The 142820-nt window shown below is 40.0% G+C and overlaps 13 protein-coding genes, 1 long non-coding RNA gene and 1 pseudogene across 16 annotated transcripts in view; 9 read left to right on the top strand and 6 right to left on the bottom strand.

Annotated features, from left to right (window-relative positions):
* LOC130190339 (solute carrier family 22 member 7-like) overlaps window positions 1-729 on the bottom strand; it is a 4301-nt gene extending 3572 nt beyond the window's left edge. The window contains exon 1 of the mRNA XM_056409695.1: window positions 349-729. Within this exon, the coding sequence (XP_056265670.1) occupies window positions 349-729 (381 nt within the window). The remainder of the gene's footprint in view (window positions 1-348) is intronic.
* A 3312-nt stretch (window positions 730-4041) lies between these two features.
* On the bottom strand, window positions 4042-7672 carry psmd5 (proteasome 26S subunit, non-ATPase 5). The gene is made up of 10 exons (XM_056409429.1): window positions 7500-7672; window positions 6863-7007; window positions 6659-6772; window positions 6450-6578; window positions 6099-6208; window positions 5816-5958; window positions 5546-5737; window positions 5278-5387; window positions 5068-5208; window positions 4042-4884 (listed from the first exon to the last, which is right to left on the bottom strand). The coding sequence occupies exons 1-10, from the start codon at window positions 7670-7672 to the stop codon at window positions 4627-4629; spliced, it is 1515 nt and encodes a 504-aa protein (XP_056265404.1). The 3' UTR covers window positions 4042-4626.
* Window positions 7673-13460: 5788 nt separating this feature from the next.
* LOC130189834 (beta-1,3-galactosyltransferase 9) lies at window positions 13461-14743 on the top strand (the record flags this gene model as incomplete). Its single annotated transcript, XM_056408787.1, is given in 1 exon segment — window positions 13461-14743. A coding segment is annotated over 1 exon segment (1047 nt), but the record flags the coding sequence as incomplete, so codon positions are not given.
* A 3694-nt stretch (window positions 14744-18437) lies between these two features.
* On the top strand, window positions 18438-20334 carry LOC130189832 (uncharacterized; annotated as a pseudogene).
* Window positions 20335-20474: 140 nt separating this feature from the next.
* Window positions 20475-27156, top strand: synpo2b (synaptopodin 2b). Its single transcript, XM_056409892.1, has 2 exons — window positions 20475-22187; window positions 25486-27156. The coding sequence occupies exons 1-2, from the start codon at window positions 20484-20486 to the stop codon at window positions 25936-25938; spliced, it is 2157 nt and encodes a 718-aa protein (XP_056265867.1). The 5' UTR covers window positions 20475-20483; the 3' UTR covers window positions 25939-27156.
* Window positions 27157-27814: 658 nt separating this feature from the next.
* LOC130190739 (myozenin-2-like) lies at window positions 27815-32533 on the top strand. 2 transcript variants are annotated; one of them, XM_056410304.1, is made up of 6 exons: window positions 27815-27959; window positions 28722-28838; window positions 29804-29970; window positions 30390-30480; window positions 31078-31240; window positions 31329-32533. In XM_056410304.1, exons 2-6 carry the CDS (start codon window positions 28757-28759, stop codon window positions 31552-31554), a joined length of 729 nt encoding a protein of 242 aa, XP_056266279.1. In that variant the 5' UTR covers window positions 27815-27959; window positions 28722-28756; the 3' UTR covers window positions 31555-32533. The 2 variants fall into 2 exon arrangements, with proteins under 2 accessions (XP_056266279.1, XP_056266280.1); XM_056410305.1 differs by lacking the exon at window positions 28722-28838 and having other exon boundaries at window positions 27819-27959.
* Window positions 32534-33806: 1273 nt separating this feature from the next.
* Window positions 33807-36061, top strand: LOC130190370 (myozenin-2-like). The gene is made up of 4 exons (XM_056409753.1): window positions 33807-34607; window positions 35049-35139; window positions 35735-35896; window positions 35985-36061. The coding sequence occupies exons 1-4, from the start codon at window positions 34416-34418 to the stop codon at window positions 36044-36046; spliced, it is 507 nt and encodes a 168-aa protein (XP_056265728.1). The 5' UTR covers window positions 33807-34415; the 3' UTR covers window positions 36047-36061.
* Window positions 36062-46875: 10814 nt separating this feature from the next.
* Window positions 46876-75475, top strand: usp53b (ubiquitin specific peptidase 53b). The gene is given in 18 exon segments (XM_056408991.1): window positions 46876-49620; window positions 49623-49634; window positions 50084-50244; window positions 51458-51550; window positions 51761-51895; window positions 52265-52378; window positions 52612-52694; window positions 53448-53553; window positions 59098-59244; window positions 59478-59627; window positions 59714-59885; window positions 67356-67478; window positions 67607-67691; window positions 67693-68328; window positions 69744-69805; window positions 71307-71385; window positions 71467-72278; window positions 73215-75475. Coding segments are annotated over 18 exon segments (3126 nt in total). The 5' UTR covers window positions 46876-49541; the 3' UTR covers window positions 73292-75475.
* Window positions 75476-76911: 1436 nt separating this feature from the next.
* On the bottom strand, window positions 76912-78258 carry LOC130189955 (fatty acid-binding protein, intestinal-like). The gene is made up of 4 exons (XM_056408992.1): window positions 78053-78258; window positions 77675-77847; window positions 77278-77385; window positions 76912-77158 (listed from the first exon to the last, which is right to left on the bottom strand). The coding sequence occupies exons 1-4, from the start codon at window positions 78117-78119 to the stop codon at window positions 77108-77110; spliced, it is 399 nt and encodes a 132-aa protein (XP_056264967.1). The 5' UTR covers window positions 78120-78258; the 3' UTR covers window positions 76912-77107.
* Window positions 78259-80587: 2329 nt separating this feature from the next.
* gucy1b1 (guanylate cyclase 1 soluble subunit beta 1) lies at window positions 80588-94102 on the bottom strand. The gene is made up of 13 exons (XM_056408585.1): window positions 94016-94102; window positions 93655-93728; window positions 91918-92018; window positions 91676-91794; window positions 90935-91132; window positions 89675-89905; window positions 89363-89479; window positions 88473-88606; window positions 87415-87612; window positions 85248-85485; window positions 84393-84533; window positions 82893-83047; window positions 80588-82609 (listed from the first exon to the last, which is right to left on the bottom strand). Exons 1-13 carry the CDS (start codon window positions 94016-94018, stop codon window positions 82465-82467), a joined length of 1854 nt encoding a protein of 617 aa, XP_056264560.1. The 5' UTR covers window positions 94019-94102; the 3' UTR covers window positions 80588-82464.
* A 1097-nt stretch (window positions 94103-95199) lies between these two features.
* gucy1a1 (guanylate cyclase 1 soluble subunit alpha 1) lies at window positions 95200-103704 on the bottom strand. The gene is made up of 8 exons (XM_056408581.1): window positions 103342-103704; window positions 103020-103087; window positions 102586-102674; window positions 101749-102464; window positions 99946-100431; window positions 97692-97835; window positions 96635-96789; window positions 95200-96404 (listed from the first exon to the last, which is right to left on the bottom strand). The coding sequence occupies exons 1-8, from the start codon at window positions 103579-103581 to the stop codon at window positions 96260-96262; spliced, it is 2043 nt and encodes a 680-aa protein (XP_056264556.1). The 5' UTR covers window positions 103582-103704; the 3' UTR covers window positions 95200-96259.
* A 3225-nt stretch (window positions 103705-106929) lies between these two features.
* On the top strand, window positions 106930-114518 carry ufsp2 (ufm1-specific peptidase 2). Its single transcript, XM_056408589.1, has 12 exons — window positions 106930-107010; window positions 107172-107262; window positions 110671-110854; window positions 110940-111006; window positions 111949-112103; window positions 112252-112444; window positions 112656-112802; window positions 112918-113082; window positions 113169-113293; window positions 113371-113447; window positions 113620-113744; window positions 113824-114518. The coding sequence occupies exons 1-12, from the start codon at window positions 107008-107010 to the stop codon at window positions 113908-113910; spliced, it is 1419 nt and encodes a 472-aa protein (XP_056264564.1). The 5' UTR covers window positions 106930-107007; the 3' UTR covers window positions 113911-114518.
* A 1678-nt stretch (window positions 114519-116196) lies between these two features.
* On the top strand, window positions 116197-125194 carry cfap97 (cilia and flagella associated protein 97). 2 transcript variants are annotated; one of them, XM_056408588.1, is made up of 5 exons: window positions 116197-116306; window positions 117174-118129; window positions 118901-119193; window positions 123092-123254; window positions 124582-125194. In XM_056408588.1, the coding sequence occupies exons 2-5, from the start codon at window positions 117193-117195 to the stop codon at window positions 124692-124694; spliced, it is 1506 nt and encodes a 501-aa protein (XP_056264563.1). In that variant the 5' UTR covers window positions 116197-116306; window positions 117174-117192; the 3' UTR covers window positions 124695-125194. The 2 variants fall into 2 exon arrangements, with proteins under 2 accessions (XP_056264563.1, XP_056264562.1); XM_056408587.1 differs by having other exon boundaries at window positions 124579-125194.
* A 2963-nt stretch (window positions 125195-128157) lies between these two features.
* Window positions 128158-129661, top strand: LOC130189679 (uncharacterized). The gene is made up of 2 exons (XR_008830849.1): window positions 128158-128248; window positions 128554-129661. It is a non-coding gene; the product is annotated as an uncharacterized LOC130189679 (long non-coding RNA).
* Window positions 129662-135706: 6045 nt separating this feature from the next.
* On the bottom strand, window positions 135707-139168 carry LOC130189831 (centrosome-associated protein CEP250-like). Its single transcript, XM_056408786.1, has 2 exons — window positions 138896-139168; window positions 135707-138709 (listed from the first exon to the last, which is right to left on the bottom strand). The coding sequence occupies exons 1-2, from the start codon at window positions 139166-139168 to the stop codon at window positions 136037-136039; spliced, it is 2946 nt and encodes a 981-aa protein (XP_056264761.1). The 3' UTR covers window positions 135707-136036.
* Between the last annotated feature and the right edge of the window lie 3652 nt (window positions 139169-142820).

The raw sequence follows: 142820 nt of genomic DNA, 5'->3' as shown, positions 1-142820 counted from the left end.
AGAATGGAGGGGCTAATGGCCTCTTCCCCACTTCCTACCCTCTTATTTCTGATGCCCTTGCTCAAACCACATCCATCTTCAAACTAAACCTTTATTTATACACATATTATAAATGATGTGACTTTGTTTTGCACGGTTGGGATGCGTTATTGGCCATAGAAGTCGGTCCAAAGACGTACACAAACAATGTGAAACAAATTTTTCGGTTGTCTATCGTGGAAGTGGAACATGCACAAAACCAAAATGTCATTTCTTTTACAAGAAATATGATTACAAGAAATATGGGGGCCATATTATTGATCAAAACATAAACAACATGAAATAATACTGTTTATTGAAGACACTTACCTCTGTTGCCAAAGTAGATTTATATGTGCTGTTGTCAAACACCCATCCGTTCCGACACTGAATAGTAGCTGCATCCTCACTGCGGTTCAAGCTTGACAGATGTTGATACTGGGGATTTGAAAACATCTGACAGGAGCTCAGAGTCCCATCCTGCTCTGCTGGCACACCAACAGACAGTTTCTGTTCCTGAGTTAAATTCCCAAAGATGCCTCCATCACCCAGAGCAGTGAGGTTGCAGTGGTGAGAGGGAACAGCTGCCATGAAGTTATTCAGCAGGAAGTGACATGGCAGAGAAACACGAGAGAGTATCTGAACCAAGACTAGCCTGATTTGGAATTTTCCAAACCCATCGATTTCTGAAAGAATGCTGTCAAATTTCATCGTGCGACTGTGCTTTCAGTCAACAGGAAGCTAAATGTCCTGACGGTGAGGTGAGGAAAGGTGGCAGACGCTTAACAAGATACATTTACTCGCAACACGTAAATCATTATTTTGCTTGGCTGTGTTGGAACATTAATCACTTTAGATTTTTAAAAAAAAATCTTTCTCTCTCTGTACACTGAATGGCGATGATGAAAACCACAATATGTGAGAAAAGAAACCAAATGACTTCCAATACACTAAAGTGGCAGAAGAAGAAATTAAAATAAGATCTAGATTGATGTGTTAGTGCACCTACCCATTTACAGATGACACCTAGGAGCAATTTAGAGTCACCAATTAACCATCTGCATGTCTTTGTGTGGGAGGATGTCGGAGAACCCAGAGAAAACCCACGCTAACATATGTGGGAACTTGTAAACTACTTACATCTTAATGTGAGGAGTTTACACCACAGTGCAGCCCCTGAAAATAAAATGTCACGAAAAAAGACTGTATATGTTATAAATTATTTTACTGTTTATTTGATGATGTAAACTGGGGCAAGTATCGAGGAGAAATGGGAAAGCCAATATGATTTACTCATTTTTTTGGGGGGACTAAAACGGTACATCACTTTTTGTATACTTTTATATTGCAGCTATTTCTATAGTTACTTTATATCCCGAGTGAAATAGCTTGTGAATTTACTCCCACGGATCAATGAAATGTTTGAAAATTTAATAATTTCTCATTTGTCGACTATATTTTTGTATTATACTCTGTGTCTGCAAAGAAGGTAGTAACTAAATGCATCACATAAATCTAACGGATTAAAATATAAAGTCTAAGCTTTTCTTCTGAATTGTGGTGGAAGAGAGGTATGAAGTAGAAAATGGAAGCTGTTGCTGCTGTTATTACTGATAACAGCAGCAACACAATCAGCAGCAAAACACTTCGTATAGCTATTGCTGCTGTTCAGACTAAAATTATTTAACTATTATTTGATTTCTTGAAAAGAAATCCTGAAATTAACCTCAGGTGCCTTTCATTTCTCTTGATTATATTCAAGATGATTCTACATCTTTATTGGAGCCCACCTGTGAAGAATTCCCCTGATTGGAAAGGCCAATTGTATATAAAAGCTCTCACAGTGCTCGGTTCTTATCAGACCTGCAATTTAGCCATGAGGTCAAAGGAATGTCCTGCAGAGCTCCTACATGATGTGGTGAGGCACAGATCTGGGAAAGGCTTCACAAAAAGCATGTTGATTTGAAGGTTCCTAAGATATATATCTTACATGGTAGAAATTTGGAACAGCCAGGACTCTTCCTGGGGCTGGCAGGCCGGCCATCTAAGCAATTTTAGGGAGAGGGTCACTCCGACTGACTCCTAGATATCCTGTGTGGAAATGGGAGAAACTTGGACAACCAACAACACTCCACTTACGGAGTTACCAGCCAGCCAGTCTCTTGTTCTCCCCTTTCCTTGCAAAAGAACACCGTAAGGACTCTCGGCCTCTGAGAACCCAGATTCTCTGGTCTAATGAAACCAAGATTAAATTAATTCAAATCATTTCTACCACAAGGCTGCATTTACTAAATACTTACTGAACATTTAAAACACAAATAGAGCATATTAAAGGTTTTAATTGAGTCCAAACTGGCACTTTGTATTACTGATAACACTGTACCTTAGAATTGAGTAAATCACTTTTACTTAAGTTAAGGTGAGCACTTATTCCACCAGGCAAACCATCAAGCTGGATTTTTGAGAGTTGTCTAATGTCCAAATGAATGCGAGCAGAGCTGAACTGCTGCTCTCTAGTGGAGGTAATGAATCCATCCATCCATTTGTTGCCACTTAGTCCGGGGTCGGGTCGCGGTGGCAACAGGCCGGCCCATGCTTCCCTCTCACTCGCAACATTCGCGAGCTCATTCTGGGGAATCCCGAGGCGTTCCAAGGGCAGCTGGGAGACATACGGTAATCCCTCCAATGTGTCCTGGGTGTTCTCCGGGGTCTCCTCCCAGTTTAATACTCATACGGACAGCGGGCCTGGAACATTTCTAATGGGAGGCGTCCAGGAGGCATCCGAATTAGATGCCCAAACCACCTCAGCTGACTCCTTTCGACAAGGAGTAGCGGCTCAACTCCAAGTTCCTTCCTGATGTCCAAGCTCCTTACCCCATCTCTAATGCTGAGCCCGGGCACCCTGGAGGAAACTCATTTTGGCCGCTTGTATCCGCGACCTCGTTCTTTCGGTCCCGAGAAGTGTTGAATCTCAAAATCAGTCAGACCCAAACACTATTAATTAGAGCTGTCAACCAATTTAAAAAAATTAACTAATTAATCACACATTTTGAAATTCATTAGTCACGATTAAAAGTTTTTTTCTTCTTCTTTTTAAAGACAAAACTTCACACAGAGCTGTGTTTTGAAAGAGGCTCCTACCTATAAAGTGCCAGCGAGGTATTTAATATTGTGGATGATAAATTGTTTCTTCAGTGAAACATCCAGATTAGTAAAAATAAAGAAGTATATTTGAGACCCCATTGGTCCTGTCATCTTTAACATTGAATAGAACCAGTGGCCTTGGTAACTGACTGACATTCACATATGTCACGTTCACCCTCTGGAGGCTGGGCTCATGTTCTCCATTTTACAAAAAAATATATATTCACCTTTTAAAGGCGTTTTAATGTGACACATACCCACGTGTTATACATCAAACATTCCAGAACAATCTCAGCTCTATATATTGAGGCACATTGTCCTCGCGCCGTGTTCTCTGGTTCTCTGACTGACAGGTTGCTAATGAGCCTCACCTGTGTGGTGGGAGGTCCTTTGTGATTTACTGAGTGTTCATTGGTTGTTTTTTTCGCAAAATGTTGACAGACAAACGGATTGACAAATCACGGTGAAGGTTTCGTTTGACGAGTTCTTTCCGCGCCGCGTCACCCGACACGTCGCCCCTCCGTTCCTCTGTGTATCAGAGGGAGAGACGGGAGGAAGGAGCGGAGGAGGAAACCCGACTGATTCATCCACGAGTTTAAACTGATTTCTGCTCCTTATTTTCGCGGAGAAATAATTGTTTTAAAAACGGAAACAGTGTCAAACCGCGGCAGTGTAAAAACTTCAACGAACACCGGAAGTAAACAAAGTTGCGTTAATTGCGTTAAAATATTTTAGTGCGTTAACGCTGACAGCCCTACTATTAATAGATACTGGATCTTCGTATCGCTAACTTAATATCATCTCACATGTTGGAATAACGGCTGAAAAGGATGCGACTGAAAACAATTCATTCATGAAATGTGCCAAAACCAAAACACATCTTTTTTCACACTCCATCCTCTTTTATTACAAAAAAGTATTCCATTTGTTAAACAAAAATATTTTTTACACAAAAAATGTCTGAGGGATTTGGTGAGCAGTATATGATGTGAATGTGTAGAAGAGCCTGGATGGTAAACATTTGACACCCCATTTTTAGATCTTGTGAGCCTCTTTAGTTAGAGCTCAAGTAATTGGCAAAAACTCAGTTGCTAAACATGTGTTAACATATCATGTCACCTTGTTGACTTCTTGTCATATGTGGAGATAGTGTGATGCACTAAATAAAATGACACCGTAAGGCTAAACAAGTAATACTCATTTGTTTCCAAATATTTTGTCAGTTAAATCACCTTTTAGGACTTAAAGTTTCTTGGTGCAGTCGAGTTGTATACTGTTGAACATCAGCATTTTGGTCAATTACTGCGGAAAACCTCACAGGGTTTTAGTGAAATGTTTACCACTTTATGTATTTATCAGATAATTACTTTTTTTTAAAGCAGAGTTTTGCATGTTAACCCACGGCTAGACTATTCTGGCACTTAACCATTACTTAAGCAACTAGACCCATGAAGTGTATTTGAGTTAGTCTGCTCCTTCTGTGCCAACGGTGGCCACAGGTGTAACATAGTACGGTCCCTCTCTGAGATAAGTCTTAAGACGAATGTAATACTGGCTGCCCAGTATCTCTGCTGCTGTTGATGAACCAACAAGTGACTCCACCAGCTCACACTTCACATCTTTGGTATCCTTTGTCCGACCCAATGAACGATCCAAAACGAACTCCATGAAACTGGGAGTGCTGATCATTAACTTCTGACCCCACAGCTGAGTGGCAATGGCCTAGAAACACACACAGATACCCACTAATGAAACTACGAATATTACTAAAGCAATATTGATGGTATCATGCTTTTATGTAATCATACACAAAATATCTACAATTTGGTTCTTTTTTTTTCAGAACATATGAAAAAAAATCAATAACACGGGGAGAAAATGAAGGTAGTTGGAAAGAGTACTCACGGTGAATATTCGAAGAGCCGCACAATGCAGCTCTGGGAACGGCTGAGTGCTGATGTTGCGGATCATGTCCATGGGCTGGTTAGACAAAAGATGGAGCCAGGACTCTGTGAGGGCCAACAGGTCGTCTGTCTGCTCTTCTGGCTACGGTACAACATTACAATTGATTAAATGATCAACTTTTTTGAATGTTTCTTGTGTGCACACACATACCTCTAGTGTGAGAAGTTGCGATATAGCATCCAAGCTGCGCACTCTGAGCGCTGTAGCTCCACTGCTGGCGAGCTTGCTCATTCTTGTCCACACAGCTTTGAACTTTTCTCCTGAGGAAGAGAATCAGTCGCAAAGAGTCCAATACTTACACAATAATTACAATAAATATTTCCATTCGTAAGGGGCTATTGCGCCTTTGTCACCTTTTGGCTTTTATTAAACAAAAGCTGGGAGAAATTTGGAAAAATTACAAAGATAACAAGCTAACCTGCTTTTTGAAGGACCTGCTTGCCCTCCACAGTAGATCCGAGTAGGCCTAAAGTGTCCAGAGCTACACCGATCATTGCCGGATCCAGGTCAAGGGCCATCTCCAACAACTTTTTCTGGAAGGCTGGGTAGGTTTCACAAACCTGCTGTGGGCTGTCCATCAGGGCCAGGTTTCCAAAGAACTTCACCAAACCTAAAAGGAGTATTATTCAAACTTCAGAACTGAATTGCCACCTAAACATAATATTCCTGTATTTTCTAAGAGACCCACCAGGAAGGTAGAGGGAGGAGAAGGGGTCATTCTCTGCTCCCCTAATCATGTTGGAAAGCTTGTCCATTATACCCTGCTGGGCCAAATACTGCCGGCCATGCTGGCTGTGGGCTAAAGTGGTCACCATCTCAATGGCTGTGGCTCTGGAGAACCAGACAAAAGATTAACATAATGATAGAAGAGTGGAGACACTTGCAAAACAATATAGCATCCCTTCATTTTCAGTAACTACATTTTAATTTCCTCAGAATGTCTAAGTTATTTATATAATGAATTTTCTTACCTGATCAATGGATCATCTCCGGTCAGTTCTCCAATCAGTTCAGAAATTAAGCTGCTGTTGGCACAGTAACCGAGGGAAATGGGAGATACAGACGAGATTCCCACCACCAGCTGCATACAGCAAGACAAGTATTTATTAGGAAACCAATATGAGAGCTGTTTTATGGGGATATTATTACGCATTGCACACACTTTAGTTTAACTGAATCCAAGTGCTCACATTCTCGCACAATTTGTTATCATTAGTCATCGTTTCCACACAAAGAACAGCAACTGTGTTTTCCACAAAAAAGGTGCCACCTTTTCCTCATCACCCACAAAGAAACCCACATTTACACACGGTTTAACGTACCTCATATATTCTGTATCTGACTATGTCACTTGTGGCCATCACTTCCTTCATAACTTTTAGCAGGTCGCTCTGGAACAACATGTCTAACCCAGGCTTGGAGTGACCCAGTTTGGATAGGGACTTGATGGCCTAAGAAACAAAACCATGACGCCACCCACTGTAGATTTATTACAATGTTATTTAGGATATTTCAGTGCTTGTGTAATCACCTGCTTCGCTACGGCCATGTTCTCCTCTCCAATGCAGTTGATCACTGCTCCAAGAATGTCATGGTTGTTGAGGATTTCTGTGGCAGCCTCTGGGTGCCCTACCATTCTACAAATCTGACAAAAAACACATTATAACTCGGCAAGGTCAATTATTTAAACATAATAAAAAATGTGCATGTGTGTGCGTGTGAGTGAGCAGCCTACCTGTGTCACAGCCAGTATCTTAACAGTTTCATTGGGATGGGTCAGACCTCCCTGCAGCTCCACTCTATAGTTCTGAGCCAGGGACACAGGGCTCAGGGCCAATAGGATGCGTTCAAGGATTTCCACACAGAGCTCGACCTGCTCCCTGTGAACACAGCTCACATTAGTAAAGTCATTGATGGCTGCAGCAACTCTACATTATGCAGTCCAAGCGCTAATTTGCTTTCACGTTTTTATTGGACAAAACATTTTGCAGCCGTTTTTCTCTCTGCATCTCCACTGTTCTCAAATATATTTTGGGAACTGAACTTAAAAAGAGCCAACAATTGATGTTGAGTGACAGATAAAGTCCGTAATATGATTTTCATTCCCATAATACAAGAGACGGAACATGTGTCACATATGCACTGTATTAGTAGCATTGCAGCCAGTTAGCTTGCAAACTAGCACAGGTATGAATGCAACCTTTGCCAGCTCACGTTAACTCTACATCGTACCTTATCGGTAGGCTATATCAATTTAGAGTTCAAGTAACTTTTAATCCAATTACTAATTAATACTACCAAGAGAGTGACTCAGCAGTCAACACCCAGCAGTTTGCTAAACAGAGTGAACAGACGCACTGTGTCAAACTAACCTTTCATTTGAGAGCAACAGAGAGAATATCACATTGAAACGTTGTCCGCTCACAGAGTCTCTCAACGCGCTGAGAGGTATCGATAGTAAAGCGGTTTTTAAACTCTGTAACTCGTCAATTGGATCTTCAACATCGGCGATTTCTGCCAGTAAACTCTCAATGGAAGCCGCCATGACGTTCAGTGTTTAGGGAACTCGTTATCTTCTTCGTAGTTTATGCGGTTGACATGCGACGTGATCGTGCATTACCACCACCTGCTGGGCCGAGTGGGAGGCTGCATTCATATTTTGCTATATATCTTAATTCCGAACTTGCTTCAGTCTTAATAATTTGAACGGGGTACACTACTGCAACATACATTTTTTTCAATTATAAACTAGAAAAGTGTACTGTATGTTTAAGTTGGCTCTTGTAAGTGCAGCATTTTACACTAGATGTGTTTTTCCACATTCACCTGCAGAAAGGGACAACGTTCTCTTTTTTAAATATCTTAAATGAGACTTTAACACACTTTTGTACACACTTAAAACGTGGTTCGGGGTCCTTGATATCCTTGCAGTATGATTAAACTGTTTCTTCTCTGTATCAGTAATGTTGTAAGGAAACTCTTGATGAAGCATATGCCTTGGGGTAAGGGTGCAGACTAGTAACATATAGCTAGAGTTTCATGAAAGTGGAAACCCTGTTGGTCAGCTATATTGTTGTGGAACCAACGACAGCAAGAGGTTCTTTGGTCACAGACGGCTAATAGCAAACAAGAAACAACAAGGCTGTGAGGGCAGGTGTCATGCAGGTGCAGTATTAATTATGTGCAGCTTTTTAAATTATAATGGAAGTTCAATTGGCTACTTTTATGGTGATTAATACTTTGTCTTTATTTTTCTCATGCTATAGTGCTCTCTGTGCAAGCTCCGTACCCACCAGTGGTGTTTCCTTCTTTTCAATGTCTGTCAAGTCAAACGTGGTTAGATTTTCTTTCCGGAATTTATAAATAGAAATGAAAACATGTAAATAAGGATATATATAATTGGGATGGAAACAAAGCACGTAGGAATAATGAGAGATAATTGTAAAATAAAACGGGCAATTGGGAAACGGGGCGGAGGCTTATAGACCGGAAATAACCACGGGGCGCACTTAAGGGGGTGGTAAACAAACGCCGCGAGGAAATAGAGTACGTAGCAGACGATCTGCGGAATGAGAACGGGCATCTACAAGTCCGGAGAGGCAGCCGGTAAGGGAGGCAAACTCTGAACGCTGAGCGACTGTTTGACTTTCACTTTCACTGCCAGTGCGGGAGCGTCAGCGACGTCATCGGGCTCCGTAACGCGCTCACATGTGCAGGGGTGAATTGTTTGTGGACAAATGTCGTTGGGGTTAAAGGGTTGAGTTTCTAAGGTTGATTGGCTGGTGTCTTGTTATATTGTTTACGTTTGATATGTTAGTGGAAGCACAGCTGGGGATCTGTAGGTGGTGAATGCAGGTTGTGTGCTCATGCAGAATGCACGGGTGCAAATGGAAAAGCGTGTTTTCTACTGGCATATTTGAAATGTGGGGTTTTCTGTTTTTCTGTAAAGGTTTTTCACCTCTTTCGTCTCATATGGAACGAACGGAAATGACTGGAATCCCTTAGCTCCAAAATAAAAGGAGAAAGAAAAAAGGATAAATTGTGGTCATTCAGAGTGAAACCCAGTTTAAATCCAGGTAGATGAACCAATCCCTATCAAGTGGGGAAGTGCGCTAAATTGGAGCTGTAACTTGACAGTGGAAAAACCGCGGACTAAAAACGGGAAAGTCTGGAAAACCAGGAAGAGGAAATCTGGGAGCTTTGAGCTGGAACAGCAGAAGAAATAAACTGGGACCCCAGTGAGACTTGTGTGGAACAGCAGCCAGAAGTGCAGAGGTGTGAGCCTGAATGACCTACTGATGAAAGGTCCAGACGTCCTCAACCAGATTCGCGCTGTCCTGCTCAGATTCAGGTGTGGAGTACATGCTGCCCTGGGTGATATAAAAAAGATGTACAACTCTGTTTGATTGGAGGATCGAGAAGTACACCTGCATAGATTCCTCTGGCGAGACTCAGAAGATGAAGAGCTGGCAGAATATGCAATCACAAGAGTAAACATTGGGGACAAGCCAGCAGGGTGCATCGCACAGCTGGCAATGCGTGAGACTGCAAACCTCGCACCTTTCATTCACCTCAACGTGGAGCGGCAGGTGCTCCAGGAAGACAGCTACGTCGATGACATTCTCACATCCCACAATGACCTTGACCAGCTTAAAACCATCACAGCAAATGTAGGGCATATCCTGCAAGCTGGAGGGTTCAAGCTCAAGCCTTGGGTCTTTTCTGGGCAAAGTGGGAGGACTGGCTGGAAGGATGAGCCGGAGAAGGCCAAGACAAAGATGTTGGTTCTGCCAAACCAAATGAGTGACGATGACAATAAGGCGCTCGGCCTGGGCTACATGGTAGAAGAGGACAAGCTCCATGTCATGAGCGCAATCAATTTCTCGAAGAGAAAGAAAAAGATGAGAAGCGGCCAGGACCTTCACCAAGGACAAGTCAGAGACCAGATGCCAAATCCCCTCACGCGGAGAGAACTTCTCAGCCAAGTTTCAGGGCTTAATGACCCAGTCGGCCTGGTAACTCCTGCTAAGCAAAAAGGAGCTATACTTGTGCGAAGGGCGTTCCAAAAACTGAAAAGTGTCCAGTCAAAGACACATGGGACATAGCACTCTCAGATGACCTCAGGGAAGATGCGATTAGGCTCTTCGAAGAATACATTCAGCTTGGCAAAGTCATGTTCACCAGAGCACTAATGCCTCCATGCTATGTTGATAAACCCTGGGCAATCACATTCTCAGATGGAAGTGAACATACGTATGGAGCAGTGATGTATCTAAGATGGAACTCGAACCAAGGCCCAATTGTTAGGCTGGTGGAGTCCAAAGCTAAATTAACTCCGTTGGACTGTAAAGGAGATGCTGTTAAAGCAGAGATTTGTAGAGCAGTGTTTGCCTCGCGGCTGAAGATATACTTTGAGCTGCACAGCCGAATCCAGATTAAAAAGTGGTACCATCTCATCGATAGCCAAACAGTTCTTGGTGCGGTACAAAGAGAAAGCTACGGCTATCAAACTTTCTTTGCGAATAGGATTGGGGAAATTCAGGACTGCACGGGGATTCAAGACTGGTGGTGGATCCCTGGGCATCAAAACATTGCTGACATAATAACCAGAGGGGCCAGCCCTCAAGACTTAGATGAGGACTCAGAGTGGCAAAATGGGCCAGAGTTTCTGAAGTTACCAGTCAGTGAGTGGCCAATCAAATTGGCCAAAGAACTAGCGAGCGCTGCCAGGGAAAGGGTCAACAAGTTGCAAAAGAAGGCATTTGCTGCTGTGATGAGAGCCAAGGCAAAGAAAGCTGAGTCAGACCAACACCAAGCATTAACTGAACGAAGAAGACCACCTGCAGGAGCAGCCATCCTAGGCCTCGTGGATGCCAAGCGGTTCAGTAGCTTGACTAAACTGGTCGAAACAATTGCATGGATCTGGAGAGCAGCAAAAAAGTTCATTGGACAAAATAAAGCCGCAAAGAGCTCAAAGTGGGAGGCAGTCTCTTCGACAGGAGTCGTTTCGGTTAAAGAACGACAAGATGCCCTGAGAGACATCTTTCTTGCGGCGCAAGAAGGCACAACCTCCCCAAGCACCACGACAGACAGACTAGTGGTCTATAAAGAGGAAGACTCCGGGCTATTAGTTTGCGGTGGCCGAGTGCAAATCTTCAAAGAAGATCAAGTAGGGGTCCCTATCTTACCCTATAACACATGGGTGGCCACACTGCTTGCTCGGGAGGCTCACCAAGAGAGTCATGATTGAGTGGCTGGAACCCTGCTCAAGATGAGGAGGAGGGCATGGGTCATACGAGGAAGAAGGATTGCCCAAAAGGTCGTTGATGGCTGCATAATCTGCAAAAAGGCAAAGGCAAGGAAATGTCAACAAGTAATGGGTGACTTGCCGCCAGAATGAACAGAACCTGCTGCACCATTCAAGTTCACGACCATAGACCTCTTTGGACCGTACCAAGTCAAAGATGACGTGAAGAAAAGAGTGAGACTAAAAGTCTGGGGGGTGATCTTCTGCTGCATGGCCAGTAGAGCTATCCACACAGAGTTGGTAAACACACTATCAACAGAAGGATTCCTGATGGCCTACCAAAGGTTCACGGCGATCAGGGGGCATCCAAGGAAGATCTGGTCAGATCCAGGCACCAATTTCATTGGAGCAAAACAAGTCTTGGAGGAGCTTTACAGATTTCTGGATGGCTTGAACAAACCAGCCTTGCAGGAGAATGCAGCAAAAAATGGGACTGAGTGGATGTGGAAAATCCACCCAGCCGACTCCACACAGAAATGGTGCTGCAGAAGCTGCTGTACGCATCGTAAAGAGAGCACTCCAGATTCTGTGAAAGGGGTCGGAGCTCACACACAGTGAGTTCCAGACAACTCTTCACATAGCAGCCAACCTGGCAAATGAGCGCCCAATTGACGCCAGAGTACAGAGCCGGGAAGACTGTATCGAGTATATCACACCCAACATGCTCCTTCTTGGGCGGGCATCTCAAAAGGGAGATGTCCAAACATTTGACTTTGCTAGCTACCCCTACAAAAGACTAAGAGCAATGCAGTCAGAGGTGACCAAGTTCTGGAGACATTGGAGCCAACTTGCTGGTCCCAACTTATTCGTAAGAAGCAAGTGGCATACTACAGAAAGAAATGTTGCTGTTGGGGACGTTGTCTGGCTAAGTGACCAAAATGCGCTACGGGGGCAATTCAAGCTTGGAAGGGTCATCAGTACGAATCCAGACAGTAAAGGCATCGTGAGGGACGTCAACGTCAGAATCTTCCCAAGCTACAATGTTCCTGTGACAAGACCAACAAGGGAAGCAAGAGCAAGTCATCCGACCGTGAGCAAGCAGAACGGGAAGATCCAGGCTGCCATCCTTCACAGAGACGTCAGGCGGCTGGTTGTCTTACTACCTGCTGAAGGACAGGACAACATCTCCAGAAGATGAGAACTAATCTGGGATTACAAAGTTTGCCTTTAAAGTTGGCGATCTCCACAGTGGTTCCATGGGGAGATCGAGTGGGAGGTGTCAAGTCAAACGTGGTTAGATTTTCTTTCCGGAATTTATAAATAGAAATGAAAACATGTAAATAAGGATATATATAATTGGGATGGAAACAAAGCACGTAGGAATAATGAGAGATAATTGTAAAATAAAACGGGCAATTGGGAAACGGGGCGGAGGCTTATAGACCGGAAATAACCACGGGGCGCACTTAAGGGGGTGGTAAACAAACGCCGCGAGGAAATAGAGTACGTAGCGGATGATCTGCGGAATGAGAACGGGCATCTACAAGTCCGGAGAGGCAGCCGGTAAGGGAGGCGAACTCTGAAAGCTGAGCGACTGTTTGACTTTCACTTTCACTGCCAGTGCGGGAGCGTCAGCGACGTCATCGGGCTCCGTAACGCGCTCACATGTGCAGGGGTGAATTGTTTGTGGACAAATGTCGTTGGGGTTAAAGGGTTGAGTTTCTAAGGTTGATTGGCTGGTGTCTTGTTATATTGTTTACGTTTGATATGTTAGTGGAAGCACAGCTGGGGATCTGTAGGTGGTGAATGCAGGTTGTGTGCTCATGCAGAATGCACGGGTGCAAATGGAAAAGAGTGTTTTCTACTGGCATATTTGAAATGTGGGGTTTTCTGTTTTTCTGTAAAGGTTTTTCACCTCTTTCGTCTCATATGGAACGAACGGAAATGACTGGAATCCCTTAGCTCCAAAATAAAAGGAGAAAGAAAAAAGGAAAAGTTGTGGTCATTCAGAGTGAAACCCAGTTTAAATCCGGGTAGATGAACCAATCCCTATCAAGTGGGGAAGTGCGCTAAATTGGAGCCGTAACTTGACAATGTCCTCCTCTTCCATGCCTTGTTGTTTGGGGCAGACTTTGTTGAGGAGTATCTCCTGCAGCCCACGCCTGGGGTCTACACTGATGGCATTGTTGTTGATGTAAGGGAAAGAGCAAGGAAACTAGATCTGAGCAACGCCAGGGAGAACATTTCCCAGGACTACCCAATGACAAACCCGAATGCCTGCAGGAACTCTGACCTCTTCCTCCTTACTCTGGTCTTCAGCTCCACAGCTAATATCACCCAAAGAGATGCAGTCAGGAAAACATGGGCTAACCAAACACTCGTCCAAGGCTTCCCAGTGCGGATACTGTTCTTCCTATGATCAACTGAGACTTTTGCTGCACAAAAGGCCCTCATTATAGAGTCTGACCGACATGGGGACATGGTTCAGGGTCATGCTGTGGCTGACTCGTCCCTCCGTGGCCCAACAGAAAGGACAATATTGGCACTCCGCTGGGTGATCGCCTTCTGTCCCGTGGCACGCTTTGTTCTTCTGACCAAGGACTCTGTGTTTGTGAACCTTCCTGCCATCGGAGGCTACCTACTGGGTCTGCACAGGCATCCTGAGGACTTTTATTTAGGTAGGGTGATCCAGAGAGACTCCCCTGACCGGGACCCCACCAGTCTTGGCTACCTGCCCACAGCACTATACCCTGATAAGTACCTGCCTGAATACTGTGATGGGACGGCCTACGTTCTATCTCAGGATGTGGTCCGAAAAGTATATGTGGCATCCGCAGCAATCCGTGCACTTGTGCCAGCTGATGTTTTTGTCGGCCTTTGTGCTCAGAAGGCTGGTGTAGCACCAACCCACAGCTCCAGGTTCTCAGGAGAGAAACATATCCGCTACAACGCCTGCTGTTACCGCCATCTGTTCAGCTCAGCAGTGATGGACATCCATGAACTACAAAGAGTGTGGCCAGACCTGTGGCAGAAGGGTGGAACATGCTCACTTTTACAGACCTACTCTGGCCTCTTGATCTGCAAGACTCTCACGTACCTGGATAAACTGTCCTTTTTCAACTCCAAGGGCTAAGCTGAATTGCACAGTGAATTGATTATAGTGTGTGTGATTAGTTCATGCGTGTGCTTGTGAGAAAAAGAGACTAACAGAGACTGACAGAAACTGGGGTTAAAAAAAAAAAAGAAAGAGCGCAAATTATTTAGTTGTCTTTGTGAAGCTTGTGTGGCAATCCTTGCAGTATTGTTGAGAGATACATCATGTGTTAAATTATGTATACTGTGGCTAAGATTCCTATAATAAATAAAGGAATCATTCAACCTGGAACCGTAATATATATCAACATTGCCAGATGTATGTAACTAGAAGAGCTGGGCAAATATTACTTTTAATAGGACAGGAAGGACAGTTGAAGCATAAATTATGGATTTTGCATCAGATTGTTGAAGTATATAAAATCCAGATATTGTTTTATTACAAGTGTTTGACATTGTACATTGTGAAAGAGAGACAATGCAGAGGTAATGGACATCACCAGAGAATGTGAAGTGGAACTAAAGTCGAATATGCCTTGTCCACTGACACTCTGTCATTACTAGAACACCTGGATGGAACATAGCAGTCTTTTTTATAATTAGTCATGGATGTTCTTTTCTTTTTGTCATTCTTAAATGCCCATTCATTATACATGCATTATAACAAGCAGGGGAGTCAAGGAGATTAAGCACATGCCCAGTCTGTATATGCCCACAATGTCCTGGGTTGAGGTCTTACAATTGTGTGCGTGGACATTTAGTGGAGAGACACTTTAAAACAAGGTCAATGATACAATATGATTTGTTGCATCTACACTGTTAGCCATTGCTGTAATTTTACATTTAAATATCACAGAACAACGAATGAATATACATAAATATAAAACACCTTAACAGTTAGTTACAGTAATTGGGTATTATGTGGAAGGATTGCAGTAATGTACTGTTCACACAGCGGTAGTGTTACTGTAGTTAGGCTAGAGCAAAGTATTGATTCAAATGGTGCCTTAACGCCATATGCTTTCAAGCTTTCGTGATGTTTGCTTTAGTTTGCGGGTCTGAGTGTTATACCAGGGAGCAAACCTCCTTTGCCTCACCGTCTTCTTCTTCAGAGGGGCTATCGACAAGATGATCAATCTGGAATGGACTAAAGTTAACACAGAAGTCCTCTGTTATATTGAGACCTGGTATTGAATCAAATGCAGAAGGAATCGCTTCTTTAAATGTAGCTACAGCACTGTTAGTTAAACATCTGGTGTAGAAACTTTTGACTAACGGTGTACACTCCGTTCGTATAAACGCAAACGTTATAAAGGTTATGGTCAGACAGAAGAGGGTTCTGTGGGAAGACTTTCAAATGCTCAATATCAATGCCATCTGTAAGAACAAGGTTGAGGGTGTGGCCAAAGCGGTGAGTGGGTTTCTGTACTCTGACAGAAGCCAATCGAGTCCAACAATGAGATAAATGCAGTAATAAGGCAATCATTATCAACATCCACATGAATATTAAAATCTCCTACAATAATATCTTTATCAGTTTTAAGGACTATACTTCATAGAAACTCTGAAAATACAGATATAAATTATGAATATGGACCTGGTGGCCGGTACAGTATCACAAATATAATTGGCTGTAATATTTTCCAGGTTGGGTGTGAAAGACTAAGAACAAGGCTTTCAAATGAGTTGTAGTTTAATTTGGGTTTAGAATTCATGAATAGGCTTGAGTCAAAGATGGCTGCTACTCCACCTCCTCGGCCGGTGCCTCGAGGAATGTGAGTATTAAAATTAGTAAATGATTTAATATCAGATAATCACATTTATTTATGTTGTCTTACTGAAACCTGGCGGAGTCATGAAGAATATGTCAGCCTAAATGAATCGACTCCTCCAAGTCATATAACATATCTCAACAAAGTTACTCTGACACATAGTAGTTTTTCTATTCCTATATTACTTCTGCAAATCACGGTTTCAAACTCAGATTTAGGTCCATGTAGGCCTACGGGCATCCTGTCAAAGAACAACAGTCTTACTTCGTCCATTTTCTCAATCTTTTCTGAGACATTCATTTTGTTGACGTGCTGCAGCGGAACAATGCCAAGTGAGCTGTGACTGGAGGGGGTTGTGGGCAGAAATACTTTTTATTCTCTTTCTTTAAATACAGTACCTTACATGAATGAGCAGCTATTCACAATTAGCAAGGTGGCAGGACCTGAACCTGAACATCTGCACTCCACAACATGCTCAGATTCTCGATTCAGACATGCACTGAAACTAGCAGGATGTGAATTCTACAATGCTGGACATTGACTGATGAGGCTTTTAGTTTTTTGGACAAACATTTGGTCTTTTACAACTGCTTCAGGGCTGATTACTGTGAGTAATGCAGGATGTTTTTACGAGTAAGTCCTTGTCAAGTACATGATGCTCTCATGCATTTTAGACTTAGCTAAAGACTTTGCTTTTAGTTCTATTGATAACATTGTTTTATTTCTGGTAAGACTTCAGGCATATTTATTTTCCGAATACCTTCAGCTTTTGGCTCACCAAATGACCTTATTGATTCAGTTGGATGTGTTTGTCTGCAACTGTGTATTTCAAAAGTTATTGAGTATATTGGCCACTTTATTGGTCTTTTAAAAAGTCTTTAGCTGTTAAGGTTGAGTCTTTAGAACTGTTGCTGGTGTCTGGTGAAAGAAGGACAATGCTTTCTTCACAGGGACATAAATCAGACAGTCTCAATCTCAACAAAGTTCCTCTGCCACTGAAGAATTGATACACTTGTGCTTTATAGCCTCTGACTTGTTTGTCTTACACTGTATAATCTGTTCATCGAACAGTTTAATGAGTACCAGTTGAAATATGTGTGTAAAACAAAACAAAAATACGTTTTTACAGTCTTTTTATTTGTAATCTGGTCAACAGGAGGTGAATCTATCTAAATCATTGTCCACAGTGTTATGGCGCCACCCTCTGTTGCATGTCAGGATCTATATTTGGAAAATGAAGGGCTTGTGTTTGCAGTAAATCCTTCAAGTTTTGGATTCTCGACAGTTTTCGATCTGGGTGCAGACTGCTGAAACATTCTTTGTTTTGAACCCTGGTATGTAGATTATCTTTGGGTAGGCACTAAAATGAACAGCATGATGTTGATTATGAATTGTACAGTTCCATATTAGGTAATGAAGGCAATCCTTTCTGTTCATATCAATAGACGAATCTGAAAGAGGCAGCAACTCTTCTGAATTTAATGTCATTTTTGGCTAAAAATAATTGTTTTAAAAAACATTAACAGCAGCTGTTTTACACTGGATAATTTAATCTATTGAATACGTTTCTACCCTTGATTTCAATACAATAACTAATTACCAGAATATTTTTTTATTAGCTTTGAATGCATATTTGATATATTAACTGTTGATAGGATTTAACTTGAGTAACAAAACAACATTAGGAGGCCTAATATTTATACTATGATGAGTGTAGCGAAGGAGAAGAAACCTCACTGTATAAACAGAAGTGCGGAAAACAGCCTCCCAATTGTTTGGCTTATCCTTTTGGATGTGAATGCAGTTTCCCCCTTGATATCACATACCATTCCATTTAGAGCAATGGCAGCCCCGATGTAACTGCCAAAGAAAAGCTGCACTACCTATTGGGGAGAGGAATAATGCAGACAACTACATGGTATAGTTAAACATATTGCAAAGTGTACTAATGCTGACATCTCCTTATCTGAACAGTAAATAAAAAGGAATTTTCATAAATGAGACCCTCAACATGTTGACTTTAGAAAATCCTTAAATCTTCCATTCATGAAGTGCAGGTGGAAATTCAGGGGTATTTTATATGACATTTAAAATGTAAAGTGTGATAAAATATTAAAACCTTTTCAAAAGCCTCCTTGACTTGTTTGTTTTTATCTTAATGAAGGTAAAACCCACGACATTGTGAAACCCAATTAGAGATGGAACCAGAAGCTGAAGACCCAGACAACAAGGACAACATGGTCACTTGGTCAGGTTCAGATGGTTCTGGGGAACTGTATGAGGATGCCAGTGATGAAGAGTATCCTTTAGATCAGGGATTCCTAAAGTGTGGTGCGCGCACCCCTGGGGTGCGCGAGCTGTCTCTAGGGGGTGCGCGAGAGGAAAAATGTAATGGCGGTCTAATGGTGTAATAATTAAGATACGTCGATCGTGGTCGCCGCAGAGCTCCGACGCCGGTCTGCACCCCCCCCCCCTGCCCCCCCCCGTCAACAATCCTTCTCGGCTTGCGCGCGACTCCCACTAGCACCCCCCCCCCCGTCAACAACTCTTCTCGGTTCTCGGAGTTGGGGGTGCGTGAACCCGGTCGGGATGTAGAAGGGGGTGCGTGGCCTAAAAAGTTTGGGAACCCCTGCTTTAGATCCTCGACCTGCTCTTATCCTGAAGTCTGATCTTGAGGCCACCCCAGCATACCTTCAGTCACAGGACTGGCAATCTGCAGGTGAGCAACAGTCACCGCCTGAACTTTGCAGAAGAGAAGAGGAGGTTTCATACCAAGAAGAGGATGACATCTACCTTAGTGAATCAGGAGAGTCCATTAGAGAGTTTCCTCAAATCCAACCCTCACCAACATCACTGTCTGTGGGTCACATCCAGAGCGCCCCAACTTCGAGCCTAATGTCAGACAGACATCATGGCCGCATTCGCAGTCTTCTTCCTCCTCTCTTGGCCGTGCAGCTGACATGACCCTGGCCTTGACCCTGACCACAGAGCAGCCCCTTGGAGTCAGTAGTAGGCAGGGCCCAGGGACTGAACAGGAGGGTTGAATTATCAGAGGAAGGAGGGAGTAGTGAAGCACCTCCTGCTTCTCTCTTCTTTGGAATTTCAGACAAGACTGCTGAGCAGGCAAAGAAGTGGAACTCGGAGTCTGACACAGATCTCTGCAGACCGGACAGGCAGAGGGCAAGGTCCACACGTAAGTATCTGTCTTCTACCCTCACTTGTTAGACACATGACGCTAGGAGTGCAAACTGTACAGCATATTCTAAATGTTTAAAAAAGGTAATTATTTGAATAATGTACAACTTATTAATCGAAATATCATTTGTCTTTGCTTGTCCAGAGGCAAGAAGGACATTTGTATAATGATCTTAAATGACGTGTTCTCTGCCTGTAATTATTGTTGGTGTTATTTGATGACTTAATTTCATATTGTGTTAAGCCCTATGGGGGCTGGTTATTTTCATGCTGTAATGTGGGGTCTATTTGAGGTGTACTTACAGGGAGAATTCCCAAGGCGTTAGAAGTCAGAGCGGGTTAAGAATAAAATATGACCATATGATGAGGCTGGCAGAAACACATTTGACGGACACCAGCATGTGTCACCTCGGGCCTGTCACCCGATCACTTTTCCAATCTCAAGACTTGAAGGTAATGGAAAGTGAGCTCCTCATTTTTCTTGCCTCATGGACTAAGTTAGCTGTAACTGTATATGATGCTTTTATTAGTGTGCTGGCTTCAGCTGGGGTAATTTAAAGATTTTTCTTACTTTTTTATTTGTCTGCTTGCTTAAAAATCTTCAAAGTTTTACGAGCATTGATCAGTTAAATACTGTAGCTTCTTAAATGTCCACTGACTGACAACAAATCCAAACAAAATGAGTATATGTTTACATCTTCCTCACCTCCCTTTTCTTCTCACTGTCCCTCTCTCTCAGTCACAAGGAGAGCCAATCAGAAAGACACGTCACGGAGACCAAGTCCAAATGTAAGCGTATAGCTCGGCTTCTAACACCCAACCCTCAAAATAAGGGAGCCTTGCTGTTTAAAAACGCCGCCAGAGGGTCAAGAAGTATACACGGGACTGGGGAGAAAAAGCTTGACAGCGAAGACCAAATAGAGGGGGAAACGGAAGTCAGATCAGCTGGTTCTGCCTTTGTGGTAACAAGTGAATCGGATTTAGAAGAAAAGTATTCTGTTCATCAGCAGCAGCACCATTTAAGTCTGAATTAGGGAAGTGGTAGAGAAATGGAAGCAGAAACAAAAGGTAAGGGTGTTATGATGTTTGCCCAACGCCGCCACCGTATGGATGAAATTGTGTCAGAGCATGAAGACCTGAGAAATAAAGGATTACCTGTGGAGACATTACGAGAACCCAAATGTGAAGAAGCACAGAATGTTTATGACACTGGGGAAATGTACATGCATACCGATCAGGCCAACTACATGGATGCAATTTGTAGGCCGCACGAAGAATACCAAGATAGTATTCAACAGATGAACCACCTATCCAAAGTGCCAAGACCATTGGTACCAAACAGAACTGCGAAGCCTTTCCTAGGATTTCCCATCAGCACAACTGCTCTTGTCAAGCCTGGTGGCGTCGTTCCAGTAACAAAGAAGCAAGAACCGAGATTCAGAGTACCTGTACCTAGCAACACTAATCCGCAAGTTTGGTCCCCCACTGGAGAAATCATAGCCTCAAGAGATGAGCGAATATCTGTGCCAGCAATAAAGGCTGGCATCCTTCCAGAGTGTAAAAGGAGATTCACTAAGAAACAGTCAACAATGCTGGCACAAAAATCAGATAATCACCTTCAAAACAAAGGGGAGAGGAGGTCTTTTATTGAGGCAGAGGAAGATTTTTTTAGTCTAGGTGCTGAAGCTTGTAACTTCATGCAACCCAGAACAATAAAACTCAAGAATCCCCCTCCAGTTGCTCCAAAACCTACCATCAACCCAGCATGTCAACCTTGGATGAGAAGGAGCCCATCTTGTGAGCCATATATTCAACCAAGAAGTCCAGTTTCACAACCTGCTCACAGTCATGTGGGGCCTCATCAGCAGCAAGATTGGGCTCAAACTCAACAGAGGGCCAACCATTGGGCATCAGATCAAACTCCGGCAAAACTTCAAACACCTGCCAATGCCTGGGCTCCTGTCAACTCCTCTTCTCAGCTTCATCCCCAGCCAACAACAAATAGTTGGAGTCAGCAGCCATCACAACCCCCAGTGAGTATGCAGGCCACCAGTCCTAAATACAGCCCACATCAAACTCCCTCATCCTCAAGGAAGTTAGAAAGTACTCACAACTCAGTTGCCTTTTGTCAACCACAAGCAAGGAAGTCAAACGGCCATGCATCCAAAGCATCACAGGCTTCTCCAAGGGGTCCAGTCTCAGACAAAGGTACTAATCGGGCTGGCAATGGTCCAACTATGGCAGGAAAAGGTGCAGAGTTGTTTGTGAAAAGACAGTCCCGTATGGAAATGTTTGTTGTCAATGCTGAAACCGTGCAAGCTAACAAAACAAGATCCCCCTCCCCAACCCCATCACTCCCTAACTTCTGGAGATATTCTTCCATCGTTCGTGCCCCACCTGCTTCATCATACAATCCCCTTATTGCTCCTTTCTATCCTCCATCAGCAGCCAAGCAACCCCCTTCCACAAGCCCAAAAATCAAGCCTAAGAGCAAAGAGAAGCCTAAAGCAGCACCAAAGCACCTCGATCCCTTAGATATTATGAAACGCCAGCCTTATCAATTGGACTCTTCACGATATAAATATGAGGCAGTACCTGAGGCCAAAAGCCCCAGTCCTAAACTGACTCCAGCATCAAAGTTTGAGGCCACCAAAAGCCTGAGACATAGATCTGCCCATTCTCATTCTCCTTATAACGCCTCTGAGCTTGTTGTTGAAAGCAAGGCAGAAGTTCCTGCTAAGTCTTCTGTATCGGTAAGTTCCCAAAGTTCTTCTGCCCGCCAAAGCACAAGATCAGTTGAGCTTCTTGCAACCGACAAGCACTTGGATGAAATGCACACTATCACATCTACAGCCCATCACATAACCAGCAAACAAGCACTGAGTACCCGACCTGCAAGCGCATCCTCCCAGCATTCTTCTACTGGTGAAAGCATTGCTTCAGCGTTTTCTCCTGCATCTCTAATTGCTAGAGGCGTACGTCAAATGGCACCTCGCCCAAAGTTTTCTGCTAAGAAGCCAATGGTGACAAGCAAACAGTGGAGACCTGTTGCTGCACTTCAGTAGCTCTAATACTGCATATGGTCATGCTTTGGTGTCGTCACCATTGAGACAATAGATCAAGATTACATATGCAACACGGTATCATCATAAATGTCTTACTTATTAACGGTGGATATGACAGACCATCTAAATGTATATCATGTCCAAAATAATTGACAGTATGCATCTATAAGGACATATGTAGCTGGAAAGGTGTGGAAACACGTTGAATGTACAGGAAAACTACCCTTATATTGTAAATCAATAGAATATAAACTCCAACAAATAAATTAGGATAGTATATCATATTTTTCAAACTTGGGAGGTACATGCATGATTGAAAAAGGAAATGTGAGACTCGATAATGTTAAGTGATTCTTAGGAAGTGCTATTACATGTGCAATATTGTGTTCAGAGACCTTGTTCAACTGATGACTCTTATGAGTTTTTCTTTCTTTCATTGTTTTTCTTTTGGAAAGATTCCATGCACATATATATATTTATACATATTATTATTTACTAGTATTCGTCATCATTGACCTCAAAAGCAACACAGCAATAACATAAATTAATACATGTATTTATTATATTAATTAAAAACTACTTTTCATGCCATTTGAGAAAACAATAACTCCCTATTATATTAACTGAATATATTTGATCTTTTAGCGTGTCTCGGGAGAAACAGTCAATGCACTTCTCTTTTTGAATGCATGCCATTTGCAATTCCTTCAGTCTCATTCCAAACCTCAATGGCATCACAACAGCTAAAATCACTAACTTTAGTTGTGATTATTAATCCTGATGAATTTTTTATATGTGGATGTAGTTTTTGCAGTTGTCGGTTATGGCCAGTCATTGAACTGTTGGTAAAATCATCAGACATTCTCTGTATCCTCATCCTGTCAAACATGAGTAATCACAGAGATTTGAGATTCATTCACATTGCCAGTAGCAACTCAAAATGAAAAAAAATTAAAACAATTGTCTTGTATGTGTTTATATGTCTGTCTTTTAAACATATTTGCACTTCTTCTTCCAAATCATGCTATTAAATGTCTCCTTCGCTTTACTTGTGAACTTCCTGTGTGTAATGTGCTTCTTTTTCCTGAATTACTGTATCGCTGCTTTTTCTGAGTGACTCGTATATCCTCCTTAAATCTTTCTCACTGCCTCACGCTTTCACACAGAATGTACTCATATTCACTGGACCTTCAGCAATATCCGTTTTAAGATTTACTACTTCATTGACTATTTTCAATCTGAAGAGCAAACAGTATTGCTCTTCATAATATAAGATGGTACATTGCTGAAGGTAATCACTGTCAGTGAAGGTAATCACTGATGCTGAAGGTAATCACTGTCACTGATCAGAATGACTTTTTATTTCTGGATTGTTGTTCTTGTCGGTTTTAACAGCTTTTCCATCAGTCCACCTTTAACTCTAAATGTGAAAGGTTTGGAACCATGATCTCAGCCCTAAAAAGATTTTCTGCGCACAACTAAAGTGAAATCCACCCAAAAGCAGAATTTACATTTAGCTATTCTAATGATTTATTGAGCAAGTATGGACTGTCACAGTAAAAAAGTACATTACCTGAATTTAGAACAAGTATTTAAGAAAATAGTTAGTTCTCAGCTATCTATATAGAGCAATACCAACAAATTATTTCTTGGAAGAGGAGTTAATAGTCAGACGGGCCCATATTAGCTCTGACCACTAGCTGTCAATCGTGGCTAATGTTAATGTTAAGCTACTCAAGTCCTGAACTTTTTTTCCTTCAGTTGATTCGATTCAAACCAAAATATACAACAACCAATCACGAACAGGACTGCGGTATTTTCCTGTAGCAATATGGTTGATACATGATGGCATCACACCTCTGCTGCTGAAGCCGGGTATATTAGATAATAATGAGGTGTAAAAGTTGTTGTCGTTAAGTAACCCAGAATATTGAATATAAATCAAACAATGGTGTACAAGATTTGAGAAAGTATAGGTTGCAGTACAGGTCGGATCCAACTTATAGGACAAAAGCAGTGCGTATATTAAAGGCCCTGGACATGCGTGGTAACTTAGCCCACACAGGTGACTTCATTCCCTCACAAGAGGTCTTGTCAGAGCTGTGTAGGAATGTAAAGAATGTATGCAATTGGTATCGCCTCACTTTCTCAAATTAAACTTGCCCTGGGTGTCCTGGGCCTTTAATTAAACATGTTTTATTACAAAGTTGGTGAAGTGACACATGATGGAAAAATACTAAATTAATCGAACATGTGAATTGTATTTTAGAGGGGATTTCTTCTTTAAGCAGATAAATTAAAAAAAGGGGGCATAGATATAGTTCCGAATAAAGATTCATTATCTTTTATACATGTGATACTAGTAATATTGCCACTGTACATTTTTCAAGTTGATTAAACCAACAGCAGGTAAGTTCTTAAATTGTTCTTTCTTTTCTATATTCATTAATGTTGCAAATGTTTCTTGATGCTTTAAGGCTTTTACACAAATCTCATCCTTGAGTTTATATCACTCAAACCTTTTTTGGCATTAAACGTAACACTCAATCCTCCAGTTGGTCAACATACTGTATGTGAAAATGTTAAGTTATTTTAGACAAGCAATTGTGAAAGGGTTTGCACTGTAGAGTAGAATTGATACTTTTAGAAAGATGTTGTCGGGTGTGTGGAGCTGAAATCCAAAGTCCCTTTTTATAATAAAACTGAAAAAGTAGAAGAGGTTCATAAGATGCAAAATAATACATGTTTTCATATGAAAAAACAGTCATAATGGGAATAAATGGGACAAAAAGGTGTTTGTTCCTCAGCTTTTTTCGCCAGCTGACAATTTCTCTATGAAACTTTTATTTTAGCAAAATTATCATTAATTTGTGTTAAGTAAAACTTAACTAATGTATTTTCCATGCTTAAATTAATCCAGTGGGTGGCAGCAAAGTTTGCGATGCTGCAATCACACCAGTCAACTGATATGTGATTTTCTTTTCAGGGCTTTGGAAGAAGCCACTCCTTGAGCCTTCCCAAGCGATTGAATTCAATGCCTACTCCCAGACTTCTGTCACCTGCGAGCACACCTGGAATCCAATCATCATTTTTACCAACACAGAGGCAAATGTCCTTTCAAGAAAAAGGCTACAAGCCACTGTTACCGTGGGAGGCGGCATCCATAAGCCTAATTGGTTCAGTGGATGATGCCTTTGTGTTTCAGAGCCTCCCGTCATCTGTTGCCTCGAATGTCAAAGCTGCAGGGCACCGTAGATCTCTGCCAGGGCCTCCAGTTGAATGGAAGCGCAGAGTGTCTCTTGATCCTGCACCTGTTAGCATGGGTCATTATCATGCGGCCCCAGCTTTTCAGGCACCGATCATGAGCAGGACATTTTCACCTGAGAGACCAGCCTTCTATGGGCCTCCCTTCAGACCTGCACAGCCCCTGAGGCCCTAACAGGGCCAGTATTGGATACATGGGACAAGGCTCAAGTCCAACTAAGTACTCCCCAATGTCTACTGCAGTCCAGAAGAGTTAACACCACTAAGGTCAGACATACATCCGATGAAGAGAAGTATATTTTTAAACAAACATACATATGGTCAAAATATATTAGACATTGAACACAAAAAAAGTTAATTTGGCTTAAAGAGATGAAAAATGTTTGTTATATTGTCACTAAAATAGGTTCAAGCTTCTCAAGTAAGACTGAGACACAATTTATTAGATTTATTTAAAGTTGCTGATAGAAGTGATAAAAGTTAATATCTTCATGGTACGAGTGGCCACTTGGTTCCCCGCAACTATTGTGTTGTGTTACTGGTGAGATATTACCCTGCTTAGAATTGATGGGAGATTTTTGCCATCATTGATAATTGGATATTTCTCAGTCATTATGTTTTTTCAGTTTGTTTTAGACTAATCGAGTTGAGAAGTGAATCAGAAAAGTGTCATGAGAGCCAAAGTGAACGGGAGTAGATAAAAGAAATGTTTGATGGATTGATGCTTCTTTTTATGTAGATTGATGTTTCTCATCTTTACCATATTGGTTATACATATTTATAGAGAAATAAGGCACTCTGGTTGTGTGACTTTTCCGAGATGTATCTTTACTGTTACTTAAAAAGTCACTGTGAATTTGAGATCACTTCTGCACATGTCAAAATTGTAGACAACGAGAACGATTACAGGTGTTACTCATCTTGTTTTAATCTGTCTTTTTTCTCACTGCTATTGCAGTGGTGATAGCAAGTTTATTAAAGGGAGTAAACCATTTTTAGTCATCTGCCGCACTTTCTAGCTGCTAGATGACACACAAAGAAAAACATAAATGAAAACATGCAATACGTGTTAGATTTTTTTAGAACTGATCACTGATCACTGATGTGATATTTTAGATGGATTTAACCTTTTTTAAATCCATCCATTGTGTTTTTAAGTCAAGAGGACGAAATGTTGCATGCATACATACTTGACGTATCCCACCTTTGATCACACACTGTGGTGTTAAAATATATAAACAGAACAACATATTCTACCATTGAGCAGGGTTTCAATATGAATGATGTAGTCATGTTTTTTGTTAATTTTACCTTGTCTTTCATAATTTTCTTGAAGAAAATGTTTTTGCAGCTTTTCAAGACAAAGTGAAAAATTAAAAGAAAACACTCAGTCTTTAAAGTGTTATGTGCTTTTTTCAACAATGTGATATAATTTAAATAGTAGTGGATATGATTTTGAGTCATGTAAAAAAAAAATGTATTCAATAACTTTATATCAATATTATAAAATAACACATAACAGTTAATATTGGTTCAATAATGTACAGCAACTTTTCATAACTCAACAGCATATTTTCTTAATTATTTAAAGATTAAATGTCCAGTATGTTTGAAGTATGAGAACAGGTCCAGCTGCCAGGGTAATGACCTTGATGCTGCTTCATCACAATCTTTTTGGCTGATCCCCATCTCGGACGAGAACACACTTATACAGAGTCAGTAATTGTACATAAAGACAGAAACAAAACTCAGTTGGAAGAGAGGCGTACACAAGTAGCAGCTGTGTCCAGCATCAACGACCTTCCTAACTTGAAGGCAACATAGCCTCAGAGGTTACATCCATCATGGGAACATGCTGACTCAATTCAAGGAAGGAAATGCGTCTCTGCAGGGGAATCCTTGCCTCAAGGAACATCAGTGGGCATGTGGGTGTTGTCCATCCTCTCTCTCTCTCGCTCTGGTAGCTATCCTTGCCCCATGGTGTTTGAGAGTGGTTTTGAGTGTTTGGCAGGTTAAATTTAGCCGATTGATGTAAGCTGCATTCCATTCACAACAGACACAGAGACACAGTCACAGTTTAGCTTTAGTGTCCGTGAGTGAGAAGATCAGGGAAGATCAAACTGCTATAGGTTGACCCCTGAGCCTCCGTGTCTCCCCTTCAAGGATACAGGTTGCACCTTAGGGATACCATCACAGGTACGGATAAGCGTCGTCAGGGTATATTTTGTGAATATTTTTTCAAATTATATAGAATATTCAAGAAAGTCACTGTTTTGAGATTAAATAAAATGTGGCTATGATTTTCTATGAACTATAGAAGTCTTTATTTGATGGAAACACAACATTTGACATTATCAATTATATTTGATATCTTTAGAATTATATCGCTGTGCTCTCTCTGTCGGAAATGATAGCTGTCAATTCAGCAGGTGGGGAGAATTGAGTACTGAACATGTAATATGTATTGTTGTATCTAGCATTATTTTCTGTTTTAGGCAACATAGCAAAGCTAAAACTATGTGATTGGAACGGACACTGCAAATGCACAAAAGTTATATTGGATATTTATTGTTTTATTTAAATTTAGGACACAATAGTCACCCTTGACCTTTACACAGGGAGATACGACTAACATTTGCTCACACACCCACTCCAGTCCAGTGACGAGGCCAGATTTAAGAATGATATGTGTGGTACCGATGCAAGTACAATGGGGCTTTGCGGTTATGCAATACATTGTAATCTGTTAAATTTAACTTCGACAGAGAGATTTGAATAACATAACAAACACTGATATGGGAGATCTCTTTAACTGGTGCCTTATAAATCTTCTTGAATTTCCAAAAAATGTTGACAGCAAATGAGAAGTATACTTTATAGACATTTATAGACTAAAAAATTTACAACTTTGTGACGAGGGCAGAACAACTACATCCTGTGTCCTGTATGTGTTTTCAGTACTCCTGAATTTTGCCAAACTTGCAAAAGCCACAATGTCACAATTCTGTACAATGCCAACCGGAGAGAGGAAGAAGTGTGCAGCAGCTATTTGCCGAGAGGTCCACGGTACCAATGGTAGGATGTTAGAGCTGAGGATTACCGGACAAACACACTGCTGCAAGATAATATCTATTGGGATCTAGGTTAAAACTGTCAGGGCTAGACTCCAGCATTGGTCATATAAAATAATGGGATGATTTACTACCTATGGCAACTAATCCTTTGTCGTTGTCCTTTTCAAAAGTCTATTTCTGGAGAGGGGAGGGAAGAAGTGAGGGACAACTGTGTGTAGCCGTTGGGATAAAGTGAAGCTTTGTGACAGCTGGGGTACATACCGACTGTTGTGGCAGACGATGAAGCATCATGTCCATCCAAAACTAAGTACAACTCATTTTCCATGGCGGGGCTTACAGAATGGAAAGTATTAAATTGTGTGACACCTTAATGTAATTTATGGACCACTCCCCCAAACCTTTCTATCTGACAAAATGATATCAGGGTATATTTATATTGTGTGTCCACCATGGTCCAGCTATTAAACCAGCTCTAAAAATCAGAACCTTCCCAAGTTAGATTGTGATAGTTAGATTATATGCAATCAATCAATTTATATGGTATTAAAACAATATTTTTTTCTACAAAAGAGTGTAGGGATTACAACAAAGGCATTCACCATTTAAGTCTATATTGTGCTTTTGTTGTGGTTATTGCCAAACAAATGTGCAATTATAATGATAAATTGATTCCCATACCATAAGACTTTAGGACCCCCGAGACAATTGCCCACATTTCCCTAGAAATTGGCAATCTAATAACATAATATACAAACATTTGTGCTTGGTTATCCTCTTCACAAAATGCACCTTAACTACGTATGTGTTTTAGTTTTTGAAAATATTGTTCGCTCACCATTACTTAATATGAAATAATTAATACACTGATTGATTGATGAATATTTGTCTACTAAATCTGAACATTATGCAGGTTTTTTTTCTTCCTCTTTATCTTCATCTTTATGTACATCATTTATATCTCTACAGGGGACGTAATGGATCTTGGAAAGAAGCACAGCATTCCTCAAGACATTATGTTGGAAGAGTTATCATTGCTTTCCAACAGAGGTTCCCGGCTTTTCAAAATGCGCCAGAGGAGATCTGAAAAATATACATTTGAAAGTATACAAAATGAGGCAAACACACAGCTGAATGTGAGTTCACTTATATTTGTTATTCAGCCACTTCATATATGTTTGAATGCACTCTGGAGTTCTGGTATTAGTGCCGTTTGCATTAAAAGGTGTTAAATGAAAGCTACATTTATCAGGAAATATGCTCTTAAAAAAAAGTGTTCCAAAGCATGGATGATAATCAAAGACAAGTGTAATTTACTGTACAGTACATTGTCCAGCCAAATCATCTTAGAGCTGCTCAGGCCCTTTGCTGAGGAGCTGCTCCCCTTTTTATCATTATGTGTGTGCGCACACACTGTACTTATAAGTGTGCGAGTGTGTGTGTGTAAGTATCTGAGTGCATGGGAGACAAGGGCAGCTGTAGACGGGCCAACTTTACATGTGTTGCTCAATTGATAACCAATACATGAACTAAACTTTTTAATTGTGTTTTGCAGAATGATATTTTAACTCATACACACAATGTGGAAATTAAAGTGGACGCACCAGCCGATGGAAATACTGTTAATCCAGAAATCACTATTTCAGGTAATTATTCAAATAAAATGCATACTTTAACATCATATTTAGTCTTTGGAAACCATTCCTAATTTAAATCACACATTTCTTCCACTATCAAACTGTAAAAAAAGGAATACTCCATATACTAAACAGTCAAACAACAGTGACTGATTATGTAACCCTGTCATGATAATGACAACTTGTATCATACAGTCATAACTGCAGGTCTTGTTTAATGGCATTAACTCCGGTTAAATTGTTTGGTACCATGATTCATATTCCAACATGAGCAACTTTAAATGCATTTTTAAAACCGTATTATATTTTAATAAGCCGACAGAGTCCAGTGCTTATTCCAAAATGCCCTCATCCCAAGTTGACACATTATATGATGAGTGCACACTTCAACTATGTGCTATTTTAAGGCCTCAGATCTCTATGACGTACAACTCAGTCTGCCCATAAGTTCCCTAAGGACAATCTCTATTCATAATCCATTCTAAAACTTTAGCCTGCCCCAATGAGGCTGAAGAAAACAGCTCAACATTAACCCGTGAACTGCAAATCAGATATTTCTGCTGCAATGTTGCAACAATCTCATCGTTTTTGTTTGCTCCTTGACAGACATGACTGCAGAGAAGGTAACAGCCACAACTATGCCCAATTCCTACCACTCCCCGTGGGATCAGGCAATCCTCAGTAACCCCGACCTTGCCGGATCCCTCAAACTGACCATGTCAGGACCTGACCCACGACCAGACCTTCCTGAGTACAAAAGCTTTAACCGGTGAGAAAACTACAGTGTGAGCTCATTTTAGACAATTAGTCAAGTGGCACAACAATGAGGAACCATTCACACGTGATGTCAATTACAGGGTTGCCACTCCTTTTGGTGGCTTTGACAAAGCTCCAAGAGGAATCACGTTCAAGCTCCCTGAGGTGGACCTGAACCCGCCCAGGTACCTAGAACTGCAGGATCCGGGAGACAAGCGACCCACCTTTAATAGGATGGCCCAAGGGTGGATAACTGAGAGCACCCATCTGATCCTACCCACTGTCACCCTGGAGCCCATCAAAGTCCCCGAGTCTGATGACCTGTAGATGGCCTAACTGTATGTAGTCTGGCCACAGCTATAGTATTTTGGCCCACCTCTGATGAAGGCAAAATACCCCATTCAGCATAGTCACAATTACTTAACAATATTTTGGATTAGTCCCATTTAGTGGACAGAAGGTGTTTCATGTATTTGTTGACTAGTGTGTTTGGTGTACACTTAAACTGTATTCAAAGAAAATCATGGAAATAGCATAACTCAAGAAGAGTTTCCATTGATACGGACAGCAAAAATGTAAATGTTATACATGTTCAGTTGAATTGATGATAATGTAATGTAAATAAAGAATCCAACTTATTTATTGATGCCACCCAATTGGAACATACAGTGAGTTATATTGAGTTATTGTTAAAAGTAAGCAATATTTCATTTAAATCTATTGTAAAGAATGCTATTAATACAAATTCACAAATTATTATAACATACTAATTTCCTATTTATTTATCCTATATATGATAAATATATCTTAAAATCATGTAAGAGGAAGCAAATGTTGAAACCATTAATAGAAAGGTATAATTTAAATAAATCAAACAAAATCTACTATGATCTGTAGAAATAAAACAATAGTAAAACTTCTGTTTTATAGCTGTGATTTATTGTTGACTTAAAAAGAAGAACAAATTTGACTAACAGATTAAATAAATTAATGGACTCAAAAACAGGGACGTTATACACAAATACATGTTATAATTGTACAAGATGGATATAGTCTGGCCAGCCTTGTTTGGAGTGAGAGAAAATGTAAATGTTTGTTCTGTATTATTTCTTGTCACAGATGTACTATAAATGTGTAACTTTATAGCATCTCAACCTCCAAAAGCAATACTGTGTATGAATGCAAAACACACTGAATGTCTGTGAATGATATTTTGGTGTTTCTAAAGAAGTGAGCTAAAACATTCAAGCTGAATGTTTTTACTTCTACAGTTTAAGTGTATTGTCTTCATACATGCTCGATATGATATGTGTCGTTTCTATTCCTTTGAATCTAACTGCACATACAATTAACAACTTCAGAGAGGGGGAGATACAGGAGAGAAAACTCAAATTAAATTCAAGGCCGAAGTAGGACCTCATGAGCAAACTTCATGCATAACTATCATTTTTCCAAAACCACAACAATCTAAATACCTTGCATTTCTATTCACATAGAATGTGTTGTGGGTCAGAGGATCTAAATTAGTCAATTCAATATTGTCATGAGAAGTTTTCATTTGTATTACTTTAAATTAATTAATACAGGAACTTTTCATTTTTTGAATTTTTCCATATATTACAACTGGTATTGCAGCAATGGTAAGTGTCATTAGGTTCAGGATCTAACACAGACCTGAACATGTCAATCCTTTTTAAAATAAAAGCTTTAAATTAGGGCACGTTTTTGTGTGATAAAAGTCTAAAAATCTAATGACAATAATATTACTGACTTAATTAAAACTGTATGAACTCTAATTGTCCATTAGGTCACTGATTTATAGTTGGGAGTCTATCTAAGTAACTTTTGGCTGAACTATTACACTCTCTTACATACCATTACAAAAAAAGAAAGAACCAAACAGATGCAAAACAACTCCAAAAATAAACCAAAGAACAGTTAAGTTTGATAGCTCATCTGAACAGAGTTCAGCTGTGCAACATTCAAAGGGTAAAATATGAAGCTTAAAATAAATAATATCAAAAACACTTCATGTGTCTCAAGGGAGGTTTCAGTGCTATTTTTGGAGCGAAGATAGGATCAGAGAAAAGCTATATACAGTCAGACTGTGTCTCCCAAAATACTGCACATGGTCCACACTTTTCTCATCTATTAGTTCAATATAATGCATTGAATATATCAGGATCTGTGTAAACATAATAGTAAACTGTGAGCATGTTGCAGTCACAGTGTATAACCGACATAATATTTTTGCAAGTAGATACACACACACTATAAAACTGAATGTTATTTGTGCTGCTTGGGGCTTGAATTGTCTCCACTTAAAATCTGATCAGGGCTAGACTCCAGCATTGGTCATATAAAATAATGGGATGATTTACTACCTATGGCAACTAATCCTTTGTCGTTGTCCTTTTCAAAAGTCTATTTCTGGAGAGGAGGAAGAAGTGAGGACAACTGTGTGTAGCCGTTGGGATAAAGTGAAGCTTTGTGACAGCTGGGGTACATACCGACTGTTGTGGCAGCGATGAAGCATCATGTCCATCAAAACTAAGTACAACTCATTTTCCATGGCGGGGCTTACAGAATGGAAAGTATTAAATTGTGTGACACCTTAATGTAATTTATGGACCACTCCCCCAAACCTTTCTATCTGACAAAATGATATCAGGGTATATTTATATTGTGTGTCCACCATGGTCCAGCTATTAAACCAGCTCTAAAAATCAGAACCTTCCCAAGTTAGATTGTGATAGTTAGATTATATGCAATCAATCAATTTATATGGTATTAAAACAATATTTTTTTCTACAAAAGAGTGTAGGGATTACAACAAAGGCATTCACCATTTAAGTCTATATTGTGCTTTTGTTGTGGTTATTGCCAAACAAATGTGCAATTATAATGATAAATTGATTCCCATACCATAAGACTTTAGGACCCCCGAGACAATTGCCCACATTTCCCTAGAAATTGGCAATCTAATAACATAATATACAAACATTTGTGCTTGGTTATCCTCTTCACAAAATGCACCTTAACTACGTATGTGTTTTAGTTTTTGAAAATATTGTTCGCTCACCATTACTTAATATGAAATAATTAATACACTGATTGATTGATGAATATTTGTCTACTAAATCTGAACATTATGCAGGTTTTTTTTCTTCCTCTTTATCTTCATCTTTATGTACATCATTTATATCTCTACAGGGGACGTAATGGATCTTGGAAAGAAGCACAGCATTCCTCAAGACATTATGTTGGAAGAGTTATCATTGCTTTCCAACAGAGGTTCCCGGCTTTTCAAAATGCGCCAGAGGAGATCTGAAAAATATACATTTGAAAGTATACAAAATGAGGCAAACACACAGCTGAATGTGAGTTCACTTATATTTGTTATTCAGCCACTTCATATATGTTTGAATGCACTCTGGAGTTCTGGTATTAGTGCCGTTTGCATTAAAAGGTGTTAAATGAAAGCTACATTTATCAGGAAATATGCTCTTAAAAAAAAGTGTTCCAAAGCATGGATGATAATCAAAGACAAGTGTAATTTACTGTACAGTACATTGTCCAGCCAAATCATCTTAGAGCTGCTCAGGCCCTTTGCTGAGGAGCTGCCCCTTTTTATCATTATGTGTGTGCGCACACACTGTACTTATAAGTGTGCGAGTGTGTGTGTGTGTGTGTGTGTGTGTGTGTGTGTGTAAGTATCTGAGTGCATGGGAGACAAGGGCAGCTGTAGACGGGCCAACTTTACATGTGTTGCTCAATTGATAACCAATACATGAACTAAACTTTTTAATTGTGTTTTGCAGAATGATATTTTAACTCATACACACAATGTGGAAATTAAAGTGGACGCACCAGCCGATGGAAATACTGTTAATCCAGAAATCACTATTTCAGGTAATTATTCAAATAAAATGCATACTTTAACATCATATTTAGTCTTTGGAAACCATTCCTAATTTAAATCACACATTTCTTCCACTATCAAACTGTAAAAAAAGGAATACTCCATATACTAAACAGTCAAACAACAGTGACTGATTATGTAACCCTGTCATGATAATGACAACTTGTATCATACAGTCATAACTGCAGGTCTTGTTTAATGGCATTAACTCCGGTTAAATTGTTTGGTACCATGATTCATATTCCAACATGAGCAACTTTAAATGCATTTTAAAACCGTATTATATTTTAATAAGCCGACAGAGTCCAGTGCTTATTCCAAAAATGCCCTCATCCCAAGTTGACACATTATATGATGAGTGCACACTTCAACTATGTGCTATTTTAAGGCCTCAGATCTCTATGACGCAACTCAGTCTGCCCATAAGTTCCCTAAGGACAATCTCTATTCATAATCCATTCTAAAACTTTAGCCTGCCCCAATGAGGCTGAAGAAAACAGCTCAACATTAACCCGTGAACTGCAAATCAGATATTTCTGCTGCAATGTTGCAACAATCTCATCGTTTTTGTTTGCTCCTTGACAGACATGACTGCAGAGAAGGTAACAGCCACAACTATGCCCAATTCCTACCACTCCCCGTGGGATCAGGCAATCCTCAGTAACCCCGACCTTGCCGGATCCCTCAAACTGACCATGTCAGGACCTGACCCACGACCAGACCTTCCTGAGTACAAAGCTTTAACCGGTGAGAAAACTACAGTGTGAGCTCATTTTAGACAATTAGTCAAGTGGCACAACAATGAGGAACCATTCACACGTGATGTCAATTACAGGGTTGCCACTCCTTTTGGTGGCTTTGACAAAGCTCCAAGAGGAATCACGTTCAAGCTCCTGAGGTGGACCTGAACCCGCCCAGGTACCTAGAACTGCAGGATCCGGGAGACAAGCGACCCACCTTTAATAGGATGGCCCAAGGGTGGATAACTGAGCACCCATCTGATCCTACCCACTGTCACCCTGGAGCCCATCAAAGTCCCGAGTCTGATGACCTGTAGATGGCCTAACTGTATGTAGGTCTGGCCACAGCTATAGTATTTTGGCCCACCTCTGATGAAGGCAAAATACCCCATTCAGCAGTAGTCACAATTACTTAACAATATTTTGGATTAGTCCCATTTAGTGGACAGAAGGTGTTTCATGTATTTGTTGACTAGTGTGTTTGGTGTACACTTAAACTGTATTCAAAGAAAATCATGGAAATAGCATAACTCAAGAAGAGTTTCCATTGATACGACAGCAAAATGTAAATGTTATACATGTTCAGTTGAATTGATGATAATGTAATGTAAATAAAGAATCCAACTTATTTATTGATGCCACCCAATTGGAACATACAGTGAGTTATATTGAGTTATTGTTAAAAGTAAGCAATATTTCATTTAAATCTATTGTAAAGAATGCTATTAATACAAATTCACAAATTATTATAACATACTAATTTCCTATTTATTTATCCTATATATGATAAATATATCTTAAAATCATGTAAGAGGAAGCAAATGTTGAAACCATTAATAGAAAGGTATAATTTAAATAAATCAAACAAAATCTACTATGATCTGTAGAAATAAAACAATAGTAAAACTTCTGTTTTATAGCTGTGATTTATTGTTGACTTAAAAAAAGAAGAACAAATTTGACTAACAGATTAAATAAATTAATGGACTCAAAAACAGGGACGTTATACACAAATACATGTTATAATTGTACAAGATGGATATAGTCTGGCCAGCCTTGTTTGGAGTGAGAGAAAATGTAAATGTTTGTTCTGTATTATTTCTTGTCACAGATGTACTATAAATGTGTAACTTTATAGCATCTCAACCTCCAAAAGCAATACTGTGTATGAATGCAAAACACACTGAATGTCTGTGAATGATATTTTGGTGTTTCTAAAGAAGTGAGCTAAAACATTCAAGCTGAATGTTTTTACTTCTACAGTTTAAGTGTATTGTCTTCATACATGCTCGATATGATATGTGTCGTTTCTATTCCTTTGAATCTAACTGCACATACAATTAACAACTTCAGAGAGGGGGAGATACAGGAGAGAAAACTCAAATTAAATTCAAGGCCGAAGTAGGACCTCATGAGCAAACTTCATGCATAACTATCATTTTTCCAAAACCACAACAATCTAAATACCTTGCATTTCTATTCACATAGAATGTGTTGTGGGTCAGAGGATCTAAATTAGTCAATTCAATATTGTCATGAGAAGTTTTCATTTGTATTACTTTAAATTAATTAATACAGGAACTTTTCATTTTTTGAATTTTTCCATATATTACAACTGGTATTGCAGCAATGGTAAGTGTCATTAGGTTCAGGATCTAACACAGACCTGAACATGTCAATCCTTTTTAAAAATAAAAGCTTTAAATTAGGGCACGTTTTTGTGTGATAAAAGTCTAAAAATCTAATGACAATAATATTACTGACTTAATTAAAACTGTATGAACTCTAATTGTCCATTAGGTCACTGATTTATAGTTGGGAGTCTATCTAAGTAACTTTTGGCTGAACTATTACACTCTCTTACATACCATTACAAAAAAGAAAGAACCAAACAGATGCAAACAACTCCAAAAATAAACCAAAGAACAGTTAAGTTTGATAGCTCATCTGAACAGAGTTCAGCTGTGCAACATTCAAAGGGTAAAATATGAAGCTTAAAATAAATAATATCAAAACACTTCATGTGTCTCAAGGGAGGTTTCAGTGCTATTTTTGGAGCGAAGATAGGATCAGAGAAAAGCTATATACAGTCAGACTGTGTCTCCCAAAATACTGCACATGGTCCACACTTTTCTCATCTATTAGTTCAATATAATGCATTGAATATATCAGGATCTGTGTAAACATAATAGTAAACTGTGAGCATGTTGCAGTCACAGTGTATAACCGACATAATATTTTTGCAAGTAGATACACACACACTATAAAACGGAATGTTATTTGTGCTGCTTGGGGCTTGAATTGTCTCCACTTAAAATCTGATCAGACTGTCCCCTCCCAGGCCCTCCACCTGTTTCATGATCAATGTCCAATTTACTTCCGCATGGCAATTGCAGATAATGAAATGATAGTTAGTATAATCATATTACTATTTGAGGGAAATTAATGCTTAATATAATGTGTGATATGCCGCAGTGTGGCAAAAATACACAAGAGGATTAAAGCAGGACAACTTCCGTCTCCACAGATTTTATGATAGTTATGTCTATTAAATACTTTTAGTATTTCACTTCAAATTTAAATATAAAACTGTATTCTGTTCTGTTGTTTGACATTTAAGTGAGCGCATTTTCCAAATAAATAAATACAAGCAGGGTTTAGTCTCCACAGTGCTGCATGATTATGAAACCAGTGCAGTCATGTGATGTTTTCTCTCATCATCATCATGACAAGTTGGAAGTCTGACCTTCTGCCAGCACACAGTTGCCATGCAGGGATTGAAGATTGCAATACAGCAGCAGTGCACTTGAGGCTACCCTAGGGGCGGAGTTTGACCTCTCAGTGGCACCTCAGTGGCAAGTCTGTGGCAAGTGCCGCTCGGTGCCAGTACTCAGCGACAACTCACTGGCACCTCACTGGCACCTCAGTGGCACCTCAGTGGCAAGTCTGTGGCAAGTGCCACAGACTTGCATAGATAATGTATTTTTTTAGACTTACTTACAATATGCAATACGATATTGCTGTACAATACTGCTGTACTATATTGAATATTGTTTTGCTACTACTACGTTTCACTTCGTAATATATAACACTTATATACCATGATATGTATAATGTACCCGCCTTTCTTTAATAATAAAAAATATATAATTAATTTTTTTACCATGTCATACTGTTATACCTCCATGAAATTCTCCTTTGAGGAGATGCCACTGTTAGTCTAAAGTTTAAGCACTGGCACTCAGTGACACTTGCCAGCAGTTGCCAGCAGATGCCGCAGCTAGTCAAAAAGTGCCACTAGTTAAAAGGTGCCACAGCTAGTCAAAAAGTGCCACTACTAGTCAAAAAGTGCCAGCGGACGGAGGGTCGGCCAGGCGCGTCTGAGGCATGTCTGCGCATTGACGAGTCTGCGACGACTCAGTGACAAGCTTCACTGAAGTGCCCGGACAGCGGAATAAATCACTTTCATGATCACAGAATGGAGGAGCTGCGGTTTAGCTAGATAGATAGATAGATAGATAGCTAAAATAGCTAGATACACAGATGGATATATATATATATATATATATATATATAGTCTTTTTGTAGACACTTACTTACAATATGCAATAAGATAGTGCTGTACATTACTGCTGTACTGTATTTAATATTGTTTTGCTACTACTACGTTTCACTTCGTAACCTATTACACTTATATACCATGATATTGTAACGTCTCGGACGTTATGGCACTGATGACACGGAGGCGGACGGCGTTATTAATCCTCCCTTTATTAGGCATCCACCAACACAGACAGCGTGCACGCATCCACCAACACAGACAGCGTGCTCCTCTGAGTTTAGCAGCTCGAGCAGCAACAACAACGGTTCCCGTCAACCACCCTTAACTTCCGTTTTCCGACAGGTTAACCCCTCCCCTCTACTCCGCCACAGGCACGTCCCCTCGACCAGCATGCACGGTGCCACACTGTGATTGACAGCCACTTCACAGGGTCGCTACAAAATGTATAATGTACCCGCCTTTCTTAAATAATAATTTTTAAAAAAGATATATATATATATAATTTATTGTTTTACCATGTCATACTGTTATACCGCCATGAAATTCTACTTTGAGGAGATGCCACTGTTAGTCTAAAGTGTAAGCACTGGCACTCAGTGACACTTGCCGGCACTTGCCGGCACTTGCCGGCACTTGCCAGCAGTTGCCAGCAGTTGCCAGCAGTTGCCAGCAGTTGCCAGCAGATGCCACTACTAGTCAAAAAGTGCCACTACTAGTTAAAAAGTGCCACTACTAGTCAAAAAGTGCCAGCAGACGGAGGGTCGGCCGCAGTGACGAGTCTGCGACGATTTAGTGACAAGCTTCACTGAAGTGCCCGGACAGCGGAAGAAATCACTTTCATGATCACAGAATGGAGGAGCTGCGGTTTAGCTAGATAGATAGATAGATAGATAGATAGCGTTCGTTACTTCGAGACTGGATTACTGCAACTCCTTATTAGCAGGCTGCTCTAATAAATCTCTTAGGTCTCTCCAGTTGATCCAGAATGCTGCATTCTCAAAACTAAGAAAAGAGATCACATCACTCCTGCACTAGCTGCTCTGCACTGGCTCCCAGTAAAATCAAGAATCACTTTTAAAATTCTTCTCTTAACCTACAAAGCCTTGATTGGTGATGCTCCATCATATCTTAAGGAGCTTGTCGTAAATGCGACTACTTGTAGTTCCTAGAGTCTTAAAAGTAGAATGGAGCCAGAGCCTTTGGTTATCATTTATGGAACCAGCTTCCAATTTCAGTCCGGGAGGCAGACACAGTCACCAAGACCTTCCTCTTTGACAGAGCTTATAGTTAGGGCTGAATCAGGTTTGCCCTGGTCCAGCCCCTTGATATGCTGCTATAGGCTTATAGCTGCCGGGGGACGTTTAGGATGCACTGAGTACCTATCTCCTCTTTTTCTCTCGATGAATTTTCATCTCAATCACGTTACTAACTCTGCTTTCTCCCGAAGTCCTTTGACTTTACGTCTCATGGGATGAGACGGCATAGATCTATCTGCCTGATGGATCGTCTGGGTCGTGGAATTCCTGCTTATGACTACGCCACTGTCCTGTTGAGACTCCGCCCACTCCTCCTCCCCACCGCCATCTGCCTGATGGATCGTGGAGGTCTCCATCGTGGAATATGCCTACTATGAACTATTCATACACTCTGTCATATTCATTGAATGTATTTTAACTCTAAATCTGCCCTTCTGTACACATTACATCTATTGCATCTGTCCATCCTAGGAGAGGGATCCTCCTCTGTTGCTCTCCTCCAGGTTTGATAGATAGATAGATAGATAGATATATACTTTATTAATCCCCAAGGGGAAATTTGTCGAGTCAGTAGCAGCAACACACAAGAATAAAATAATAAACCACACAATATAAGAAGGGTTAGGGTGATCTGGCAAGAGGTGAACTGTTGTAGAGCCTCATAGCAATGTTCTCCATCTCTCCTTGTGGCAGCGGGCGTGAGGACGCCTGGAGAAAGTACTCCTCTGTCCCTGTAGAGGTGGTGAGAGGGTCCGGGTTGTCCAATATGGACACCAGTTTCTTCAACGACCTCCACCACCTGTTCCAGGAGCTCCAGCTGGCAGCCGATGATGGAGCCAGCCTTCCTAACCAGTTTGTTAAGGCGGCTGGTGTCACCGGCTCGATGCCCCAGCAGACAATGGCAAGTGCAGCACACTGGCCACAACCGACTGGTAGAATAACTCCAGCATCTTGCTGCACGTTGAAGGATCAAGCTTTCTCAGGAAAAGAGTCGACTCATCCCCTTCTTGTACACAGCGTTGATGTTGGCCTTCCAGTTCAGTCGGCTGTCGATGGAGAGGTACTTGTGCTCCTCCACCATGTCCACGTCCACTCCCAGGACACTCAGAGGTGTAGGAGCTGTCGCCTTCCTCCTGAAGTCCACCACCATCTCTCTGGTCTTGGCCACGTTCAGCCGCAGGTGGTTCTCATCGCCCACTTTACAAAGTCACTCACCACTGCCCTGTACTCCTCCTCCCGTCCATCCTAATACACCCGACCACTGCAGAATCATCAGAGTACTTCTGCAGATGGCATGACTCCGTGTTGTACTGGAAGTCACTGGTGTACAGGGTGAAGAGGAAGGGAGACAGAACAGTTCCTGTGGGGCTCCAACATCACTGACCACCGTTCCAGACAGCACACGGCCCATTCTGACAAACTGTGGTCTGCCTGTGAGGTAGTCAGTGATCCAGGAGATGGTGGACGCGTCCACACCGGCCACCTGCAGCTTCTCACTCAGCAGCAGTGGCTGGATGGTGTTAAATGCACTGGAGAAGTCAAAGAAAGTGACTCTCACAGAGACACCGGTTCCATCCAGGTGCGACTGAGCTCGTTGCAGCAGGTAGATGATGGCGTCGTCCACTCCCACATGAGGCTGGTAAGCAAATTGCAGAGGGTCCAACGATGATTTCACCTGCGGCCGGAGGTGGGCCAAGACCAGCCTCTCCAGCACCTTCATCACATGGGAGGTGAGGCGACCGGTCGGTAGTCGTTGAGGCCAGATGGTGTTGACTTCTTTGGGACAGGGACCAGGCACGACGTCTTCCACAGCACGGGACTTCCCCAGCCTCAGGCTGAGGTTGAAGAGGCGCTGCAGGACACCAGACAGCTGGGTGGCGAGGTCTTTAGGACCCTGGGGCTGATGCCATCAGGACCTTCAGCTCTGCGCTGGTGTAGTTTCTCCAGCTGTCTTCTCACCTGGTCAGTCGTCACAGAGAGAGGGGAGGTGGAGGAGCCCATTGTTATTGAGGGCTCGGTGGATGTGCAGCTCAGCAGGGGGACAGAGGGGAGGAGGTGTTTGGGAGGTGTGATGTGGAGGAGACGGGGAGGGCTGTGAACTGAACCTATTGAAAAACAGTTCAGCTCGTTGGCCTCTCCAGGGAGCCCCTGGCTGTCTCCTCCCACCTTGAAGCCAGTTATCTGCTTCATGCCAGACCACACCTCCTTGTGTTGTTCAGCTGGAGTTTGGCCTCCAGCTTCCTCCTGTAGGAGTCCTTGCCCTCCTGAGCTTCACCTTTAGGTTGCGCTGGGCTTTCCTCAGCTCATCCCTGTCTCCAGACCTGAAAGCAGCTTTCTTCATGTTAAGAAGCGCCTTCAGGTCCCTGGTGATCCAGGGCTTGTTGTTGGGAAGCGTCCGTGATGGGATGGTGGTGTGTTCACAGAACTTGATGTATTCCGTGATGCAGTCGGTCATACTGTTGATGTCCTCCCGTGCGGTCCACAGCACATCCCAGTCCGTTGACTCGAAGCAGTCCTGTAGAGCGCTCCAGAGACCACCTCCTCACAGTCCTGGTGGTCACCGCAGCCTCTTCACCAGAGGAACATACCTGGGTGTCAGCCGGACCAGGTCATGATCAGACCTGCCGAGGGGAAGGGCAGTGGCGCTGTATGCGTCCTTAGTATTAGCATACAGCAAGTCCAGAGTTTTATTGTTCCTTGTTGGGCAGTCTATGTATTGATGGAAGGTTGGCAGAGCTTTTTCCAATGTGGTGTGGTTAAAGTCACCAGTGATAGCCATGAATGCTCCAGGCTGATGATTCAGCAGAGCAGACACAGTGGAGTGGATGGTGTCCACAGCTTCCTCAGCGTCAGCTGATGGCGGCACGTACACGACAACCACAATGGCGGACGTGAACTCTCTCGGCAAATAGTCGGGCGCATCCCCACGGCCAACAGTTCAATGTTCGGGCTACAGAAGCGCTCCTTCACGCACACATGGTCCGGGTGGCACCACCGTTCATTCACATAAACAGCGATCCGCCCCCTCATCTTACCGCCTGTGTAGCGTCTCTGTCAGCCGAACAGTCCTGAAGCCGGGCAAAGGCGCTGTGATCCGGATAGTCCGCGTGCAGCCACGTCTCAGTGAAACACAAGAGACTGCTCTCACGGAAGATCCTCTCGGTCATTACCAGCACGCCGAGCTCATCCGTCTTATTCGCCAAAGACCTCACGTTCCCGTTATGATCGACGGTACCGAGGGTTTGTATCTCCTCGTTTAGCCCTCCGCTTGACACCCGATCTGCAACGCGAGCCCTCGTAGCTCCAGCGGGATCACAGGTCTGTCTCCAGGCAGAAGCTTCGCCTGCACAGCGCGATCAGCTGAGCGACGGTCCCCATCATTGTTTTGCTGCAGGCTCACCGATACTCACGACAAAGTGAACAAAAGCCACAGTAGAATTATCGAAAAAAGTAGTTATGGTCCAGTGTCCGACCGTAACTAAGACAAACGTGAAAGAAAGAAAAAGAAAAGAGAGGAAAAGTGCAAAAAGACAATAAAATAAAAGCAACGCCACTACTGAAACAAGGTTGGCTTTTTTTCCCCCTGAAGGGTTATTTGGGAGTTTTTCCTGGTCCGATGTGAGGTTTTGGGGCAGGGATGTCTATGTGTACAGATTGTAAAGCACTCCGAGACAAATTTGTAATTTGTGAAATTGGGCTATACAAATAAACTGAATTGAATTGAATAGCTAAAATAGCTAGATACACAGATGGATGTGTGTGTATATATATATAAAAAAGACACTAATTAATATATATATATATATATACAGGACTGTCTCAGAAAATTAGAATATTGTGATGAAGTTCTTTATTTTCTGTAATGCAATTAGAAAAACAAAAATGTCATGCATTCTGGATTCATTACAAATCAACTGAAATATTGCAAGCCTTTTATTCTTTAATATTGCTGATTATGGCTTACAGCTTAAGAAAACTCAAATATCCTATCTCTAAAATTTTAATATCATTCCTAGACCAAGTAAAAAAAGATTTATAACAGCTGAGTGTTTGTCTAAGGCTCAGAAACCCTTGCAGGTGTTTCGAGTTAATTAGACAATTCAAGTGATTTGTTTAATACCCTTTAGTATACTTGGTCTGAGGAAATATTAAAATTTTATGAGATAGGATATTTGAGTTTTCTTAAGCTGTAAGCCATAATCAGCAATAAATCAGAATAAAAGGCTTGCAATATTTCAGTTGATTTGTAATGAATCCAGAATGCATGACATTTGTTTTTAATTGCATTACAGAAAATAAAGAACTTCATCACAATATTCTAATTTTCTGAGACAGTCCTGTATATATATATATATATTAATTAGTGTCTTTTTTATATATATATATATATATCCATCTGTGTATCTAGCTATTTTAGCTATCTATCTATCTATCTATCTATCTATCTAGCTAAACCGCAGCTCCTCCATTCTGTGATCATGAAAGTGATTTCTTCCGCTGTCCGGGCACTTCAGTGAAGCTTGTCACTAAATCGTCGCAGACTCGTCACTGCGGCCGACCCTCCGTCTGCTGGCACTTTTTGACTAGTAGTGGCACTTTTTAACTAGTAGTGGCACTTTTTGACTAGTAGTGGCAACTGCTGGCAACTGCTGGCAAGTGCTGGCAAGTGCCGGCAAGTGTCACTGAGTGCCAGTGCTTACACTTTAGACTAACAGTGGCATCTCCTCAAAGTAGAATTTCATGGTGGTATAACAGTATGACATGGTAAAACAATAAATTATATATATATATATCTTTTTTTTAAATTATTATTTAAGAAAGGCGGGTACATTATACATTTTGTAGCGACCCTGTGAAGTGGCTGTCAATCACAGTGTGGCACCGTGCATGCTGGTCGAGGGGACGTGCCTGTGATTGGCGGAGTAGAGGGGAGGCGGGGTTAACCTGTCGGAAAACGGAAGTTAAGGGTGGTTGACGGGAACCGTTGTTGTTGACGTTCGAGCTGCTAAACTGAGAGGAGCACGCTGTCTGTGTTGGTGGATGCGAGCACGCTGTCTGTGTTGGTGGATGCCTAATAAAGGGAGGATTAATAACGTCGTCCCGTCTCCGTGTCATCAGTGCCATAACGTCCGAGACGTTACAATATCATGGTATATAAGTGTAATAGGTTACGAAGTGAAACGTAGTAGTAGCAAAACAATATTAAATACAGTACAGCAGTAATGTACAGCACTATCTTATTGCATATTGTAAGTAAGTGTCTACAAAAAGACTATATATATATATATCCATCTGTGTATCTAGCTATTTTAGCTATCTATCTATCTATCTATCTAGCTAAACCGCAGCTCCTCCATTCTGTGATCATGAAAGTGATTTATTCCGCTGTCCGGGCACTTCAGTGAAGCTTATCACTGAGTCGTCGCAGACTCGTCAATGCGCAGACATGCCTCAGACGCGCCTGGCCGACCCTCCGTCCGCTGGCACTTTTTGACTAGTAGTGGCACTTTTTGACTAGCTGTGGCACCTTTTAACTAGTGGCACTTTTTGACTAGCTGCGGCATCTGCTGGCAACTGCTGGCAAGTGTCACTGAGTGCCAGTGCTTAAACTTTAGACTAACAGTGGCATCTCCTCAAAGGAGAATTTCATGGAGGTATAACAGTATGACATGGTAAAAAAATTAATTATATATTTTTTATTATTAAAGAAAGGCGGGTACATTATACATATCATGGTATATAAGTGTTATATATTACGAAGTGAAACATAGTAGTAGCAAAACAATATTCAATATAGTACAGCAGTATTGTACAGCAATATCGTATTGCATATTGTAAGTAAGTCTAAAAAAATACATTATCTATGCAAGTCTGTGGCACTTGCCACAGACTTGCCACTGAGGTGCCAGTGAGGTGCCAGTGAGTTGTCGCTGAGTACTGGCACCGAGCGGCACTTGCCACAGACTTGCCACTGAGGTGCCACTGAGGTGCCAGTGAGTTGCCAGTGAGTTGTCGGTGCCAGTGATTGCACTCGCCCTCTCTCACTTTAATGCACAAAGCGGCTGTTGCCTATGCAATCACGTATTTGAGTTAGATGGGTCTATGATGTTAGAAGAAAAGGCAGTCGGTGTTAGAATATATGATATAAATATTAATGTCTTCCAAAGTTACTATATTACTTACTTAATTTGCTCAGTCAGTTTTTGTTATTGTAAAGTACATTGTAATGTAAATCGGGTTATCGGGTGAAATACCTATAGCTCAATGGTAGTTAACAAGCAACGAACAGAACAGCAGGTGCACAAGTCGGCTGTTCGATTCTTTGAGAAATCCGTGTTTATATTATTTTTGTATTGTCGGTTTAGATATTTTTGTATCACCAGTGAACAAGTGATATGTTAGTCATGAAGGTGGACAACGTTTCGTTAATGCCGTCGAAATCCTAAATGAAGGCTGGAGCAAGCTGCTCCCCCGTCATGTGTCAAAAGACACGCTCACTCCTGTGTGTAGTTATGTGTGTCCTTATCGTAACAAAACAACAGGTAACAGTCATGTTTAATCTGGACAGTGAGTGCTGCACAGGGTAGAGTATAGTTACGAGGATATATGTTGATCCGTAGTCTCGAATATAAAACATAAGAGATGTGAAGACAGCACAAAGTCTTGTTGTGGTATCACAACTTAATCTGAGTCGATCACAGTTTCCCAGCTGACAGCGGTGGGCGAGCTGGGTGTAAACAACGGGCTACATGCTTCATTACACACTGTATGAAGAGTAAACTGGTCTCACATCGACTTGACGTCAGATAACGACGTATAACATAAATATCAGACTGACAACAAGAGCATTTTGTCAAGTATTTATTGAAGTTAGTCGTATATTGAACAGGCACCAGCAGAGTCACCTACTTTGTCCTCGCTCCGTGTCCTCGGCGTCTCAACTACAGCCTCCCGAACAGGTATCACATTTTACAGCAAAGTCATCCGTGTTTAGTCTTTAAAACATTAGCGTTACATAAAAAGAACGTGACAGAGAGGCTAAGCGATGGAAATGTGCATTTCCTAGTTAGTCGAGACGGGTCCTGAGAGGCAACTCGAGGCCACTCCTACGGCACATCTGCCTCATGCACGCGTACCAAAACCAGTTAATTCAAAAACCAGTTAATACCGCACACCGGGTCTGAGTGCCGCAAACAGCGGCTCGAGGTGCCGTGTGTGTGCGTGTCGGAGTAATTGGGAGTGCTGCACTATGATAGATAGTGCGTTACACGCTGCTGGACGTATCTGCAGCGCTTTTTTTAGCCAGTTCTATTGAGAGGATTCGGAGGGAAGCGTCGGGATTTGAGCGTTGACAGCTGCGCCGCCCTGCGCTTCCATCGGAGGCAAGTATCCGTTTCCCTTTAAGGTGAGTCGGCAGAGCACTTGGTCTTGTTCGGTCAATGCATGAATCCAAGTTGCGGCATATGGATGCTCCTGCCGCGTATCAGGCGCTGTTCCCTTACAGTTGACGGTGAGGTTGTTGCAACGCTGGCAGCATGTTGCAGACCGTTGGAACGCACTCGTCTGAGGTTGTTTTCCCCGACAGGAAAGATCAGGGTGGTCCAAATACCGCTCAGTGAAGGATTAATGTCCTCTTTACGAACCACATTGCAAAATCGGGCATGATGTAAAACCGTATAGGCCTTGTACACGCATCACATGTTGTTAGTGTAGTGAGGCTGGTGCAGAAGCACATGTGTGCAGTGAAAACACATTTTGGCTTTAAAGATGAATTTACGTGGTGAAAACGTTGGATTGTTGATAAAAAAGGTGTTTTGCAATCAGTCTTTTTGAAATTTGCGTATAGATTTCAGGTACATTTACAAATGAGATTATCACACGTTTGTGTGACTTTCTTATCTAAACATGAATATAAATACAGATTGCCCACTCCTATCTGTAAACACTACAAACGGAAACAAACAAGAACAGCACCAGATCAGGACGAAAACAAACCCTAATTGAGTCATTGTCTCATGTGGGACCTTTTAGACAGACAGTAGTAACGGCTTCAGTTTGTGTTTTGATCTTTTGGTGGTGGGCCTCTTGTTTACATATGTTAAAGCTTGTAGCATAAAGCTTCAATTAATTCAGTTTAAAATCAACTGGTATCTTTGTTGATTATAAGTTCCCTATATCAGCTGTTTATTGTAGTGGCACATTATCAATAAGAAAATATAGTCTTCCAAATTAAAGCCAGATTGTACACTATCCTTGCAAGTTTGAATTTAAGCAATACAGCACTATTTCTAGTTTAATTTTAATATTGTAATAAAACATTGCAAATTTGAATAAACTGTAATGTTGTCCCTTGTATTCTTGTTATGTAAATCTACTGCTCTATTTTGAAATGGAGAAGCTATCAACAATGAAGCAATGGGATGGTCAAGTACAAAAAGTTACCTGAATGTCGATAATTTATGGCTTTTGTTTTTGTCTTTTCTCGATAAGCAAGTATACACTTTTTTAAATTATCATATCCTTGCATCAGCTGGTGTGGTCACAATACAGATTGGGTAGTTTGCAGATTGTAGAGGTGGTATACAATTCAAAGTTGAGGTCTTAGTGTTTCTGAATAAGTAAAGAAATGCAAGAAACGACTTCTGAAACTGCATTAGTTGGCTATTCTGCATGTTGGACATGTTTTAAAAACACATTAATGGTTTCCCCCTTCTTTCCCACCTGTCTTTAGATATTTTCCAGGTGCCATTCAATGTCCAGTAGCACGTGGCTGAGGTTGCTCTGTGGCTGATCCTGACAATGCGCTCGACAAACCGCTCAGGAGGGGCGTGGGGATGAAATGGACGGAGCCCATGGCCAGACCTGTGCACAAACTCCAACCTCCCAGCATGTCCAGCCCCAGCAAGTCTCCCCCATCTCTGGAGAAGGTAGATGCCGGGATCTAGATAATTCATCTGTCAATCAACCATCAGGATTTTGGATTAATGATGTAATGAAAGCTCTGTCCAAAATTAATTAAATTGTGCCTCCATAGTACCATGCAAATATAATCACATTTTAAATAATTCATATACTCGTGTAGATATTAAATGAAAATGCACTGACGATTACAGGAATTTAACATGTTTGAATTTTTTAGTGGGTAACATCCACAATATATAATATAATTTCATATAAGAATTTTAAGGTTAACATGGAGTGTTATTAGCTTTTTACTAATAACATCAACACTTGAAATGATGAAAGCACTTAAAATGAAAAGGTATAGTACAAAATAAAAACCTTACTTTGATATCTAATTTTGACCTCTTTACTAAAGACACAAGAAATTGCAATTATGAAAACGATACATGTCGGAGGATTACTTTTTTCTCAGCTGCAGGCTCTAACTCCATGGCATGGGTGAAGATGTTCAAAAAACCTGGTGGAGGCCTGAAGAAGTCCTACCAGCCTGGGAGCATGCTGTCTCTCGCGCTCACCAAAGGCCTCCTGAATGAGCCCGGGCAAAATAGTTGCTTCCTAAACAGCGCTGTTCAGGTAAAAAAAAAAAAAATTTTTACCAGCTCAAAATTACTGAAAGAATACTACAATTTAATTGCTTCACTCCACTAAAATACTGACAAAACTCAGACCGTAAACAAAGGAAATAACAAATTATCCATCGAACAATTCTGCACTCTTGTCTTTTAAACTTAGTTTTAAAACACCAAACTGTAAAGCGAAAGTTATATATGTAACTACAGTTTTAGCACTGGATATCTTCCGTCTCGTTCACACGCAGGTCGAGTCTTAAAAACAACAAAGTCCCCTGTGACCTCGGATAACCCCCACATATATTCTTCACGGGCACACCTCTCAGGGTCGCCCTTGATGTTGGAACACTTTTTGTTAGAGCGGCCCCCTACTCTGGATGGCAGAGCACGGACATTCACTCTGTATGCACAGGCAATGGCCTCCACTATCCAGAGGGTCAGATGCTGTTTTGCAAGGGCACAGCCCCTCTTAGATCCACCATAACCGACTAACAGTTATGGTGGGCGTCACACTGTGCAGGCTGGATAGGCTGGTTGAGACACCAGCGTGCCAGCATATTTGGGAGAAACGCTGTATTAGGCCACAGTGTGACACATGAGCCATCTGAGTTCTTCCCTCCAGACTTGACTCACTGATCGACATCCAAGGTCACAGGTGACTTTGTTGTTATTAAGACTCGACCTGCGTGTGCGCGAGACCAAAGATATCCAGTGCTAAGCACCACCTCTGGTTGGCAGGAAGGATGAAATAGAACTGAATACCGATTTGTGACCATGAGAGTAGGAGTAGACCCCAAAACATGGCTTAGTCAATACAAGTATCAATATAGATAACCACGGACCAAAATTTATTTTTAATAATAATTTGGTCTGTCAACTCCTGAAGTAAATATCGTTCTCTTGCTTCTTAGCTAGATTCTTTAAAAACATTTGTTGTAACTATTTTCACTGGCAAATTATCTCAATCTGGGTGAGCTGTGCATGTTTTCATATGTGTGTGTTGGTTAGATGCTAAGACCCAAAAAAAGGGCATGATTTCATAAAAAAATTACTAAAAGCTGAGAAAAGCTGTTGATTGAATGTCAAAGTTTATTGGGTTTGACTGCATTATTTCATGTTTTAGGATCTTTTTCAATTTGAGCTTCTGAAATCCATGAAATTGTTTTCTGTGCATGTCTGTATTTTGATGGTTATTTTCTGTCCTTAAACCGTCGCAGGTGCTTTGGCAGCTGGACATCTTCAGGAGAAGTCTGAGGCAGCTCTCAGGTCACTTCTGTCTCGGTGATGCCTGCATTTTCTGTGCTTTGAAGGTCTGTATCTGCACTTTGGGCTAAACTGGGAACAATTTGAAGTACGGCTGAATATTTCTAATTTCATGACTTCGTGATAGTGGTAAAGACAACATCTTATAAAGTTTAAAACAGTAAAAATTGTCTGTGAATTTGAATTTGCTTATTTCATTTCATGTGGAAATACTCATTCATTTATTTGCATGAAAGCAACTAATTTTTGTCTTACAGAGCATCTTCAGCCAGTTTCAGCAGAGCAGAGAGCGCGTGCTCCCCTCCGACAGCCTGCGTAACGCCCTTGCTGAAACCTTTAAGGATGAGCAACGCTTCCAACTTGGCCTGATGGATGATGCTGCTGAGTGCTTTGTACGTTGATGATGTGTCTTTGGACTGAGATTTGTGTGTTTGACCTTTGTCTGTGTAGTGCCTAAACATATAAAATCCACTTATTTGTATAGTTGTTTGTGTGGTGTGTATTGAAATCATGGGGACCAAAAGGAGACATCAGTAGTTCAGTCTGACTTCACAGCAGAAGCTATACAATTTTAAAAAAGGGGGCCCATAAAATAATCTACAATACCTACAAAAGATATTTTAAGTGTTTCACAAACATGTTTGAGAAGGTTTGACTGATCATTTTACAGTTTTTGGGAAACACTTAGATAGTTCAGTGTAGCGTGTGTGTTTCCATGTATTCAATATTTGCACTGTATCTGCTCTTATTTCTTATATTAGGAGAACATCCTTGAGCGAATTCACTTACATATAGTTTCGGACACTGCGACAGACGCATGTTCATCCAAATCCTGCATCACCCATCAGAAGTTTGCAATGATGCTTTATGAGCAGGTAACTGTTTTTTTAAACTTTTATTTGATCTGCTAAGAAAGTCATAATAATGAGATGTGTGTTGATACATAGGACAGGCAAAATAACTAAGTATAATAATAAAGAAATGAAGTAAGACTCCCAGAGCTGCTCTAACTGCATGTACTGTACATGTTAATGACTGGGCACAAGAATATACACAGGTCTTTTCCTAAAATCAGTCTGTTAAATAATGCACCGTTTTTCTTTTGCAGTTTGTGTGTCGCTGCTGTGGTGCATCTTCAGACCCACATCCATTCACAGAATTCGTACATTATGTCTCAACCACAGCTTTATGGTGAGTGCTTGATTTACTGCCATGGCTTTAAAATGGGATACAAAAATCAGGCCAGAGTGCTAATCCTGATTTAAATGCCAAAGTATCAAGCAAGATTACATGCAAATTATTTGATTGCAATTTTAAGCATCTTAGATCAATTTCCTTCCTGTCCTTTAGCAGTCACACCCCAAAACCTAGTGTTGATTATTTTCAACGGATCTACCCTCTGTGGCTGCCTTTTCCAAAATTATTGTTTGGTCTTGTGTTTTTATAATTTAAGTTAAATATAACGTTTATTTTCTTCTTTTTGCAAACAGTGCAATGTTATTACTTAACTCACTTTCTGCATGCATGTTCACTTGAATCCTGTCAAAGCGAAGATAAACAAGCCACATCTGCACACTGCTTGGATTCACTGGTATCAAAACACATTGCTGAGGAGTGTTAACAGGAACATCTTTCATGTTTCATGTAATCTATCTTTTATATAGCTGTGCTTTCACATTGGTTACATTGATTGTTATTTGATATAATTTGTGTTGTATGGGATTTCATCAAATTGTATATGTGTACCTAGGTCCAAATTTAAAACATTTCACATTGATTACAAGAACGCGGTTTCTGTGCTTCACAGATACAGAAAGGTTGTGGTGATGAAATATCCGTTAAGTGATTACTATGATAGTTTAAAAAATCAAATAATAAGAAAATACCTCAAAAAAGATTGAGACTAACGATAACTATTGATACAGTCTCTGTTTTTATGCTCAGCCAACAGGTCGATCACATGTTGGGAAAGAACGAACGGCTCAGATCAGACATGCTTGGAGAATTGTTGCAGGCAGCAAACAACACAGGTGACCAACGAAGCTGCCCGGTATGTGATTTATTGTCATTGTTCATTTTTTAAAACCATAACTAAAGTAAATACTGATTTGTCAGCCATTAATGAATAATTGAGCCATTCTGCTGAACAGTTGGTATATGTTACTGTAACATGGACTATAGTGACCATTTATCCTGAGTGTCCATTTGTTAGTCACGTTTGTTGGCGGTGACTGGGGGTTCTTTGACGCTTGTGTTGTGAAATAAATGAAATCCAAAGCGGTCCAAGTAAAGTTCCAAGTGGTGGGTTTATTACCAAAATGGATGTTACAACTTGTGGGTAGAAAATAAAACAACAAATAAAGTTTCAGAGCACAAAAAAGCAGCGAGGCCTATCCTCCAGCAACATAATCAGACAGCAAGATCAAAAGCTGTGTGCTCCCAGTCAGCCGCACCTCCCCCAGGTCACGCTCCTATTTATTGGCCTTTCGACCTGTAGAGGGCACAAATTCCCAGAAAATATAAATAAATACAAACATTAAAATAACGTATAGAAATGGCTCCTACATGGACACAAAGATAATTCTTGCAGCTAAGTAGAGTACATGTTGTGCTTTCTGCTGCAACTCTGCACTTGGAAGTGGCCAGAAGGAGACGGTGTCTGACTAGTGTTAGGATATAAATAGCAGTAAGGGGATATATCTACTGTTCTCTCATCTGTATTTGTTACTGTTGTCCTCTTCAGTGTGGATCAGTTGGGTGAAGCGGAGTGCTCTGTTTCCTTAACCCATGATTCCTCCAGAAAATGCAAGCTCCAGTACTAACTTAGTGATACTGACGTGCAGATAATACAGCATCTGGCGCTTTCCCCATCTTGCAATAGTCCTTATTATGACATTTTAAAGTGATAGGTCACAAGTTTTATTTCAATTGTTATTGGTTTTTTCTGTGTGTGTGTGTGTATGTGAATGTGTGTGTCTTTGATCAGTGTGAGAGAGAGCGATGCAGTGTAAAAGCCAGAACCTATTACTCGAACATTTGATAATTTATTTATTGGTGGGATTGGAAAAAAAGATAAAGTTCACCTTTCCTTGCTGCACATTTTGGATGTCTTGTGTTGGGTTGACTAGTTTCTGTCTTGGTAGTTTTATTCCTGTATTTATTGATGTGTTATTAATTTTGAGTAAAGCTCTTTGTAACATTGGCTCTTACTCGTTAGACTTCACATTTTTTTCAAATTTTATTCTGTGATGTGTGCATCATTATTGGAATATTTTTTGCATCTTGTCAGCCAACAAACCTTTCAGCAACACATCCAAAATTGTTTTTTACAATTACAAAACCTGGCAATTTTGAATGAATTGTGACAAGCTGTTGTTTGTCAAGAAACAGAAAAATAAATTATTTAATGGGGAATACACAACATCAGAGCATTAATATAGCAGCAAACCACTATTTGTTATATAAAGATATGGTGGAGTCATTTCTATAGACTTGAGCAGAGAATAAAGTGTTATTGCTGTCAGCACCGTTAGCTACGAGCCGCCTACTCAGGCGTCGTGATGTCGAGAGAAATGCTTCCAATCTCGTGTTATCAATTCAATTCAATTCAATTCAATTCAGTTTATTTGTATAGCCCAATTTCACAAATTACAAATTTGTCTCGGAGTGCTTTACAATCTGTACACATAGACATCCCTGCCCCAAAACCTCACATCGGACCAGGAAAAACTCCCAAATAACCCTTCAGGGGAAAAAGGAAGAAACCTGGAGGAGAGCAACAGAGGAGGATCCCTCTCCTAGGATGGACAGATGCAATAGATGTAATGTGTACAGAAGGACAGATTTAGAGTTAAAATACATTCAATGAATATGACAGAGTGTATGAATAGTTCATAGTAGGCATATTCCACGATGGAGACCTCCACGATCCATCAGGCAGATGGCGGTGGGGAGGAGGAGTGGGCGGAGTCTCAACAGGACAGTGGCGTAGTCATGAGCAGGAATTCCACGACCCAGACGATCCATCAGGCAGATAGGATCTATGCCGTCTCATAGGGTCCGATGACCCCATGAGACGTAAAGTCAAGAGGACTTCCGGGGAGAAAGCAGAGTTAGTAACGTGTGATTGAGAGATGAAAATTCATCCTTAAGGAGAGAAAAAAGAGGAGATAGGTACTCAGTGCATCCTAAAACGTCCCCGGCAGCTATAAGCCTATAGCAGCATATCAAGGGGCTGGACCAGGGCAAACCTGATTCAGCCCTAACTATAAGCTCTGTCAAAGAGGAAGGTCTTAAGTCTACTCTTAAACGAGGTGACTGTGTCTGCCTCCCGGACTGAAATTGGAAGCTGGTTCCATAAAGAGGAGCTTGATAACTAAAGGCTCTGGCTCCCATTCTACTTTTTAAGACTCTAGGAACTACAAGTAGTCCCGCATTTAGTGAGCGTAGCTCTCTAGTGGGGCAATATGGTACGACAAGCTCCTTAAGATATGATGGAGCATCACCAATCAAGGCTTTGTAGGTTAAGAGAAGAATTTTAAAAGTGATTCTTGATTTTACTGGGAGCCAGTGCAGAGCAGCTAGTGCAGGAGTGATGTGATCTCTTTTCTTAGTTTTAGTGAGAACACGAGCTGCAGCATTCTGGATCAACTGGAGGGACCTAAGAGATTTATTAGAGCAGCCTGCTAATAAGGAGTTGCAGTAATCCAGTCTCAAGTAACGAACGTGAACCAATTTTTCTGCATCTTTTGAGACAAGATGTGCCTGATTTTGAAATATTACGTAGATGAAAGAATGCAGTCCTTGAGATTTGCTTTACGTGGGAGTTAAAGGACAAGTCCCGATCAAAGATAACGCCAAGATTCTTTACAGTGGTGTTGGATGCCAGGGCAATGCCGTCTACAGAATCCACATCACCAGATAATTGATCTCTGAGGTGCTCAGGGCCGATTAAAATTACTTGGTTTTGTCTGAGTTTAACATCAAGAAGTTGCAGGTCATCCATGTTTTATGTCTTTAAGACATGCTTGAATTTTACAGAGTTGGTTGCTCTCCTCTGGTTTTATCGATAAATATAGTTGAGTGTCATCTGCATAACAATGAAAGTTTATGTAGTGTTTCCTGATAATATTGCCCAAAGGAAGCATGTATAAGGTAAATAAAATTGGTCCAAGCACAGAACCTTGTGGAACTCCGTGATTAACGTTGGTGGTTATCGAGGCGTCATCGTTTACAAATACAAACTGAGATCGATCTGATAAATAGGATTTAAACCAAATTAGTGCCGTGCCTGAAATGCCAATCGACTGCTCCAGTCTCTGTAACAGGATGTCATGGTCAATGGTGTCGAATGCAGCACTAAGGTCTAACAAGACCAGGACAGAGAGGAGTCCTTTATCTGCTGCCATTAAGAGGTCATTTGTAATTTTCACCAGTGCCGTCTCGGTGCTGTGGTGTTTTCTAAATCCTGATTGAAATTTCTCAAATAAACTATTATGATGTAGAAAGTCGCACAACTGATTTGCGACCACTTTCTCAAGGATCTTGGAGAGGAAGGGGAGGTTAGAGATCGGTCTGTAGTTAGCCAATACCTCTGGATCCAGAGTGGGCTTCTTCAGGAGAGGTTTAATAACAGCCACCTTGAAGGAGTGTGGTACGTGGCCTGTTAGCAGAGACACATTGATAATATCTAATAGAGAGCCGCCAATTAAAGGCAAACGTCTTTAAGCAGCCTCGTCGGGATGGGGTCCAAGAGACAGGTAGACGTGTTCGAAGTAGAAACCGTTGAAAATAATTGGTCACGGTTGATAGGAGAAAATCCCTCCAAATATACACCAGGGCATACAGCGGTTTCCAAGGCCATTCCACTTGAGAACAGATTGGCACTGGTTATGGGCAAGAGATTATTAATCTTGTCCCTAATAGTTAAAATCTTTTCATTAAAGAAGTTCATAAAGTCATTACCACTAAGGTTTATAGGAATGCTCGGCTCCACAGAGCTGTGACTCTCTGTCAGCCTGGCTACAGTGCTGAAGAGAAACCTGGGGTTGTTTTATTTTTCTATTATTGATGAGTAATAGGCTGCTCTGGCATTACGGAGGGCCTTCTTATATGTTTTAAGACTATCTCGCCAAACTAAGCGGGATTCTTGGAGATTAGTTGAACGCCATATGCGTTCAAGCTCGTGACGTTGCTTCAGTTTGCGGGTCTGAGGGTTATACCAGGAGCAAACCTCCTCTTCCTCACTGTCTTCTTCTTCAGAGGGGCTATCGAGTCCAGTGTCATTCTCAGAGAGCCTATGGCACTGTCAACAAGATGATCAATCTGGGACGGACTAAAGTTAGACCAGGAGTCCTCTGTTATATTGAGACGTGGTATCGAATCAAATACAGAAGGAATCGCTTTTAAATTTAGCTACAGCACTGTCAGTTAGACATCTGGTGTAGAAACTTTTGACTAACGGAGTACACTCCGGTAGTATAAATTCAAAAGTTATGAGGTTGTGGTCTGACAGAAGAGGATTCTGTGGGAAGACGTTCAAATGCTCAATGTCAACGCCATAAGTAAGAACAAGATCAAGCGTGTGGCCAAAGCTGTGAGTGGGTTTCTGTACTCTCTGACAGAAGCCAATCGAGTCCAACAAGGAGATGAATGCAGCACTAAGGCAATCATTATCAACATCCACATGGATATTAAAATCTCCAACAATAATAACTTTCTCGGTTTTAAGAACCAAATTTGATATAAATTCTGAGAATTCAGATATAAACTCTGAATATGGACCTGGTGGCCGGTACAGAATCACAAATCGAATTGGCTGTAGTGTTTTCCAGGTTGGATGTGAAAGACTAAGAACAAGGCTTTCAAATGAGGTGTAGTGTAATTTTGGTTGAGGATTAATTAATAGGCTCGATTCAAAGATGGCTGCTACTCCACCTCCTCGACCGGTGCCTCGAGGAATGTGAGTATTAATATGACTTGGAGGAGTCGATTCATTCAGGCAGACATATTCTTCATGGCTCAGCCAGGTTTCAGTTAGGCAACATAAATCAATGTGATTATCTGATATTAAATCATTCAGTAACACAGCTTTAGATGACAGAGATCGAATATTTAGGAGACCACATTTAATAGACCTATTTTGTTGCACTGCTGAAATAATTGTGTTAACTTGTATAAGGTTATTGTGTACGACTCCTCTTCTGCTTACTTTTGATTTATTTAATTGAAGTGGCCGTGGGACAGACACAGTCTCTACTCTAAAGTCAAGGGTGGGTAACTGCTCGAATGGAAGAGCAGAGAAGGGTGTTAAACTACAACTCTGCTCCCGGTTCCTGATCTGAACCCTGGGTTGTCATAGATTAAGTCCGGTGATCAACTTGGTCATATCACCTTTCAACTCGCTGCCACTTGCTCTTTGTCTCAGTTTATATTACTGGGCTCCATAATTTCAGATATTCAGTCCCTTTAAAGAAACTGCTCAGACAGTTCTTGCACTATTCAAATTACAACGTCAAATTTGGACTTCATATTTTTCTTGTTCATGCGTTGCTATTATTATGGACCTTCATTTGTTAGTCTCCATATTTTGCAGAGCAACTGCGGTCAAAGTATCAAGATCCGTCGGGTGCTCATGAACTGTCCAGAGATTGTCACTATTGGATTTGTATGGGATGCTGAGCAGTCCGATCTCACGGACGATGTCATTCGGTCACTTGGCCCACGTTTGAACCTGTGTGGGGTAAGAGCTAAAGCTAACTTCATGAAATGACAAATCACTTATCTATTGACATTATATAGATATTTTATACATTTCAATTTTAGTCCTTTTCTTTGCGCTGGTCATTGTGTTTAAAAAACAACAACACTTCAACAGAGTATCAAAAACAGACACATAGTTGTTATTCTTATAGGATTTAGCATCTGCCAACGAACATGTGGAAATCAAACTTGTCAACATTTTCTCTATTTCAGCTTTTTAATCGTGTCACAGATGAAAATGCCACACGGAGTGAGCTTCATCTGGTGGGGATGATCTGTTTTTCGAGCAAACACTACTCAGCCTTTGCCTATCACACTAAATCTTCAAAATGGATGTTTTTCGATGATGCTACTGTAAAGGAGGTTAGGCTCTCTGTGCTATTAATCTGCTTTATCCCTGTTACTGCGTGTTACATGCTCTTATATCACACTCTCCCCTTTTACCCAAGATTGGATCCAAATGGAAAGATGTTGCCTCTAAATGTGTTAGGGGACATTACCAGCCACTTCTTTTATTTTACACCAATCCAGAGGGATCTCCAGTCTCTAATGAAGACGCACCGAGACAAACCACCATGTGTCCTCCTCGGTACAAAGCCCAACTGAATGGGGATGTGACAGGTAAAACAATCCTCCAGTTATCAGCACACCTAAGCTTTGCCCCTCAGACAGATAATCTACATGTGTGTATTTAGACCAAATAAAAAACACAGCATTATTTAGATATACTGTCTTCACAAATCTTGAATATTATATCAAATAATGTTACAGATTGATGCAACTGTTTTCCTCTACGACTAACTTTAGATATTTGGAATGTTAGAAGTGCAATAATCCACATAAAAATCCACTTTGCTCATTCATTTTTTTTTTTTCTTCGTATTTTAGGACACCTCGTCATGCATTACTGAACACAAACCTGGTCACGGATAATCTTACTTAGACCACAATCGGTTGCCAAAAAAACTTAAATGTACCCCTCACTACTGTATACGACAATCAAAGAGTCAATGACTCAATGACAACATTTATTAATTTAGAATTTGAGCTGAGTCAATATCGGCAGCAGACATAAAAACACTCCCATAACAGAATTATAAGAATGACATGGTCCAGATTACCCCAAGATGAGCACATGCAGTAAAGGGTGTTTACACACATTAGGTTGAGGTAACATTAGGCATCTTATATTACATTACTTGACATGTCATTTAGCAGACTCTTTTTTCCAAAGCGACTTACAATAAGTGCATTTCAACCTAGAGTACAAACCAAGAACAACAAGAACACAGGAAGCAACACTTCCTCAACTCAGTCGAACCACAAAAGCACCACAATAAGTGCCATCCTAGTGCCACTGAAATGCAAATCTGTGTTTTAATCCAGATAGTCGGAAAAGATGTGTTTTCAGTCTCAGGCGGAAGATGTAGAGACTTTCTGCTGTCCTGATGTCAGTGGGGAGCTCATTCCACCACTGAGGAGCCAGGACAGCAAACAGTCTGGATTTCGAGTGATTAGCTCGAGGTGCAGGAGTCACAAGTCGATTGGCTGTTGCCGAGCGGAGCGAACGTGCCGGGGTGTACGGTGTGACCATATCCCGGATGTAGACGGGGCCCGATCCGTTTAGAGCACGGTACGCCAGAACCAATGTTTTGAAGCGGATGCGGGCAGCCACCGGTAACCAGTGAAGAGATCGGAGGAGCGGAGTGGTGTGGGTGAATTTTGGGAGACTGAAGACCAGTCGAGCGGCTGCATTCTGGATGAGCTGCAGAGGTCGGATGGCCTTAGCAGGTAGACCAGCCAGGAGGGAGTTGCAGTAGTCAAGGCGTGAAATGATCAGAGCCTGGACCAGAACCTGTGCCGCCTTCTGAGGAAGAAGAGGACGTATTCTCCTGATGTTATGCAGCATGTACCTATAGGAACGCGTCGTCGCAGCGATGTTGGCTGTCAGGGAGAGTTGACTGTCTAGTGTCACCCCGAGGTTCCTGGCAGTCAGGGTAGGGGCCAACACAGAGCTGTTGAAGGTGGTAGTCAGGTCATGGGTGGGGGAGCCTTTCCCTGGAAGGAATAGTAGCTCAGTCTTGTCAGGGTTGATTTTCAGGTGGTGAGCAGACATCCACTGAGAGATGTTGGTCAGACAGGCAGAGATTCGCGCCACCACCTGTGTTTCGGCCGGTGGAAACGAGAAGATCAGTTGGGTGTCATCAGCATAGCTATGGTAGGAGAAGCCATGCGAACAATTGACAGAGCCGAGAGAATTTGTGTACAGAGAGAAGAGCAGGGGACCCAGGACGGAGCCTTGAGGAACCCCAGTAGTGAGAGGACAAGGATCAGACACAGATCCTCTCCAAGTTACCCGGTAGGTGCGGTCTTTAAGGTAGGAAGAGAAAAGAGCGAGTGCAGTGCCTGAGATCCCCAGGTCCTGAAGAGAAGAGATAAGGATCTGGTGGTTCACGGTGTAAAATGCTGCAGAAAGGTCTAGAAGGATAAGGACAGAGGAGAGAGAGGCTGCTCTAGCAGTGTGAAGCTGCTCAGAGAGAGCAAGGAGGGCAGTCTCTGTTGAGTGGCCGGCCTTGAATCCAGACTGGTGAGGGTCAAGAAGGTTGTTACTGTGGAGATAGGAGGACACTTGGCTCAAGATAGCTCGCTCCAGAGTTTTGGAGAGAAAAGGAAGAAGAGAGACCGGTCTGTAGTTGCTGACTTCAGACGGGTCGAGCGTGGGTTTCTTCAGGAGAGGGTTGACTCTCGCCTCCTTCAGAGAGTTAGGGAAACAGCCAGTTGAGAGGGAGCTGTTAATAAGATGGGTGAGAAAGGTCAGAAGGTCAGGAGCAATAGCCTGGAGAATGGGAGACGGGACGGGGTCTAGGGCGCACGTCGTCGGTCGAGCGGAGGTCACCAAGCTAAGAACTTGATTGGGAGACAGGGGGGTGAAAGAGGAAAGAGAGGGGGATGAAGAAGTTAGTGTTGGTGAGGTGATAGAAGATGGATTTGTAAAGGAGGCGCGTATGTCGTCTATCTTGTTTGTAAAGTAGTCGACAAAGTGGCTCGGCAAAAGGGTGGAAGGAGGAGGGGGACAGGGGGGATCAAGGATGTTGGAAAAGATAGAGAAGAGTTTTTTGGGGTTAGAGAAGGAAGACTGAATTTTGGTCAGGTAGAACGAGCTTTTGGCTGCAGATATAGAGGGAGAGAAGAGATTGATAGAAGAGCAAGTCTTCCACTTGATTCGTTTTGCGCCATTTTCTTTCCGCCGCTCGCAGGGTGGCTCTCTCGGCGCGCACCAAGTCCGACAACCACGGAGCCGGAGAGGATTTCCGAACCGGTCGTGTCTTAAAAGGACAAAGAGAATCAAGAGATGAAGACAGGGAAGAGAGGAGAGTGTCTGTGGCAGAGTTAGGATTCATGAGTGAGAAGGAGCCAGTTGAGGGGAGAGCAGATAGGACAGAGGAGGCCAGGGAGGAGGGACAGAGGGTGCGAATGTTGCGGCGTACAGGTGCAGAGTCTGTTGATATGGGTGGGTTGTCAGTACCATAGAGTGAGAGAGAGTAAGAGATGAAGAAGTGGTCAGAGACATGGAGAGGAGTTACAGTGAGGTTGGAGGTAGAGCAGTTTCTAGTGAAAATGTAGTCAAGGTGGTTGCCGGCTTTGTGAGTGGGAGGGGAGGGACTGAGTGAGAGGTTAAAGGAAGACAGTAAGAGTAAGAGATCACATGACTTCTCTGTCTGGATGTTGAAGTCACCCAGAAGGATGAGCGGGGGGCCGTGTTCCGAGAAGTTCGACAGGAGGACGTCTAGCTCTTCCAAGAAATCTCCCAAAGAACCAGGGGGACGGTAGAGAACAACAATGTGTAGTTGAACCGGATGAGTAACCGTCACAGCATGGAACTCAAAAGTCTGTGGGATAAAGATTGGAAGCGGGTAGGGAGAGAAACACCATTTGGGTGAGATGAGTAAACCTGTACCTCCACCCCGACCAGAGGGTCTGGGTGTGTGGCTGAAGGAGAAGGCCGAGGAGAGAGCAGCCGGGGTAGACGTGTTCTCTGGTGTGATCCAGGTCTCAGTGAGAGCCAGGAAGTCAAGCGACTGCTCCATGGCAAAGCCAGAGATGAAACCGGCCTTGCGGTTGGCTGACTGACAGTTCCAGAGGCCTCCCGTGACAAGGTGCTGGGTGTGAGTAGAACGGGTAGGAAGGATAACCGAGGAGGGGTTCCGGTACATGAATGAACGAGTCCTATAGTAACTACGAGTTGAAGGTATGGAAAATACACACATATTCACAAAATGGTGGAATACACAGCCACCCACGAAGACTCCAACGGAATACTCCTATGTCTTTGTCCTCCGAGTCTACTGTAGCTACAGCTACAGCTGACGCTAAAGACCCGATCCGGTTATAAGCCCAGGTTGGTGCCAATTACCTCCAGCCGCGTTGACACCACTCCTTGGTCGTTGGTATTCAAATGACACTCAATTGAAACCAGATGATGAGCGCTCGTCCAATCAGTGAAGATTCAGGTGTCAGTAATCAGGACACACCTCTCTACCAAAACAAATCCTAAAACAGTACAGACCAATAATCCAGCAGCTCTAAACAACAAATACAACAGTAACTCAGCAGATAAACTAATTTAAAGAAGACACTTCGCAGTATCCAAGTAGTCAGTAGTCTCGCCTCACAGGTAGAAAATGCACACTGACATGGTCCAGATTACCCCAAGATGAGCACATGCAGTAAAGGGTGTTTACACACATTAGGTTGAGGTAACATTAGGCATCTTATATCCTCGTCAGTATTCCGATTATATACCAAATAAAATTAATGTAACTGTACAAGCTGCAAATTCTGAAGTTGCTATGCTTTTTATTGCTGTACACATGGATAATATGGTTTATCTAACAAAAATGTTCACTGAAATTTTCAGAAATAACATAGGGTAGTTGCCGCCATACAGCAGTTTATTACCTTCACGTTGAAAATGCGGAAGGTTATGTTTTGATCGCCGTGTATTTACTTATTTATTCATTTGTATGCGTGTTCCTTGCATAACAAAAAAAGTTTTAAACCGAATCGCATGAAATTTGGTGGGATGATTGGTTATTATCCGGGGACCATTTGATTAGATTTTGGGATCGATCGGGTCAAAGGTCAAGGTCATGAAAAGGTCAAAATCTTCTTGAATCGCATGAAATTTTGTGGGATGATTGGTTATTATCCGGGGACCATTTGATTAGATTTTGGGATCAATCGGGTCAAAGGTCAAGGTCAAGGTCATGGAAAGGTCAACATCTTATTTTTACAATAGCACGGTCAATTTTTATCCAATTGGCATGCAACTAATGCCAAAATGTTCATAATTCAATGCCCAATCTTGTGATATGCGAAGATATGCGCTCTACCGAGTGCCCATTCTAGTTCATAGTGTATTTAGTATTGACGATTAATAACAGTTCATTATGTGAATCATAACGCAAATATATTAAAATGTGGTACATAATTTCATTTCCATCTATCCCTGTCCGCGTCTGAAAATGTTTTATGAACGTATCACTTAGCCAAATTAAACATCAAATAGACAGTGCCCATAGGAATAATATTTTCACTCCGCAATTTATTGTTATGATTAGCATCAGGACTGAGAGAATGCTTTTAAACCCTAGGCAGAAAGATTGTCCTGCCCTGTGTGCTGGCTTGAATTTGACATGCGGATGATGCCTCTGTTGGACACAGATTACCACCCACGCCTCCCTCCCTAATCCCTGCTCCTGTGGCCAAGCATACTCCTGTTCCTGCTCCGCGGTTCTAACTCCTCCCCTAGACATTTCCGATGTTTGCCTCCATTTATTTATCAGCTTTTTTTTTGCAATGGCGCCCTGCCCGTTTAGATGGATTGTTTTGCTTTAGTTTGGAGCCCAGACACTTTGACTGGCATGGGACATGGGACTCTTGTTTTTATGAAAATAAGCGTAAGTGATTGTTGGTTTTATTTGATGCACTGCTAACAGTAAATGCTCTAAAATTCTTTAATTTCTTCTCTTAAAATACTAAGCCTTGATTGGTGATGCTCCATCATATCTTATGAGCTTGTCCACCATACCATACTATGACCAGAGAGCTACGACTACTCACGCTTCCTGTACTTGAGAGCTACGAAGCCAAAGTAAAAGTTGAGCCGAGCAGTTATCAAGCTAAGCTCTTTCATCTTGGGCCCACTTCCAGTCCACCTCCGACACAGAGAAGTAGTCACTTAAGACCTGAGTCCACCTTTCTCTTCCAGACTTAAGGAGTTTAGTTAGTGCAGAGTTTCCACCCCTTCCCCCCACTTTGATGCCTTGTTATGCTATATGGCGCTGCTGGGCTTGGGACATTTAGGATCTCCTTCTCTCTTTTCTCTTTTTCTCTTTTTTTTTTCTCTCTACTTTCTCAATCACATCTACTCTACTTTCTCTGTCTTTCTTCTTTTTACTTGACTTTAGGCCTCATGGGGTCATCGGACCCCTGAGATCCCGGATGGATCCCATCGGCTGGTGGATTCCTGCCTGGAATTCCTGCTCATGAGACACTGCGCCACTCCGTCGCCACTGTCTGCTTGAGACTCCGCCTCCTCCCCCTCCCCACCGCCCTCCTGGTGATGGATCGTGGAGGTCTCATCGTGGAACCTATGAACTATTCACTATCATCTGTCATATTCATTCAATGTATTTTAACTCTAATCTAAATCTGTGTTGTACATTACATCTATTGCATCTGTCCATCCTAGAGAGGGATCCTCTGTTTGCTCTCCTGCAGGTTTCTTCCTTTTTTCCCTGAAGGGTTATTTGGTCGATGTGAGGGTTTTTGGGGGATGTCTATGTGTCTACAGATTGTAAAGCACTCCGAGACAAATTTGTAATTTGTGAAATTGGGCTATACAAATAAACTGAATTGAATTGAATTGAAAGAGAGATAGCTACAAATGATGTATTGAATGCATTCATTTTTGGGGGGATTTGTCTCTTTTATTTAATTTCTTTGTCTTTAGGTTAACTGATAATTACTGTTAATTTGCCCTCCTGTACAAAGTGGTAGGAGTTCATTTTATCCACGTGTTCAGCTACAACTGACAGACAACTGCTCTGCTACACTGTACTTGTATTACTAAACTTGGGAGTCCCTGTATAACTTTAGGCTGCATGATGAAGTGTGAACTGATTAAGTACTTGGCAGTTATGGAAGAAGTACTCTATCTAAATATATCCCTTTTCAGTGGAACTATCCAAACGTTAGTATTAGGCTTCATGATCAAATCTGAACATCTATAATACTACAGCTTATTCACTGCTGTTACTCACGGCTGCTGTAAAATCCAGCAACTCTGCACATGCACACATCATTATGCTCTCCTTTTTTACTTTGTGTTTCAGAGAGGATTTTCTAATAATCTTACATTATATTGTGTTTTACTGTGGAAACTATCACAATAATATGGAGCATCTACTTCGAGTAAAGTGTTCGGTGAAAAACAACAACACAACGATTAAGAATGAAATGTGAAAGACTGCTGTTGGTTAAATGTGCAGATTTGGAAGCAGTTCACAGCATCACTTGGTTCTCACAGTGACTTTCTTGCTACAGAGGCAGAGAAACAAACCACAGGGTTTGCAAATGTGGCAGCAGTAATGTATTTTAACATTGCTAATGATGTAAAAGCATCTGATTTCAAGATTCAAGGTGAGAGTGCTACCTTGCATAAAGTATTGCTGCATTTAAATGTGTAATGAATGAGCCGGCTGGGTAGCCCTTGTTACCTCAAACTAAATACCTCCAGTGCAAAACACTGTGAATTTGTCTGAGCCTTGCACACGATGCAGGGCTATCACATATGCTTTAACAACTTTGCTACACCTCATTTATCATGATTGGTTGTTCATACCTTATGATGTTTTAAGCAGGTGAAGGGAATTTAGGGCCAAATAGCAGTTATTTACTATTTGCTTTACTGATGTCTTCAGTCAGAATCAGCTAAGAATTCCATAAAGACTCCAAAATGAATCAAAAGTTTAAAAAAACATTCATCAGCAACCAGTCATCTGCAATTTCAATATTTCTTTTCCTCAGTGAAACTTCCCCTCGGCAGTCCTAACAAATACCAGGAACCTTTCATGGAGAATTTGCAGAGGCCAAGTGAAACATCAAAAAAGGATCAAGGGCATCGGAAAATGGACTTATCACAACAGAAAGGTAGAGCATTGTGTCTGCATCATAGGAAACACTGATAGTAGAGAGGCAAAAGGCATACAGGGGCAAGCCAGTGTAAAAAATAACGTATGTCAGAGAATTTTGATCGATAATCCATGTCTTCTCTCTAGAAATGACACATGCAAGATCTTCATCTCCTCCAGAGAATGGACCGAGGACTCCTGTGGACCAAAAATGTAAAACCTATCCGCGCACTGAAGTCATCAAACCATTCAAGCAGAGGATCTCAGAAGCCACGTGGGCAGTTCTTCAGTACGCAGGGTGGTGGGCACAGCCGTAGGACCAACACCTCACCAAGTCGCCCTGATCAGGATAGCTGCCATGAGCAATGGGAAAAAAGTGTAAATGATGGAAGCCGCAATAAATCTAAGTCTACTTGGAGACCAATTCGGGAGGTGTTGAACGTGGACACCGTGCTAAACGACCTGGAGCAGCGTCGTCAACAGCAACACGAAAGCCCCCGGCACAGTAAGCCTTCATCACAAGAACGAGTGCACACTGAACAAAGCCGAGACGGCGAGCAGGAAGATGTACGAACCAGGGATGATAGGAAGCAGAAGTGTTTAATGACGATTTATGAGGAGGAGCAGCGACATAAAACTGAGAGCCACAGCTCTGTAGAGTCAGAGAGCAGGGCCAACCAAAGGGACAGCAGACTTAAGGGGGGGCCAAAGACACTGCTGCAAAGTGATACATGGACCATCCAAAGGACAGAGTCTGGCTATGAGAGCAGCGATAGACTCAGCAGTGGCTCCACCAACCCTGATTCACCTGGCATCGATAGCTTTGTTGTCAAAGACCAGCAATCAACACCAGAGGCACAGCTGCAAAGGTAAGAAACATTGTCCAATGGACAGTTTTTATAAGGACTCATGGAGGTTACACATTCAAGAAGTGGGAACTTTACAAGGTAAATGAATCACTTAGTTGTTACAGCGGTAAATAAATAAGAAAGTCAGTAAGTAAATACGTAATGTTTTTTCTGAAGAACTACAAGAGTTTAAAGAATAAACATGTTTCAAGTATGTCTTAAAATAATAGCCCGGTGCCAATATTAAGGTTGAAACTGTTTTATTCTTTTTGCTGTCATCATTCCTCCAGTACACATTGGCCATTAAAAGATGACTTCCTAATGAGCTTTCAATGGAAGTTATGGGAAAAACATATTCTATGTAAGAGTGCATTCTAAAGTGTATCTGAAGATGATAATCGGCTTCTGCAGTGTGATTTTGACAAATCAACTGGATATCTTCAAAACTTCCAAAAATCCTGAAATATCGTAAACAAAAGCGCGAAAGGTTTCAACAGAGCTTATCCAAATTAATTTAATCACTAGGTATATGAAATAACCACATGGTTTTGTGAACTACATACTTCACAGATGAAAAGTATACTTTTTCTCAAAAAACATTAGTGCAAAATCTGATACATTTGAGTTAGTATATGCTTGTGATTATCAATTTAGAAAACTTTATTGTCTATCCTGATATCTCGGTGTATGAATTCATCACGATATGCTTCCATTGTACGACAATACGTTATCATATTAAACCCACCACTTGCATAGAAAATATATTAGGAAGGAATATTTAAATATCCAGTAAGAACAAGAGGAACCTGCTTTAGTGTTCATATGGGGACCAGACTATTGTTTTAAGAATGACTTGAACAAATGGGAACATATCTTTTAACAGGATATTTTTATAGAAATTAGAAATCCTTTACTTAATGGAAGAATATCTTGTTGGGTTTTATTAGCTGCAGTCTTAAGTTCATATACATATATTTATCATGAAGTAATTTCCACCACAAGGAAATAATGAATGAGTTAAAAACTAAACGTTATTAGCAATTATTGACAGACCACTTTCAACCATTTCTCGGTACACGTTCTTAAATCCATTCTTCCACTTCTTTGTTATTTTAAGAATCGTGATTATGCTTCTGTGTCTGAATCATCACTCAGAAATACTTTTGATTTCTTTGGAAACTAGGCCACATGACGATACCTTTTAAATAACTTGTGCCGTATATTAAAGCAATGCAGCAGGAAGAAAGCTTCAACTTCTTGATTGAAGTCACATTTTGTGAGGTGTATATAATCTACACAGATTGTGAAATCCTTCCCTCACAAACATCACACCTGCTGTTATTTTAACTTGGTTCTTTGCAATATTTGGAGCCCATGACCTTTGCTTTACTGCTTCAAAACTTATATGGAACAATGTTTGTGTTTTTTATTTTCAGTCAGCTGCAACAAAAGGGAGGCAATGACAAATCCAGTATAATGTCCTCACCTCCACACAACGGTAAATTCTACCATTTTAAGGGCTTCCTTTTTGAGTCTTTAGTTTGTAATAAGTCAATACAAAATATGGTTTAGATAGTCACTTGACAATGTGTGAAATGAATAATCAACCCTTGGCAAGACATTTACATCAATTAATTAAAAAAAATATAAATAATGGCAGTTATTTTAAAAAGCAGTGGAGGAAAAAGAAGTATAAAATGAGATACCACCAACCAAGGTAGCATGAGGTGAAAATCAAAACATGATACGAAAGAACATGAACATGGCTAAGTTATGTCTTATATCTAACCTGCAATAACTTCCAGACAAAGATTTACAGGGAAATTAAGAATGATAAACCGTACAGTAGATCAGATTTGTAAATACAAGATATACCAGTTTTCTGTCAGTGCAACATGTGTTTGGTATTTACGCACACCCTACTTTACCTAATTTCAAAAAGAGGAAGAAAGGTTATTCATTTCTTTCTTTTTCTATATTTCCGTTACTCTAACAGATGAACTGAGTTGGTAATGTGAGAGTAATTGAAGATTGATTTGTGAGCTCTGACTTGCTTCTTCACGTCTTAACCCAGTCGGCCCTCCACAGGTATTAATCTGATGATAATCCCTCAAAGCCATTAGTGTTCAGAAAGCACAGCTGGACGTGGCTGCCGGCATTGTCATAAATATCTTTTTGTTTAATACAGTACTTTGAGCGTGCTCCACTTGATACTTTTTAAGGCTCTGTGCATCTAGAGACAGTGTTTCCAACAGACAGCTAAAGCTTTTATCCCTGCATGGGCCTCTCCGGGGCAACAGCAACAAAACAAAAAATGACACATCTATTTTTAAAGGGAAGGAATTCAGCAGGAGGCTGGCTGAGTGAGTGTGCTGGCTGGTCCATCCAGCTGTGAGAAAGCCCTGTGAGATTAATAATCTTCTGCTGCCCCCTGGTGTCCAGAGAGAACATCGGTTTCATTGTGTCGAGATGATTTTGTCTTGACTTGGTCTCTACTTTTTAGTAATTTTAAGTATGTGCATGTATGCCTAGTTCATATTTAGGAAAGATGATTAGGAGAAAGTAAAAAAACGAAACTCTAAATTGAATGGTTAAAGTCTCAAATCTGTGATTTAGCAGATTTTGATTTAATTGTCATGATTCTAAAGTCAATCTCTAAATGCTGAGAACATGTCATGAATCTCACTCATTGCACTCCAATCTATTTTTGTTCCACCTGTCTCTAATCTTCTTGCTGTTTTGTTATGCGTCTTTTCATTTGTTGTATTCTTGAGATTTTTATTTTTGGACAGAATTTAGAAGATTTCTGCATTCTTGTTTTGTTATAATAAATTGAACTCTAAAGAGGAAGAAAGGTCAGATGATAAAATGTCATAACCTCTTGCACTAATTACAATATGTAAATACTGTAGTTACTTTATAATGAAGTTAGCTATACAGCTATATATATTTTCTTCCTCTAATTATGTTTTGATCACCTTTTTTTTAATATGTCATAGGTAAACATCAACCTAAACCTCAGGGAAGGAACCATGACCAAGTTTCACATTCACATCTAAAGTGCAGTCCAACTGCGAGGTAGTGCCCTTTATTAAACACTATTCATAAATTGTATTTCCATTCATATAAAATTATTATTTCCATCATTCCTTCTTGTAGATGGAAATCAAAGTACACTTCTAGTACCTCCAGAAAAGCAGTATCCTCAGAGAGGGAATCCACAGGCTCGGACAACAAGTCGAGTGAGCAGACCACCTGCAGAGGGCACGCAGGAGAAAGTCCAGCTCTGAGGCACATTACAAAAAACAGCAGGTCTGAATGGAACAGCGCCGATGATTTAGCTCTCTCTGAGCCTGAGGACAGAGAAAACCCTGGCGCCTCTGAATTCCAGTGTCCTCATATAGTCCTACCATACCACTCTCCCAGCAATGTGACCATGGAGCCACTCCAACTGAACAATCAGCGACAGCTCGGCACACCGGGGTCGCCTCAACTGCGACCAACCCAGCGGATCGCCCCTTGCCAGGGTGAAGAGAGCCACACAGTATTTCTTCCGAGGATGCTTCAAGAACCCTTTCCATTGAGTCCTTGTCTTTCCACGTCCATATTCTATGTTAGTCCTCACAGGAGGCCTGACATTAAAGGCCTCAGAACCTTCTCAGATGCGAGTTCCAAGTCGGGCTCTGACCCAGAGAGGAGCATCCCGTCGTCATGTGAAATTGAGGAAAGACTGCAGAATGGATGCAGAGTGGAACAGGCAGTGCCAGCCCAAGGGGTTTCTCTGACAACATACTTCACTGTGGATAACTGTATGACGGAAACGTACCGTCTCAAGTACCACAACCAGAGGCCCCTTGTCCTTCCAGCCATGGTGCCGTGGACAATGGTTGTGACTGAGCGCAGAGATACCGGCCACACACTCCCCACTGACACATACTCACAAGATGTGCCCAAAGCCAGACCTGAAACAAGTAAGCCGCTCTAATATGCAAACCTGAATGTAGAGCTAACCACTCTGACAACACACTGTATATACAGAGATATACATATACAGTATATATATATATATATATATTAGGGCTGTCAATCGATTAAAAAAAATTAACTAATTAATCGCACATTTTGAAATTCATTAATCGCGATTAATCGCAGTTAAAAGTTCATTCTTTTTAAAGACCAAACTTCACACAGAGCTGTGTTTTCAAAGAGGCTCCTACCTATAAAGTGCTGTTCAATGTTATAGATGACAGGACCAATGGGGTCTCAATATACTTCTTTTTTTTAACTAATCCGATGTTTCACTGAAGAAACAATTTATCATCCACAATATTAAATACCTCGCTGGCACTTTATAGGTAGGAGCCTCTTTGAAAACACAGCTCTGTGTGAAGTTTTGTCTTTAAAAAGAAGGAAAAAACTTTTAAGCGCGATTAATCGAGATTAATTAATCGCAATTTCAAAATGTGCGATTAATTAGTTAATTTTTTTAAATCGATTGACAGCCCTAATATATATATATATTTATTTATTATATGAATATATTCAACTGTAGCAGCTATTCATTACGTTTCTGGTGTTTCATGCCATTAAGGTCAAGGATGTAAATCAATCAGCAGGTCTGTTGTATTTTTTTAATCATTTCTGCATCATTGTAATGAAGTATCTTGATGTGATTCCTGTCTGGTTATTTTGAATTATTAACAGTTTCTCAATTTATCATGAAGACAATGTACTATTTCACTATCAAAACCACCATATAAAATGATACAGAGGAGGTGTGATGCCCACTCTTAGCTGACAATTATTGAAAAAGACAAAATGGCAGTCTTCAGTTTTTTCTTTGTAGTGGTATAAATGTACAAATAGATCATACAATATAATTTAAACAAGGCTCTTTTTCTTTACAGGCCATAATAGCAATAAATCTACTGCAAAATGGAACCCAGTGACAGCCAAAGGACTGGATGAACGTGTTTTTTTATGAGTGTTAACTTGGTTTGTTTACATGGAAGGACAGTGGTCAGTGGAGTATAAACTGGATGCCAAAGAGTTTACAGAATGGGAACATGTCTTGAAGATACTCCAAATCGAGTGGAATCTATTTATGCAAGCTTGTCACATAAGTAAAACCTATTTCTGAAAGCTGTTGTGTATCTTTTGATGAATTATCAACCAGTATGCATAGTGTACTGTCCATTGTCCCCAGTAGTATAGCAAGTAGATTTAGTTTCAACCAAAATCTAAACTGACTTCAGTTTGCACAAAGGGTTCTTGAGTCTTTGTTATTCTTTTTAATCACTTTATGTCAAGTTTAAATGTTTATTTTTGCTATTTGTGCAGTAGTCCCCCAGCAGTGCTGCAGAATTGAAGATATACCAATATATTTTAAGTAAGACATGAGAGACAAAAAAAGGAAGTGTGAAGGCAAACAGCAGCTTGTTTACATGAACATCTATATTAAAGATACTATAACAGAATATGATGTCATTCTACACAACAAATTAAATGCAGCAGGTTTATGGTTGTTTACTTATTACTTACACAAGTCAAATGAGTATTATATGGGCAGCTTCAAACTGTATGCACATTGAGGGCCTTAACCAGGGAACATTTCAACACTTTGGTTACTGTTTTATATATTACTGTTATCATTCGTCAGTTATTTTACAACATGTCTGCGTTAATGAATGACTTGGGGCTGCCCTGAACTTGTCAACATATTTTGCTGTCGAAATCTGCCATTATCCATTGACATTGAAAGAAAATCGTTCTCAAAATGTCCTTGAGCATGACCGTGTTCAGTTTCTGGCAGTCTATAAATGCTTTAATTTGGTGACTGATGTCCTGTAGTTGGTGCAGGCCTCATGTTATATACTGTAGGTCCATATCACCATTTATACTCTCCCCTGGAGTGTGTTGGGTCTTTTGTAATTCACATTGATGTCAAATAGTATTTTTTTAGTCTTCCTTTAAAAGTAGACTGATTTAAATAGGTCTGTATTTGCAGGTATTTTCATAATGATGCCAATATAATAAATATATGCCTGATATTGACCATACAACAGAAACAAATATTTTAGTTTGTAAGACTAATGTTCTCAAACCTGCATGTGGCCTTTACAAAATATGACTAGCTGTGTGTACAGCATACGCATGCGCATGATAGTGCTGGACATTGAGTGCAACAATCATTTTATTGGAGTTTACTTTATTGTAATAACATTAGTTATTAAATAGAAATATACAGTTAATTTGCAAGCTATTTAACATTCATATGATTGTTTTCCTCTTCAACCTGCTCATGCAATGTCCCATTTTGGTTATGCATCCGTTATACATATAAACACATGATGCAAACAATACACTGAAATACTTTAGGATAACTTTTAAATCAGATTGTGTCATTTTTAAGGCTTTGTATTTTGTACAGCCGACATTCCCAAAAAACACATACAAATCAGTGAAGTAAAATTTTAAAATATATAAAAGTGCGTCATTTACAAGATTGTGCTGTCGTAATTAAAATCATTCATTTTACAGTTATTTTAAAATAACTAATATATTCACAGGATAAATAAATCTCTAAACTACTGGATTAGATGAAGTTCATTTGGGAGTGTATTAACCATATTGTGTGTGTTTTTGTGCTTTCTTATGTGACTAATTATTACTAGTTATAGCATTTATTTACAGTATTTATCCTGTTAATTACTTTTTTCTTCATCTGTAAAAATAGGTATTGTTTTCACACAAGTTGTAATTTACATTCTGAACTTTGTGTCTTGAGTTGTATCAAGAGTGCCTTGACATTTTTCAGTGTGATGTGTTATGTGTGAGTGAAACCACATTTGGTGAATGAAGGCGATGATCGAAAGGGATGTCATGGAAAATGTTTTAAATATGCAATGTAAATAGTGACATATCTGATGACACTCCTCCTACTCGCCCCATTGTACTCTGTGTGTGTGTGTATGTGTGCGTGTATGTGTGTGTGCTTTTGTGTGCGTGTGTGTGTGTATTGGCGTGTTGGAGTTATGGGGATGGGTTTGTGCCAGGTATGATAAGTTCCAACTACAGCAACAAAGTCCCTTGTTCACTCTGCATTCAGCTGCACGTTGCAAAAGTTTGATTTTCATAGATTAAATGTCAGAGGCAAAAAATGGAAAAATATGTGCTTGTACAGTCAGTAGTAATTGCATCTTACCTTCCCAGACAGAAAAAAGCCTTAATTTATTATAACTGAAAGATTTAGTTGGGTTATTAAATGTGTATGCATGCCTGTGTCTGTTTGGGTGCAAGCCCTTGGCTAAGGAGCTGATAATTGTGTTTCCTATTGCACCCATGATTCATAGTCTTCAGTCACAGTAAGGCTTTATGTACGCGAGGGGCCTATTTGATAAAAGGTGTTTATGTCCTGTGTCACAAAATCACAGTTTGCATATCATCAATCCATATCTTCTATCTTGTGCTTAATATTCGGGGACATAACCTAATTACAATGTATTGCATAAACCCTTAAGAACAAAGGATAACTTTCCCCGTTATATGACTGATTTTATCTGATAAGTTATGGACTGATATGGCCTGATGTGTTGCAACTGTATGCCTCCCTGAATCTTATTGTCATACCTCTTTGTGTTGTTCAGATTTGGCCTGACATTACTGTTGCATTGAGTTGTTGGTGCTTCATTGAATGCTTCATGACTTGTGTAAGTACAGATGAATTTAAAGAAACGTATAAAATATGTCTACACTTTATATTTTTGTAGATTATATATATTTATTTATATTTATTGTTGAATAAAGTAAAACATTATTGTATCACTCTTAAATTAGTCCTTTTCACTGTATTTAATTTACCCTAGGCCTCTGGCTCCGGCCCCTTCTTGAAAATGACAGATTCAGAGTATATTAAGATGAAACTCATAAATTAAAGATTTAATATTTGCCGAACAAAACTGTAATCTCCTCTGCTGCTGCTGTCAGTTGTCGTTTCAGCTCTGGTCATTGCGACCCTCCTCCACCCCAGGCTCCTCCAATCAATATCTCAAATTGTATCGTCTTTTTTATTTAAAACTCAGTCAACCAGACCTCTACATATGTTCTCATTCTCAAAACCATAACTCATTGGTATATTCAGTTAATGAGTGCAGTACCACAGTTATTGCGCCAGGTGGAGACATAGAACGTATTTTCACATGTATGGCTGAGGATAGACAGCTCCACGCTGGAGGAAGGTAGAGTGCAAAAGCTCCTTTATCCAAAAGAATACAGACAGCTGAAATCAAGTCAGAAATTATCCAGGGACAATATAGTCGCCATTACTAGCGTTGATATGCCCTCGAACACAACTTGTAATCACAAAAAAGCAAAGTTTTGTTGTTGTTGCTTGGTGTTGTGATTGTGTTTTGTCTTGGTAAAAATGTTTATCGTGAGCTTTTAGCCATGCCTCATTCCGTATGCAGGATGAGTTGTTATTAAAAAATCTTTGTTGCGATCAAATGCCCCGGTACCAGGGGTTGCTCACTTTCAACACTTTAAACAAACCTCCACAGATTCTCACTGAAAATGATAATTTCAATAAGAATAAAACAGATGAAAACAGTCAGTGACAGTGTGGTTTTATTACTGAAGCTATCAAAATCGAGAGTAATTGAAATCTGTTTCATATATTCTATGGGTGTAGGCTAGCCCACTTTTTACAGGTTATGTTGGTATACATTGTCGATAATTCAACACAATACTGTATGTAATCTTCAAGTCAAACATTTCTCTTTAAGGTTTTGCTCATCATTTTGGTCTAAGCTCTCTTGAAAATCCTCTTTGCATCCACACCTTCATAGTTGTAGCTCTGTTGATGAAAGGTCATGTCAGATATGGTTATTGTAACTTCACAGTTTACTGCTTTTTTAAGCTTCCCAAGTGTAGATTTTACGTGCCCTAATTTGCATGGATATAAATTCACCCTACCTGGATAAGTTCATCTCCTTGGACAATTCTGGTTGTTGTCAGTGTCTTTCCGTTGTCCTTCCTATTGAAGATCCCCTTCAACACGTCTCCCTCCATGGTCCAAGAGCCCTGCAAGGTGAGACATGACAACATAACAAGAATATTAGGTGGGCAAAGTTGTGCTGAAGTTTGACAGTTTAGTGACTTTGACTGTTTGTGGTAGTGAAAATCAACTGTGAACAAGGGTTATGAAAATAAAAGCCTTCAGTTCACAAGTTAACTTCAAATTAGCTAAACGCCAGGCTCATATTCAAGTATTTGGAATGAAATAATTACACAAAATTACAAAAATGTATATTGTTGGAGTCAAACTCAAATATTTTCAAGTGTAACAATGGAAAAAGGCACTTTGACTTACTGATAGTTCTGTTCCATCTGCAAGGCTGTACTCAAAGGTAACACCCAGGGTGAAGTCTATTTTCAGATTGCGGAATTTGCTGCTCTCTTCGACATGAAATGTGTCTCCAGCCTGTGCGATGTTTACCTTGAGGTTGTCATGAGCAGCCAGCTTCCTCTTCACCACGTTTATTCCTATCAAGAGTCATATTGGAATATGTTCAATTGGCTCTGAGCAATCAGAGGAAGCTTTTGTCAGGATGTAATCACGTAACAAGAGAAAGTACACAGAGAGTAGCAATGGTAATGAAACTCTTAGATTGTTTAACCGTATTCCATATATTTCAAAACATGCTATTCCATCTTCATCATTTTATCAAGTTGGTTGGATTTCACTCACCCATTTCTTGCATGAATTTCTCATAGTTATCATTGCGATCAATTTTCCAGTTGCCGTCGAAGGTCATGTTGGCTGTGAGGGTGAGCTGGACGACTGCAGCGAGGAGTGTCTCACTCAGAGTATGCCACTCCTTTTAAACTACGCTCCCGCTTATCTTTGCATCTAACTTTTGAAGGTGATGTGGCTGTTTAAAGCTCATATTGTCTCAAGGTCCACAGCTGCAGCTGATTGGGCAATGCCATTCTCCTTAACTGAACTGTGGCATACCCAATACATCTTATATGGGCTACCTTTTGAATACAAAACAGGTGACACATTCAGTTTCACCTGTATCTCTGTTTGCAAAGGGTTGGTCACAATTTATAGTAATTGCACCATGAATTCAGCAAATACAACGAAAATATTTTTTGTTTGTTTAACTTGCAACTCAATCATGATTTTAATGTCTAGTTGTTGACCCCTGAAGCTGATTAGAAAAGAAACTAAACAAACCTATTGAAGCACACATGAATACAATGCTTCCGCTACTTTAAAAGTGACTGTCTCGATTATCATTTTGTCAAACCTCTTATCACTAAGCAAATATATTTTTGCACTTAACTTATAATCGTCTCGTATAAAATGGTGTGATTGTTAATTATACCTTTGACCCAGCATCGGAGCCGGTGACACCAGCCGTCTTAACAAACTGGTTAGGAAGGCTGGCTCCATCATCGGCTGCCAGCTGGAGCACCTGGAACAGGTGGTGGAGAGGAGGACGTTGAAGAAACTGGTGTCCATATTGGACAACCCGGACCACCCTCTCCACCACCTCCTACAGGGACAGAGGAGTACTTTCTCCAGATGTCTCCTCACGCTCCGCTGCCACAAGGAGAGATACAGGAGAACATTCCTGCCGACGGCTATGAGGCTCTACAACAGTTCACCTCTTGCCAGATCACCCTAACCCTTCTTATATTTTGTGTTTTGTTTTTTTATTCTTGTGTGTTGCTGCTACTGACTCGACAAATTTCCCCTTGGGGATTAATAAAGTATATATCTATCTATATCTATCTATCTATCTAATCTGCCAATTATCGATAAACATGACCTTTGATATTTTAAGATAACAAACACACTCATGTCGTTAAGATACACTCAACTGAATATTATGTTTGTATAGTTATTCTGGTTAAACAAAAAGCTTATGCAGATTATTGTTAGAGGGTGTCTGTGTTTTTGAGTTTAGGGATATTCTGCATTTACGGTCCATTTTGACAACAGAACTAAAAACTAACTGGACTGTCAAAAAATTACATTAACAAAGTATTCCTCTGAAATGTGCAGAGAGATAAAGCAGAAAAATGCTAAGTATTTTATAAACATCCCGCCAAGTTTCCTCAGCCTGTTCTCATCCTTCCTTGAGACTTTTGCCTGACCTTCCACCTCAATGAATCTGCCTCTCATCAAACAAAAGACCTTCTACTATGACTGAAGTGATGCAATTAACAAGTGAGCTTCCTTTATTAAGCCACGTTGAAGCTTATCTTTAACACACTTACATCCCACAATACTTTATCCTAGTGTTAGTATCAGCTGTAATATTGCAAAATAATAGCATGGTCTATGTTAGTATGTTCCTGCAGGGACTCAACCCTGTTTTAGGCAACGCTGTGTGTTTGTGTGTTTGTGTTTATGTGTGTTGTGTGTGTGTGTGTCTGTGTGTGTGTGTGTGTGTGTGTGTGTGTACAGTTGTTGCTCTCCAGCATTTATAGAAAGTGAGAAGAGGCGGGTTGAATTTGGATGCTTGTTCACAACCAGCTCTGCGGGTCCATTGAGCTCTGTGGACATTAGATCAGATTGTGGGTGAACTGAAGATTGTATTGAGTACTTTTACAGCTTTTATTGGCTAGGCTCCAGGTTACATTTTTAGGGTTGATTTTTTTTCTGACCTGTGCCCAGCCTAAGGTTCCTCAGGCAAATAAATGCTAACTTTAACTCTCTGAGTATGAACACTGCCTTCCTGTAAGGACACCTGTGTGTTTTCATCAGGGCTGAAAACACATATGTAAACATTTATCTGCCGGGTTAATGACTCCGTAAATGAAATAATAGTGGTTTTATCAAACATAAAGTTTAGTTCTAGGCGCTACCAGTCCCACCTGTGGAGACAGCTGCATATGTATAAGGCATTTGTAGGTCTATGTATTTTACATGTGATTTTGTATGTATTTTATTCCAATTTAATTTTTTAAAATATCTGGACCTTGAGTCTGAAATAAAAGTTTGATTGATTGAATGTGATATCAATATGGTCATATGAGTAGACTTGTTATCGTTTATCGTTAAAAGTTGCATTGCAGTGCAGTTGATTTTCTGAATTTACCAGACTGGTCTATTATTGGCTTTTACGCACTTGTTCTTGATACCCACATTAAAGATTATTATTCATGAAAATCTGAATTAGTAAATAATTTTTAAAAAGCAACAATGCTCAAAGCTGAATTAAACTAGTATGTGACCTCGCAAAACGAACGAATACAAGTGTGCACCCACTCTGTGATAACCTTTTATTTATTTAAAGAAATATGCTATACATAAAAGTGAAACAAAGTGTTGTAACAATAAAAGCAAGGTGTAAAAAATGCAGTGACATGTTGAAGACGTTTATGAATGTTGTCTCCAGGATGTTAATTTTCTGAATAGCCACCAGAGAGAGCTCTTTCCAAAGACTTTGCTCTATATTATTTTTAGCGACTTGCTGATGTCTTCAGTGAAAGTAAAGACATGCATTACTGTCGCAGTTAATCTGTACAATGTAGACTTGATAAGAGGCACAATTAGTAAGTTGACAGCAAAGCATGTGATGTACAAAAGAAATATTAAGTATCCAATATTTCTCAAGTTGTATTACCTCCCAGCAGAAACAACCATGTCTTACAAGCACATAAATGCTCTTGCACAGGACAAAGAAGCACCTGTGTGGTACACAGGAAGCTATACATGGAGGAGACAATTAATCACAAGGACATTATATGAAGTTAAATAATGATGACTTTGGAAAAATAGGGTGAAAAAAGTGTGTTACATTTACTAATGAGAAATGTATCCAACACATACAGCACATAGTTAAACTTATAGAGGCACAAACAGTACTTCCACCTATAATAAAGTGTACATAGTTACTAGTTCTTAACCCTTGTGTTGCCTTAGGGTCATTTTGACCCGAATCAATATTACACCCTCCCCCCGCCTTTGGGTCATTTTGACCCGATTCAATGTTTCACCGTCCTGTTACCTTTATATTTACTAACATATTTTACCCTTTGGGTTCAATTTGACGCCATCAATTAAAACCTCCAGAAAATTATTAGAATTAATATTGTTTTCCAAGTTTAAGTGTGAGGCACTTTATGTTTGTTTGTTGACTACCGAAAGAACACCGACATTAAACATTGAATGGGGTCAAATTAATCCTAACGGGGGGAGGGTGTAATATTGATTCGGGTCAAAATGACCCTAAGGCAACACAAGGGTTAAGACAATAAAAGAATAAATACCAAATAACACAATGTTAACTTTGAATATGTAGCTCATTAGGAATATCTCATCAGCGTTCAAACTGAAATTACTTCTTATTTCATAAAAGCAGACAAAAAGTGAGTAAAGAGTTGCAATCAGTATAATCTGATTATACGGTAATGGCTCAACATGTAAAATATGTGACATTTGAAAAACATAGAAATACAAAATAAACTATTCTTAACACAGTAGCTGCAGCTATAATATCTACATTTGTATTTATTGTAATGGTTTTGATGCTAGTGTAAAACTCTCCCAGCCAATGAACAAAAAATGGGTCCATCAGTTGGTGACAGTAATTTTTTGACACAAACATGATATCAAACTAAAGTATATATTTGCATTATAGTTATTTGGGCTGATAGTGTGAAGATTATAAATTCTCAATCAAGAAAAAATACAGTATCTAAAATAATTAGCAACTAAACATATTTAAGAGTGATGAAAATTTTTTGCATATCAAAACCTTTCGTGATTTTCATGTACAGTAACAATGTGAGAGAGTACCTAGTCCAAAAATGTATTAAACTTGAAAATTATTTACCTTTATCATTCATAAAATACTTCACTACTGTGTCTACGCTAAAACAATACAGTGAGATCACAACAGATCATGGTCAAGCAGAAACAAGCTGGGAGAGCAATGGTACAGGATCATCATATTATATATATATATATATATATATATATATATATATATATATATATAACCCTGTTGCTGTGGATAGATTATATTTTTTATTTTAACTGATCCATCTCATCTCTGCCTCAGAATGTGTGTAATTAATATATACATGTACTAAAGCTTCTGTAAGATGAAAGTCGTGGCGTTTGACTATTGAATCTGAGCTTTAACTAACTGTGGTGGTCTGTGTCTCTGTGCGTTTCCTCGACAGAAACCACACCTTCATCGGTTCCTTCTTTCCTTTCATGGTGATGGGGCCCCGATACTCCAAATTAAACTGAGGGTCAGCATTCTCCGCCGACTGCAAACACCTGGATTACAACGTCAACACCAGCATAAATCACTTGTGTGGTCCGGAGGGGATTCTGTATCTTATTTTCACTAACGCCATGCAAACACGTTTGAGTCGACAAAGAACATCAAATTTAGAGACAAAAACAGACCTAATGGTTTTAAATTGATTACATCTTGTCTTTGATGTCTCATACTGATATTTTATTTACAAATGACCAAAATCTATAGCGGAATATGTCTAAAAATTACTTCACATGAATGAAAAAAAACATGGCAATATGCAATTGTACTTCTACTTACCGGTACGTATATTCTGAGACATGTATTTTTCCCTTTTCGCCAGTGGTTTCTGTACGACTTGTGAGGTTGACTGTATTTCCAAAAAGGCAAAATCTGGGCATCCTCTGGCCAATCACCCCAGTCACCACTTCTCCTGTGTGGATTCCAATCGTAATCTGGAAAAGAAAGGAGAATGGAAAAGGGAGACTTTCATTCACCATATGTCAGCTGTAATATCAGCAATGTAAATAAATATGCCAAAGGCAACTGGCAACAAGCTTAAATATTTATTCTAGCATAAACAGAGCACTGATCGTTAGTTATCTGCATTCAGTTCATTACTTAAATCAACACATGGCACACCAGATTTATCTTCAAAACTGTGGTAATGAAAATTAGAAAAGCCTAGCTTTTGAACCTTTGTCGATTTCAAATCAAGGAGGTGAATGAGTTGTGCACCACAGAAGGAGAGGGAGAAAACAAATGCAAGCAACTATCCGGCTGAATGCTTCTCTAAGTTTTTTGGCACAAATTCTTAAAGCTAGCGATTGAAAAGCTGCAACATTTGGTGGGTGGATATATAAGGGTAACTTTGCCAAGAATCACTCCATGAATAACATTATAAATATATTTTTTAGCTTGGCAAATCCAAAAGAAAATCTACCGATTAATATTTACACTTGAACTTGTAGGAACACCGGTGCCTGTTGTCTTCAAAGCATGAACAAGCTGAGAGTGTCTGAGACGGATTAGAATCCATTTTTAGATGCAGGATTGTGAGATGATTTGAGTCTGTTTCTGCTGCTGAACTGGACTCCTCTTCTGCCAGTGCCATGTCCCAAAATAAACAGCCTTTTGTTAACAAGACAGGATTTTCCAAAGTCAAGTCTCAGCAGTCATTGATACAATAACAATCTCCAACAGTCTGTTAAACAAAAGTCTGCTGTTTTTTATCCAACTTTTGTCTGTCCGTTACTTCAGCGTAAAAATATTACCACCTGTACAGATACAACAATGCTAAAATCAATCTTGTAAAGTGTTGGTCGTATTAGGTTGAATGCCAGTTAGCAGTATTTGTCAGGTCTGACACTGTAATTTAATGTATTCAATACTAGAAAACTAAGCTCCAAAATGCCTAAATTACATGTGCCAAAATAACAGACGTGTTGTTAAGAACAAACTGCTAAATAAATAAACGTGTGAAGTGAAACAGTCATGCAGTACACAATTAAAAAATAAATAAATATTGCTAATTGGCACTCATGTGCACACACACACAAACCATCTGCAATTCTCAAAATTAGTTGGGAGATTTTTGTGGACAGAAATGTACCATGTTGTTTGTATGATTTAAAAGAATTATAGCAATATAACTTTTAAAATATTAAATACTATGCAACACATTTTGTGTGTCCTCAGTGTCACTTTGTGTAAACATACAAAAAACAGTATTTGGAATTTGGCAGTTAATCATTAAGACTTGTAATAAATAAATAGCATTATGGCAATATTTCAACACACCTGTACTGGTTGTTCATCCACTTTGACTTGTCCAGCAATCTCCAACATATCAAGAGCGAGATGGCAGATGGACTTGGCGTGGTGTGTGCATGGCTCTGGAAGGCCGCTCACTGTCATGTACTTATCACCAACGGTTTCCACCTGTATACAGACAAACATTTTGTTATTCTTCAAAATGTTTGCATAACCAATTTCAGCTTTTGTAATTACTTTTGGTTTATGTAAAATCATCTGTTCTCACTGTGCTACAAAGTGTTTTGTTATGCAATGTGCAGCTAGAAATAAACTAAAACACCCTGAAATAAACACTTAAACACTTACATCAGCTTTAAGACATTCGGGGGCCTCTTTGAGGCCTGCTAAAACCCTTGGACCACCTAGCAATTCAGCTTGTAGAGTAAATATTACTTCTTTTGGTGACCCAGTGCCTGAAGCCGATCCCCTGGAAGTGCCGAGGTCTGTTTGACTTCTTAAAGTGCATTCTTGTCTGAAAGCCTGGAGTGTAAATCTGCTGCAGGCCTATAAAATGGCACAGTCCTGCTGTAAAACTACACTGTTTAGAAGTTAGTACTACTCTTCTTATGGTGAAAAACTCAAGTCATCTCATATAAATACTCTTGCTGACTTGTATGTGCATAATTGCTTAACATTATTCCACAATTGGGTCGGTGTGCTTCGCGTGTGCATTTAAGCTGAAGAACCAGCTCAGAACCTAATTTTTGCGATTTTAGTTTCTAGACTTCGTAGTTTTTTGTCCACTTTTATTGTTAACACTTTGCTGGTCCATCTCTCTTTACTGTAAGAAATGTACAAAAATGCATGATGTACTGTCACGGTAAAATTATTGCATCTAACCTTGTATACATAAGGGTTGTTCCGAGAGTCTGTCAAGATGTCAAAACGTGTGTAAACATCATTGAGCAGGTTGACTATCTTGATGGCTCCCTCGGCCGAGGCGTGCTTGCTGCAGAAGGCATTGAATCCCACAATGCCACTGAAGAGGATAGTCAAGTTATCGTAGCGCTTTGCTGGGACAGGTCGCTTGTGTCGCAGCTCATTGGCAACAGACGGCGGCAGAACAGAATAAAGCAATCTAAAAGGGGAGGAAGATAAATTAACATTTGAAGTTGAGCAGCAGTGTGATAGGCTTGGGCTGTCCTTTGGATCAGCATTTCATTTCCTCACCCACCACCTTTTGGACATTTCACGATACAAGCTGCTCTCAGATGGGAGGGTGGTGTTTCTATGGTAACCGCTTAGATCATGGCTGCCTGTTTCAAGCCAAATACCTTACATGATGTGTCATAATTTGAAGACACATGATACATACAGAACGGTCACCGCACAAAAATCAACAGATGTAAATATAGTATATTTACCCAGGAGATGAGACTTGTCTGTATCATCTTTATTAATATCTACATACAAGGGTGTGTTTCTCTCTTAGTTTGATACACACTTGAACGGCAGGAAAAACTGTATCAATGTATGTTTTCATTCAGAAAACACTGTTTTAAAGAAGAGACATTTCAGCAGCAGTCCTCTTAAATATTTAGAGAGGATTCCTGAATTCTAATCAATGTTTGAGTCCCAATGCACATTGAGAGAGGAGAATGGTGAGAATAATAATGTATAGATCCAAGAGGCCGAGGGAAAGTCCTTTCCTATAAGAAGATGGGGCTTCGGCAACGGTCTTAATAACAACCACGCTCCACCTCTGTGCTCCTCTCCAGCTGTCACATACTGCTGTGCCAAATTACTAAGACGGACCCTTTTCTAAAAGCCAAACCTGACCGTCTCCACCATAACAGGGACTGAAGAGTATCTAAGGCAAGCATCAACTTTGGGTATAACAATATATTCTGACTCTAGGTGGTCCTACTGTTATGTAGCCTCAACATAACTGTACAGGAGTGACACCTGTTAGTGTCCTGCTGTATCTTCAGTGTTTCTTGTCTCAAGTCCGTCCTTAAAAGGGAGTACTTGAAGAGACTACTCCTTTAACCTTGAGACAGACTCATAAACAATTTAGCCGCCTATTTTTCCAAAAGAGGAAACTGTTATTGTCATGAGTTTGAAGTTGACTAAAAACCTACAGATAATGGCGGGGCTTACATGTACTTTGCAATTATATATAATTAAACATTATGACTTAAATGCAATACACTAAAGAGGATCCCAATATGCATTCAAGGGATTATTACATTATTAACAAATTAGGAACAATTAGAAAACATATGTATTTATTATCTTTGATTTTTACTAGGTACATTCTATGTAGTTTTCCCTGCAAAAAGGAGGCGGAGCTGTCTGAGAAAGAGAAGGAAGTGGGAGGAGCCTGGCTTGATCAGAGCCAATATATGGGATTGCCAGCTCTTTGCTTTACATGGGCTGTCGACTGGCAACAATTATTTGAAAGAAAATGTGAGATTCAATAATCTTTGTAAAATTATGTTTGCTGTACCTTGATTCTTTAGTTATGTATGATAAGGTAGAATGATTATACATTGTGAAATTCTTGTAAACTGTAGCAGATACTTGTTTAAGTGTTTGCCGATAATACACACATGGTACATATTATCTTCTTAGAGTAAACCAGAATTGATTGTACCAGCTTTACCTACCATACCACCTGTTCATGTCTAAAATACATAATTAAGTAATGGACTCTTCCTTGTGCCTGACTGAACACCCATAGTGTTATCTAAATACCTGGTACTCCACTTACCCCTATTAAAGTCCTTATTGGGGAATATTCTATTTGAGAACATAAGAAGTCATTCTTTGCTTGAACTTCTCTCTTTGATGAGGGTTCACAGGTCAACTTGCCAAACAAAGGTTAGGAACCACTGACTCCCCTTTGGCATACGTATGAGCGATTTTATAAATATCAGTTTCAGTGTTGTAAAACTATTCAAGTATATTTTCAATTCTTACAGTGCTGAGGTTGGATCAAAAAAGAGCAGGTTTGAGTGTAATTTCTTATCCCCAAATCTGCAGTTTACACCAAATATAGTCTAACCTGTCTGTCTTTTTCTTCTCGTCCTCCAGGGCCCTGAGTGTGTGCTGCAGGCGATCTGTCAAGATCTCCAGCTCCTGGGTCAGCTTGTACTCCTCACGAAACTGCTCCCCCAGCAGCACCAGGTCACGAGTGGCGTCGTGTAGCGGGATGTCGCTCAGGTAAAGACCCCTTCGTGTGAGATCATCCAGGTTCATAACACTAGAGAAACACAGAAAGGAAACACCGTTAGGTACTCATTAATTAATCTGTATGTTAGTTATTTTCACAACGAAAATTGCAGAAACTGTCTGATTTGTGTCTGTGGGTAAAAGGAAAACTGGAGCCTTTTTTCCCTTTAAGACCACTGTCGTCATTTCAGGGCAAAGACTATTGTCTCCAGATAAATTGTTCTGTTGATAAGGGCGAGGTCAGACACTCAGGTGAATAAGCATGTTCTTATGTCAGGCAGCAACCTTTTATGACTGTCAAATAGTATACTAGAAATGTGTGATTTGTTATACAAGGGCCACAGAGGCTAATGGAGGTCACAACAGAAGAACCAATGTAACTACCAGATCACACGTTTTTGTTGCTGTTTTTTGTTGTTGTTTGACCATGTACCTATATATGTTTATGATAGCAAAATATATGAGCTAACTAGATTGTTTGATTGTGTAACTGCATGACTTATGTAACAGTATTGCTCTATCTGAGATTTAGTACATATTGGAATTACAAACCCAACAAATATTTCAATTGGCATTTTTCCATTATTTAATTTAGTTGTTGTTGCAATCATTAACTGCATCTACAAGATTTACACGGATAGAATATTGTAAATACTAAAAAGAAGATACAGTTATCTGTAGGACTTATTGTCAACAAACAAAACCAAAAATGAATCTATCCTACAGTATCATTTGCATAGCTAAAGCGAATCTGGGAATTTAAGGTCAGTAATCTTTCAGAGGGTCAAAGATAATTCCGTTTTTTAAAAATGTGTTTGTGTGTGATGTGTGTGTGTGTGTGTGCGTGTGTGTGTTCTTATGTGCTTTTGTCAGGACATACTGTGGGTTTACCTGGGTGAGCAAAGAAAAAGGATGTTCTCCGCTTCTGGCAAGTAAATCATCTGTCCTTTTATTCTCAGACAGCTGATCTCCACCCCTGTTAGCTCATCCTCGTTCTCTACAGTCTCCACATTCAGCAAGCCCTCCTGTAAGGATAACATCACACTTATGAATATTGCATTATATACTCTTCTCGAAATCGGCTTCCAAACTGGGCACCACTTCAACGCAGTTTATTTTTAAATATATGGTGTTTTCTTTTGCTTTAAGTGTCACATGCATCATCCATTCTTTAAAAGTAGAATTTCAGATTTTGTGTATAAAGAAAAATTTACTTTTTAGTATCCCAGGAGTCTCACACTTTGATACTAGTATATTCAAAGTAATAATCTGCTTTAATGCTTTTTCAAGGCATGGTAGCAATTATTTTAACAGGCATGCAGATTCCTTTCGATTTCTAACTGAAATCTGTGCTTCTCAATTGTAAAACGATTTAAAATAGCTTCACCTTTCCGTTGTTTCTCAGTTTCTGAACTTACATAGACATATCTATCTTGCATGCTGAGCAAAAGTCTGATTAGTTTTTTCAGGACATTTTGGCCTTTGCACCTCTTGCTTTTTGCATAAACTGACTTATAAAATGCTTAATTGATCAGTTGTTTAAATGTTTAGAAATCTCTGCATTTAAACAATATAGTCGATTCTACAGTGTTAATGAAACCCACAGTGTCAAAATCGTATGAAGATGCTAAAAATATTAGTGAGCTCATACATATTAATAATGATTAACACATTCTGTCATGTGCAGTTAACCCCTGTTTTAAACGTATGCTCATATTAGAAAAAGTATTTATGAGATTGTGCCAACAACGCTGTGACAAAAACTAAATTAAATGGTATACCTTGCTGCGCAACACGAAGACAGTGTTGATGTGGGAAAGAATGCCATGAAAACTGAAGTCAATGTGAGGGCGGACCAAAGAAAAAACTGATGGGAGGCTACAGGTGCCAGGCTGGAGCTGGGGAATAAAATATACACATTTCAAATGAGATTAAAATGTTCTTGCTTTTACTACATAATAAATAATACTGCATTCTGAGAATCCCATCCTGAGAGTATGAGACGAATACAAGTTTAACTCAAACATAATCAAGAGCTGACTTTATGAAACACTGTTTGCTGCATGTAAAACAGACTTTTGCATAATCCACACCTGAGGCAGGACTCGATAAATGGCGTTGCCACACTGTGTGAGCATCAGATCTTTGTCGAACATCAGGTGGAACGGGAAGGCCTTGCAGAACGTGTACGGACTGATCCGGGTCTCCTGCGTGCCGTTCTCCTCATAGCCGTCAAGGTCCTCGTAGAAAGCCTCTTCCTCCGAGTCCTTCTCCTCGATCAGAAACTTGATGTGGTCGCACTCCTCGCTTTTTGGTTGGATCATCTGCATCGGATGAAGTAAAATAACAGATCGAAAATGTAGGTTGTTATATTTTAATTAAACTTGACTATATTGTTGTGGCACATGATTACAGTAATAAAATGTTTTTTTTTATTTCACCCACGAAATATCCATTCCATTATTATTATTACATTAATGATGACGTTGGGTCTATTCGTGTGATTTTAAGAAAGGACATTATTCACTCGGTTTATGGGCATAAGGCTGGCTGACGTCTCTGCACCCTGTTTCCACAGCAACAGTGGCTAATATTTCCAGAAATTGGGTGTCATATTTGGAGCGTCTGCCATTTTTTGTTCTTGCATTACACACACAATGGCTGAAAAATAGGATTCCGTCTCTACAATATGATTAAGTTTGGGAGAAAATGTTGCTAACTTTTACAATGAAGAGAGAACTTCAGCCAAAGTATAGCGGACGTCATGAGAACAGACTGCAGTTATTGGGACAGACTACAGGCTGTAAATTGGCGATGTTCAATAACAAGAAAATAAAACAATGACAGTTTATAAGATCAAGTTATGTCCTCCAATTTAGACAGAATCTGATTAGGGTTGACAACATAAATCAAGATAAAAAATATGGATGTCTCCTTTGGAGTCAATGTCCAATTTAAATTCATCCACAATTCATTCACAGTTTTGGAAGTCAAATAAAGAACTGAAGAAAAAACTCACTGAAAGTCTTCCGAGCTAGAAATTCTATAATTTAGATCTCAAAATATCCTCTGACTCTCAGACATTAACCAAAAACTTGTTGTTGAACTGCAGTTGTCACAGCGCAGCACTATTCTCGTTTGGGAGTTTTGGAACTTTCTATGATTTAATCCTCACAGAAGTACATTTATATTCTGAGACACAAACACATATTCTGACACAAAACATTAAAGGGACTAAAAGACTTCATTTTGTATTGAACCATAAATTAGGAGAGGAAAACGTCATTCATCATCAGAAGCAGTTCGAGCCATAAGAGCCGCACCACAAAAGGAACAAAAACATCAAACTAGACCTTCATCTCGATCTCTTTCCCATGGATTTGTTGAGCGACAGTTTTAATGATGCCAATCACAATGTCTTGCAGGCCTTCTCTCTCCGAGTAGTAGTGAAGAATCAGATTGTTCCCCTTCTCTGCATCGGTGCAGCGGAACGAGGGAGCCCTCATCCCAGGATAAATGGTACCCAAGTGGTCATGTAAAGCATCCAAATTCTGAAAATATAAATACAAGATGAAATATGCAACATTCAAACACCAGCAATTGAAAGATTGTTGTTATAAAAGGTTTTTATAGAAGTATAGTAATGATGTTGTATAAGCAATCAATAAAGAAATATGGGACTTGTGAAAGACATTACACCAATAATATCCAAAACTGAAGCAGTAGAGGCTGAGATGTGACTGTCTTTTTCAATTTAATTCAATTCAATTCAGTTTATTTGTATAGCCCAATTTCACAAATTACAAATTTGTCTCGGAGTGCTTTACAATCTGTACACATAGACATCCCTGCCCCAAAACCTCACATCGGATCAGGAAAAACTCCCAAATAACCCTTCAGGGGGAAAAAAGTAAAAAAGGTAGGCTCCTCCAATAACCATAATGCAACACTATAACATATTTCATTTCTCTGTCTGCTAAACGTGCATGCTTTTGTTTTAAATTCCATCGCCCCAGTTATTAACACAGGCTTTCTGTGAAAAACCCAAGATATTAAACAACAGTTCTCCAACATCGAAAGAGGAGCGAGCCTACCTGCAGGAATTCACGAACATTTGATCCTAACACTCGCAAAATGGTGTCATATCCCGATTCTTGGCAAAATTCAAAAAACATCTTCCCAAACATCTGCAAGATGTCTCCTGCATCGATCTCTGAAATACAGACGGAATTTCATCAGTATCTCAGCTTTTGATAGAAATTCTTATGTTGTAATACACTACATGTGGATACATCTTTATTTCAATAACAACAACAAAAAGCATGCTGTCACTTACTGAGAACTTTACTTGCAGCAGCAACAAGGTCGTATGTTTTGCCATCTTCATATATGATTCTAACAAGGAACTGGCCCTCAATATCGAGCTGAGCCTCCTTCCTGGAAACAAAGTGAAGCCACCAATTATAAGAAACTGTCACAGCAGAAAAAAGTAATTGTAGCCAGCAAATAGCTTTGCCTGTTATGAAATGGTTTTCTACTGTTGTTTACAACTTCTATAAACAGGAATAATAAAATAACAACTTGTTTGTCTTATTTGTGGCCAAACAGTGTGATCGGTCTTAATTCATAATAAGAAAATGTTTCCATATTGCTTTAAAGTAGTTTTAAAACAACACTGTTGAACAAGTAGAGATAGGTTTTTATCTGCAGGTCATTTGCAAAAAGCAGAGCTCAAAGCTCTATTTATACATTTGACAACCATTTTTTTTTATTGTCAGAAGACTTGATGAGGTTCTGATTATCCTGTTTGGCTGAGTAAGCAGAAAGGATTTATAGGCCTGAGCAGCAGCCGCCATTTTATCACAGTCTGTAACAGCTGAAAAAACATACCATGCCGAGAAAGCCTTTGTAAAATAAATATTCATTTATTTTTAAATGATTCAGCTCACCAAATGTCTGAAAACATACCAAACATGATAAATCGAGCATTAAAAAACAATAAGTTACATTTGCAAAGATAACAAAAGATGCTGAGGGAGCTTTAGTTTTTTTTTTAATGATGGCTGAAGAATGACCACTTTGAAAACATTTACATAAGGCAGCTGCTTTTTATTTGTTCTACTATTTTTTCATCAGAGTCATATTCAGGGCAGTTTTAGTCAAACATTTTAACATGCTGAAAGAATGATGTTTACATCATCATGGAATACATTCATCCTAGGGATATGTGTTAAAATGGGGTGCAACATCGCTTGGCAGGGAGTTTATTTTATGTATTTATCATTTATTTATATATTTACACCAGAATTGTAACGATTGACACGTGTAACATAAAATGTAAAAAGTATATTGTAGGTCCTGCTACATTTGTTCTGGGGGATGGTGGGACTCAGACTTATGGTATTTATAAAACCCGTCACAAGGTACTTATACTAAATTTAAGTGCGTATATTTTGCTTTGTACCTTCTACTGCACATTACAGAGGAAACACTTATAGTTTTTCTTCACTGCATTTAATTTAAAGCCAGTTGCTTTGCAGATATAGAATATTGTGTTTCCATATAAAGCATATAACCATTCAACTACAGTCTATTACAATAATACAATTGATACTCCACATTAGTGCCTTAGTAATAACAATTAATTATGATACCACTTATATTGAGCATTTTAATCAATAATGGACGAAAATATATTTATTTTACGTTTTACATTTTGTTGACCCTACTTGCATATTTTTACTTAGTAATATGTCGAATGTAGGAACACATTGTTGTAATACTACTTTTCATCAAACAAATGTTTTTTGGCCTACATGTCAATAACTCTCTTAAAGTGAGGCTTCTTTTAGACATAATTTAAAATGTGATATTTACCAACTTACCTACCCTGATTTTCAGGCTAAAAAGGACGAAGGTTAATCATTACAGTAAAGGCAAATGTCTTTCCCAGCTCTCAGTGAGCTGACTGTACAATAGTCCTGTCTTGTATCGTTGTTGATGTCTGGTTGACCACGGTGTAACCTACGATACCATCACGGCCAAATAGTAAACACGAGATCCACAAACTCACTTGATCTCTTCCCACACTTCCGGACCGTAATTCCTTAAAACGAGGAGCTCCAAGGCGTGATTCACAAAGCCATACTGTAAATTTAGATATAAAAAACACGAGCAACGTCAATATTATGTCATGGAAGAGTTTTCTTGTAACATATATATATATATTTACCTTTGTAAACTGTAGACAACGCTTACATTACATGCGTATTCTGTTTAACTGTTATTATGCACAGTTCACTATAATTTGATAAATGATTAGCGACATAGCAATTTCTTTACAGGAAATGTCAAACGCAAACACACACCGTTGTCCGACCATCTATATCTATTTTGCCAGCGTTCAAATATAAAAAAAATCAAAATAAACATACCATGATGATAGCCGGTCTATTTTTCCTTATTTCTAAGCAAAACCCGTTAAATGTGGCTCAACCTTTACGACTTGGTACAGATGCTGCTGGAGTCTGCGTCCATTACCCCTTCTTTCCCTCAGCTGGTAACTGACAGGGAGTCTGTCCAATAGCAGATCAGAACAGGTATTACGTAGGACATCGTTGACCAATGAGAACAAAGCTGCCTGGTCCAACTGATTCTGGTGAACCTGTAATCTCCACAAGCAGCGACATAGTTTCTGATATTTAACATCATGTTTGACGCAATGAATGAAGTAAGTAATGTTAACGGCGTAATATAACACATACATATATTTAATCATTTAGCACTGAACCCCCAGTTGCTTCCCGGGCGCTTCACCGCAGCCCACTGCTCCTTAATAACTAAGGATGGGTTAAATGCAGAGAACTAATTTCCCCTTGGGGATTAATAAAAGTGTATATTCTATTTAATAAAAATATCTTATCATTTGGAAGGAGGACTTTAGTCACTCAGTAACAGGAGCAATACCACAATGTTTGTTGTGTCTGTACAGATACGATTCATGCATTAAAAATGTAGATCATATACAAATTGAAAGAGAATAATACAACAACTATTGGTGAAAGTAAATGTGTATTATCAGCAAGATGTATTTCCAAAGTATATGTACACATTATGCGCAATTACTCTGCATTAATATGAATGGTGCTTTAACATCTAAATATCAATGTAATATTGTTGCAGGTCAAATATATGTTCATTCTCTAACACTACAGCACAATCTAATGAGAGGATCAGGTTTGTTTTTTTATGTAAAACCTTAATCTCAAAATAAATAAAAAACTACAGTAACGTTGTATTTTGCTCTAAAATGTAAGCAGCATAATATCTACAATATTGGTAAAATACAGGAGAATTGTAATTAAAGATATACCTGAGTAAATGTCCATCATTGCATATTGTATGACAAAATGTTTTAGTCAATAGCGTAATTTAACATTGCAAATATTTTATTACATATTATGATATTTCAAACACTGAAGAGTCACTTAGGTATGTTCATATAAGTATTTATTGTGCTTTGATTACATTACAATAATTATTAAAGCACATCAATATGAGGGATAGTAGAACATTCATTGTATTCTGGTTGTGTAATGTTCTCGCTGAATAGAAAAGGTACTATGAACCCAACGTTATACAGTATAAACATCTCTACAATGGGGGGGGGGGGGGGGGGAGGGGGAGTAAAACATACATGTATTTTACTTGTATTAGGAAAACACTATCTTTGAACACTATGTCTAATAAATGGAAGTCTCAGTTACATGTTATTACAAATATATATGGAGTTTGACCCCCAATCTTGTGGAATAAATTGACATGTAAATTAATATTAAACCATGTCAACAACAACAAAAAGCAGAGAGAACTAACATGAAACATCTGTGATCCCACATGGATAGTTCCCATAAGGCACCTAAATCTGTTCTGCATCACATCATTTGATTAGAGGAATGAATCTCAGTTTAAGAAGGCTGTATGTCTCCTAAATCTTTGAATAATTGTATCATTTGCTTCAGCTTTTTCAAATAATTTTTCCTTACATTTTCCACTGAAACACACAGTCATCTGAGTTTTAATCTTGATTTCTTCTTCCGTACAAACAGTCCAAGGTGCTTCCAGCAGTTATAGACAGGTATGAATGGACCAGCAAGATATGTACAGAAAATAATAAAATAAACCAATTTGTTTAGCAACATATCTTTGAAGATCAAAATGTATTTCTCTGTCATATTACAAGACAACATATGTAATTCTTTACAGAAAACCAGAATCATCTACGGACTTGCCATGAACAATAGAATACCATTTTGGTCACATTCAGCACATGTTTTATGTATGTTGTATCTCTTAATAAATGTTCAAATTGACAGAACAGTCGAAGAAAGCCACTTTTTACATCATATCTATATGCAGAGCTGACTAATTCTGGAAGAAACATAAAGGAAGTGAGTATTTCTCTGCGCTACAACTGTACAAATGGGTATTTGTACAGACAAAAGACTCATGTTTGACAGCAAACTGACATGTCTGTAATTAAGCAGCTCCAAGAGTTTGACTTAAAGGCTTGACAATATCATCAATATCTAAACAACCTCAACCAAAATATACACAGTGCTTGCACTGTGTTCAATGTATACGTTTACATTTCGTCATATCTAACGTTTTTGGGCTCTTTAGCAGCTTGACTTCCTCTCAGCGTCAATTTTGAAGGGCGCCTCCAAAAAGTAACAAACACCAGGGATGTCTTCTGGGAAGTTGGCCGGAAGCTCCTGTCGACTCCTGGGGACAAAGACAAACTCTGGCCGATCCTTTAGCAATCTGGGACAAAGAGCACACAAATAAAACATGACCCTAAAAACAACCTGGCAAATTATTTGACACAAGAGGAAACCCAGTTATGTTCTAAAAGTTAAACTCCCTGTCTAAAGCATGTTTATCTCTGCAACAACCACTTCTGGAAACATACAATATCATACAGTATTGGCTCATTAAATTCTCACATTTCATGCAGACATTTTTTGTAACCTGGATTGGCTATGTTATTTCACCTGTGGGTTGTTGGGCTGATGTGGATTTTACTCGGCAGGCTGCAGGATTCAAACTTGTTGGCCATTGTGACATTGTTCCCGAAAAGGCAGTAGCGCGGCATCCTCACCCCAACCACACCAGCCAGTACAGAACCAGTGTGGAGGCCAATACGCATCTATGGGAAAATGTATCAACATGATTCAGCCTTCAGCTTGTCTTTTATTCATCATTGGTGCTGTTGGAGTGTATGGAAGCCTTCCACTCCATGTTGTAACAATATATGACTGTACTTTTGGCACTGACACAAATACAGATCCTGTACTTCTTCAGGCATCTGCACATACTTTTCCACTGGTGATTTTTAATTTTCCGTAAGGGGGAGGGGGGTAATGTGCGTACAAATGTAGCAAAGTGCCAACATAGGCAGTGAAGTTAACTAACAGGTGGATGCAGAATATAAATTACTTTTAATAAAGAACTTTACAAAATTTTCTTCGTGTATTCAACTTTCTGAATCCATTTGCTACTGCAGCTACATGATTTTGAAAATTAACTATTTTCATCTATCATCCATAGAATAATTATAATTAATGGACCAATGTTGGTGCCAAGTACCGTCGCGGTTTTATTACATGAAGATACGTTTACAAAACATGTTGAGGTTAGAATTTTCTAAACACAAACACCTTAAAATATACCTGTAAATGACACAAATGTACTATCGATCATGCATGCATTATCAAGAACACATCTAAACTAAAGACAACGTACTTATTTATTGTGCACATTTGCATTGAATGGGAAACTGATTTCCCAACTTTAATGATGTTGTTAGCATCTTTTTAAAAGACAATGTCATGCAATTTGCCTTTTGGTGAATGTTATGTTCAATTATATAATAGATAATTACAAGACTTGAAACCCTGTTTACTGAGAGAAACTACTCCATTGGAGTAGGGATAGTTACTTTTGAAATGGAAGGCTTTTCTTTTTAAACCTAGAATATATGAACAGGCCTTTTAGAAGTTACATTAAGTTGATAAATGAGTATTTTGTTAATCAATTCTTCACCCATACCTGTATTTGTTCTCCAGTTGGCGTCATAACTTCGTTTGAAAGCTCCATCATCTTTAAGGCCATAAGTGCAATTTGGACAGCATGAGTCTCGCTCTCCTTGTGTAGGCCACCAGCTACACAGTACGCATCACCAATGGTCTCCACCTAAATGCAGTAGATGATCATTACAAACTAATAAGACAACATAACTTGCGCAAACTCATAAAATGTGAAAAAGACATTCATCAAAATCTCTTCACAATCTGACTTGCTCTACATTGTGCAGCAGAAGAAAAAGTGCTAAAAACTGAGGAATAATACAACTTAAATTATAATAGTACTTGATCCCTGGTTGTATTAATAAGTCCAAAAGGGTTTTTGTCTTCTTCTTCTTCTTCTTCTACTCTGTACCTGTAAATCTTGACTGGAGAGCACTAAACAGCTCTGTGACAGATACAGAGTGAGACTATTTTTAGGCTAATACATGTGGAGTGGAAACAGGGTCCTGAAGGAACCTCTGACTTCCTAGCGTTTTACGAGATATTTGTCAAACATGCTGCTCTTTCTGTTATGCTTCTATGACACTTTGATTACATTATCCAACCTCCCTGTAGATTAGCAGCCTTTGGCAGACAAAAGAGTAGTTGGTTGAGCTTTAGTCTCAGTTTGTTTGTTTAACCTGTTAAGGCATAGTGTATTATTATATATATACATATATACATATATATGTATATATATATATATTCATATATATATATATAGGCAAATTATTTAATTCCCTGATTTACGAAAAAGGTTTTTGGGTGAAAAGACAGAAAAGTTCCTCCTTTTTAAAAACCTGTGAGCTACTGTAGTTTTTGAATTCTTAACGTTTTTATATAGGTTTTTGTGCAAGCTTCAGTTACCTTTGAAAAACGATGATAAAAAGACAGTTTATGTGTTTCTAATTATAGCTGTAAGGCCATAGCTACTGGACTCTTAAGGATACCGAGGTTGTGTCCTTTATAATGCTTCTGGGAATTTAAGGAGTTTTGAGGCTGATTCTTGTCATTTTTTGGTCAAAATCTATGAGAACATAAATATCACAATATAAGAAGATTTCTTTTTGTATCTCCCATCACAATTACATACAGGACTGTCTCAGAAAATTAGAATATTGTGATGAAGTTCTTTATTTTCTGTAATGCAATTAAAAAAACAAAAATGTCATGCATTCTGGATTCATTACAAATCAACTGAAATATTGCAAGCCTTTTATTCTTTTAATATTGCTGATTATGGCTTACAGCTTAAGAAAACTCAAATATCCTATCTCTAAATATTAGAATATCATGAAAAAGTATACTAGTAGGGTATTAAACAAATCACTTGAATTGTCTAATTAACTCGAAACACCTGCAAGGGTTTCCTGAGCCTTGACAAACACTCAGCTGTTATAAATCTTTTTTTTTACTTGGTCTGAGGAAATATTAAAATTTTATGAGATAGGATTTTAGAGTTTTCTTAAGCTGTAAGCCATAATCAGCAATATTTAAAAAAATAAAAGGCTTGCAATATTTCAGTTGATTTGTAATGAATCCAGAATGCATGACATTTTTGTTTTTTTAATTGCATTACAGAAAATAAAGAACTTTATCACAATATTCTAATTTTCTGAGACAGTCCTGTACTCTACCTGGCAGTGTGGCAGTGCAGAGATGTCATTAGATAAACATTTGGGGAGTACACATTTACAAAGAATATAATTGACTGTCTGAAATGTGATTTATTAAAATACACTGGCAACAGGGTATCCAAACCATACGATAAAAACTGATTTGGCAAAAGATGTAGAAGAAAATAATATTTAAAAGGGTGTACATTTAATTTTATTGTGGTAAATTGCCTAAAAGTATTACCAATTCTTAGATTGAAGATTGAATGAAATCAAATACTGGGATGTTAAAAGTGTCTTAGTATTGTCCCACTTCATTCACACTTTGTCATACGAAACATAATAGTTTGGCATAATGGCAAGAATGTTCACCGATTGATGGTGCTTGGTTCCTGACCTTTCATACTAAAGGCTTTTGTTACTAAAACCTAAATTACATTTCAACATTTTGTTCCTAAGTGTATGATTGTAACTTTCTAATGTCAGCTACTTCTGAACTTCTGAATTGTCTTATATATTCTCAACACAGCAGTTGCAAAAGATAAAAAGAAAAAAAGCATAGGTTAAAGGGTTAACTTTGACATCAGCTCAAAATAATGCTCCTTTATTCCAGTAACCTACCTTATAAACGTCAAGCTCTCCACACTCGTGGTCAAACCGGGTGTACAACTCACTGAGCATGGTTATCACTTGCATCGGGGTACAGCGCGAGCAAACGGCAGTGAAGCCTACAATGTCAGAGAAGAGCATTGTGACTCGGTCAAACTTCTTGGCCCGCACTGTTTGGCCCTGCCACAGCTGCTGTGCCACAGTTCCAGGAAATATGGAGAAGAGGAGGTCAACTGTCTTCTTCTTCTCCTCCTCCAGTGCATGGTGAGCGTGCTCTAAGGCTGCCTTGGCCTTCCCCAGACGCTTCTTCAAACCATCCTGGGCTTTGGCCTGTTCACCCACCAGCACTACATCACGCAGTGCGTTATGAATAGGGATGTCTGACAGGTAGAGGCCGCGGCCTGTTAGCTCCTCCAGCTTGTCCACACACGGTGAGCCCAAGAACAAGATGACGTTGGACTCTGAAACATAGATCATCTGACCCTTGAGGTCCATGAGCTGAAACAAAATCAAATCAAATGATGAATAATTTTAATTTTTTCCACCAGCTGTCAGTCAAAACAATAAACAATGTCAAAATGGATATTTATGTTCTAGTGGATAAAAATAAATCCCATCTAACCTAAATCAGTTATTTACTGGTCCCAACAACTATTGGAAGGATTGCCATTCAATTTTGTAAAGACATTCATGATTCCCAGACGATAAAACCTTCTGACTTTGGGGATCCGACGAGTTTTCCTTTGACGTGACACTTGTGGTTTGAAGTGAAATGTCTCAACAACTTTTTGGGAATTTGGTGCAGATGTTTCTTTTTTAAACTAGATGATCTCCTGACCTTTCATCGAGCCCCATTATGAGGTCAAAGTTTAATTCCAGGCTCGAATTTTCGACATTTCCATCAACATCAAATGTCTACAGCTAACTTTAACATTGGCCTGCCAATACCTGAACAAGGTAGTTAAAATGGCAAACATTGTGACATCCTCATCACTATTTAGGACTGGCTTTAATGATAAATTATACAGGCGCAATTACACACCTAATTTCTCATATTACTGACTCCTTAAATACTTCCAGTATTTAAGGATTCAGTATTGTAACCAAAGACTATTTTGAGCAAATACTTCCTACTTTGTTCTTATTATTCTGACACCCCCTTGTGCTAGTGATTAAATATACTTCACCTTGACTGCAAAAGATCAGCGATGTTTTTGGACCTTATCTTTTATCACACTTTCTCACAGAGCCACACTTATGAGTATTTTGAAATGTGTCACATAATGACTGTAGAATGTACATTTCAGTCAGTAAGTCATGTGTGTGAGTACTGGACTTCAACTGAGTAATACATCATGAACCCTGGATGCAAGAGACTGAGACCCTTACTGATATTTACCTGTTTTAAATGCACTCTGTAGCTATAGTAAAACTAGCGCTGGAAGACTTGTGTTGTAGTAAGTAGAAGCATCACTGGCTGAATGTTACTACTGCCATGTTTACTTACTGATATAAATATATGTTTCTCATCATGACGACCAATTGCTGTACACCCTCACATAAATAGCATGAGCATGACTGCCTTTGATGGATGAAATGGTTTGACATTTGCTTCTGATCTCCGTTAGGGGTACAGTGTTGATCTCTACCTGAGGCCAAGTGCACCGAGTATAACACTAATAAGCTCTGCTGCTTATAAATAGCATCATTTTTCCTTTCTACTTTACTATCAAGACAATGACCAGAGGACATTTTCCGCCTCATTAGTCAGTGACGTCACTTTTCAAGTTATATCTCCCAGACATGTTGACATACCTTCCCTGTGTTATCTGTGATGGAGACTTCATGCTTGATCCGAATGATAAACTGAGTGTTGAGCATGGTCAGAATACCTTGAAAGCTACATTTGATCTGGGGAGAGACAATAGAAAAATTTTCTTGGAAGGCAGAGGACCTCCTCAGTCCGTCCTTCTTGAGCAGCCTCTTCCTGAGCCCGTGTCCTATTTGTACCAGAACCAAGTCCTGGTCCAGAATCAGATGGAAAGGGAAGATGGTGGAGAACAGAGAGCTAGGAAGGGTCCCAGCTGAGGTAGCCCGCAGCGGACTGGGGCTCAGATGTTTAGCATCCTTTACCACAACTGTGTACAGAAGACTCGACTCCGGGCTGAACTGCAAGATGCTGTCTTTTGCCCCACCGGGGTCAATCAACACATCCACAGTGGTGTGATACAGCAGGCGGGCAGCAGCTTTGATGACTCCAGGGAAGAAGAGCTCAGTGGTCGGGCGGGGATTGAAGAAATAGACAGTAAGCAGACCTGCATCCTTGTCTAAGCACAGTACCGAAGATTGGTTTACACAATCTCCTCTGTCCGGGTTGGGCGGCGTGCTGCTCTGTTTCAACAAGACATTGAAGCTGTTGAGGAAGTCGTGGAGAGCTCCCCCCACCACCCTCAAAATGTGTCTGTCCTCCTCGTAACACATGTTGAAGAGCTCCTCGCCAAGAGCAACTTTCAAATCTTCCATCTGGATTTCTGTCGGACAGATGAAAGGAAACAGGTGAAGATGTGAAGTCCACAAGTACCGTATTTTAAATTCAGAATATAAAAATAAAAATTGTATATCTAATTATTTGCATTTCAGATTTGGCATTACCTGTTTTGGTTGAGTACATGTTCATCATTTCCACTAAATGTTCCGGCTCATCAGTGCAACTGTGACAGTCTGTGTGAGAAATTATTGGACTGCGAAACACAAATATCCAAGTCAGACATAAATCACTCAGTGGACCATAATTTTGTTCAAAATATCTGACAAACTACCTTTCATTTGTATTATCAGATAATCCATCAAACATTTTCGATGTTGATAATCTGCAATGACCTTATGTTTGAATTGATACTTTAATTATCTGCTTGCCATTTTTTATATATTTTTAAGGGACTCTCTACCTCCAGCTGTCCATAGCAGTGTGCATTACACATTATTGTTAGTCAAAATACATTTGTAAGAGATATTGATTAATATTTTATAGCCGATACCATATGCAGCAGCAGTAGCAGTAATTCAAAAATTAGTTGTGTAGTTACCTTTCAGAGTCCCTGGTTTGATCTGATAGTTTCATCATTCGTTGGAGGGCAGTGTGCAGTCTTTGAAACTGTATGACAAAGTGTTCAGCTATAGTTAAAGGTCATCGTCTGGCAAAGACTGAACAGCAGCTTGAAACGCAGGAATGCACACAAATAATATTGTTTTTTAAAGCAGGAATATCTTGATCTCAGGAATGATGTCTGGGCGTCGGGGCAAACATGCAACAAACACACACCTGTCGTCAAGCTGTCGTTTTTTTCATAAACATATGTGAAACACTGTAGTTCTTGCATGATGTGAATATCAACAAATGTAACTCACCTCGGGACATACCAATTTTCGTATGCTCTCCCCAAGTGTATGCAGGTTAACTTTGGCTCTGCTTGTCTTCTGTTGAGGTAGATCATCCCCTATTTTTCCGTGCACGTCCTTAGAAATAGGCAATAAATCCGCTGCGTCAGTTGAGCGCTCCTCAAAGTCTCCGAGCTCATTATTTTTGGCGCCGCTGGAGAATGGACACTCTCCAGATATCTTCAGCTCTTTCAGCTTCGCGCAGAACATCTCCCCTGCTGTATAGTCTCCTTGCTCTGCAGTTATTATCTAATTTCTGAGGGAGACAGTCCTGGTCGAGTAGCTGCGGTCTGTGGGAGAAATTCCATCATCTGGTGTGCTCATCCAAGGTACCTTTCTCCTAGCGATCCGCTGATTCAAATTATCAGCACCAAAGCCGGAGACCGCATACAATATTCATTGAAATCTGCACGGACAAATGATGGCAGTGAACTATCATTGCCAAAAGCCAATGAGAAACTGGAGAAAAAAGAGCAGTAGGCCAATCCATGCGCACATGGGGCTGGTATCGCTGAACAACCTATCAGCAATGAGAACTTATTTCCAGGCAACCCTTCGCATGCAGTGGGGGGTTTTCCATTTCGATTATCCTATTGAATGGTACCCAGCATACCAAAATGGTCAACAAACAATCATTATATTCACATTGGAGTTCTACGCTCGTGTGTGTGCCCGTGCTGGTCAATGATTTTTAGACTTTATGATGATATTGTTTTCTCCACACTTCTACAGAACTGTATATATATGTTTAAAATCTGTATTGTAGCCTACTTGGTTTTATCTAGTTATTCAAATAATATAGACTTAATGTATCTCTTCTCTTCTCTCTCTCTCACACACACACATACACACACACTTACATTACAACTTAGCTGCTGTATTTCCCATGTAAAATACCATTACATTGCCTGATGTTTAAAATTATAAATAACAAGGTTCCCCTACCGCTAGTGCTTTAAAAAAAAATACGTATAGCTTCTCAAATGAGGTAGTCATAAACATGTGCAATATATCATCACTGATAATATTATTGGTATTGTGTAGGGCTGCAAATAACCATGTCACTGTCAAATAATTCACTGGATATATTTGATCGCATATCCTTAAGGGACGTTTTCAAATTAGCCTATACTTGTTAAAGCCAAAGATGTTAAGTTTACAATTGTATAAGACCATAAAGCCAGAGCCAAATCATTTTGCGGATAATTTTTCCATTACAAATTAGTGAAAGGGAAACCACCAATTGTACCCATCAAAATCTGTTTACAGGTCATGGACAGTACTACCGCAAATGTGGTAAAAGCATAAACACTTTTTAATAAAGACATTTTCCTCACTAACATGTCTGTTTTGGTAAATTATTTGTCACAGAAAACACTGTGTGAGTTTAACTCCGAAGTGAAGCAGATTTGTTTTATATGAGAGCATCAAGGAAATGATGATTATAGACAACATGTTTTGAGTTCATTTAATAAAAATCCATGTCAAAAATAGATTTCATTGGCCGTGATGAGGCTAGAGCACTGGCTGTCGGCCTTGTTTGGTCTGAAAAGAGCATTCTCATATCTAACATAATACATCCATTTCAACTCTGAAATAATTAACAGCTTTGTCATTTGAGAGTGATCTCATTTCTTGCAGGATAACTCTGGATAAACAAGCTGCTTACATTGGCAGTCGTTCAACAAGGCCCTTGCAGGATGTTTTAACCACATGACAACACACAGTTTATAGGTTAGAGAATAAAGGGGGGAATCCTTTTATAGGCTCCAGGGTGGCCACCCTCAATGCAATTCATTAAACTGCTGATTTAGAGATGTCCAAGTTATTTTATCAGCGACACTTTGATAGTTCATTATGTTAAATGACGAGGCTATGGTCATCAAAGTCTGAATATGGAAGCTTTAGGTCTGTGGTAGCAAACAGCCAAATCTGTCCGACTAACAACATTTTGCTGCATGAAGTTTTCCATTTCCATTTTTCATATTTGTTGTATTTGTTTTATAAAATTGCAAATACAAGGCTTATGTAAATTATGTAATAAAACACCAAACAGTAGTCATGCTGTAGGACAAGTAATTATTGGAACAATAACCGCCAATGTTGAGGTCATGAGCTGGAAAGAGACTGCACCTTGAAACCATTAACAAATTAATCAAATTATAAACATTGCTTATTGCCATATCATGAATGTGCTTTTGTAATGTGAGTTTCCATGGTTGCTGCCATATTCAGTCACTGTACACTCATTCAAAGATCCTAAAATGTTGTTTATGAGAGAGAGATAGCTATATCTTACCACAAATCAAGCCCATCGCACTAAATCTACAGGAACTCAGCCATGAATTCAGACAGTTAAAATGCATATATTTTAGCTGCACTTAGTTTAACAAGAAATAAACCTTCATTTAGGCAGATGGCAACATTCTGGCACATAAATCACTTTAATAGATACTTACAGTAAACCTTTGGTAATGTTATGCACTCTGGCAGATTTAACAGTGGACATTTGGGCGCTATGGGACAAAACTGCTCCACCAAACTAGTGAGCACAGCAGATACATTTGTGCTTTCTTTGCCACATTTTCAAAATAACGGTAATTTCCAAAAATGTTTTAAAGTGCAGCAATTGTGTCCGTATGCTCATAAGTGCTAATACTACAAACAAGTCATGTGCACTGAACTGGCTGAGTGTGTTTATTCAAATTTGACTGACAATCTACTACATTGAGAAGATTGATTTGAAATGCGTGTGTGAGATGGGTTGTTTGAGCTCCCTGTTCTCCTAACAAACCACCAATGATTTTATAGAGAAGCTAGTGAAGCAATATCAGAACAAAACATGACTGACCTAAAATTAACCTACTTTTCAACATGTGCTTATTTGACTTTGTAATAAGACAAAAAACAATAGTTGATCATTTTGAACATATTAAACATGGTGTAACAGGGCAGGTTCTTTCATTTCCCCATGACGTCGTCGTTTACCCATAATTCATATGCTCAACGCTGTCCTTTGTTTAGGGAAAAGCAGTTCATTATGTACCGGCATTTGATTTATCTATATAAGTGCAGCGTTTCATGATGATTTTATTTTTCAGTTGTTAAAGTCAATGAGTCTTGGTGGTGAGGTGTGCTGCAAGCATAGAAGTTGGAAAGCTCCTACATGCGTAAGAGCTCCAGCATCTTTAATCCAGTGTCTGCTCCCACTGCCTGGCCGAGCATGCATGGCTGCAATGTTACAGCCTGAGGCAAACAATGCACCAAGAAACAGGGTTTTATGTATGTTATATTACTTGTTTTAGTATTTTATCACAACACTGTTTTTCGTAATTATCTGTTCACGGAAATATTGGCAGACAATTGAAAATATTTCTGAGTTCAATTAAACTAAAACTACAATGGCACACGTTGCAAAAGCACAGAATGTGGAAAAACAATACATTTCTACTAAGCAGAGGGTGTCACCGCAGTGGAACCCTGTAAAACTATCAATTACGAGTCCTCGTGAATGCAACATAAATGGGTGGGGCCAGTGTGGTCCAATAGAATGCAGCAGCCAGAGACACGTTGCAACAGACATGTCAGCCTCCACAGTGTAGAAAACAGGAGTTAGCTTCGTGATTGATTCCAACTATGGTAATTTTGTTTACTTATACACTATCTTTTCCTGTTCAGGTTTATGTTTTACAAGATGACTTACAGCTGACAGCAGCTCATCGCGTCCTTGTTTGTAGTCTATAGTAACGTTATAAACACGGCTTGGTTCTCTCACACTATTTACTTTCTTGTCATCACAGGTTGTTGCGGACTCGCAGTCCTCCGATACAGGGACCGTCCTTCGTGTCAGAGGGCCGCTGGAGTTCAAATGTCACCTGGACAGCACAGATGGTATGTTCAGAGATTTTTTTTTGCAGCTATGTATTTTAATATTCAAGTTGGATACTACACGGTTTTATACGAAGCAGTTTAAGTTGTACTAGCTAGCATGCTGTCAGTAACTAGAGTGCCTTCCTTCTGTGTCTTATCATTTCTATATTTCCAAAATGAGATACATCTACACAAAAAGGAAAGCCTCTCCAACCCCAATATGTAACTTTCCTAAAACTACCTGCAGGGCCTTGGCCATGGTTTTAGTTTTACTGAGTCTAACAGTCAGAAATCCTTCAGTGCAATTCCTGAATACATTTTGACACCCAAATATTTAGTAATAGGCCTGATAGAGTTCTAAAAACTCTCAACATGGTAACTGGACTTTCTGACCACAATCTAACTCTGGTAGCCAGGAAACTAACCAGCAAGCGGTTTAGGCCTTTGGTCAGGGAGGATGAATCCTTTAGAATTCCCAAAAGAAATCTAGATATCTTTCATCATACTCTTCAACTTATTGATTGGGATGATCTACTGTTGGGAATAGACATCGAGGAAGACAGTAAAACATTCTCAGATAAGTTGGAGAACACTATGAAGGATTTCAGTTGCAAATTTAGGCACAAACATATCAAACACTCTGTTCCTTGGATGAATGATGATATCTTAAAAATAATGAAAGAACGGGATTCTGCCTTAAAAACTGCAATTAAAAATAAATCGAGCCATGACAGACAACATTTTGCTATGCTAAGGAACAGAGTGGTAATGAAATTAAGAAAGGCTAAGGCAGATTTCTTCATGACTGTAATAGAAAAGCGAGAGGTAAAACTAAAATGGTCTGGGATCAGTTACACAAGCTAATGGGACATCCCAACAAAGTAAGGAAGCTGCAAGAACTTAACATTAATGGTAAACTGTCAAATAATCCAGTTGAAATAGCAAAAGCTTTCAATCACTATTTCATTGATTCTGTTGCCACCATTGCTAAATGTTTCTCCCTGAGATTAGACCTGTCTGTACAGTAAATACATTGGAGCCAACTTTCATCATAAGAAGTGTCACTCACTCAGACGTCACAAGAATAATCAGTTTTCTTAAACCATCCAAAACTAAAGATACATTTGGTATGGATGCCGTTATGCTCAAAACTCTTACCAAAACACTAATAAATCCCATCAGCAATATCATCAACCTCTCAATCTCTCAGAACATGTTTCCCAGTGTTTGGAAGTCGGCTGCTGTTATTCCAGTATTTAAAGAAGGAGATCGCCTTTCTCCCTCTAATTACAGACCAATCAGTATCCTGCCCACAATATCAAAAGTTGCAGAGAAGTTGGTAGCTGAGCAAATGATCTGCCATTTGAAAAACAGTCCCTTTGCCCTTCATCCAATGCAATTCGGCTTTAGAGCCAATTATTCCACTGAGACGGCCACCTGTTTCTTTACCGAAAAAATAAAATTTCTACTGGACAAAGGGGGTGTTGTTGGAGCTGTGTATCTTGATCTCAAGAAGGCATTTGACACTGTAAATCATAGTATTCTTTTGTCCAAATTGCACAGTTACAACTTCTCCTCAGGTACACTTAAATGGATGGAATCATATTTGCTTAATAGGTCACAGTCTGTCCAAATTCAAAAACATCAATCCGCTGCCCTCCGCTTGTCCACAGGTGTCCCACAAGGATCTGTCCTGGGCCCATTATTATTTTCCTTATATATTAATGATCTGCCATCAGTTTGTCCTCATTCCAATATTCAAATGTATGCCGATGACACCGTCATTTATCTGCATGGCAGCAATTTGGGAGATGTAGCAAAAGAACTCACTACATCCATGGCTAATGTGACTACTTGGTTAACGCAATGTTGTTTACAACTCAATATATCCAAAACTGTGTGTTTTTTACCAAAAGAAACTGATAGTGTAGAACCGGATGTTTTTGTATCTGGGGAGAGGCTAAAGGTTGTATCTGAATACAAGTACCTGGGAGTACTTTTTGATTCAAATCTGTCTTTCAAATCACAGGTGAAAAAAGTTTGTAATCGGGTAAAATTCAATCTATCCAATTTCCGATTCTCGCGCAACTACATGTCAACAGAGGCAGCTAAAACATTCATGCATTCAATGGTTATTTCCCATATCACCTACTGTTTAACAACCTGGTCACATGCTAGTGCCACTACGCTCAAACCATTACAGTCATTATACAAGCGTACACTCAAAACTCTTGATAAAAAAAGTTCTGTCTCATCACTGTCCTATTCTAAAAAATACAACTTGCTTAGTTGGGATAACTTGATTAAATATGTGCACGTCTGTCTGATGTACAAAATCATACATGGATTGACCTCTCCTCCTCTCAAACAATTTGTCACCACACGAACTGGATATCGGCTCACAAGAGGTGCAGCAAGAGGGATTGTATCGTCCCTCTCAGGAAAAGTGCTTTTAGTCATGCTGCTTTCTCAGTACAAGCAGCAGTTCACTGGAACTACATTCCAGGATCTATCAGAGAGCTACAATCATTCAACTCTTTTAAAGCAGAAACAAAGAAATGGTACATTACTACCCAGCTCTGTCAGCACTAGACTGTAACTACCTCCTCCATCTGTCCAGGTTGGACTTTCATTTTGTCTGTCTGTCAGTTGTTGTCTGTCTGTTGTCCGGTCTCTGTATGTCTTGACTTGCTGGTCGGTCGTTTACTCCACCTGCGTGTCTTCTCTTGTCGTTCACCTGTTTGCAGTTGTATGTCACATTTAGTCTGTAAGCTTTTATGTTGTATCTCTGACATTATGTTTTTATTCTGTCCATTTTAACATTGTTCTCCCCTATTTTATTTGCTTTATCTGTAGATTGTATTTGCAATCTTATGTTTTTAGGTTTGTTCTTAACATCAGCAACATTGGGACTACAGATGAAAAATAGCCTCTTGGCTAACTCTGGCACATTTACTGCAATGTTTTTATCAATGTGCACTGTCCCTTATTAAATAAACCATAAAAAAAAAAAAAAAAAAAAGAAGTTAAATATAGTTTAATGGTGCACATTTGATTTCCCTGCACGAATGCCTTAATGCTGTTTCAAAGCCTTTCCGATAATGCCAGGAATAGATTTTTTTTTGAATTGGAAATAATTTTAACTTACCAACTTGAACAATTAAAAAAACCATACGATGTAAATTGTAGAATGGGAAATTAAATGTACCTTAAACAAATCAAGGGCTTTGGTAAACCTCATGGTAATATTCAAGTTGTGCTAATTAGATAAAGATGAATACACATTCTTAAAGTACACATACAAAAAACTGGTTGTTTAAAAATATGTTTACAAGATCAAATGCATGAAGAATACATATGGCAGAAATCATAATACAATATACAATGTAGTAATTGGCAATGGACTGATATTCTCTATGTGTCTTTCAGCACGGCTCGTGCACAAAGTCATCTCGAGAACATTCGAGACACTTCAATCTCAGGTGAAATCTGAATCATGTGTTCTAACAGTCTGTGACAGTCCTGTTATTATTTGGCCAAACAGAGGTGTTTATGCAATACCTGAAGAAATAACTCCAAACACACTCTGTGAAGATATACATCAATGGATTCAGTAAGTTCGCTTTTTTGGGGGGTTTGACATCCTCAACTTTTTCTTTCTTTGTCTGAATTCACATTAACTTTTTTATTAATTTCAGGTCCGATGAAAGAGAGGCTGCTGGCAAGAGATCTGCAAAAAAGAAAAGCAAAAAATGTTCAGCAGCAGTATGTACATGTGATATTTATTACGATTTTTTTTTCTTTCTCATTAACTGTACCACTAGTATTCCCCATATGAACCACTGGGTATCCGCTTCAACGTCTTAGCAGTGTTTTGTATTTTAGATGTAACTAATTTTCTCGGTCAATTGACTAATGCCTTGCTCTGTAAAGTGTGAAAAACACAGTTTTCAGTTTCCTAGAGCTAAAGTTGAGGCCTTTATATGTTGTCTTTTATTTGACAAATAGTCAAAAATCCAAAGATATTCAGTTTTGTTTGGTGAAAATTTAACAATGCAGAGAATGGTTTGTGTGCATCCAACTTTGGGTAATGAGCCCAGCATGGTGTTACTCCACCTCTCTTCCCCACATATGTGACACAAATCCACAATCCCTGTGTCAGGAGGTCACAATCTCATCTATTCAGCCTCTGGGGCTACACTGGCGGGTAGCCACTGCTCTGCAGTGATATTAACACAGGCCGTTCTATTTTTTTACGTTACTTATCTACGGATAACATTTTTTGTGTGAAGTAAAATCAACGAATAATGTTAAGCGCCTTCCAGACGTTGTTAGCCCACACTGCAGATGAATTGTATCATCGATACAGTATTTCCACTTGTGGCCTCTATCAGGGTGCAGTTTCTCAAAAGCTCACGGTGATGTCTTGCTTTGTCCAACCAACAGTCCCAAACCTCAATGTATTCAGATTACTATCACAGAAGTGAAAGGAAAAAACGCAAATACTCATATGAGAAGCTAAAAGCAGTTATTATTTGAGCTTTTTTGATAATTACATGACATAATCAATTTAATTCTAAAAATAGTTGCAGGTTAATTATCTGTCGGTTGATTAATTGTTTCAGCTCTAAAACTAATCATTTTCACCTATGCCTTATTGACTTTATGATGCCTGAGCTTGAATGTGAATTAATTTTTGTCATTCAGAGTATTATTAACCTTCGTCTAATGATGGAGGTGACGAAGACAGGCCCCCTCTCAGCCCCAATCCTCAGCAGAACAGTCCAGAAATCCCACTTCCTGTCTACAACTTTTCCTGTGGATTGCGTCATCCGTACCACCTTCAATGAAACAATCAAAGAGTAATGGCATACCTTAAAATTGTTTTATATTACTAACCAAGCTCTGAAACCTCACTGCATTAATGCGAGTAAACTTAAACTCACCATCACCACCTGCTATACCATGAATATTTTGCTCACTGTGAACGTTTTTCTTCTGGCCTTGCAGTGCCTTTGAGCGCCTGTTGAAGGCGCTAACTCATCAGCTGTGTGAGATGGAGAATGTGACCTTGCAACACATTAAGGGGACCACGCTCCTGGTACCTGAACCAATCCACTTCCTCCTTCCAGAGCCAAAAGGGCTAGTGACTGTGGTTTACCCTGCAGGAGTGCCTGACAACCAACTGGAGATGAAACGTAAGGTAAACAGAGTCTTTTAAATTCCCAAATATAAAAGCCACATGGAGCATATAGGGGAATCCTCAGGTTCAGGCTATGGATCCAACTCCTTGTACTTGCATGAAACACTGCTGTAATTAAAGCATGGAATTGTCTTTGCTTAACTACTGATATATGTTCTTATTTTAAACACCTTTGTTTTCATTTTATTGGACCCAAACGCTGTCTAAGTAGGAACTGCATCAACAGTTTGAGCTACCAGATGACTGGCCCTATTTTAGAAGAGCCAATGCTTACCACTTTCCCAATGAGCCCTACAATGATGGTTACCTCCGAAACCCTCATCTGGACCTCACACATCCCACACTGGACAATGGAAAGGTTTGTCTTATCACTAGATAAATCTGTCACTCTATCTCCTCTTTTGAATATGGATATTGAGACATACTCTGCATGGAATCACAATATTGTCTTTAAAAGTGTGACTTTTCTCAAGGTGTACTTGGTCCAGGGGTTCTACAGCTATCACCACTACATGCAGGACCGTATGGATGACAATGGCTGGGGCTGTGCTTATCGCTCCCTCCAGACCATCTGCTCCTGGTTCCAGCAACAAGGCTACGTAGAGCGGGCCGTGCCCACTCACAGAGAGATCCAACAAGTACAGTAGTGGTCCAGTAAATATGACTATAACAATACCATGGAAATATCCAAGTGGTTTCTTTCAATGGGTTCTCACCTTTTCAGGCTTTACTGGATGTTGGAGACAAACAGGCATCCTTTGTTGGATCACGCCAGTGGATTGGATCCATTGAGGTTCATGCTGTTCTGAACCAGCTGCTTGGGGTCACTTCCAAGATCATGTTTGTGAGGTCTGTTGTACAATGTCTTTGGATACCAACTTGTGTGATGATGGATTTATCTGATGTTAAATGCTTGTTCTCTTTAGTCAAGGTTCTGAGCTGGCATCCAAAGGCAGAGAACTCGCCAACCACTTCCTTACTGAAGGGACTCCCATCATGATTGGTAAGCTATCTGAAAGGTTTTCGGAATTCCTAAACTATACTTCAAGCATTTAGACGTGTAATTCAACTGTCACAGCGCTACCAAACTTTAAAACCCAAAATGTGGTTTTAAAGGTTTTTCCTAAGATCCATACAAGGTATCTTTTCATGTCCATTTTTTCTGTGTTGTGCAGGGGGGGGAGTATTAGCTCACACTATTCTAGGTGTGGCATGGAGTGAGACCAGCGGGCAAATCCGCTATCTCATCCTAGATCCACATTACACAGGAGCAGAGGACTTGCAGGTTATTACAGACAAGGTAACGGTTAAATTTCTCTCTGTAAAGTACACATTTTTACATACTCTGTTGAATGTGATATGAATATTATCTTTCCCAGGGTTGGTGTGGCTGGAAAGGACCGGATTTTTGGGATCAGATTGCGTATTATAATCTCTGTCTTCCTCAGAGGCCCAAGGTCATCTGAGCTCTCACAACCTTTCAGACAGACACCATCTGACATTGGTAAAGCATTTGCAAAAGGAGAGTCATTGCACATTTTAGTCATTTCTGTAATGATGTCAAATTTAGTTTTTTGTCGAGTGCTACATAAATCATTGTCTGGAAACAAAGGCACAACAAGGGATGGTTGTCATTTGGTATTGAAAAGAGAAATGTATCATATGTCCGCAAATATGTTTAATAATACAAAGGCTGGTGAAATATGTATACTAAAATGTCTCATTTCATTCAGAAAGGCATCCAGGTCAACAGAGTTTTATTATTGCTGTGTTGTAAGTAGACACATGGATGATATTACAATTAATTATACTGTAGAGTATATTCTGTCCTCAATTTTACTTCATTCCTTATTACAATTTATTTTTATTTACACTAAATGATCAGCCGATTTGGCTATTTTCCAAGCGAAAATGCTAATAATTTACTTATTCAAGCTTTACTGAATATAAGAATTGGATACTTTGTCATGGAATTTCTTTGGGTTTTAGACTGTTAGTTCAATGAATGTTGTATTAATTTGTAAACAGAATATAAATTGAATTTGTTGGTGAATAAATTATAATGAAATCCTCATTTAGCTGTGGAGGCCCTGGAAACATTTTAAGACCCCGTAGCGGCCTTGGTCCCACTGTCAGAACTATCTGTTTGTTCCTGAAGGCAGCTTTGTCTCACACAGCAGATTATTAAAAAACAATCACTTCTTGTAATTGAGTTTTGACAGCCAGTCAGTTGTCAGAGTCAAATGGAAGCTTTTCTCTTCTCACTCAACATAATGAAATGTAGAATTTTCTAAGGTCCGTCTAGCTAAGATGGGACAGTTCATTTTCCAGAAACTTATTGTCACTCTTTGTGATTTCATCTTCATGGGCTGATTGTCTAGCTATGGGACTGCCACAGAAATAACCCCCATTCAATCCCCATCTCTACCCATCCTGCATAGGCATGTAAATTCTATGCAAGTGACCAGACATAGGTTTATAAGATAGATTCACCCCAGACCTATTGTCCTAGGACATTGGCATTTCATTAGTGTGTTTCACTTTTACGTCTAACAATGTTATTAAGAGAAAACCCGTGACAAATTATAATGTCAGGGGACGCGCCTTCAGATAATCCCCTTCTTGTTAATGGGTATGCACTAGGGGGAGCAGTTACTTTGGCATAAAAGATCCCAAAGGACAAACTAAATAGCTTATTGTCTATTCCTCTCAATTCTAATTATTGATGTGTTTAAGTTGTTTAAAACTTTAGCTGAAAAAGATAAAGTACTGCAGTGTGATTTATTTTCATTTGAATTCTCTGTAAGATTATGTACTGGTGCTGCTGACGAGCTGTTCAGTAACCAGATTTGATCAATATACTAATGTCACCCAAAAATGTGTCAAAATTAAATTCACTCAGTTGAAAGAAAAATATTTATAAAAGTATACTTTATAGTTCGGCAAACTAACCATATTTTCTGAATTGGATTGAGAATCAAGTTTGTTGCAAATTAGACTTTTCACATACACAGATTTTGTCTGGGTTTTTTGGTGCATAACAAAACAACATGGTAAGAGAAAAAGTAAGTCCTGCAGTAAGTAAATAAACATAAAATAGACATTTACAATAAAACATATATTTTAAAAAATCTAATATAATTACATACAATATGTAACTAATATATCGAATCTACAAGACAACTGCTCCCTATAGCTGTTTTACTTGCTTGAAAAGGGAGTGAACAGATGTTGTTGCTGGCAATTTGTGACCTCGCCACTAAATCTCACACACTTCCTTTTAAGCAAGGGTACTTGAGCCTACAATATGTCAACAAGGCAGGTAACTCCAACTGTTACACTTCGTGGGAGTTTTTCCTGATCCGATGTGAGGTCCTCGGACAGGAATGTCGTATGTGTACAGATTGTAAAGCCCTCTGAGGCAAATTTGTAATTTGTGATATTGGGCTATCCACAAACTGAATTGAATTGAAAATTACCAATCCTCAATTAAAATAAAACACAAACAAAATTTCTGTAACTAAATACTGTATGCTCAAGTCTTTATGAACATAAACGGTGACGGGATTCGTTTGGTAGTTCCTGGAACGACCTGAAGTCTGCCGTGAATCACGTGACAGATAACATTTTAGAACTTCCGTTCACGCGACTCCCTCTTTATACGGCTCTGCTTGAGAACTCTGCGCAGCGAAACCGTTACCAGGATGTGACGTCGCGTAGTTACCAGGCACCGTCACCACGTTGGGCTCGAGGCTGCATCCCGCTGAAGAAGATTGTTTTGCTCTGCGCTTCAAATACGCGTTTTCTCGACGTAAATGCAACTGTAACGTGAGGCACATTTTGACAGGCGACCTTTCACCAGGTAAGATTTCGTTGTCTTTCAGTTAACGTTAGATAACTTAGTCTAACATACTAACATAACGTTACTCTAGTAAACAACGTTGTCAAGTTCAAACTATATGTTCTATGTTTAAAACATGCTCAGTCTTCATGGCGTCTTCCACGGTGTAAAGTGTCTTTACTGACTGTACCTTTGCCATGGAAGTCTGTCTATATCTCAATCTAAATGTCATTGCCACGATAATCATATACACACGTTACATTGTAGATATATGTACATTTGGTTTATATTTAATATCTTCTGAATTATTGAAACAGTCTAATCCATCACAGAGAACATCTGCATCAAAGTTGGATCCATTTCTGCCAATCTTACATTATTGTTGTGTACTGATGCAGTGAGTGCTGCTTGAACAGTCTTAAGTTTCTAAACTGATGCCTCACAACGATAATCGTCGCAGTAATGAGGGCAGCATTGATTTTCACTCTGAATAGATTAACGTTACACAATTTAAGCAAGTTTTAGAAGCTCCTGATTTCAGAATCAGATTTTTTATTTTCAAGTACGTTACACGTAGGCTACAAGGAATTTGACTTTGTGAAAGGTGCAATAAAAAAACAATAAACAAAAACACAGTGCAATAACGTGAGACCTAATTGTAAATTATTAAAATGTACAATACAAAAATGGTAAACACATAATAGTAGTTTACAACAAAATGTTGTATGTAACCTAATTCTGTGTCGTGGTAAATATAATCATCTAATCTCTAAAACACAGCAGCTTTGTTTTAAACATCGTAAATTAATTTTTGGTTGAAATGGGAAAAAACAGAGGTTCTTTGACTTCAACTTGAGTCTAACATCTCCATCTTAAACTACTTTATAGATCCAGTGTGTTGTCTGCCATGTTCAACCCCAGTGAACTAGAAGGTGAAGTGGATCATTCGTTTTTCGACAGTGACTGTGATGATAGCAGCAGAGATGGAGGAGAAAATATAGAGAAAGGCTTGAAGGCTGAAAAGAAGAACCCACCATCCCCTGAGCAGTTACATGCAAAACAGACAGAAACCACAAAAGGTGGTTCGTCTCCAAGAACCGATGAGACAAAAAAACACCTGAAGCTAGTTGACAACAACAGTAGTAGTAGAGCAGAAAGGAAAGAGAACAGCTGTCAAGTAAAGGAAGAAAAGAGTAGCAGGGCGTCCAGCGTATCATCTGTTGCCTGTGCATCGAATAAAGTCATCCATATTAGCAGTGATAGTGAGGCAGACTCTAATTCACAGTCTGAACGGCACAATGAAACATTTATCGTGTTATTGGATGAGGCCAGGGAAGTAGATTGTATGGATGTGTACAGCCAGAGACCAAATGAGTCTGAAGAAGATGCATTGCCATCCAAACACTCAGACTCGATAGGGAAAATTAAACAATCTCCTAAAAAAACGATACAAAATTGGCGTACCAGCAGTCCATCTCCCATTTCAATTGAGAGCAGCATAGACACCGACTCAGACTCTAGTATAGATTCCCCCACCCTTCCCAAGCCCAATAAGACTTCTTTATCCCCTGAAATAAGAAGGACCCGCGTAGGCTCAGCAGGATCTCAGGACGTGCCTATTGACCATACAGAGGAGTCAGAGGATACAGTGACAGATGTGAGCCCCCTCTCCTCTCCTGACATAAGCCCTCTCCAGTCATTGGACCTTAACCACACAGAGGCTAAAGAGGGAAGCCTTAAAGAACAACAACAACAAAAACAACAGCAGCAGCAGGAGAGTGTGCCCTCCAGTGGCCTTAGTGACATGCATCAGGATGAAGACTCAGATCAGGATGTACATGAATGTGAGTAAAACTGCCTTCTTTGTTTGCCACTTAGGCTTTCTATGGTCATTGTTTTACCACTGCGTCCGGTCCTTTCAAATAAAACAATATCTATTCTTGACAACTCAGCCTTCAGACAAGAACATAAATTCACATTGCAAACAAAGAGCATGGTCCTTAGCAAATATATACTGCCACAAAAGAAGCTTCTCTTGCTAAAGCAGCTGAAGTTGTTTTTTTAGATCATCCATTAAGAAAAACTCCTCAAATCTGCAAAAGAATGAGCCATAAAACATGGAATGGTCTTTATTTTTTTTATCTCAAATAAATTGTACAACAAAACTTTTTCTCTTCAGGAGATGTTACACCTGCCTGTTTAAAGCAAATGGGAATATACCTAGACACTACGGTGAACCCAAAGATTTTGAATTCCTACAAGGCTATATATTGTAGTTCCACAATATATTCGTAATTTGGATTTGTACTTGACATCAAAAGACGATCTTTCCCTCTACAGTGCGTCAGGAAGGATTCCAACTAAGCATGTTAAATATTATACTGAAATGAATAACATTAAATTGAGACTTTACCACTCTTTGCAAAATGTAAATGATGGCATGACAAGGTATAGAAATGTGACTTTATAAAAATGTTGTACATGTTTTAGTAGTCCACCATAAACAAATAATTTAGAAACAAACAAAGGCAATCCAACATGGCATAAAATACAATAACTCCCTTTTTTAAAAGACAGATTAAGAAGATGTAATGAATGTTCTTTCCACCAATCAGGCTCCCTCAGTTTAGAGAGTCAGCATGGAGGTAAACTGGTTTCCTGCTCTACCGGGGGAAGAAACAGGAAGAACTACTCGTTCACCAATGATGAGGTCCGCCGCATAGATCGTGAGAACCAGCGTCTTCTTCGTGAACTTTCGCGCCACACTCCAGGGCCCAGACCAGGGCCCAGACCAGGGAGTACAACAGGGAAGAAAATCCATATGACCAGCAAGCTGCCTCATATTCTCCTCTCTCACAGCGCACTCAACAGGCAGCGGGAACAGCAACGCATTGAGAGGGAAAACCTGGTGAGTTTAGCCTCCTGTGTGAATTGATACTCAATTTAATATAAAAACTCAACTTTAACGTTAGTATAGATGTAGGCATTCCTGTTACTCTAATTCTTCAGTTTTTCTTTTCTTTTGGCATTTCAAGACGCATTGTTCAGTTTGTGATGACCTTGGTATTATTGATATTTAGCTCACGCACCCAAACGGTGCCTCTTCAAATCAACATCAATATTGGCTTGGATTCTCGGGTATTAGTTAATATAAGATCTTAGGAAGTTGATTCACATTTGCTGAATACGTTGTAGTACTGGTGTCAATTCTGGGGCCATAATGAAACGGTTTTTTTTGTAAGTATCTACGTGACTGTTGTTCCCAAACAGTATACAGTACCGTCTGTCCATCAAAACTTCAGCTGAGACCTTTGTCACATATCATTTATTCCTGTGTGATCCAAGGGGGTATGTGAGATTGTTATTCTCACGCATTCATTCAACAGTTATTTAATCAATAAAACATTAATGTAAGTTCATAGACTTACTTTTATATTAAGCAGGCTTTTTAAAGTAATTATCCTAAAAACTCCACTCCCATATCCAGGATGATTTGGCCAACCATGCTCACGCCCTGTCATCACCTGCCAATCACTGCCGCCTTGAACACGTAAACAATGAGCCCTGTTTTACATGACGTTATGAATGACAGCATCAACTTTATACAGTAAAGGCCACGCAATGCGAACACATGATAGCTAAACACACACACACACACTGCTGCTGCACACAGAGGTGCGCTGCTCTCTGAGGGAGAACACTCATCTGACCCAGGCCTCCAGATGAAGCCACATCCACACTCACAGCTTTGAGTGTGTGTGAAGCAGGGGCACCCTGACCTGGACAGGAGCACCCTGACCTGGGACAGAAAGCTTTGGAGCAGCGACTCCCCTTTGCCTCCACATTTTGAAGTGAGGCCTCCTTCACCTTGATAACAGGATTTGCCTCCCTGCCCCCAAGTGTCTCAATAGAATGTAATTGCAAAAGCACTCAGTTCAATGCAACAGTTTGTATAGCTTTCTCAAGCTTGTTCAATATGTTTTCTCAAACAAAACAGTGACACACCATTCCAAATTAATTTTAATAAGTGCCAATACTGAGCAGGTCATCTGTCTGATATTAGCCTTGCTTAGGGCTGCATACTAATTAGCATTTTTAAATTACTGATGACATTGCAATGTTGATTGTCTCAACAACTAATTGCTTTGTCTTTGAAAATGTGAGAAGAAATAGGGAAAAATGCTCACATTTCTCAGACATATTGCTTGTTTGACTGACCCAAAATCCCAAAATATTCAGTTTACAAATCCTTATGTTGTAGAAGCAAAATGTTTGGGAATTCTGCTAAAAACAATACTGAAATTATGAATGGATGAGCAAAACAGTTGCGGATTCATTCTCTGTCAATCAACTAATTGTTGCAAGTTGTTTGTAAATTTTAACACAATTTCATTAACCTTTTAAAACAATATAGTTAAAATCAACACTAGTCTAAAATCAACGGCTCCTAATAAGTTAGTAACTGATGAGACGCTTACACGTCGACGAATAATCCCATTTCATTTCAATGCAACAGTGCAATCTTTAGTTTCTATTGTTGAATAAATCAGACACTCATGACAAAGCGCTATGTATTGCTACTTCTTTCTTTTTTTTTAACCAAAAATGATTTGTGCTGGTTCGGGGGCACTTTGCTGAAAATTCACAGGGGGTACATCACTGAAAAAAGGTTGAGAACCACTGCTTTAGTGTATATGTATTTCAGGATAATAATAAGTTGGGTTAAGAGTGCCTCCCCTGAAAGCAGACACGGATGGACTTGGACAGATGGCAGCAGGTGGCAGGCTAGCAACGCCATAGAGTGACATTAGTAGGCAGTTCAGCCTCTGCAGCTTTGGCCTCTCACCCTTTATATTAACTCTGCTTGACCATTTTGTGATAAAAGCAAACAAAGCATTGTTTAAAAATGTTTCGGTAAATTAAAACGTGTACTCATTGGCAACCAGCAGATCGTTATTGTCTCCTGAAAAGGAAAAGGATAACTCGTGTTATTGTCTTCACTGATATTTTTACACGTCACTATTGCTGATTGGAGACACTACATTAACGCTGATTGAAGTTTTTATCCAGAAATGTGTTCCACTAATTTTTAGGACAGACAGTTCTCTCCTCTTGCATCCATCGCTCTATGTTGTCGGGAGTACTTTTAACATTCTCTATTTTTAGTGGGAAGTAACTTAATCTGCCATTGGATCAGTGTATCCACCCCACACATCATGCATGTGGTCCTGCACAAGTATAACTAGTTTTATGTTATTCAAAATTGGTCAATTGCACATTATTTCTTTAAATTATTTGTAAATTGATCAATTCTAAAATTGTTCATACATTGGACCAGTCTGACTGCATTTATTCAATTCAATTCAGTTTATTTGTATAGCCCATTTTCACCAATGACAAATTTGTCTCAGAGTGCTTTACAATCTGTACATATAGACATCCCTGTCCCAAAACCTCACATCGGATCAGGAAAAACTCCCAAATAACCCTTCAGGGGGAAAAAAGGGAAGAAACCTTCAGGAGAGGAACAGAGGAGGATCCCTCTCCAGGATGGATTGGTGCAATAGATGTAATGTGTACAGAAGGACAGATTTAGAGTTAAAATACATTCAATGAATATGACAGAGTGTATGAATAGCTCGTAGTAGGCATATTCCACGATGGAGACCTCCACGATCCATCAGGCAGATGGCGGTAGAGAGGAGCAGTGGCGGAGTCTCAGCTGGGCCATGGCATAGTTGGTAGTACGCATAGTCCACGATCCAGACCTCGATGATCCATCAGGCAGATGGGATCTATGGCGTCTCATAGGGTCCGATGACCCTATGAGACGTGAAGTCAAAAAGGGCTCTGGGGAGAAAACAGAGATTTAGAAGCCATCAGAGCCTATGTATTACCTATGTATCAGCAGTTGCTTTCATGTTCTTTATTTTGAAGAGTTTAAAACTAAATTGTGATTTTTGGCATCATCTGTATTTTCTGTGGATTTAGGAAAAGTTTCTTCTTGACTGTTGAGCTTTTTATGTGCTGCATAGACAGCTTCATGAGGAGTTTTTGCTCGCTGAGGGATTTCTGCACAGCATACATGTCTGCATGTAGGAAATTCAGCAACTTGCCTCCACTGTTTTGCCTGATGAGGTTTGGATTTGTTCATTGTGAAGTACCAGATCATTTTCTATTTTCATAATTTTATTGGGATCTGTAGAATGTGGGGTATTTCTATTTTTATTTGAAATATTCTTTTTGTTCTTCAAACTTCTAGCTCAAAGGAAGGCCAGTTGTATAGCTTATCAGACCAGCTGAACGATTTTCAGCTGTGCTAACATAATTTCACAAGGGTTTTATAATCATCTATTAGTCTTCTAAGGCGATTATCAAACACAATGTACCATTAGAACACTGGAGTGATATTTGCTGGAAATGGGCCTCAATACACCTATGTAGATATTTCATTAAAAATCAGACGTTTCCGCTTAGAATAGCCATTTACCATATTAACAATGTATAGAGTATATTTCTGATTAATTTAGTGTTATCTTCATTTTCAAGAAAAAACAGTGCTTTTCTTTGAAAAATAAGGACATTCCTAAGGTTTTTGTTCTTTTTCTAAGTGACTCCAAACTTTTGAACTGTAGTGTGTGTATATATATATATGCATACACGCACACATTTGTCCACGCCCACATATTTTCAAGTTGAACCTGAATTTATTTTATTCATTCCCAAGACAATTAGCATTTATAGAACCTAGAATATTTTGAATCATTACTTACTAGGTAAAAAATATAATTGTGTTTTTTTTTCAGGTTTTCTTGAAGAAGCTGGAGTCCGTCAAGCCAACACCTGGCCTAAACCGTTCAGAACAACTGAAGGACTACCAGCGACATATTAGAATTCTGGGAGCTCCTTCATACCCTGTCTGTATGTCCCCCACAAAGTTGGAGAGGTCTATCAGCAAGACGCCCTCAGGTAGGTACCGTGGATCTGGATCTTTCAGCTTTTGCTGTGTTTAAAATGTGTTATATAACCTGAACAGTATTATGACATGGTGGTTGAGAACCTGCTCATACAAGCCAAATAGATGAGAAGACTGTTTAAATAACAAGGATATGCCTTCTTGGTGATATTAAGACCATATCTTCGCCCACTTGCCTTCGACCACTTGCCTATATTAAAGGTCTGACTACACCACGGGGTCCAAGGGTTTTGGGTTATTGTTCTTAGACAAACCAAGTAGTGAGGTAGCTACACACAATACAAGCCCCTGTGCTCCTGAGTGGTTAGATCCCACAAGAGCAGCTACCATCTGTATGTAGTTATTTAGTAGGAGCCTGCTGTAGTTTGCATGCATTGACTTGATTTAAAGTAAATAAAGAAGATCAGCATATCCCACTACGCTGCACTGCTCCCCTCAAATTGAAGGCTGCAGATTTAGCACACGTGTCTCAGCCGCTGCAGAGATTCAATGACCAGAAGATGAATTTCAGACATTACAAAGCAGCTTTGGATGACTGATACTGGTAAGAATCCCCATTACATCAGTTATGACTGGTTTACGGATGTTCCCCATGCCATATATTTAACACGGTTAAAGAGTTTTGAATATTGTCCTGCTACATTTTGTCAAACTGTGTAAACTATATGTCATCGCTGGGTTCAAGAGTCAAACTTTAAGTCAGGGCTCCAGACTAACTTTTTTTACTAGGAGCACAGTGGCCCCTAACTTAAAATTTTAGGGGCGCAAGCAGAACATTTAGGGGCGCACACAGGGTTTTTCCTGGGTCATAATGGGTCTTCGGTGCTCCCCGTCTATTCGTGCAGGTCGAGCTATTGAGTGAGTGATCAGCAGCTGGCCGCTCTGTCCATTCACGCACCTCACAGTTGTGTATTGATCAGACAAGAAGACACGCTTATCAACTCTAGTGTTTCCCCTACCATTATAACAGGGTGAAATCTCCACCCGCCAATCTGCTAATTTACTGGTCGCGCATGCGCGAGTTGATGAAAAATGTACTCGCACTGTGTCTAATTTTAGGCGCAAAATGCGACCATTTGGTCGCAGTCTGGAGCCCTGTAAGTAATTCGCTAACAGTGGATAGTTGCTTTTTGCTCTGATAAATAGCATGTGTGATTAACTGTACTGGTTTGTTATAGTTGTATAGTATACATGGTCAAATATTAAATTTAAGGGATCATTGTCTTCTTAGAAATTTAAAATGTACATTAGATTTCTGATTTGATGATAAAACAGTTAATCTGTAACCAGAAAATATCCCTCTGTCATTTACACCAGCAGGTTCCAGGCCAGCCAGTTCCAACCACCACAGCAGCAGAGCAGTTTCCACGACTAACTTCAACAAAACACCTGTACCCAGGAGAAAAGAACCGCCCAGTGCAGCCTGGTGCTGAGAACATTGCCAATTTCAGATGACTAATCTACACAGAAAGGGATCACTGGTCTACATTCATCACAAACGATTACGTTGCCACGTTACTTAGCTTGAAGCATCTTTTGTTTTTACTATTCAGTGATTTGTGTTGTCATAAAGAGGATGGACTTCTTTTCCATTCTTTGATGCTAAAATAAAGCAAATGGTGATTTGATTTCAGAGGTATTGTAATGCATTTTAATTGTTCATCTGTGGCTTCAGAGTACTTCAGTAACTCTTCAAGACGGTAAGCTACCTTTTTATTTTTTGGAAAGACTGTCTTATAGTTTTACACCTGTGGATTAACTGTTTCAGAGAGGGATGTTTCCATTACGCCTACAATTTAGCCCACTTTTCTCATATTTATACTGTTAATGCTGATTCAGAGAATTCCGTATTTAACAAAAATATTTATATATTAAATATATTTTTGGTGTTGCGTATATTGTTCCGTATTAAATAAAACCACATGTTCCAGCAGTAAGAGGTGTGCTATTTTACAACAAGCTTAATAGCATTATGGTGGACAGAACATATTTGTCTAATCTCTTCTCTCACCAATGGAGCACATATACCACTGTTGGTTATAACAATAGTTTGTTGGTTATGGGAGTGGATGTACATATTGAATATATTTCTGTGGTACTCGTGACATTATAAAAAGTTTGGATACAAAACCAAAAATGCTGTTGTACAAACCTCTCAGCTGCTTTATAGTTGATATCTGTCAGTAGTCAGTAGTTGGTGCAAAATGTATTAATTCACATCTATGAAGAGATTTTGTGCCAAGAAGTCTACCACAAGTGAAAATGAAGGTGCAGTTACATAATGCAGTTACTTTCTTTTTCCAATTTTGTGAAGATTCTGGATCTTTTTTATAGAATCCTAATTACTGTGTTTTAACTGCATTGTGTTACTACAGCTTTTTCTAGTCTATTGATGTACAGATGTAAATAATAAAATTAATGATGGCTGTATTCCATTTTGCTGCTTCAGTTTCATGGTCCTGAAACGCTTGAATGGAACACAGCCATCGTTAATGTCAAATATAATAATGAATCCCTTATTTATCCCTTTATTGATCCCTTTATTGGGGAAATTCTTCTTTGCATTTAACCCATCCGTACGAGCATTGGGCTGCAGTGAAGCGCCCGGGCAGCAACTTAGGGTTCAGTTTAGGACACTTCGACATTTGTGACATATTTTGTTTGTTACTATATAAGTTAAAAGATCTGCTGGGAAAAAGACATATTTAACTGCATATTACAAGTTGCCCCGACAACAGAGCATGCATAAAAAAAACCTATTGGAATAATAAATCTTTATTCTTAATAAAATGATGTGAGAGGTGGGATACACTCTAAGAAATGGAATTGCCATGTTGTTCAAATTGTGTAACTTTGTTATGTTAGAATTACTATAATTATTACGTTTTTATAGAATAAATAAGAAGGTTTCATTGGAATAACGTAATAGTTGGAGATTTCAAGGCTACAAAACAGAGTCAATTGAAACTAACGTAACCTTCTCACTTCCTTGTCTCATTTGCATATCTGAGACTGCGCTGCGCATGCGTCTCAGACATGCGCAGTAACGACGAAGCTCAACGGTTTGAACGTTGGCATTTGCGCGCAATTTGCTCAGGGGAGTTCAGACATCATCCTTAAAAGATTTGGTAAGTACAAAAGTGTCTTGTCTTATACAATGTGAAATTAAGTGTCAGCTGACAATAAGTGTTTTTATTTCATTTTTATTGCACTCGTAAATTATAATGCTAATTTGGAAAACGGTCTTTGCTAACGTTAACGTTAGCTTAAATCTCACACGCACATAGTTTTTAGGCTCGAAGTATTTTTAAAGATAATATAAAAAATGAATTTTGAAGGACAATTGTCTTAGTGTTTTTACTGGACAATAAATAACAGGCACGCGCTAGAAATGAAGCCATATTGGCTTAAATAATTGCAAAAATGCAAGTTAGTCTGGTTCAAGTTAAGTGTATTCTCCCTAAACTAGCTAACGTTACGTAACGCTTTGTCATGGTTAATAAGTGCTTTTTTCGACTTGGGTAAATCCGAAAAATAATAGGTCAGAGCTACTAGAAGAGTTTTATCACGCTGGTCGGACAGGACTCAAAACCAGCGATGCTAGCTTGCAAAGGGAGTCTGTCAGCCATCACGCATTCTGGGAAAACTGCCCGTCGTTGCTGTAATATATTTTATGGTTGGCGGTCACTGTCGTTCTTGAGCGCTGTGGTGTTTTCGGTGAGACAGAAGAAGCTGGGCGATTGACAAGTGTGGGGTCTGTTTAGTGTCTCTGCCACGTGGAAAGTCTCAGCGGTTCAGCTGGCACGGCGCGCAGCGCGTGGGGCACCGGAGGCGCGTCGCTCCGCTGCGCGAGCTCCGTGGCACTGCTGCGTCACACGGGGCGTCTCGGGCTCGCTACAACAGTTCGACCCGGGAGAGACACAGGAGTAACGGGGGACCCTCTGCGCGAACCCGCTGGCCGGAGGAACCGCCCACCAGAACACCGGCACAAGGCCGGCCGGCGGAGGCCCTACGATGACGGGTCACGTTTGCAAATAGGTCCACATGTATGTAATAGCATGTAAGCTAACTCTAGCTTACATGCTATTACATAGCATATACACAGCATATACACGCGCCCACCCGCAAAGCAGACGGTCGCTCCGCTGCCGCCGCTGTTACAGCCCTCGTCCTGGTAGCAGCTAATGATAGCATACGGACCCGTTGAGTTACGTTAAGATGCGTTCAAGCTCTCTTCAGTAAAAATGAATATTGGGCGAAGGTGAATTAAGACGTTATCATGATGTGTTCAAATTTAATCTGTATTTAGCATATCATTATGCTTCTGTTTTAAGTGTAAGACTTGCATAACTGTTATTGCTTGAATTATTAAATAACCAGATGATTTTCTTTTGTTCCAGCTCATACTGAATCCCTTCAATCATTTTGTCAACTAAAATACCAAACACAAAGCTTGGGGAGCTCTGGTAGGTTTACTCTTTTTTTTAAATTCACATTTTGAATTTCATATTGTATTATAAAATCAAATTAATCATTTTAGAGTGATTCTAAATAGTTAATTCTATTATGTTTGCCTTGTTTTCCATGAGATGTTTTTGTTTGCTGATTGCAAGTTTTTCACCTGATAACCTAAATCCATTAATTGCTCTTGGTAGAAATATATATATACAGGTCTGATCCAATATCTAACTGTTATTTACATTTAAACTGTACTAATGTTGACAGTTGAAGGGATTACTAATCTCTGACTTTTTTTTAGGCCCTGAATGTGGAGGTGCAAACAGTGCCCTGAGACTGTATCTACGAGGTACCAGTTACTAAGGAAAGGCAAGCACTGACGTCAGAGGTGAAGAAGAAGAACAACCATCAGCTAATCAACAGTAAAATGGAGAAAACCTTCGCCTATAGGAGACGAGAAGTAATTGAAGATATGCCCTTCATAGCCGAGTTCAAAAACAGATGGCCCGCCCTGTTTTCTGAGAGTCAGGTAATGTTCATTTTTAATGGTGGTACATTTATTAATCAGCTTCTAATTTTCTAAAAAGTGGATCCAAATACGTCTTTATAGATGTAATTGTTTTGATCCAGATGAATTCACAAAATCCCATGCATGTGGTCAATCTGTCTGTATTACAATGCACAGTATATTAGCATAAATGCAAACCAGTAACTCACCACTTAAACAGTTATAGCCAATAACAGGCTTATGTTTACTTTTCCACAATATGTGACCAGTTGAAAGTGTGAGATAATTTTTAGTTTAATGTGAGATTCTGTTTCAATCTGTTGCAGCTAAATGCAGAGTTCACCCGCATTACCACAATCCCCCTGCTGTCAACCTTTATGGCCCAACTGCAGGCATGAGAATCCCTCACCTTTCGGCGAAATTCGCCGTTTTGAAACCAAAATAGGTGACTGACGTGAATCGTGTAGATCCGAAGAGTTTTTGTTTTGGGGTAGGGGGGGGGGGTCAATTGGCCGGCCGGCGTTTATGAGATTGGAGTGGGACACGGAGAAAATGTGGAGTGGTGCTTTTCGCAATAGAACATCTTTGATGGGCACGTGTCGCGTCTCGGCCAATCAGCGTCAAGATGTCTTCAGCGTTTGGTGGTTTAGGTTAGCTTGAATGTTAGCCCGCTATCTGCTGCTGTCGCGATGCTAACAAAGTACCCGTACGTTAAGAGCGATGTGATTTAGCATATTTTTAGTATCGATACTTCATTAAAAGAGCGATCAGAGCGCACGCGCTGCTCCGTGTCGAGCTGTCTGCGCACACTACGCAGCGAGTGCCGTTAAGTGGCGGAATTTTCGGCTTTAAAAATAAAAATTAAAAAAGATGCCAGAAGTGAAATGTTTAAGTTCAGTCTGTAAAGTTCTGTTACTGTAACTCTCCAGTTGCTCATCCTGATGAACTCTGTATCATCTGGTCAGATACAGACTAACAGTCTCATAGTGATAATCAATGCTATGATGGCTCCATGTAGTTTCATTAATATCTTGTAGGCTAATACTAATAATACTGCCATTTGTTAAGTGTTGAAAAAGTTGGTAAAAAGTGAACCATACAGATATTTTATTTATTACTATTATAGATAAATATACCAGGATCGTATTTATGGTACTGTTTTATGGTATTGTATCAGTATCATGATATTTATGGCAGGTATGGCATAGATTAGAACATACGTGTCAAACTCATGGCCAGCGGGCCAAATGTGGCCCGCCACGTCATTTTATGTGACGGCATTCTTGTGTCCTTAAGATTCACTTGTTGGTTCATAATTGACTGTAAAAGGGAATATAAATAAATAGTTGTGTTGTGCATACTGTGATATTCTGAACACTCAGGTTCAAACTGCAACATCTTTTCATTAAATACATTTGAGAAGTTAAAAATATCCCTCGATTTAGGTCTCAGCTTGTCATTCAGGGGTGATAGTGCGTCCCAAAGCCAGACCAGTGGAGAACTACTGCCCCAGACCAGTGGAGAACCACTGCCCAGACCAGTGGAGAACCACTACCCAGACCAGTAGAGAACCACTACCCAGACCAGTGGAGAACCACCTGTCGCAACTGTGAAAAAGCTTTTAACAAAGTTAATGTAATAATGTTTGTTTGATCTTTGATAAAGTAATGTGGGTTAAAATAAATATAATTAAATAAAATAGATGTATTGTATAATATTAAATACATTTGCATATATAGTTATACATTTATATAAGTACACCTAAATAAACAAACAAATGCAAAGATAGTTATTTAACAATATGTTCTGGAGTAGTTAGAATTATACCGTGTTAGTGACAACCGGCCCTTTGAGGGCAGCCATGAGGCGGATGTGGCCCTCGGTGAAAATGAGTTTGACACCCCTGGATTAGAAGATCGTGACAACCAGGTAGAGGCAGAACAGACTCAAGGAACAGACTCGAGGCTCAGCAGAGCACAAGACTTGAAGACTTGTTCACGCCAAAAAAAGGAAGTTGGCTCATGAATGACTATATTATATACAATATTACTATTATTATAGGGCCCACTGACTTGGTGTCAGAATGGAGGAACTATAGATTATCATACAACGTCCAACATCGATGTTCGTGGAAGTCACCAGCACCCCCCGCGCCTATCCTTCTCACCTTTTTCACCCCTGACCCGTTTTCATGCCTGATATATATATGTGTGTATATATATATGTGTATATATAGATATACACGTATATATATATGTGTGTGTATATATATGTGTGTATATATGTATATATTTGTATGTATATATATATGAGTGTATATATATGTATATATATATATGTGTATATATACACATATATATATGTGTGTGTATATATATGTATATGTGTACAGGACTGTCTCAGAAAATTAGAATATTGTGATAAAGTTCTTTATTTTCTGTAATGCAATTAAAAAAACAAATGTCATGCATTCTGGATTCATTACAAATCAACTGAAATATTGCAAGCCTTTTATTCTTTTAATATTGCTGATTATGGCTTACAGCTTAAGAAAACTCTAAAATCCTATCTCATAAAATTTTAATATTTCCTCAGACCAAGTTAAAAAAAAAGATTTATAACAGCTGAGTGTTTGTCAAGGCTCAGGAAACCCTTGCAGGTGTTTCGAGTTAATTAGACAATTCAAGTGATTTGTTTAATACCCTATTAGTATACTTTTTCATGATATTCTAATATTTAGAGATAGGATATTTGAGTTTTCTTAAGCTGTAAGCCATAATCAGCAATATTAAAAGAATAAAAGGCTTGCAATATTTCAGTTGATTTGTAATGAATCCAGAATGCATGACATTTTTGTTTTTTTAATTGCATTACAGAAAATAAAGAACTTCATCACAATATTCTAATTTTCTGAGACAGTCCTGTATATATATATGTGTATATTTATATGTGTGTGTATATATATATATGTGTGTATATATGTATATATATATATATGTATATATGTGTGTGTGTATATATATATGATAGATAGATCTATCTATATATATATATATATATAAAGAGTCTCGTGATGCTCGATAACGTGTGATTGTTTCATTCAGTCAAACTTTGGAGGATATCACTTATTAGTGAATGTAGAAAGCGTGAAACACTATTTTCAGAAACAGTGACAATGAAAATATTAAACCACGTTTATGCCAAAAAAGTAGCCGGACACTGCAGGGAATCGAACCCCATCCCAGTAAACCAGGAGTACCATTACCAGTGCCTTTGTTCTTTTGGAGGCTTGTCGGTTATTTTAATTTCTAGTTAACTAGGATAAAACTAAAATAAATAAATATATTAAATGAAATGAATAAATAAATAAAATAATTTAAAAAAAGTAAAGTAAATAAATGAATATAATAAATTAATTAAATAAGTAAAATAAATATAATAAATTAAATAAATGAATTAAATTAAATGAATAGGCGAAAGCCCGGCCACCAGATGCTCGCCGACGAGCTCCCCTCCTGGGTCTGGCTCCGGGAGGGTGCCCCGGTTTCCCTTGTCCGGGCGAGGTAGCTGAAGCTCGTGTGCTGCTATTCATCAGGGTTTTTGAACCGCTCTTAGTCTGGACTCTCACCCGAGACCTGTTTGCCTTGGGAGACCCCCGGACAACATAGCTCCCGGGATCACTGAGCCTCTCAAACTCCTCCACCACGTTAAGGTGGCGATTCACGGAGGAGATATAAATATAATAAATTAAATTAATTAAATGAATTAATTAAATAAATAGATCTTCTCGGTTTTCTGTTGATAAAAGTTGAGAGTCTCCTGGTCGTTGGTGTTCTTCAAGGCAGATCTCAGTTTCTCATTCTCAACAGTGAGCCGATTACCGACACTTCAGGGTATCGAACCCCATCCCAGTAAACCAGGAGTACCATTACCAGTGCCATTTTTCTTTTGGAGGCCCCCCCCATCCCTCCTTCATGACTTTGTATCTGTATTTTTCCAAACGACTGAATGTTCTGTATACACCGTTCTGAATACCCTAACTTCTTGGAAGTGGTATTATTCTTCATTCCTGTGTTTGCAAAATCAATACAAAATCATAAAGTAAATAAAACAAAACAACAACAAAAGAAATAAAAGTTTGAATCCTCTCAGAATCCTCGGCCTTGGGGTCGAGCGGCCTTGAGGTCGAGCGGCCTTTGTTTCACTGTCTCGTTCAGAGCTGTTATGTCTCCAGCTGGTCTTTGTTGTTGACCTGTCCGTGTGGAGCTCCGTTTGGACGGAAGTCTTTTCTTTAGTCACAGACGATTATTTTCCAATCGCTCGAGATTCAAAGTGTTCTCAAACTTGATCTTGTTGTTAGCCACCATCTCGGTCGTAGCTCTGACCGAAACCTTTAGCCCCGCAAAGGGCTTTCTCCAGTGGCTCAGTTCTCCGTGCGTGGGTCTTCTGAGCGTCTTCACTGGTTGTAACGTTCCTATGATGGATGATGCAGGGTTTCTACGCGAAAAGCTGCATTTCTCGGATTAAATGTTTTTCTTGATCAACGGAATGCTCCGTATTTATAAAACGAATCTTGGTGTTTTCCACCTTTTCCTGCGGATCGATCTTCAGGGTTTCATCAAACTTGATCTTGTTGTTATCCATAATCTCGGTCAGATCCCTGACCGAGCCTGTTGCCCCGCAAAGGGCTTGTTGAGTGGCTGAGTTGTCCACGTCCACGCATGGATCAATTCAGCCCACTCTTTGATGGTAACAACCTTCTGGTTGATTATGCAGGGGTTCTGCTCAAATGATTTGGGCAGCTGCATACCTCCAGTATGACTTTTCTTGATCAACGGAAGCCTCCGTATTTATCAATTCGATCTTGATGTTTCTCCCTCGATCTTCAGGGTTTTATAAAACTTGATCTCATCCATCGTCTCGGTCGTAGCTCTGACCGAGACCTTTAGCCCCGCAAAGGGCTTTCTCCAGTGGCTCAGTTCTCCGTGTGTGGGTCTTCTGAGCGTCTTCACTGGTGGTAACGTTCTCTTGATGGATGATGCAGGGTTTCTACGCGAAAGGCTGCATTTCTCCAATGACTGTTGTTTGTTGATACATGTCTTCTGGAGCTAACAAGTTGATCTTGTCTGAGTGCACTTTGTTTCTCTGTGCGCTTTGGTTCTCTGTGCACTTTGGTTCTCTGTGTGTTGTGCCGAAATACTCAATAATGCTCGAAGAAACTGAAATAGTTGTCTCCTATATATTGGCATCCGTGACAACACTGATTAAAGCCCCCCCCCCCCACACCCATCCCTCCTTCATGACTTTGTATCTGTATTTTTCCAAACACCTGAATGTTCTGTATACACCGTTCTGTATACCCCAACTTCTTGGAAGTGGTATTCTTCATTCCTGTGTTTGCAAAAATCAATACAAAATCATAAAGTAAATAAAAAATTAAAAAACAAAACAAAAAGAAATACAAGTTTGAATCCTCTCAGAATCCTCGGCCTTGAGGTCGAGCGGCCTTGGGGTCGAGCGGCCTTGAGGTCGAGCGGCCTTTGTTTCACCGTCTCGTTCAGAGCTGTTATGTCTCCAGCTGGTCTTTGTTGTTGACCTGTCCGTGTGGAGCTCCGTTTGGAGGGAAGTCTTTTCTTTAGTCACAGACGATTATTTTCCAATCGCTCGAGATTCAAAGTGTTCTCAAACTTGATCTTGTTGTTAGCCACCATCTCGGTCGTAGCTCTGACCGAGACCTTTAGCCCCGCAAAGGGCTTTCTCCAGCGGCTCAGTTCTCCATGCGTGGGTCTTCTGAGCGTCTTCACTGGTTGTAACGTTCCTATGATGGATGATGCAGGGTTTCTACGCGAAAAGCTGCATTTCTCGGATTAAATGTTTTTCTTGATCAACGGAATGCTCCGTATTTATAAAACGACTCTTGGTGTTTTCCACCTTTTCCTGCGGATCGATCTTCAGGGTTTCATCAAATTTGATCTTGTTGTTATCCATAATCTCGGTCAGATCCCTGACCGAGCCTGTTGCCCCGCAAAGGGCTTGTTGAGTGGCTGAGTTGTCCACGTCCACGCATGGATCAATTCAGCCCACTCTTTGATGGTAACAACCTTCTGGTTGATTATGCAGGGGTTCTGCTCAAATGATTTGGGCAGCTGCATACCTCAGTATGACTTTTCTTGATCAACGGAAGCCTCCGTATTTATCAATTCGATCTTGATGTTTCTCCCTCGATCTTCAGGGTTTTATAAAACTTGATCTCATCCATCGTCTCGGTCGTAGCTCTGACCGAGACCTTTAGCCCCGCAAAGGGCTTTCTCCAGTGGCTCAGTTCTCCGTGTGTGGGTCTTCTGAGCGTCTTCACTGGTGGTAACGTTCTCTTGATGGATGATGCAGGGTTTCTACGCGAAAGGCTGCATTTCTCCAATGACTGTTGTTTGTTGATACATGTCTTCTGGAGCTAACAAGTTGATCTTGTCTGAGTGCACTTTGTTTCTCTGTGCGCTTTGGTTCTCTGTGCACTTTGGTTCTCTGTGTGTTGTGCCGAAATACTCAATAATGCTCGAAGAAACTGAAATAGTTGTCTCCTATATATTGGCATCCGTGACAACACTGATTAAAGCCCCCCATCCCTCCTTCATGACTTTGTATCTGTATTTTTCCAAACGCCTGAATGTTCTGTATACACCGTTCTGTATACCCCAACTTCTTGGAAGTGGTATTATTCTTCATTCCTGTGTTTGCAAAAATCAATACAAAATCATAAAGTAAATAAAAAAAATTAAAAAAAAAAAAAAAATAAATGTTTGAATCCTCTCAGCGCCTTAAGCTGCGTTTACTCCTGAGAGTTTTAGCGGCTTATCTCCATGGCTTTACCCGCGTATGACTTTAAACACCGTAAAGTCTTTTCTTTGACATCGGTACTAAATTCTCAACGATCCCATCTCACATTAACTCTGAATCCTCTCAGCGCCGTATGCTGCGTTTACTTGCCTGAGTTTACCCGCTTGAGCTTTTATGGCTTTTCGCGGTTTCACTTGACTCGCTTACACACCCACACAACCTGCCATCGGCACGGCGACGCCTCCTGGCCTTCACGACACCGTTAGCTAGACACCTCGTACTTTTGAAGTGGAAACACGTTCTCCCACCGACACATAACAGTTGGTTTAAAGAGATCCTAAATCATATAAAACTTTTAAAGATCCGATTTGGACCACTGTTTCCAGCGCCACTTTTTCATAACGCTGATCGGCTTTCCCAACTCTGCTTCTTCATCTGCAGCTGATTCTCCATCGTCTCTGCCGCTGTCTTCCTCGTTACCGCCGAGAGAGACATCTTCTCTCACTACACTTCCATTAACTTCTTCTTCATCTCCCTCTCTTTCCTCTTTCCAAAGTGGCTCGGTAGAAGTGTGGAAGGAGATCCCTTGAAGGAGGACATCTCCTCCTTCCCCACCCTGCAGTGGTGGTCTAGGAGGTTGGAAAGGATAAAGAGTTGTTTGTGGTGAGAAAGATTGAATTTTGGTTCTGTTAAATGATCTTCTGGCTGCAGAGATAGAGCCAGAGAAGGAGAGAAGACGTTGATAGGCCAGCATTCGTCTGCCGGAGACGCCTTCAGACGCCTTATTAACCAGGTGAGCCCCTTTGTTTTTAAGGGCAACCTAGCCAAGACATGCAGCAACATAGTTCTATTGTCGCTTGTGTCTTCTCTCTTTTGTCCATTATTGTGGCCTGTGTCTCTTGTTGTCTCTTGTGTCTCTTGTTGTCTCTTATTGTCTCTTGTTGTCTCCAGTGTCTCTTGTGGCTCCTGTTGTCTCTAGCCTTTTGTCTTTCGTTGATGTTTGTGGAATGGGTTCATCTTTTGGTACCATTTTTTCCCCCGCGGGCGGTTGGAGATCTCGGGCTGCTGGAGGATCTCTGTGGCCTGAAGAAGGGAGGTATCCTCCTGCTCCAACGGGAGCTTGTTGTTTTCCTCAGCCTCCTTCTCTCGTCTGATATCTTCAAACATGATGTTCTGTTCCTCGATGGTAGCGGTCTTCTGGTCCAGGTCCAGGTGTGCTCCCTCTAGCTCCAGTAGCTTCTGATTCATCGTCTGAGTCAGAGCTGCTATGGCCTCCAGTTGGTCGTTGTTGTTGGCCTCGGCTGTCTGGAGATCTTTTTGGAGGGAGATCCTGCCGCTCTCCAGGTCCTGGGCTGCTACCTGTGTCTCAAGGATCAACACATGGTGTTCTTCAGTCATATCAGAGATGGTCCTTTCATAGATCTGGTTTTGGACCTCGGCTCTTTTCAGCTCTTCTTGGAGGGAGTCCTTCTCCTCCTCCAACACCAGATTGGTGCTTTCTGCGGCCTCTAAGTTGAGCGGATGTTGTTTCACCATCTCACTAAGAGCTGCTATGGTCTCCAGCAGCTCTTTGTTGTTGACCTGGGCCCCGTGGAGATCTTGGCGGAGGTTGTTCCTCTCCTTCTCCAGGTCCTGGGCCGCAGCCTGTACCTCACGGAGCTGAACAGAAGAATCCTCGGTCATATATGCGATGGTCCTTGCATATTTGACCTTGGCTTCTTGCAGCTCTGTTTTGAGGGCGATGTTCTCCTGCTCCAAAACCAGCTGGGTGTTGTCCGGTGCCTTTTGATCGAGAGGCACTCGGTTCACTGCCACATTGAGAGAAGCGTTGGTCTCCATCAGGTCTTTGATGGTAACCTGGGCAGTGTGGAGCTCACCTTGAAGGGAAGCAACTCTCTGCTTCCACTTCCACAGGTCTTTCTTGAGCTTCTCTGTTTTCTGCTGGTAGATTTTGAGAGTCTCCTGGTCCTTGGCTGCCTCTTGATTGAGCGGATGTTGTTGTACCTTCTCATTCAGAGCAGCTATGGACTCCAGCTGCTCTTTGATCTTGAGCTGGGCCGTGTGGAGCTCACTTTGGAGGGAAGTGTTCTGCTCCTCCAACGCCAGCTGGGCTTTGATCTGGTGTTGGGCTGTGTGGAGCTCTCTTTCCAGGGAAGTCTTTTCTTGAGTCACACCAGTAACTCTCTGCTTCCACCTGCAAAGGGATTCAGCCAGTGCGTTGGCTTCATCCTGCTGCTCTTTGATCTTGAGCTGGGCCGTGTGGAGCTCACTTTGGAGGGAAGTGTTCTGCTCCTCCAACGCCAGCTGGGCTTTGAGCTGGTGTTGGGCTGTGTGGAGCTCACTTTGGAGGGAAGTGTTCTGCTCCTCCAACGCCAGCTGGGCTTTGATCTGGTGTTGGGCTGTGTGGAGCTCTCTTTCCAGGGAAGTCTTTTCTTGAGTCACAGCAGTAACTATCTGCTTCCAACTGCAAAGGGATTCAGCCAGTGAGTTGGCTTCATCCTGCTGCTCTTTGATCTTGAGCTGGGCCGTGTGGAGCTCACTTTGGAGGGAAGTCTTCTGCTTCTCCAACGCCAGCTGGTCTTTGATCTTGTGTTGGGCCGTGTGGAGCGCAGTTTGGAGGGAAGTCTTTTCTTGAGTCACACCAGTAACTCTCTGCTTCCACCTGCAAAGGGATTCAGCCAGTGCGTTGGCTTCATCCTGCTGCTCTTTGATCTGGTGTTGGGCCGTGTGGAGCTCACTTTGGAGGGAAGTCTTCTCCTCCAACACCACCTGGGTGTTGTCCGGTGCCTTTACATCGAGAGCCATCCAGTTAACTGCCACATTGAGAGAAGCGTTGGTCGCCAGCAGGTCTTTGATCTTGAGCTGGGCTGTGTGGAGCTCAGTTTTGAGGAAGGTGTTCTTCTCCTCCAACACCACCTGGGTGTTGTCCGGTGCCTTTTGATCGAGAGGCACCCGGTTAACTGCCACATCGAGAGAAGCGTTGGTCGCCAGCAGGTCTTTGATGTTAACTTGGGCTGTGTGGAGATCTCTTCGGAGGGTGATCCTCTCATTCTCCAGGTCCTTTGTCGCATCCTGTACCTCCAGGATCCAATCAGTAGACTGCTGAGTCATATCAGCGATGATCTTGGCATATCTTCTGTGCTGGAGCTTGGCTTCTTTCAACTCAGTTTTGAGGAAGGTGTTCTCCTCCTCCAACACCACCTGGGTGTTGGCCGGTGCCTTTCGACCGAGAGGCATCCGGTTCACTGTCTCCTTGAGAGAAGCGTTGGTCTCCAGCAGGTCTTTGATGTTAACCTGGGCTGTGTGGAGCTCACTTTGAAGGGAAGTCTTTTCATCATTCACAGCCGTAACTCTCTGCTTCCACTTCCAAAGGTCTTTCTTCAGCTTTTCTGTTTTCTGATGATAAATGTTGAGAGTCTCCTGGTCGCTGGTGTTCTTCAGGGCTGGTGTTTTTCTCAATTTTTCATTTTCAACAGTAAGCCGTTTTATTTCTAACCGCTCGAGGTTCAGAATTTTATCAAACGTGATCTTGTTGTTCTCCATCAACTCGGTCTGAACGGGACCGAGGCCTTTGCCCGCAAAGGTCTTTCTCGAGTGTCTCAGATCTCCAGGCCTGGATCTTCTGAGCGCCTCGCTGATGTTAACTTTCTGATCATGGATTATGCAGTTCTGCGAAGCCCTCCGGCAGCTGCATTTCTCCAATCAGGTGGTCTTCTTGATGAACCGAACCTGCCGTATTTATCAAGTTGATCCTGATGTTTTCAAACTTTTCCTCGATATTCAGGGTGTTATCCATCTTGATCCGTTGTTATCCATCTCGGTCAGAGCCCTGACCGAGGCCTTTGCCCTGCAAAGGTCTTTCCTGAGTGGCTTTGTTCTCCAGGCCTGGATCACCTCAGCCAACTCTTCTTTGGTAACAACCGTCCCGATGTTTCCAACCTTTTCCTCCTGCCCGATCTTCAGGGTTTGATCCAACGTGGTCTTGTTCTTATCCATCAACTCGGTCAGAGCCCTGACCGAGGCCTTTGCCCGCAAAGGTCTTTTCGAGTGGCTCAGATCTCCAGGCCTGGATCTTCTGAGCGCCCTCGCTGATGTTAACCTTATCATCACGGATTATGCAGTTCTGGCGAAAGCCTCCGCAGCTGCATTTCTCCGGTGATCGTTGTTTGTTGATGCATGTCCTCCATAGCTATCAATCTGATCGTACAGCGGTTTGCTTCTCTCTTTGTGGTTTGCTTCTCTCTGTGTGCGGCTTACTTCTCTCTGGGTGCGCTGTGCTTCTCCTCTAACTCTCAAAGAAACTGAAACGGTTCTCTCCTACTTATACACTTCAGTGATGTCACAGATCAAAGGCAGCACAGGCAGAATGATGTCATCATCATGATGATGTCACTATATTATGTTGAGCATGAAAGGCAATGCTGATGGGTTCTATCTCCATGACAACAGATTCTATGCAAATTTTTTTCCTTCTTCTTCTTTAATGGCGGTTGGCAAACAACTGTTTGGTGCTTTAGCGCCACCAACTGGTATGTAATTGCATTTTTTAAATTTTATTAAAAATATATATATATTAAATTTTTTCTTACGTTTGACCAAATATGGCGAAACCACATAAATGAAAGTGAAAGTTTCAAAGGAGTGAAGAGGAAGTTTGTCCGTTTGACTTGCAATGAAACTGTTGCCGTGATGAACAATTATAATATATATATATATTAGGGATGCTCCGATCCATATCGGCCGATATTCCCCATATCGGTTTCGATCGGCGTTCTCAAAACGGCCGATCAGATGACATAGAATCTGCGAGAACTATCAGAGACGTTTCAATGGCGGCGCATAGCAACGGAGAAAATGAGCCCGGAGAGGGCCGACAGAGAGCAGAGGGGATCATATCACTGACCGAGCGGCGTCCCTTTCCCGCCGAAATGCGGTCAGCTCAGCCGACACTCGGCTCTCCGTGGTCAGCTCAGCCGACACTCGGATCTCCGTGGTCAACTCAGCCCACAAATAATTTCTGTGCCCCGATAGACTGATGTTCACAGGACATGCATTTGATCGGGAGCGTGCGAGGGTTTTGATAAAGTTAACGGAAGGATTCACGTGACACAACATCCGGTTTTCCAAAGTTAGCGGAAAGAACCACGTGAAAAAACATCCGTTTTTCAAAATAAGATGTCGACAAATCATACACTAAGAAATAAAAGTAAACAATTAACTGATTTAGTATCTTTATAGATCGTTTCTGAGATTTAAATTATGCTAAAATTAAATTTTTACTGTACCAAGGAAGAGTTTATAAAAAATAAAAAAAGCACATTTCTGATTATTTGAAGTCCTGTATATAGATTTCCACAAGAGTTCCAGGAAATGACTGATGCAGATGTGTTCCATACATATCTGAAATCCCCGACACTGGCAATCAAACAATTTTAATGTACTAAATTTAAATGTGTATTTAATGTATTTTAATTCTAAATACTTAAAATACATAACCAATGTTGTTGAGAAGAATTCATTTCATAAATAATGCTACACATAAATAGAATGCTTCAATCGACACTGTCGATTCGACAGTGATCGGTGATCGGTATTATTGGATCGGCAGATACTGATTTCAGTGATCGGCACCAAAAAAGCTGATCGGAGCATCTCTATTTTTAATGCTTTGTCATGCCGTATGATTCTTCGTGGGGAATCTGATTGTTTTATACATCCGTATAAACTTACCTATTAGTCAGTAAAAATGTAAATATATCTCAAATGTGATGCCACTGGAGGTCTCAATCCAGCATTCCTTGATATATTTGAGTGAAAAGAAGTAAAATCACACGTACACGCCTTGAGTTACCGTCCTATTGTATTTATTCCACAGAACAGACAATGGGAGGGAGGGAAGGGCGGGCGGAGGTCAGAGGTCGGCCCGATCACATACAGAACCTACTGTCTAAAACATGGCGTTGTTATTACACACAAGGTGCTTTTCATGCCACCAATGAAAGGAAAACATTATCCGACCAATTTAAAAAAAATTACAAAAAAACAGCCAGCCATCTGTATTCTGGTGCTCACAAATTAATAACAGTTTAGCATTTAGGAGTTTATTGTAACTTACTTAATGGTTTAATAACACTTCATGTTTTGGAAGTTGTAAACAGTTACACATATATGACTATCGCCCATCCTATGAAACATGTAGAAATGCTTAAAAACAAAAAACATAAAAGTTGTAATCATATGTGAATAAATCATGACCGTTATAAAGCATTTAATAACTTTTTATGTACATTTACAGGCAGGTTTAATATGGTTTATAAATGTATTTTGAAGGCATATATGATAACTATGTATTGATTATTTTCCAATTATGGATGCTTTATACTGCAGGGAGTTTAAGTTGTATTAAATAAACAGTTTACTTATAATTTGTTACAACTACATTATAAATAATGTGTTTAATAAACAGTTATTAAGTGTTTATGATATAAATTCTGAGTAACAGGGTTCAAATTGAAATACATTAAGATTTGAGAACGTCAAATCTAAAACCGTACATATCTAAAATATATCTGAATTATTGCCACCATATATTTTTATACTTTATTATACTGTATGTATGTCACAGACCTAAAGTTATATAATGTTTTTTATTTCAGCTGTGCTGGAAAATATGACGTGTGGATTTATAAATAGATATACATCTTTGTACAACTTATTAATAAGGCACGCATTATACATTAACTACAGGTTGTGAGTCATGGCTTTATTAATGGTTGGCAAATACCTTTTTGTTGGGGTTCATCCTCATCTTCTAATATTCAGGCATGAGAATCCCTCACCTTTCGGCGAAATTCGCCGTTTTGAAACCAAAATAGGTGACTTACGTGAATCGTGTAGAACCGAAGAGTTTTTGTTTTGAGGTAGGGGGGGGGGGGGCCGGCGTTTATGAGATTGGAGTGGGACACGGAGAAAATGTGGAGTAGTGCTCTTCGCAACAAAACATCTTTGATGGGACGTGTCGCGTCTCGGCCAATCAGCGTCAAGATGTCTTCAGCGTTTGGTGGTTTAGGTTAGCTTGAATGTTAGTCCGCTACATCTGCTGCTGTCACGCTGCACGGTGTAGCGATACTAACAAAGTACCCGTACGTTAAGAGCGATGTGATTTAGCATATTTTTAGTATCGATACTTCATTAAAAGAGCGGGATCAGAGCGCACGCGCTGCTCCGTGTCAAGCTGTCTGCGCACACAAGTGGTGGAATTTTCGGCTTTAAAAATAAAAATAAAAAAAGATGCCAGAAGTGAAATGTTTAAGTTCAGTCTGTAAAGTTCTGTAACTCTACAGCTGCTCATCCTGATGAACTCTGTATCATCTGGTCAGATACAGACTAATGGCTTCATAGTGTATAATCAACGCTATGATGGCTCCATGTAGTTTCATTAATATATTGTAGGCTAATACTAATTTTACTGCCATTTGTTAAGTGTTGAAAAAGTTGGTAAAAAGTGAACCATAGGCCTACAGATATTTTATTTATTACTATTATATATAAATATACCAGTGTCTTATTTATGGTATACTGTTTTTATGGTATTGTATCATGATATTTATGGCAGGTATGGTATAGAAGATCGTGACAACCAGGTAGAGGCAGAACAGACTCAAGGAACAGACTCGTGGCTCAGCAGAGCACAAGACTTGAAGACTTGTTCACGCCAAAAAAAAAGGAAGTTGGTTCATGAATGACCATATTATACACA

This window comes from Pseudoliparis swirei, chromosome 24, assembly GCF_029220125.1.
Source record: "Pseudoliparis swirei isolate HS2019 ecotype Mariana Trench chromosome 24, NWPU_hadal_v1, whole genome shotgun sequence".
Classification (NCBI taxonomy): Eukaryota; Metazoa; Chordata; class Actinopteri; order Perciformes; family Liparidae; genus Pseudoliparis; species Pseudoliparis swirei.
This window is presented reverse-complemented; position numbering and strand designations above follow the sequence as displayed.

Bases quoted from the DNA above. Each gene is read 5' to 3' on its own strand.
- psmd5 (XM_056409429.1), bottom strand. From the start codon at position 7,672: ATGGCGGCTTCCATTGAGAGTTTACTGGCAGAAATCGCCGATGTTGAA. The intron at 6,579-6,658 runs GTGATTACACAA...TTTGTTTCTTAG, and splicing joins ACATGGCCGTAGCGAAGCAG to GCCATCAAGTCCCTATCCAA. The intron at 4,885-5,067 runs GTGAGTACTCTT...GTGTGTTTCTAG, and splicing joins CGGCTCTTCGAATATTCACC to GCCATTGCCACTCAGCTGTG.
- synpo2b (XM_056409892.1), top strand. From the start codon at position 20,484: ATGGAAGCAGAAACAAAAGGTAAGGGTGTTATGATGTTTGCCCAACGC. The intron at 22,188-25,485 runs GTAAGTTCCCAA...TTTTCTTTTCAG, and splicing joins CTGCTAAGTCTTCTGTATCG to GGCTTTGGAAGAAGCCACTC.
- LOC130190739 (XM_056410304.1), top strand. From the start codon at position 28,757: ATGTCACAATTCTGTACAATGCCAACCGGAGAGAGGAAGAAGTGTGCA. The intron at 29,971-30,389 runs GTGAGTTCACTT...TGTGTTTTGCAG, and splicing joins AGGCAAACACACAGCTGAAT to AATGATATTTTAACTCATAC. The intron at 31,241-31,328 runs GTGAGAAAACTA...TGTCAATTACAG, and splicing joins GAGTACAAAAGCTTTAACCG to GGTTGCCACTCCTTTTGGTG.
- LOC130190370 (XM_056409753.1), top strand. From the start codon at position 34,416: ATGTACATCATTTATATCTCTACAGGGGACGTAATGGATCTTGGAAAG. The intron at 35,140-35,734 runs GTAATTATTCAA...GCTCCTTGACAG, and splicing joins TCCAGAAATCACTATTTCAG to ACATGACTGCAGAGAAGGTA. The intron at 35,897-35,984 runs GTGAGAAAACTA...TGTCAATTACAG, and splicing joins TGAGTACAAAGCTTTAACCG to GGTTGCCACTCCTTTTGGTG.
- LOC130189955 (XM_056408992.1), bottom strand. From the start codon at position 78,119: ATGACCTTCGACGGCAACTGGAAAATTGATCGCAATGATAACTATGAG. The intron at 77,848-78,052 runs GTGAGTGAAATC...GACTCTTGATAG, and splicing joins GAAATTCATGCAAGAAATGG to GAATAAACGTGGTGAAGAGG. The intron at 77,159-77,277 runs GTAGGGTGAATT...TTTCATCAACAG, and splicing joins AAGGAGATGAACTTATCCAG to AGCTACAACTATGAAGGTGT.
- gucy1b1 (XM_056408585.1), bottom strand. The intron at 85,486-87,414 runs GTTAGACTATAT...CTCCCCTTTTAG, and splicing joins GAGAAGAAAAAGACAGACAG to ATTGCTTTATTCTGTTCTGC. The intron at 84,534-85,247 runs GTTAGATGCAAT...GTCTGTATACAG, and splicing joins ACAACCCTTATGTATACAAG to GTGGAAACCGTTGGTGATAA.
- gucy1a1 (XM_056408581.1), bottom strand. From the start codon at position 103,581: ATGTTCTGCGCGAAGCTGAAAGAGCTGAAGATATCTGGAGAGTGTCCA. The intron at 103,088-103,341 runs GTGAGTTACATT...TTTGTCATACAG, and splicing joins GAAAATTGGTATGTCCCGAG to TTTCAAAGACTGCACACTGC. The intron at 96,790-97,691 runs GTATGGGTGAAG...ATTTTCCCATAG, and splicing joins CAACTGGAGAACAAATACAG to ATGCGTATTGGCCTCCACAC.
- ufsp2 (XM_056408589.1), top strand. The intron at 110,855-110,939 runs GTAAGTTCGCTT...TATTAATTTCAG, and splicing joins GATATACATCAATGGATTCA to GTCCGATGAAAGAGAGGCTG. The intron at 112,803-112,917 runs GTTTGTCTTATC...ACTTTTCTCAAG, and splicing joins CCACACTGGACAATGGAAAG to GTGTACTTGGTCCAGGGGTT.
- cfap97 (XM_056408587.1), top strand. From the start codon at position 117,193: ATGTTCAACCCCAGTGAACTAGAAGGTGAAGTGGATCATTCGTTTTTC. The intron at 118,130-118,900 runs GTGAGTAAAACT...TCCACCAATCAG, and splicing joins AGATCAGGATGTACATGAAT to GCTCCCTCAGTTTAGAGAGT. The intron at 123,255-124,578 runs GTAGGTACCGTG...CATTTACACCAG, and splicing joins TATCAGCAAGACGCCCTCAG to CAGGTTCCAGGCCAGCCAGT.
- LOC130189831 (XM_056408786.1), bottom strand. From the start codon at position 139,168: ATGATAAGGTTAACATCAGCGAGGGCGCTCAGAAGATCCAGGCCTGGA. The intron at 138,710-138,895 runs GTCAGGGCTCTG...ATCCATGATCAG, and splicing joins TTTGCAGGGCAAAGGCCTCG to AAAGTTAACATCAGCGAGGC.